The 143,637-nt window shown below is 50.0% G+C and overlaps 2 protein-coding genes across 2 annotated transcripts in view; both read right to left on the bottom strand.

Annotated features, from left to right (window-relative positions):
* Window positions 1–50,790: 50,790 nt before the first annotated feature.
* Window positions 50,791–121,750, bottom strand: CALCRL (calcitonin receptor like receptor). The gene is made up of 15 exons (XM_054723288.1): window positions 121,627–121,750; window positions 83,585–83,675; window positions 83,318–83,399; window positions 82,137–82,227; window positions 78,855–78,999; window positions 77,075–77,185; window positions 76,868–76,980; window positions 75,377–75,468; window positions 64,937–65,063; window positions 61,938–62,091; window positions 60,638–60,698; window positions 60,494–60,560; window positions 56,398–56,616; window positions 56,085–56,126; window positions 50,791–51,215 (listed from the first exon to the last, which is right to left on the bottom strand). Exons 4-15 carry the CDS (start codon window positions 82,185–82,187, stop codon window positions 50,988–50,990), a joined length of 1,410 nt encoding a protein of 469 aa, XP_054579263.1. The 5' UTR covers window positions 82,188–82,227; window positions 83,318–83,399; window positions 83,585–83,675; window positions 121,627–121,750; the 3' UTR covers window positions 50,791–50,987.
* Window positions 121,751–130,909: 9,159 nt separating this feature from the next.
* TFPI (tissue factor pathway inhibitor) overlaps window positions 130,910–143,637 on the bottom strand; it is a 19,948-nt gene continuing 7,220 nt past the window's right edge. Inside the window, 5 exon segments of the mRNA XM_028152876.2 lie at window positions 130,910–130,920; window positions 133,906–134,085; window positions 139,162–139,164; window positions 140,700–140,765; window positions 142,010–142,185. Of these exon segments, the coding sequence (XP_028008677.2) occupies window positions 130,910–130,920; window positions 133,906–134,085; window positions 139,162–139,164; window positions 140,700–140,765; window positions 142,010–142,185 (436 nt within the window).

Here is a 143,637-nt window from a genome sequence, read left to right as displayed (position 1 = left end):
GGAAAGCTTTGCTTCCCCTGTTGCTGGCGGCAACCCTGGCCTGCTCTCTCAAGCTCCATTCTGCCACCATTTGTTTGAATTTGTTTGCCTTCTATAATTGCAACTTTGTAGCTTAGGCCTGGCCAGGGCAGGCGGAAAGCTTGGCTTCCTCTGTTACCTAGGAAACCTTGCTCTCTGTGGCTGTAGCCATCTTGGTTTGGGTTAATTTGCATGCTCGTTCTGATTGGATGGTGGGTGTGGCTTGTGGGTGTGTCGGAGGTATGGTCAATTTGCATATTTGTCTATTATTAGATAGGATAGAAGTCGTTTTAAGGAAACCAAATGCATAGAAATGTATGAATACAAAATAAAATTTCTTATTGGAAGGACTACTTGTGCTCAAAAACTTATTGTTTAACTTCTCCTGCATTACGTGACCACACAGAAATGGTAAAATAAAACTTAAATCGCAAAAGCATTAAGACAGAAATGATTCTTACTTAACCCCAGAGCCCGTGGACATTCCTCAGCCATTGGTGCGATGAAGCTGACTGGAGATGGGCTACCTGATGAATTTGAAACATCACGAAAATACCACAAATGTCACGTACGAGATGCGATTCCCTCACCAACACTGTGGTGTCCTTCAGCACCTCCCCGCGCTCAAGTTCTTCTTTGCTTGACTGCCTTTCATTCTGCCCGTGGCGTGTCTGCCGGGCACTGCGCGTTCTGCCAGGAACCAAATCACACTCATCACGATCCCCGGACGCCCCGCCCCGCGCACCCTCACACCCGCGCACCCTCACACCCGCACACCCTCGCTCCGGGCGAGGCGCTCTTAGCCTCTGCGCGGAGCCTAGTCTCGTTTTTCTCGTCGCGTGGACCACGCCGGATTGAGGGATGGATGTGCTCATCTCCATCCCCCCCCCTCCTCCTCCAGGACATGATCTCTTTGCATGTTGATTCTTAGAAGATTGTAGGTGGATTCATAAGACCCTTACAGGCAACGGAAATCAGAGCTCCTTCCCTTTGCTATTGCAGCTGGAATCCCGACCACCTTTCCGCCCGAGACTAGAAACTTCTCTCACCGGCGCCCCTCCTCCTCGCGCCCCTTCTCTCCCATTCACCCTCCCACCGCTAGGGCCGCCGTCTTCTCGCCTTCGTCCTTCATTCACTCCTCACCCCTCGTTGTATGGAGGTGCAGCCCTCTGAGAGTGCAGGGAACAGGCACGTTCCTTTTGAAGAATAATATGAGGAAGACGCCCCTGCGACCACCACGTCGGTGACCATCGCCCCGCGGCGCGGACGGAGGGGCCTCTGCGGCCGCAGCCCCTCTTTCCTCGGAAGGTCCCCGCCAGCGCCCTTTCCTGATCATAATTTTGTGATTTTTTTTTTTTAGTTTTACTACCTTAACCAGGTACATAAAAGTATGGCTTCATTGACCTGTTTTTGTATTTTATACACATAAATCCCAGCGTGTGCACGCGTTCCCACCGATGTGGTGTGTGTGACCCCAGCGGGTCTGACCGGCCTGCAGGGTCCGTTGCTGCTGCGCATCTCACCGCCACTGCGCGGGGCACACGCTTGCACCCGGGTCCTGCTTCACGGACAAGAGCGTCTCTGGCCATCCGCCAGGACCCTCGTGCTGGCCGCCCGCCCCAGGCACCTGCGGCCTTCATAGAGGGACAGTCTGCAAACGGCGGCGGAGCTCACAGTCACTCCACGCCCAGTGCGCCAGCACCAGCTGTCGGATGTCACAGCCTGGGCCACCGACACCGAGCCCTCACCAGCACCAGCTGCTGTCGGATGTCACAGCCTGGACCGCGGACGCCGAGCCCTCACCAGCACCAGCTGCTGTCGGATGTCACAGCCTGGGCCACCCACACTGAGCCCTCACCAGCACCAGCTGCTGTCGGATGTCACAGCCTGGGCCACCCACACCGAGCCCTCACCAGCACCAGCTGCTGTCGGATGTCACAGCCTGGGCCAGACACACTTGACAATGACCTTGGCGGTCCCTGAGCAGGCTCCTCTTGCTCCTCTCTCTCTGTTTTGAGGACAGAAATGATTTCGGAGGAGAGGACGAGGCACAGAGCTAGTGCGGCAGGTTGGAGGGGGCCCCTCCCAGGACGTGCCCCCAGCTCAGTGAGCGCGAGCTCCTTGGGAAAGAGCCGGCGGATGTGACTGGGGGAAGGCTCCGGGCTGCGACCGTCCCGGGAGGGCAGCGGGGCTTGGATTCCAACAACAAGTGTTTTACAGGAAGAGAGGGAAGCGCAGAAGACACGGGAGAAGGCCCGTGAAAACGGAGCCGAGACTGGAGCGGTGCAGCCCCACGCCGAGGAGCACCCAGAACCCCGAGCGAGGAGTCTTTCTGGAAGCTTCCCAGGAAGCCCGCGGTGGCGCGGCTTTGATTTTGCGCTTTTGGTCTCCAGAGCTGCGAGGGAGTGCGTTCCGCTATTCAGTCCCCGGTTGGTTTCGGGGCCACCGGGAAGCGGGAAGTAGCTTCTGTCGCTGTTGTAACCATTGCCCAGACCCAGCGGCCGGAAGAGCACACGCGTCTGCACGGACCGCGCTGGCGTCGGAAGTCTGAAGAGGTTCTCACTCCCTAGAACCGAGGCCTCAGCCGCTACATCCCTCTGGTTTCTAGGGGGATCCTTCCCCGTGGCCCCCAGTGTCCAGCCTTGCCCACAACGCCTGTGGCCCCGTCCGTCTTGAAAGCCTACAATGGCCAGCTGAGTCCCTCTCACCGAGCAAGGGAAGGCGACACAGTTCAGAATTAGCAGAGGACACGACAATGGAAATGTCAAAAGCAGCTCAATCCACAAAAAGAACCAAGAGAGCCTGGGACTGGGGGCCCTGGCTGGACCCCCCACCTCTGCTCCCCACTCTGACCCGTCCCCCCCGGCCCACTCCCAGCTCCTGAAGGCCTGTCCTGCCACCTAATAGCTGCCACCTGTGGTTCAAGTCCCCTTTGCCCCACTAATGCATCCCATGAAAATTGACCTTGAAAAAACCAGAATCTTGTAAAATTGCTTGAAAATGAATCCAGGGAAACTTACTTGCATATGATTTGTATGATTTCTCTAAGTCTTCAGTTCATACTTTCCCTGTTTCAAGTAATTATTTCAATGTGTTTTATTCAAATATGGGTACCGGCCATGCTTTTGAGATTTAATTTAATTTGGTCCCTCATGAATTTCTTCTTTTTAAAGAAATAGAAACCCCACACATTCTGGATTTAATCATCACAGCTTGCATTGTTATTCCGTTAAGGATAGGGCTAATTAGTGAACAGTTTACCTGTTTTTTTCTTTTTTTGGCCTTTTGAGACATGAAGCAAAAACTAAAGAAGGCATAATAAAGTTTAATTTGAAATTCTGAACTACAAAAAGCATATAGGACAGTGATGGATGTGAGCAGGGATGATGAACTCCCCAGAATCCCTGTGAGAGAAGCCCAAAGCACGCGCGATCATAAACATGTCACTGAAAATACACTCTTCAGCCATGTTTTCTTTTTACAAAAGAAACATGAGCAAGGAGGCAGTGAGCACAGGGGAAGTTGTCTCCCTAACACATTCACACACGTGAGATACTTTGCCATGTATTATCGTATGGAATTCTCAAAGCAGCTCTGTCATGTGCAGAGGACATGATCCTCATTTTATAAAAAAGGAAGTCGGCCAAAAGAGATCTTAGATTTCAGGGTCGTGTTTTTGAGTGTGTGAATCCCCACCTGTGGGTGTTTTCCCGTTGGTTCTCAGAGAGAGAGAGAGAGAGAGAGAGAGAGAGAGAGAGAGAGGAAGGGAGGAGACATATCAATGTGAGCCTGGAATGTGCCCGGGACCAGAATCGAACCTGGGACCCTTCAGTCCATGGGCCGATGCTCTATCCACGGAGCCAAACCAGCTAGGGCCAGGGAAATGTCTTTGACTCTTTGCATTCTGTGGTCTTCTATGCTACTGGAGGCCTGGTGCATGAATTCGTGCATGGGTGGGGTCCCTTGGCCTGGCCAGCGATCGGGGCCGATTGGGGCCGTCTCGCCCTGTCCTGATTGGGGCTGATGGGGGCCAGCTGCCTGGGAGGAGGGACCACGGGAGTTTGGCTGTGGGAGCACACACCTGCGTTGAGCGTCTGCCCCCTGGTGGTCAGGGTGCGTCATAGCTATCGGCCGGTTGTCTGGTTGTAACAGTCATTTAGGCTTTTATATATATAGTATAAAGATAATGCTCAAAACTTTAAACTACAAACAAGTATGTAAGGTATTCATTGAATTCAGATACTGACTTTGTAGGTTTGAGACCTGAAAATGTTTGAAAAAGGATGTACGGAATCAATGCAGGAAAAATGTCTACTAACATTTTAGCCCTGGATTCTCCAGGGCAGTAAGAAATCAGATCCTTGAACTCTAACTTGTTTTGCTTCATTCAAAGGCTCTCTTACACCTGAGAGTCTGAGGAACACTATGTCTGAAATTAGAGGGAAACGATTCTCTATGTTGAGCTAAGTAAGCCCCTGAAAATCACGTGATTTGACGAGAAGAGTCCCTTGGCACCACGTTCATGAACCGGGACCTACAAAAAGATGCCCGTGATGAAACCATGAGGAGAGTCAGTGAAAAGATGCAGGCCGCGCAAGGAGCCGGCTGCTCCCAGGACCTCAGGCCTCAGCACGGAGACAGGAAGGACATCCCTGGTCTTGGCGGCCTGACATTGTGCCCAGGCGACTGGGCCTCCTCATCGCTCTACCTGGCTCTCCTGTGTCCGGAGGGCTTCACACACACGCACGCAGGGAGAACACGGATGTGGCTCTGACGGTAACTGAAACACGCCCCAGTGCCGCTACAGCAACGCGATTGCAACAGACCTGTGACAGCATCACCGACTCACACAGATCTGAGGATTTTACACGGCCAACGGATTCGTGGCAGAAGTTTAAATTTATCCTACAGCTCTTATGAGTAAAACTCATTTACTAAATTGTTTACAAATCATGTTCTATACATATTGATTCTCTTTTGTTTTTTAAATCCTCACCCAAGGATATGTGTTTTTATTGATTTTGAGAGAGAGAGAGAGAGAGAGACATATTGCTATGAGAGCAAAACATAAATCGGTTGCCTCCTGTGTACACCCTGACCGGAGATTGAACCCACAACCTAGGAATGTGCCCTGACGGGGAATCGAACCCACCACACTTTGGATGCACGGATGGCGCTCCCACAGGGCCACAGTGACTCGCTTTATGTTATGAAACGTCAAGCCTGTGTGATTACAGGCTCAGAGACATGAAAACTCTAGTCTAATGACTTGGAGAAAGTATTAAATTTAATCAGTATTATTCTGTCTTTAAACACAGATTTTTAAAAATAAAAGTTTTAAATAACAGAAATCAATGATGGGTAGAGGTTACTAAAGGTGTTACTCATCATTTCAGATACAGTACGTGCGCTTTCTGTGGGAGCTGTGCAGACTCCTAATGCTCTTTTGATGACTTAGTTTCCTTTCGACTTGAATGATTCACATATTCCTTGTGTGGGTTGGTTATCGATCTTTCCACTTTAAGAACTCTAGTGATTTCTTTATCCTATTTTTTCAAGCTTTTTTGGAAAGCCCTTTCTTTTTCATTGTCTTCTTCATCTTAGCCTTGCCTTTTTCTTCTTCTTTTAAAATATGTTTTTATTGATTTCAGGGAGAGGGAGAGAGGGATAGAATCATCAACGATGAGAGAGAATCATGGATGGGCTGCCTCCTGCGCGCCCCACACTGGGGATCGAGCCCACAGCACGGACATGCGCCCTGACAGCGACTGGAACCGTGACCCCCTGGTTCATGGGCCAATGCTCAACTGCTGAACCGCACCTGCCGGCAACCCTGACTTGTTCTTTTTCTCCACAAAGTCATTTGCTGTTTGAAGTTCAGGTCAGTTCCTATGTACGGAGTCGTCACTGATGATTCAAAGTTAATTTAATTCGACAGTGCTTGTGTGCTTATTATGTAATTCATTCCCTAATTATAGCCAAATTAGCACCATTTTATCCTTCTTGCGCAATACGATGACTCTTTCTTGTACACGTACATCGTACATCTTCTCTCTCAAATAAGATTATACGTAATTACGAGTCTGGGGTTAACTGAAGCGCACACCACACATAGACAGATCTGGCGTGGTTTTCATAATGGCAAGTGCGCCGGACACGTCATGGACATGTATTTGGTCCTGCAGGTGGTCTGTGTCCACCCTGTGCTCCAGATCCGTGTCTGAAACAGGAAGAAGGTGCTTTTGTAGAAAATGCTTTTAGGAGGTGGCGACGCACCCGGGCTGTTTTCCAAGCTCGGGAGACCGGGAGAAGGCTTTTCCTGACCAGCACAGCTTGCGCACCAAGCGCCTCGCCCTTCCCCCGGGGGTGCGGCGAGGAGCTGGGAGGGGAGCGGGGAGCGGCTCAGTGACCCAGGCAGGCGGCGCAGATGCCCTGGGAGGCGTTGCTCGCGGACACCGGGATGCGGGGTGCTCCGGCGTCCGGCTCAGCGCCTCAGGCTCAGCTCCGGGCGGAGACACAACACCGTCAGCCGCTACACAGGCCGGTCCCGGTGCCACGGAGGCCGGTCCGGTGTCACGGAGGCCGGTCCGGTGCCACGGAGGCCGGTCCGGTGTCACGGAGGCTGGTCCGGTGCCACGGAGGCCGGTCCGGTGCCACGGAGGCCAGACCCGGTGCCACGCAGGCCGGTCCGGTGTCACGGAGGCCGGTCCAGTGTCACGGAGGCCAGTCCGGTGTCACGGAGGCCGGTCCGGTGCCACGGAGGCCGGTCCGGTGTCACGGAGGCCGGTCCGGTGCCACGGAGGCCAGTCCGGTGCCACGGAGGCCGGTCCGGTGCCACGGAGGCCGGACCCGGTGCCACGCAGGCCGGTCCGGTGCCATGGAGGCCGGTCCGGTGCCACGGAGGCCGGACCCGGTGCCACGCAGGCCGGTCCGGTGCCACGGAGGCCGGTCCGGTGTCACGCAGGCCGGGGCTGGACAGGCGCTGTCTGTTCACGTCTGGAAGGTCTAAGCATTGTCTCTCTCCTCGCCTCGCACAGGCGTGACGTCGGTCCCTCGTGCGTGTACCCGGCATCCGGTCAGGAGACGGGCGTGGGGCGCTCCCAGGGGGGACGGTTCTCCCGGGAAAAGGAAGCATCGCCGGGAGGGGAGGAGCAGGGACGCGCTGACAATGCGTCGGATCCACTGCATCTCGCTCTGCAGGAGGTCAAGTTCAATCCTCTACGCCCGGAGCAGGGGCCCCGCACGGACATCCCGTGGGGTTGTGTTCGGTGTAAGGAGCCTCGGCCCCCGGCTCTCCAGCACAGAAGCAGCCGGGCCTTGGTGTTCGCTTCGCTGTGCAGCAGCGCCCGCACCGAGGGTCCTGGGAAACCTTTGACCTGAGGTGGGAGATGAGGACAGAGTGCCGTTCTGTAGGTCCCCTGGCCTGGTCTGGGCGCCGTGCCATGCGGTGAAGTCAGGGTACCTTCCCCTCCGGCCACAGCGCTGCACCCACCGCAGGGCGGGCCCCGGGCTGGCCCGGCAGAGCCACGGGGCGGAGCAGGCGAGGCTCCTCCGAGAGTGACCCACGTGCTTCCCCGGGATGAAGGCGGGTGAGATTCTGGGCCAGGAACAACGAACGAGGCGGAGAAGAGAGACTTGGGAGAGCAGGTCTCTGAGGGTGGAGGAGCGAATGGCATTTCAGCGCAGACGGGGATAAGGCGATGGGGGATGGGGCACAGGCCCGGGTTGTGGGCTCGATCCCCAGGAGGGGGCGTGCAGGAGGCAGCCGATGCACGATTCCCTCTCATCATTGATGTCTCTCTCTCTCTCTCTCCCCCCTCCCCCCCTCCCTCTCCCTTCCCCTCTCTCTGAAATAAACCCTGCGCTCAGCCTGGGCAGAGGCCTGGACAGGGCGTGGCGAGCAGGTGTGTGTCGCTGAGGCAGCAGGCCCCGCCCTGCGTCCAGGCATGGACACCAGGTGACGGTCTCCTTCGGGGGCACAGGGTGGGGAGCTGCAAGGAAAGCTGTGCTCTCTGGGGTTCACTAAGACAAGGGTGGGCCCAGCCGGCCTGGCTCAGGGGTGGAGCGTTGACCTATGAACCAGGAGGTCACAGTTCAATCCCCAGTCAGGGCACACGCCGGGTTGTGGGCTCATCCCCCGGGTAGGGAGTGCAGGAGGCAGCCCATCCATGATTCCCTCTCCTCACTGATGTTTCTCTCTCCCTCTCCCTTCTCTCTGAGATCAGCAACAATAACAATATATTAATGAAGACGAGGGTGTGGGCTGCACTTTGAATGAGCTGCGGATGCGGAGGCTGCGATGCCCGCCCGAGGCCCGGGACGAGTGTGAGCGGGGAGACCGGCTCAGAGCAAAGGCTTCTCAGGCTTAGTCTGCGCGGCGTCCTCCCAAGTCCAGGAGCCCCGGCCTCCATTGTTCCCGGTCGCCCCCGAGGCCGCCAGCTCCCTCCCGTCAGTGCCGCCTTCCACGAGCTGCTCTGCGCTCAGACTCTTTCCTGCGGCGCCTTCTGCGCTTTCTCACTCGGCCTCTTATCTCGCCTCCTTCTTCCTTCACTGGAGCATTCTTGTTTTCTCAGCCGGGGAGGGGGGCTGGGGGCAAAGAAAAGGTGGGACCTCGTTTCTAGAGAGCGGGGGTGTGAGTGGCGGGGGCGGGGGTCGCTCAGTAGACCTTTGTCTTGTGTCACTCTCTTTCCTGCAGACTCAGCGATGGCATTTCTGATAACACTGGCAAGAATCTAATAGACATGGTTTTTGCCAATTTTTGGTGCACAATTCAGTAAGCTGCTGGTTGAAGTTATGCGGCGATTCTGAACCCGTGTGCACAGGGATTTTTAGAGCATGCAGTGCTGACCACTCCGTCAGGGGCACTGGCCCCTTTTCCCTTAGACTGTCAGGTAAAAAATGACCACAGCCGGCATGACAATAGCCATCTGATGCGAAGGAATCAAAATTGTACCTATTTTTTGCCCGGCCGGCGTGGCTCAGTGGTTGAGCGTCGACTTATGAACCAGGAGGTCGCTGGTTAGATTCCCGGTCAGGGCACAGGCCTGGGCTGTGGGCTCGATCCCCAGTGGGGGGCGTGCAGGAGGCAGCCGATCGATGTTTCTCTCTCATCATTGATGTTTCTGTCTTTCTCTCCCTCTCCCTTCCTCACTCTCTAAAGTAACCAATAAAAACATCTTTAAAATTAAAATATAAAATAAAAATTATACCTTCTTTTCTTGTCAGCTCAGCAGGAGTGTGATCTGCCTTTTGGTGTGCCGCATGATGTTAGTGATTAGGCGTGCCATGAGATGAAAGAGTTGGAAGTCGCTGTTATTCTACAACTTTAAAAAGTTCCGGGGGTGGTAGGGGGTAGAGTGGAGGTGTGTGGCTTGAAAGACTCTGGGACCTTAATTTCAATGCCAGACGGGACACTCGGTATGTGAAACAGGCGAGTTACTCTGGGCCCTAGCCTGTTTGGCTCAGTGGATAGAGCGTCGGCCTGCGGACTGAAGGGTCCCAGGTTCAATTCCAGCCAAGGGCACATGCCTGGGTTGCAGGCTCTATCCCTAGTGGCGGCGTGCAGGAGGCAGCCAATCAATGATTCTCTCTCATCATTGATGTTTCTATCTCTCTCTCCCTCTCCCTTCCTCTCTGAAATCAATAACATAGATATTAAAAAAAAACAGTTACTCTGTGATGTGCAAAAATGAAACTTGAAAACGGATAGTGTCTTCGTTTAGTCTTTCCCGAGACTCAAAACCCAACCTCGTGAAAGTTCTACCTAGAAACTGCTGGAGTTTGAATCTTGGGGAAAAAATAAATGAAAACGAAAATGATGTCCGTTTTCCAGTTTCATTTGAAAACACGGACGACATCACCAGCTCCTCTCCAGTCAAGGGCCCGCCTGCGTGACGCCACGGGTGACGGTGCAGAGGCCCGGGCCACGTCCTGCGGGTGCAGAGCCCCCGAGCTGCCAGGCCGTCCTCCGGATGAGCAGGCGGCAGCGATGCCGTGTCTGTGCGTCCACGTCCGCCTCCCTTCATCTCCCCAAAGGACGCCTCCCGGGGGGGCGGGGGCGGCTCGGGGCAGAGGCCACAGGTGCGTGCCCCGATGCAGGTGCGTGTGCAAGGCCAGTCTCCGCTCCCCGCAGGCAGGGTGGCCGGAACCAGGACAGCAGCTGCTCATCCTCCTACAAGGAGCACCGGCCCCTGGACGGCGCCCTGGCAGGGCGGAGGGAGGTGGTCTGTCACAGCCAAGGCGACACGGGGCTGCGGGGGCCGTTCTCCCAGTTCCTGCTGGAGCACAGCCCGCGCCCGGGGCATCGGCCCCGACCCAGGAAGGCCGCCGGGGAGACCTTTACCAGGGTGACCCCCAGAATCCAGCGGGGAGCACTCCTTCGTGATCCCAGAGGAGGAAGGTAACATGTAACACTCCTTCATGATCCCAGAGAGGGGAATGCACAGCGTTAAGAAGCGGGAAACGTAATGCTTGGCGTCTAAGATGAGCGATGAAGATGAAGAGGAAGCGGCTTCGGGAGGAAGGACTCTAGGAACTCCCTCCCTCCTGGGGCCAGGGCTGCTCCCTGCCCCGCCCTCCCCCCTCCCCCCCCCCCCCCCCCCCTCCCCGGAGCTCTCAGCCCAGGCTCTCGCTTTTCCTTCTTCAGAAAATACCGCGCTGTCACCTGCACTTGCACAGTTGGGAGCACTCACCCCGGCGTGTTCCTTTTCAGAGAACGCCGTCAGGATTTCCAAAGGGAGGCCTGCCTTGTGCTCGTAGACTCGCAAGGCCTCCACGTGAAGAGCGTCCATCCCGGGAAACACGTCTTCCTCCATGGAGTGTGTCTGGCCTCACATGTACCCAGTTAGTGCGGTGATAACATTGATTCCCATGTTCTGAGCTGTGAAACGGAGCCCTTTTCACAAGACTCAGTTTCCCCATCACCGGCTCCCAGTTAAGTAGAGGTGTTGGGTAGTGAACGCTAAGATATCCCTTTCTCTCCTTGAGAACTGGGGAGGGGAGTGCGGGGGGCACGAGTAGACATCCACTTTCGCCGGGAGTCATTGGCAGAACTTAAAATCACAACACGTTCGTCATACTTCCTAATATTTTATGAGCAACTTTTATTGTCCTTTTCACATGCCTATAGGAGAAATAGTTATGTATTAATTCTGTACCCCTAAATAAAAGCTATAAATTTCACAACAAATTAATACTGAGCATAATAAATTTCGTTTCTTTCAAGATAAAGGCATGACAGTTATGTATGAAATTTACCCAAAGGTAAAGAACAGTTTTCCAACCTCAAAAAGAAAAAAATGTGTGAAAGGTAGCATGTTTAATTAGATGGCGTTTTAATTTATAATTAAAAATCCAGTAAATAATGATGGCTAACATTCAAAGTGATGTGAGACCGAACATGTCCATAAGGGTTTACAGCCTGGGCGACTAGCTGGGGCTCTCCCTCAAGTCTTAGACAAGCACTCCTGAGTTCTCCAAGAGCAAACACAACATTAAAAAAAAAAAAAAAATATAAATATATATATATTATATATTGATATATATATTTATTGATTTCAGAGAGGGAGAGGGAGAGAGAGATAGAAACATCCATGATGAGAGAGAATCATGGATCGGCTGCCTCCTGCACACCCCCCACTGGGAATCGAGCCCGCAACCCAGGCATGTGCCCTGACCAGGAATTGAACCATGACCTCCTGTTCATGGGTCAATGCTTGACCATTGGGCCACACTGGCTGGGCACAAACACAATTTTTAATGTTCTCAGTTGGATGAAGAGGCATCCCTATTTAGTTTTATTATCACCATGGAAATTGGATCAGAGGTTAAAATTAGAGGGTCAACTATTTTTCTTTGTCACGTGGAGTCAAATGAATATGGAACATCAGGTTCAAATACCCAATCTGATACTGTATGAGATGCATGATCATGACATGTCACTTTTTTGTTGTTTTTGTTGTTAATCCCCACCCGAGGATGTTTTCCCATTGATTTTTAGAGAGAGTGGAAGGGAGGGGAAGAGACAGAGAGAGAAACATCATCTGAGAGAGACACATCGATTGGTTGCACCCTGACTAGGGCCAGGGATCGAGCCTGCAACCGAGGTACGAGCCCTTGACCAGAATTGAACCCGGAGCCCCTCAGTCCGCAGGCCGACACTCTATTCACTGAGCCAAACCGGCTAGGGCCCTGGTCGGCAAACTCATTAGTCAGCAGAGCCAAATATCAACAGGACAACGACTGAAATTTCTTCTGAGAGCCAAATTTTTTAAACTTCTTCTAACGCCACTTCTTCAAAATGGACTCGCCCAGGCCATGGTATTTTGTGGAAGAGCCACACTCAAGGGGCCAAAGAGCCGCATGTGGCTCGCGAGCCGCAGTTTGCCGACCACGGGGCTAGGGCAACACAAGTCACCTTTAACCTGTAAGTTCCAGTTTGGTCATAAGCAAACTGCTGCGAATGCTGCCTGCACTGCCATGAAACGAAGTTTGAGTTGTGAGAGCCTTTGTACTTAATAGTAATATGCAGAAATAAATAAATTCTTATTCCATAAATGTCCGAGTTATTATACATGCATCTGTTGCTTGAGTTAAATTAGCCTTTTGTAAACCATTAGCGAAATCCCGTTGCTTATGCATGATGCGTGGAGAGATAAATGTTGACCAAGCTGTTTCAAAGCGTAGAAAATGTGAAAATCATGGCTGTGGAGAACCGTGCAATGCTGTTTGTTTATCAGAGGGGAAGCGCCACTCACTTTGTTAACATCTTTAATCCATTTGCTTCTGGTACAGCAAGGGGTGCTGGGACTTGTTTAATCCAAAGACTGTGTGAAAACCCTGCCTCGGGATGCCTTTTCCCTTCAGCTTTCCTGCGGCTGAAACAGCGTCCAAGCAGAATTTGCGACAACGAGTCCATGCTTTGCTTCTTAAAAGCTTATCCAATCAGTAGAGATGATCCAAACCTTTCTCTTCCAACATGTCCTTGAACAAGGACGGAATACACGTGATGACCACACGTGAGATTTGGTGTCTATTTCTTGGGCGTGTAAGTTAGAACTCGTTTCATTAAGCACAGAATCCCCTGTGGAAGGAGCTGCCTAGTATTTCCTTAAACACGCCCCGTGTCTGTTTTCTTCTCTTCATCTCTCCTAAAGAAGTACCTTCTGATTTTGATTTATCTTTTGAAGAACATCTTTAATCCAACTGTCTTCTGAATTCATGGGACCAGTGTCCTTCTTATTGGCGTCTTCGAGTTCTCACTCTGCAGCTAGAAGAGTTCTGTGAGGGTTCCCGTCCCATGCAAATGCTCCAGTGTGCATGCTTACTCCTAACTCAGCCTCCTACTAGTCTGCAGTTACTCGTTTCTACTTCCTCGCAACTCACACATGTCTTCTCGTTGGCTTTTACCGTCCCTGCTCTACTGGAACCTGTTCCTGCAGGTTAACATGCTTTACGTTCAGCTCCCATCCTCTGACTTACTATTTTTTAAAAATATATTTTTACCAATTTCAGAGAGGAAGAAGAGGTAGAGAGAGAGAGAGAGAGAGAGAGGGAGAGAGAGAGAGAGAGAGAGAGAGAAGAGAGAAACATCAATGATGAGAGAGAATAATGGATCGGCTGCCTCCTGCACGCCCCACACTGGGGATCAAACCCGCAACCCGGGCATGTGGCCTCCTGGTTCATAGGTCGATGCTCAACCACCGAGCCACGCCAGCTGGGCCATCCTCTGAATTCCTAGCAGCAGCCATCACTATTACCTGTTGATAAAAGTGTGTGGTTTGATGGTAGTTGGTTACTACATCCCTGACATGCATGAATCCTGCTTTGCCAGTTGCCTCTCTCCTGATATCATTTAAAAAGTTTATTGTTTGAGTAGAGTTGGTATACAATCTTATACTGATTACATTAGGTTCAGGTATACAATATCGTGATTTGATATTTTTATATCTTATAATGTGATCATCCCAATAGTTCTAATCATATGTCACAAGGTAAAGTTATCATAATATTATTGACTATATTCTCCTGCCTCTTTTCACCTATCTCCCCATCCCCTCCCCTCTGGTAACCATACCTTTTGTCTCTGCTTCTATAAATCTGTTTTTGTTTTATTATTATTATTATTATTATTATTATTATTAGATTCTACTTTTTTAGAAACCATATGGTATTTGTTTTCTCTGCCTAACTTATTTCACTTAGCACAATACCCTCTAAATCTATCCATGTTGTAGCAAATGGTAAGATCTCATTCTTTTTATGGCTGAGTAACAGTCCATTGTGGAACTATAACGCATCTTCTTTATCTATTCATCTATCAATGGGTACCTCGGTTGCATGTTTTAACTATCATAAGTAATTCTGCAATGAACTTGGGGTGCATATATCTTTTCAGATTAGTGTTTTCATTTTCTTTGGATAAATACCGAAGAAAATAAGAAATCGGTTGTATTGCATAGATTTTTCGAGGGAATCTCCATAATGTATTTTTCCCAGGGACGGCACCAGTTTGCAGTCCCACCCACGGTGCACAAGGGTTTCATTTCCTCCGCGTTGTTTGTTGACTTTTTGGTAATAGCCCTTCTGACTGGTACGAGGCGGTATCTCACTGTGGTTTTGATTTGCATTTCCCCGATAATTAGTGATGAGCCCCCTTGAGCCAGGGAAACAAAAGCAAAGAGAAACAAAAGAGACTACATCCGATTAAACAGCTCTGACAGCAGGAAGGAACTTCAGCAAAACAAAAAGGCGCCCCAGTGAATGGGAGAGTGTGTTCACCCACGATAAGTTCCAGAGGGTTTGCCAGTCACAGCAGATGAGAAACACACAGCTCCATGACAAAAACACACGGCCCAATTCACAAAACGGCACAGGAGAGAAAAAACCCATTTCTCCAAGGGAGACATACATGTGGCCAACAGACAGGTGAAAAGATGCTCTCCATCACGAACCATCAGGAAAACGCAAATTGATGTTATCTTCTCCCTAGAATAATAGTGCGTGGGAAACAGATTATCACTTTATTTTTAGTTAAACTAGTGCCAATGAACCCCACCTCTAAGCACGTGTTGAAACAGATCATTATATATCCAACCCCAAAGCCTACAATCACCTCTTCTTACCACTCCAAACTCAGTAGGAAAAGTGGAAAAAAAATCCCCCAAATCACAAAGAGATATTAAAGTTCTCAAGATGGAACCTTTCTTTGGATAAATTTCCAAAGTCACCAATGCCTCTTGTTCTCCGCCCCCGTATTGTCTAACTTTGTGCATCTCAGGACGGTGTCCCCGCGGAGGTCTGGCCGGTTTGCGTTCCCTCTGTAGCACTGGCCACATGGGCCACATCCACTGGGACGGGTGTGGCCCTTCAGCACAGCCACGTTTGCTCCACTCAGTCCCTTTCCTTACGTGTCCCACATTTCCAAGATTTCAAGAGTAGCCATGTTCACAAACGAGGCCCACACTCCACAAGTTCAGAATGCACCGAAGGTCATTTAGCAACATGCGATCTAAACTCCAGCTCCGTTACACCAATGAAAGCCAGTGTGCTCAGGGCCCGGGGCCATGCCATTCAGGTCCCTTCTTGCTTTAGTCAGCTGCAGACTGCAGCCAAGGGTCCGAGTTATTGGGAAAGAGTAATGAAGGGGAGACACAGAGAACATGAAAAAACAAACAAACCCTCAGAGCTTCTTGGATTTTGCCTCTTGCCTACTAGTGAGTCCATGCCACTTGTCCAAAAGCCATGATTTGTGGATTTGAACTACTTTGGGTGAAGTCTCCCGGATTGCCGAAGTCATAGGCTCTCTCAGCGTCATAGTGAACTCCATAGGGATTTCCCAAACCTAGGGACTCGGTGGGAAGTCCAATGAGGAGTAACGTGACCTCCTGCCAAAGTCTTTTTTCTTCGAGTTTTAATGGCCTGGGTCCTGATTAATTCTCATTATAACCAACCCTTTCCGCCATCTTTTATTTTCTTTTCCTTCAGTTGCGGGGCCTCATTTTCAGAGAAAAGTACCATTCCTCCAATCACCTATATATATAAAAGCCTAAGCGACCATTACGACCCATCGACCAAACAACCGGTCACTATGATGCGCACTGGCCACCAGGGGGCAGACACTCAATGCAGGAGCTGCCTCCTGGTGGTTAGTGGCTCCCACAGCCAACCTCCCACAGTCGGCCAACCTCCTGCCGTCCCTCCCCCTGGCTGCCCTGATCGGCCGAGATTGGGACTGGGTGAAATGGCCCTGATTGGCCCCAATAGCAGGCCAGGCTGACAGACCAGACCCCACCTGTGCACGAAATCGTGCACTGGGCCTCTAGTATATAAATACAGAAGAAAAAGGAAACAAGCAAGAAGCCATCCAAAGCAAATCAATTTTGGTTTCTAATCTTGTGTCTTTTACCAATTTGTGTCACTATAAAGACAGCAGGGAGTAGTTGATCATTGACTTTATAACTTGCTTTACGCACTTCAATCGACCATGTACTATATGTGAAAAAAACATCTCTTTGAGCAGTTTTCTCTGTAAGCACCCTTGCACCATTTCAGAATATCCAATCTTTGATTCCTCCTGGATTTAGGGCATCTACGTCTCATACTCTTCTCTCCTATTCTGACCTTTGAGAAAATCTCAAACCCATTGTTCCGAAAAGAGACGCACAGTGTGAAAACAAACAAACACACAAACACAGACAAAAAGCCCTAAGGCCTGGGTGGGAAGGATGGCTGCATCAATATGTTGAATACTCAGAATTCAGGCATTTCTTATGAAAGTAGCCAAGTCCTATTCGTCATGCCTGTTAGTGACATACTTCTGTGGAGCAGTACCGAGTTGATTCCCGAGAATGAGCGTCATTACAAAGGTCTTCTACAGACTCACAGATCATAGCACAAGGTGCCAGAGCTTCTATGGAAATATTAAAAAGTGGAAGTTTTTAGCTTAACTAACACGTATATTCTTATTTTTCTGTTTTTGAAATTGCTTTAAACATAGGAAGCACTTCATGCACACAGAGAAGTAAAAGAAACAACAAAGCAAAACAAATGATGTAACTTGGTGGGTAAGAGTGTGGACCCGGGAGACCAAGGGCGTGGGTTCAGACCCAGGTCAGCCTTGGTTCACGGGGCAGCTTCGCACACTGACCGAGCCTCCCTGCCTCAGCGTTTAGGCTGTGAAATTGAACAAATGTGGTAGTTTTCTTATAGGTTGCTATGAGAATTGCTTTAAAGGACTTAATGGCATTAGTGAGACTTTAATAAATGGTTTATTATACATAATATTCAGTTTTGTCAAATCTTTATATTTGGCCATACTTGCTTTATAGATTTATAGATCACTGTGTCATTTTTTGAGAATTAAATATGATATGTATTTCAAGGTTCCTCATTTTTTCCCTTTTTTGTTCCCCAGAGGTGATAAACTTGTTTTTTATCCTTCCCATGGCTATTATAATTTGTATGTATATACGTAAAAGGCTAAGGTACTGTCCAACCCGCTGACCTGCCAGTAGGTATGATGCACAATGACCACCAGGGGGCAGACGCTCAACGTAGGTGCTGCTGAGCTGCGGTGACTTGGCAGTGGTGGTTCTTGGGTGACTTACCTCGGAACCAGAGAGGAGGGAGCCCGATTCTGGGGTGCGTCACCCAAGAACTACCCTCTCACAATCCAGGGCCCCTTGGGGGATGTCGGAGAGCCAGTTTCAGCCTGATCCCTGCAGGCCAGGCCGAGGGACCTCACCTGCCCGAAGGACCCTGTTCACTCTGCAGACACCCTTTGAGCCATGACACCACCCCAGGTGTGGCTGGCCAGGGAGGGACCGCGGGAGGTTGGCTCCAGGGCGTGTCTGGCCCGTCTCACACAGTCCCACCCCGCTGGCCACCTTCTAATTAATTTCCTTTCAATGTGCATGAATCCATGCACTGGGCACCTGTATATTTATAAAACAACAATCACTACATATATTGTTTTATGTACTAAGTTAAAAATTTCACACTTAATGCAAATTTTAATAAATTAGGGGCTAATATTTCAAAACGTGTGTTGTTCAAATCACCTTTAAAAAGAACAATTGTGCAATTATACCGTCTAGTGAACAAAAGTCCAGCCTGTTATAATGTAACATATCGAATAAAAGATCAGACAAATAAATAGCCTTACATTCCTGTTCAGAGAATATGTCATATCATTCATCTGTTAAAATATGTCCCACAGTTATAAAGTGATTACCCTCTAAGCACAAGGATATTGCAAATAACAATGTAGGGTCTTAAAACGAATGCATTTGTTTGTAATCTTGGTTCTTAACAAGATGAAAGATTGTCTTGGGCTTAGAGGTGCACCCGAGAAGCTGATGAGGAATTGAATATTGCTACCTGTAAAAACAGATGAGTGAAACCCTATATAATAAAAGGCTAATATGCAAATCGACCAAACAGCGGAATGACTGGTTGCTATGACGTGCACTGACCACCAGGGGGAAGACACTCAATGTAGGAGCTGCCTCCTGGTGGTCAGTGCACCAAAAGCCGGGCTCATGCCTGGCGAGCACAGCGGCAGTGGCAGGAGCCTCTCTTGCTTCCGTGGCAGCGCTAAGGATGTCCGACTGACGGCGTAGGCCCACAGGGCGCGGGCCTAAGCTGTCAGTCGGACATCCCCTAAGGGCTCCCAGACTGTGAGAGGGCGCAGGCCGGGCTGAGAGGGACCGCCCCCCCCCGCACCAGTGCACAAATTTTGTGCAGCGGGCCTCTAGTGCTATAGTAATCTTCAGGGATGACTGAGAGGGGGCGGAGGGGGAGCCATGGGAGAAGAAGAGGGAGAGGGAGAGGAGACTCAGCTCCGGGGGGACCACCCAGAGACATCAGAGCAAAGGGAGCTGCTGTTCCGAGTGCTGCTCACGAATGCAGGCGACGGACCCCCCGGGGATTGGGCGCACGGGGCCTGAGTGGCCATCAGTGTGACTCGACGGACCCCCAGGGCTTTCTTGTTCTTGTTGAGAATGTGCTCTGTGTCCGTTCACCAAAGGCGGTGCGATAGCCTTTCATCTCACAGAGCATCGTCTTTTCAAGCCCGGCTCTCGTGGCTTCTGTGATAAACGGCCTCTTCATCGGATGCATATGGTTTCAGGTTTCTGCTTGCGAGGTCTTCTTATGCAACTCGCCCTGCATTTCATCGACTCTGCTTGGCCACAGTCCTGTTGATTGACAGAAGACAGTTGCCTAATGAGGTCTTATGGATCAGACAGTGAAATCTTACAGCCGACAAAGGCATTTATTTTCTCAATGAATCCTTCATATTAAATAATTGTTCAGAGTTATTTTAAAATTAAATGGTAATTTTGCTTCCTTCCATGCACACCCCACCCCCCTTTTTTTTTTCTTTCTCACATTGTTATTTTCTGAAAACTGTTTTGGACAAAGACCTATTCTAGGAAATTCAAGTGGCTAAAAAAAAAGTAAGTTAGAGGAATTATGTGTTCAAGTGTATTTTAATCTAGAGGAGTTAGACCAGCACAAAAAGAATGATATCTACAGCTTCAAGATGCTAAGAATTTTACCTTAGAATAAACAAACACTGAGAAGAGATGGAGCATGTGCAGGAATGACTGAAACATTAAGAAAGAAGTAAAATTTAAATAGTTCAGGAAAAAGCGGATAGAAATTCGATCCATGGGGGTGGAAGAGAAATGGGAACCTGCGTAGTAACCTCAGGGGCAGAGGCGTCCACGGGGGCTGACGGGAGGAGTGTGGGGAAGAGCAGTCGGAGAGGGGGATAAAGGCAGGTCGTGGGGAGCCCTGAGCTCCAGGGACTGGGTTTTAGGGGGCGATGGGAGCACGCACGTGGAGAATTGGAGGAGCTGTCATGGGAGCAGACAATGCTGTCAAGAGGCCTGAGTCGCCTGCTCATTATTTTGTCATTAGTTTCCAGTTTTATTGAATTGTGGTCACATATGCAATTCTGGTCTCTCTCCTTGGTTTGCATTCTCCATGTACGTTTTAAATGAGTCTCAGTTATTCTTCCTCGACACCTATTTTATTTTATTTTATTTTATTATTTTATTTTATTTTACTTTATTTTTTATATTTTATTTTGCTAATCCTCACCCAAGGGTACGTTTCCATTGCTTTTTATAGCGAGTGGAAGGGAGGGGGAGAGACAGAAACAGCGATGTGAGAGACACATGGATTGGTTGCCTCCCACATGTGCCTCAACCAGGACTGGGGATTGAGCCTGCAACCGAGGTACCTGCCCCTTGACTGACAGAACCCAGGACCCTTCAGTCCATGGGCAGACGCTCTAACCACGGAGAAACCGGCTACAGCCATGCTAGCTTTTTAAAAGGATGGTGGGAATGGATTCTGAAGTCTTGAATAGCATTTGTCTCGGATACAGATGCGTTGTCATGCCAAGAATCAGAGTGAGACCGCACGTGGCTACCAGATGGGACTCTTCGGAGGTCCGGCATGGCATTGACAGTGGCGTCGCACGTACTCATAACTTAGCCAGCTCTAGCTGCGCTGCCTTCTTCCTGTCTGGGGCACCGACGTGTTGTATAATTTAAAGCATTATATTCAATGTTGGCTGAAACGGCTCCCGTTTCTTCCCTCCCCATCCCCTACCAAGTTTGAATTGCTCAATGAGGGACGGGGACAGGATGGTATAGGCCCGTGGTCGGCAAACTGCGGCTCGAGAGCCACATGCGGCTCTTTGGCCCCTTGAGTGTGGCTCTTCCACAAAATACCACGGCCTGGGCGAGTCGCTTTTGAAGAAGTGACATTAGAAGAAGTTTAAGTTTAAAAAATTTGGCTCTCAAAAGAAATGCCAATCGTTGTCCTGTTGGTATTTGGCTCTGTTGACTGATGAGTTTGCCGACCACTGGCCTAGGAGTGGTCGAGTTTTGGTCAGCGGATGCCCTGCCAGCACGCACCCCGTGGAGGGACACTCTTTCGCCCTGTCACAGGGCGCACCGTTTTGCAGTTGAGTTGCAGGCCGCTCTCTGCGCGTGGCTGACGTGACTGTTGCTGCCGGAAGGAGCCTGCTCTTTCCCTTTGCCGTGGCGGGAGGGCTCTCCGAACTGGGGCCTTGTTCCTTTTTAGAAACTTTATTTTTCAGTGACAGGTGACGTTCCATATGACTTTATACTGGTGTCCAGTGTCCAGCACAGTGGTTGACACTTAGTACTTTGCCAAGTGGCCTCTCTGGTAAGACCGGTGCCGGGTCGGTACCGCACCGAGTTATGGCAGCACCGTGGGCTGTGTCCCCAGGCTGTACCTCACATCGCAGTAACCCCAACGTGCACTTCCTAGTCCCTTCGCCCTTGTCTCCCGGCCCCCAAACCGCCTCCATCTGGCAGCATCAGTTTGTCCTCTGTGTCTGTGAGCCCGTTTCTGTTTTGTTTGTTTATTTTGTGCGTTAGATTCCACATACAAGTGACATCACATGGGATCTGTCTTTCTCTGTCTGACTTACTTCACTCAGCATAAAACCCCCCAGTCCATCCATGCTGTCCCCGATGGTAAGATTCCATTCTTTTTGTCCCATTGTATACGTGTACCATATCTTTTTTATTGTTGTCGTTCATCCTCACCTTGCATTTTTAGGGCGAGTAGAAGAGAGAGGGAAAGACAGAGAGAAACATCCATGTGAGAGAAAGACATCGATTGGTTGCCCCCTGCAAGCACCCCAACTAGGGCCAGGGATGGAGCCTGCAACCGAGGTACGTGCCCTTGACCGGAATCAAACCCGGGACCCTTTGGTTCTATCCACTGAGCCAAACCGGCCAGGGCCGATGTACCATATCTTTATCTGATTGTCTACTGATCTGATTGTCTACTGATCGGGGCCTTGTTCTTAAAGAAAGTAGGGGAGAGGGGCCTCGTCTACCCCACAGGCCTGTCGGAAAGCCCCCGAGCAGAGAATGTCCACCTGCACAGGGGCCCGATCGGAAGGCCGCTCTGACCCTCACACCTGCGAGCACTTCCCTCCGGCCTCCCCGCCCCTCCCTCGCCGGGCTCCTGCTCTCCCTCTTCATTTTGGGGAGGCCCATAGGCGGGACAGAGAGTTTCCTGTACCGTATGAAATTGTGACCAACTCCTTTCACCCGTAAAAACATGCTTCCTTGGCCTACATACCAAGTACATAGTTACTTATTACCGGAGTCACGTTCCGTGCTTTCTAGTTCTGGTTACATTTGCCTGTATGTTTCTACCTTCCATGAGTCAGTGCGCATTGCGCCCAGCACGGCAGCACGCCGGAATCTTCTGGTACAAAGACCGACATCCGTGTCCTCAGTTAGGAGGTCTGATTCCTGAGGGCGGGCCTGACCCGTCCATGTTCTGTTAACGGGTCCAACGGCACGGCCACGCGCCACTGTCACGGTGGAGAGCGTGTCTGAAGGATTCTTTCACCACTTCAGCCCCAGACAAGCCTCCAGGCCGGCGGCTGACGTCACATCTGTATCTAAGGGCACAACACGGGGCGGCTGCCCCGTCGTCTGAGGGGCTCTGTTTGGCTTTCAGCTTCTGTCACACAACGTTCCGAGGTTACTAGAAAGTAATCATTGTAGAATGCAGCACAGTTTATTTCTAATGTTTTTACTTTAACCAGTCTGTAATTATTTTAGTAATTATCCGGACAATGGCCATGTAGTTAAGATTTTCATTTGACAACCAAAATCTGCATGTTGTTTCAAAAAATAAATTTTCAGTTTTAATGACAATACATTTACAGGTGTAAGCACGAAGTGTTCAAACATATCTCTACAATTTAGTTGGCAAATTAAGGAATTCTTTTAAGCTTTGACTTAGCAAGACTTCTTTGTATTTTTTTTATATATATATACACACACACACATATGTATATATACACATATATATTCTGTAAATATTTGTAATTTCCACTTCCAGTATCTAATCATTGAAAAAAGTGTTTCCAACTAGAAGTAAAATATTTTATACTTGATTCCTAACTTTTCTATAGAGCATCATTTGGTAAAATCACGTTTTCTTATTTCAGAAATATATATTTAACATGGAAAGATACATTTAAATGAAAGTTAAAAATTGACCTGTGGGCCCAGCCAGTGTGGCTCCGTGATTGAGCATCAACCTGTGAACCAGGAGGTCACAGTTCAGTTCTCAGTTTGTGGGCTCAATCCCCAGTGGGAGGCGTGCAGGAGGCAGCCGATCAATGATGCTCTCTCATCATTGATGTTTTTTATCTCTCTCCGCCTCTCCCTTCCTCTCCAAAATCAATAAAGACATATTTTAAAAACATTGACCTGAGGGAAGAAAAGTATTCTTAAGATTTTTTTCACTCACGTCGTTCATAGAAATTTTTAATTTTTTTCTGTTAGTAGGAAAAAAATGGGTAAATATTACAGATGATGTTGATATTAGAAACAGAAACCCATTCATTGCAATGTGTATTCTTTTAAGCTTTGACTTAGCAAGACTTCTTTGTATTTTTTTTTAAAAGCAACAAACCCTTCACATGTGTGTGGGACAAGAGCTGCATTCAGAGGAGCACAGTGGCCACGGGGAGCCCTCTGCGTGTGGTCCCCAGGCGCCGGCCCAGGAGCAGCGGCCTGGCGCACCGGCTGCCGGCTGTGCTGGGCCAAGATGCCATCTTCCTCGGGTGTAAAGCTCGGCTCCCGCAGATCCAGGAGGAAGTTTAGTGGCGCTCAGAGGAGAAACGGGCACCCATAGGGACCCTCCTCACACGTTATGTGGCGATGAGACCTTTACTTAAAAAATACAACCACTAGGAGAGGGTGCTACTGAGGAATCAGGGGACGCAGATAAGCACGGACCCCGTGCCCTCACCTGGCCGCACAGCCTCCTGTGGGAATGGGTTACAGAGACCAGGGAGGGTTCCCCAGCCTTTTTAAAAAAATATATATTTTATTGGTTTTTACAGAGAGGAAGGGAGAGGGATAGAGAGTTAGAAACACCGATCAGCTGCCTCCTGCACACCCTCCTGCACAGCCCGCAACCAAGGTACATGCCCTTGACCGGAATCGAACCTGGGACCCTTCAGTCCGCAGGCCGATGCTCTAGCCACTGAGCCACACCAGTTAAGGGTTCCCCAGCCTTGACAGGCTTTTGGAGAAATGTGTACACACATGTGCGCGTACACACACACACACACACACACACACACACTTCCTCTCACAGTGGAAATACTGTCCTTGTGTTGGTACCCGGTTTTATCCTATTGTTTTTGAAAGCCAGGATGTGAGTCATCCTAAAAATAGTTTTCCCCATATAAAATGTCTGAATAAAAATAGTGTGTTGTTGTAGTATTCAGGAAAGTCTAAAGACCCCGTGTGTGCGCGTGTGTGTGCGTGTGTGTGTGTGTGTGTGTGTGTGTACACTCAGCAGCCTCATAACGTTGCTGAAGAGTCTCCAGGCAGCAGGTGGAGAAATCACTCAAAGGCTTGAGGTATTAAGGACACAGAGAATCAATTGGTTCTCAGATATCCTGGTTATCGGCATTCAATGTCTTTTCTATTGACAACTGACCCTGGTTTGCTTTATTTTATGCCAGACCTTTTAGTACTAGTAATAATAACCTCATCATGTCTTAAACTGATTTTATATTTCTCTTTTGATGTATAAGAAATGTTGCACGCTTTAAGTGAACCAACATTCCACTGGGGGACATGTCTGTATGTAGTGTGTCTCACTGTTATCGTGTGTTATACACTTTCATAACGATTTTTTACTTTCAACACTTTTTAAATATAGGAGGAAAGACTTTATAGCAAAAAAAAAAGCAAAGAAATTACATGAGAAATTGCTGATGTTTGTGAGTTCTTATTTTTGTGTTGCTTTACTTTTTTTGTGTTTTATTTTATTTTTTGAGTGTGTCAGTTATCATTGACAGTATTATAGATGTCCCCTATGTTCCCCCACACCCCCCTGCACCCAGCCCGCCACCCCCAGGCCTTCCCCACGCTATGGTCTGTGTCCCCGGCTGTGCATCCAGGCGGACACGTTCTCTGTTAAATGAGATTCTACTTACTTTTCCATGATCGCAACAGAAGGTGTTGGCCCTTTCTCTTCTGAATTCATCGATCCTGTTCCCCGGAAGTCTGAATCCGTTAGACACCATGTCCACGTGCTTGGAGTTTTCACAAAGCTCCTCAGCTCCCAGCAGGAATTGTCATTTTCCTGAGAAAGACTCTACTCGGCAAAGCTAAGGAAAGCGTTGACGTCATTAAGTTCCGAGAGAGCCGGCAGCGATCACACCTTATTTTTAATGACTAAGGACTCCAGTCTCGCCGGTATTTCCAATGAGGGCCAAAGCGACCAGCCCGCAGTCTCCTTCAGAGCCCGCTGAGGGGTGTGAAGAGGATGCTCACTCATCTGGACAGCACGAGCCGTGTTCGCGGCGGCAGTGCGGTTCCGGAGCACACGGAGTGTTTGAGACGAGCGTTCTTGAGATCGAACTTCTTCAATGATTCTGATGATCGCACCAGGTCATGCTCTTCCCGCCGTTTTTCTCCGACCCCCTCACCAGGGAAGAGTTCCCTCATTAATTCCTTTCTAGTGCAATTCAATGTTCAGAAACAGGAAGGGAAGCAAGCTCTGTTATGTATTAGAAGAACGGAGAGTTTTCCCTGTCATCCTCCCTGGGCAAATTGTGATGGATATTCATTAAGTTACAGTATGCATTAAGCTAGGGAGTTTAGCTTGACATTAATGACATCAATGCAGTCACTTAAAATGACTTGTCGAAGACCCTGTCTTATAACTGTACCAAGCTTTAATTCTATTTCCCGTCTGCTGTGCTATAGGGTTACCTGGGAGATGACGAGACCTCAGTTCTTCTTGAAGGAAAGATTTCAAACAAGAGCGGGGGACAAGGGTGGGGTGGAGACCCTTTTTCTGCCCAGGGCCATTTGGATCTTTATAACATCATCCGAGGGCCATGCAGAGTTATCAACTTAAAAAACAAGCCTGCGGCATTTGGTCAAACATTTATCTCACCCCAGTGCCTCGGCAGGGCCAGGCCCAAGGATTTTAAGGGCCTCATACGGCCCGAGGGCTGGATGCTCCCGGCCCCTGATCCAGAGACAAAGTGTAGGAACGTAGAGGAAGGTACTGGCCGCAGCAAACACACTCAGGGCAGGAAACAAGGACACAGAAGCCGCTGAGAGCGGGCGGGCTGCTCTGGCTCACGGGCGTCGGGGCAAAGGGGCCTTGGAGACAGGGTCGGGGGAGCCTGGGACGAGCTGCCGCTGCCCATTGCTCCCCGGTTGCCGGTCTCCTGGGTCCCCTCAGAGGGAAGGGGGGGGGGATGATGTGTCCCTGATCCCCTGGGGGGGAGCTCACTGGTCCTTTGTGCTGAGCGAATCTCTCTCTCTCTTGCAGGTGGGAGTCCTGGGGGCGCTCTGGGGGGGGGGGTCTCAGTAGAATATCCATCAGCTTCCAGGGGTGCTCTCTCAGTCGTGGTCTCCTCTGATTGGTCGGCGCCGGGACAGGGGGTCACTGGTCAGTGCAGCTGGTCCTGAGGCAGCCGCGGGTGACCGGTCTGGTTTGGCTGCTTCTCTGGGCCTGGAGCTGAAATGCAGACTTGGTCTCGCCTCGATGTTATCTCCAGGGAGGCCAAGGTTGGGTGGGGGGTGTCTCAACCGCAGGACGGGGGCATGGAAAGGCTACCTCGCATGACCTGCTCAGAGGAAAGGTCACCCTGGGGCGAGGTCCTCGCTTTCCCAGCTGCGCTCCTGCGGGGCACCCGGGCTCTCTGCCCTGGGGCCGTCTGACCTGCCCCTCGTCCTTGCTCCGCTCACGGCTGTCTAACTGCCCACAACACAAGTTTTGTTTTGTTTTTTTAACAAAAATCTATTTGAAGACTGAAGTAGGCAATACCTTACATTATAGACAATATAAATATAAATGGGGGTGCCTTATTAGGATCCTATCTTCCTTATAAAAATCTGCATTACAGTTTTGGATATTAAAGTATTTTAATTAATTTTGTGTTTTCTTGTGTTGAAATGCTGACCACATTTAGACTGAAAGGGAATACGCTCACGTGTGGTAGAAAAATATTCCCGGCATTTACTGAACCATAGTGCATTTCAGGTTTTATATTGCTTAGATAAGCGTGCTCCTACATTTTAATGGATTAGCCTGAAAGGCAAAATTTGAAAGTTTTAACTTTACTTTTTTCTATTCTGCAGAGTGGGAGTCAGTAATTATTTAAAGTCTGTGCAGAGTCAGTAATTATTTAAAGTCTGTGCGGAGCCTAGGAGCTGGGAGGGAAGCTGGCCAGGGTGGGGGACTGCTAGAGTGGGGTGACTGAGGGTGGTGCTGATGGTACCGAAGGCCCGCCCACACGCCTCGCATGGAGAGCAGTCCACGGTGGTGTGTGGGTTGCTGTGCCTGGTATTCGTTTGGACCTTAAGTGTTAATATGAATGAAAATCCAAATGTTAGCTGGCGTGTGCATTGTCAGTGTGTGTTTGTCAGACCCAGTGCTAAAGAATCACATTACTGGTTAATGTTCTTCGTTACACTCACATAACGTGTTGATTCGAAATTTTATGTCATTACAACCCAGGACCACGCATCGATGGGTGAAGGAGTCTAGAGTTCGGCCTAGAACTGCGTCTCTGCCTTCAGTCCGCCTGGACTGACTCTACGGGGCCATTTGCAGTTGGTATTGATGGCGTTGCCATCTGTATTTTCATGAGCAAATCGCGTCTTCCCCTCTTCCTCCCCGGCGGTCTGACTGTGCGGGGACCCTCACCCTCGGAATGCCCAGAGCGGACGTCCTCACAGTCTGTCTCGGCATTTCAGCGCCAGATGTAAAACCTCGACGGGAGCATCTGTGTTCCAATCCAACGGGCTGTCTTTCGCGATTGCAAAGTCTCTTCTCGTGCACTTAGAGTCATCTTACCTAATAATAGACAAACATGTAAATTGACCACACCTCTGCTACGCCCACTAGCCAATCAGGAGTGGTATGCAAATTAACCCAACAAAGATGGCAGTTAATGGGCATACACAGGCACCAAGCAACTGGGGGCGTTCTGCCCGACCCCCATCTCTCAGGGCCTCTGGGCAGCATGGGAAGGTGGGGCCAGAGCGGAAAGAGGCGGCTCCGGGGCTGGGCCGGAGTGGAAAGGCGGTGCCGGCAGCCAGGGAAAGGAAGGCCCATTCACACATGAATCTTCGTGCATCGGGCTTCTAGTAAAGTATAAACCGAAACATCCGCGAGTCGCCTCCGTGCTGTGTTAAGCCGTGTTGTGTTGGTAGGGCTGGGCTGCACCCAGAACCCTGGTCCGCGTCCTGTTTCAGTCCCTGTGACTTTAAATGGTGACCAGCTCTCTTGTCCAGGCGCCCAGAGCCCTGGGCTGGGCACTGAGTGTCCTTGGTCCCCGCGCAGCAGTCAGGACAGCAGATGGGCTGATGGCCGCCCAGGCTCCAGCCCGAGGACCTCCGTGCAAACCCTGGACCTGATTCCTCTTTGTCTCTTGGAAACGTCTGGAAAATTCTTAACTATACTGTGCCTTATTTATTTATTTTTAATACATTTTTATCGATTTCAGAGAGGAAGGGAGAGGAGAGAGAGAGATAGAAACATCAATGATGAGAAAGAATCATTGATCGCCTGCCTCCTGCACCCCCCAACCCCCGGGATCAAGCCTGCAACCCGGGCATGTGCTCTTGACCAGGTATTGAACTATGACCTCCTGGTTCTTGGGTCGATGCTCAACCACTGAGCCACACCGGCTGGCCGCTGTGCCTTCTTTTCTGCACCGATGAAAGGAAGATCATAGCATTGCACTCCCTGTACAGGCCCCTGTGAGGACTGGTGGGATTAGTGGGTGTGAAATGCTTGGAGTGGCTCTGGTCTACGGCAGCCCCACCCACAATGGCGGCTGCTAGGCCAGGTATGAGCCTCATTGCTGAGCCCTTGGTAACGTGAGAACAAGGTAGGGAATGGGATTGTGATGTCAGAGAAACTGGGAGGCTTACGTTGTAAAGTACGTAGAAGAGCATTGGTATGTAGGACACATTAAATGAGTGTATTCACCTAAACCAGTGGTCGGCAAACTCATTAGTCAACAGAGCCCAATATCAACAGGACAACGATTGAAATTTCTTTTGAGAGCCACATTTTTTAAACTTAAACTTCTTCTAACACCACTTCTTCAAAATAGACTCGCCCAGGCCATGGTATTTTGTGGAAGAGCCACACTCACGGGGCCAAAGAGCCGCATGTGGCTCGCGAGCCGCAGTTTGCTGACCACTGGCCTAAACTTATCTCAGTTCACAGATTTACAGACTACTTTTATTGAAGAATACTGGGCCTGTAACATTATACTGGCTCTTGCTGTGCAACGCAGTGAGGCAATATGTGTACATATTGCAAAGCGGTCACAACAGCAAGTGAAGTTAATCTCTGCTGCCATCCCTGGTTGCAAAAGCTTTTTTATAATTACAACTATGTTTAGATTCCTGTTGATCCATGTGCTTTCTAACCACGTGAGCCCATGAGGAATGGCACGTGGGTGGCCATCGGATTTGGTTTTTGTAACTCTGTCGGGAAGGCCCCTCCGCGTTTCCCGGTCCGGGTTTGTGACACAGGGAATGCTCCTCGCCAGGCACGTCTGGCCGAGCGCTGGCCGCTCCGCTGCGTCCCAGAGGGACCGTGGGCGAGTGAGCGAAGCTCCGTGCATGCAGTTCCTTCATCTGCAGATGGAGGCGCACCGCCTGGGGAAGGTGCTGGAAGATTAAAGATATATTTAGAAAACGTAGCCTCCTGTCAGGCCCTAGGGTGCCACCAAGCAAGTGGGTTAGCTTTCCCTGATTCGCTTCCTCTCGGTCCAAATCCTAATCACCGTCCGGTGGGCCTCAGCTCTCTCCTGCTCTTCCATCGCCGTTCCTCTTCCTACCCGGTCAGACGGGCGACCTGCGCAGTGCGAACCGTGGTGGCACAAAACGCACTGTGTCCTGTTACTACCTTAAAACTGGCGTTCACGACTGCTCTGCTGTGGCTATCATCGTGCCTGCCCTCTGACCACCTGCTCTTCTGTAAGCGCTCTCTCTCTCCCCCTTCTCTTGTGTGACTTCAGCCAGCATCTCTCCACTCCTGGGCCTGCCATTTTAGTCTTCCGAGTCTCCTTCTCTCACTGTTCTCATAATTAAAATCTTGCCAAAGATCCCAGCTCTTCTGAGACAGTTTGTATTTAACTGGTTCCCTTCTGTCTATCCTAGTGGGATGATTTCTGGGGAGAACTTGAGTGACATCATGCAGTGTTCTCGCAAGTAAATGCTCCTTCGTTTTCGGTAAAAGTCCTGCCCTCACTGTAGATTCTCTTGTTCTCGAACTTCCAAGTTCATGGCTGAGGACCTCACGTCCTTAGGGTCCTCCTTATCCACATGCTTTTCTTTTTCTCTACTTCAGCACACACCCCATTTCTCCTTTAAATCCCGGTAAAAGTGGGATAATTTTTTAAATTAATGTTTATTGTGGAGATTATTACAGAGGTCCCTCTTCCCTTCCCCCCTCCCCCCATAGCTCTCCTCCACCTGGTTCCCACCCCACCGCAGGCCCTCGCCACCCCATTGGCCGTGTCCACAGGTAATGCATCCATGCATATGAGATCTTTGTCTAATCTCTCCCCACACCCCCACACCCCGTTTCCTCTGAGAATCCTCAGTCTGCTCCCTTTCTATGCCCCTGATTCTGTTCCATTCACCAGTTTATTCTGTTCATCAGATTTTTTATTCATTTGATTTTTAGATTCAGTTGCTGATAGACATGTATTTGTTGCCATTTTGTTGCTCATATTTTTTATCTTTACCTTTTTCTTCTTCTTCCTCTTCTTAAAGAATACCTTTCAGCATGGGAATAATTCTTAAGTTCACTTAATTATTCATTTTGAATAGTAAGGATATAAATATTATTTTAATTTATATTATTGAATATTATTAATACTGTTTTAAAAACCGAGCAATATAAAACCCAACAATTTTTTATTCCTTCCAATCTAGTAAATTCTAACTTGAGGCATAATCATTATGACATCATTTTACCATGTCTTAGAAACTGTTATCAAGTATAAATGTGCATAGACATTTATAATAATGTAAGCACCATTGTTTTTAAGCAAAAAGAAGCTGTTACTTTAACACACATGAAAAGCCGCATATACAGACAGAAACATGTGTGTTTGCTTCATTTACTGGGAAAACCGTGGCTGGGAAAGTGTCACATGATCTGTGACCCCTTTAAAAGGGGGAGTGATTCCAATGTGATGAGACAAGGAAGGGCGTGGGGGTGGGGGTGGGGCGTGGGGGGGCGTGGGGTGGGGGCGGGGCGGGAAGGGCAGGTTTCAGAACCTTATTCCCGTGGCCTTCTTCGTGCTCGCCCATCTTGGAAATGGTGCTGTGACAGGTCCGTGCCTGGGAGAGCGGGGCCGGCTGACCCGGCTGCTGGGAGGAAAGCAGTGTGACTGTCCTCCAGCCAACGTCCCAGCTCCCTCTGCGCCGGAGGGAGCTGCTCCCCAGAAAGTGACAGTGCCCGTTGCTAAGGAAACGCCCAAGCCTGAGAGGGAGGCCGTGTGCTGGGTTCAGTCTGCTTGCACAGTCGGTGTCCGTGGGGGCTCATTCACTCCCTTTAACCCGACCAGCGCGCTCTAATCCTGGTGAAAAGTAGGGTTTTGATGACACGGGTACATTTGAATTTTAATCTCATGGTTTTCGTTTCTGAAACATTGTACTGATGTGTAAGATCTAACAGCAAAGGATATATATATTTTAAGTAATTTTTCCCAGTAGTGATTTAGTGATGACATAGAATGCAAATCACAACCCCAGGCTTCCGTAACGCGGGTCAGTGTCGAGTTTACATGGGCACACTGAACACGTCTTGGCTGAGATGCTTTAGACAGCTGCAGCTCTACCGGCACGTTCCCACAGGGAGCGAAGCGAGAGCAGCTGCACGACCAAGTCTGCTGTCTTAATCCCTCCTTTATCTCTTCTAAATACTAGGAAGGAATATGCAGCACCATATCTGAAAGTTAGTTATTTTCAAAATACCCTATATTATTTTAGAATCTATCAACTTTTCTTTTTATTTTGGCCCCCAAAAGTATCCTTAAACTTGCTTTGGAATTATTTCATTTCTGATCTCTCTCTCTCTCTCTCTTTCCCCCCCTCCCCTTCTTGAGTTCTTAAACTTTTGGGTAATTGTAGGTCCCTTGGAAAAGCTAATGAATGCTATTGACTCTTTCTCCTAAAAAAAACAAACACGCTGCAAATTATCTCCTGTCCTAAAGCCCACTCACGGTGCCACGTTATGAATCCCTGCTTCTTCATCTCACTCTTCTTTCTCATCCGTGTACCTAAGTGCATGGGAGAAGAAACATACTCTAAACCATAGTGTGAAGGGGCGTGGAGGTCATGTTCATGGGAACTGACTTGGAAACTGCCTTTTAAGAGCTTCTGTTACAGTCCGGGGGCAAGTTTCACATTATATTTACACCGTCATGGAACACAGTATTGGGGGCAAGTTTCACATGTATGTTTACACAGTCATGGAACACAGTATTGGGGGCAAGTTTCACATGTATGTTACACCGTCATGGAACACAGTATTGGGGGCAAGTTTCACATGTATGTTTACACCGTCGTGGAACACAGTATTGGGGGTGTTAACGAAAAAAACCATTGAAACCTGTAAAGAATTTTAGTGAGTTTATTTGAGCCAAACTGTCGACATATGCCGGGAAGCAGAACCTCAATGAATTGAGATAATGCTCCGAAGAAATGGTGGGTTACATCTGTATTTATACATTGTCATCAAAGGAGGGACATAGGTCGGCTACATGAAATTCATTGGTGATGGATTAAGGAGGTGGGATAAAGTCAAATGGTGGGAAACCCCTGGGATTGGATAAAAAGTAAAATTATGGACACGTACTTAGGTGGGTACAGGAACAATTAACATGATAATGAAGGAATTTGAAGTATCTGTCCTGGCGCCCACCACATTTGGTTGTGTGCCAGGGGCTCCAGCGAAAGAAGGAAGTTACAAGTTACCCAGACATCTCACAGATATGTTATCTTAGAGGCAAAAAGGCAAATGGGCTCAGGAAAGATCTAAGTTGATCTTTGTCAGGGAAGATATCAGCTTAAGAATGACTGCCCACTATAACTTGTTTGTAGTTAAATATTTAATTTTCAAACCATCCTTTGTGGTTATTTCAGGTCTCTGAGTTTGCAAGACTGCCACGCAGGCCTCCCCTGAGCTTGTCAGGTTAGCGTGTGGCTCCTTTCGTTCACAGGGGCAAGTTTCACATGTATGTTACACCGTCGTGGAACACAGTATTTGGGGCAAGTTTCACATGTGTATTTACACCGTCATGGAACACAGTATTGGGGGCAAGTTTCACATGTATGTTATACTGTCATGGAACACAGTATTGGGGGCAAGTTTCACATATATGTTACACCGTCATGGAACACAGTATTGGGGGCAAGTTTCACATGTATGTTACACCGTCATGGAACACAGTATTGGGGGCAAGTTTCACATATATGTTACACCGTCATGGAACACAGTATTGGGGGCAAGTTTCACATGTATGTTACACCATCATGGAACACAGTATTGGGGGCAAGTTTCACATATATGTTACACCATCATGGAACACAGTATTGGGGGCAAGTTTCACATGTGTATTTACACCGTCATGGAACACAGTATTGGGGGCAAGTTTCACATGTATGTTATACTGTCATGGAACACAGTATTGGGGGCAAGTTTCACATATATGTTACACCGTCATGGAACACAGTATTGGGGGCAAGTTTCACATGTATGTTACACCATCATGGAACACAGTATTGGGGGCAAGTTTCACATGTATGTTACACCGTCATGGAACACAGTATTGGGGGCAAGTTTCACATATATGTTACACCGTCATGGAACACAGTATTGGGGGCAAGTTTCACATGTATGTTACACCGTCATGGAACACAGTATTGGGGGCAAGTTTCACATATATGTTACACCATCATGGAACACAGTATTGGGGGCAAGTTTCACATGTATGTTACACCGTCGTGGAACACAGTATTGGGGGTAAGTTTCACATGTATATTTACACCGTCATGGAACACAGTATTGGGGGCAAGTTTCACATGTATGTTACACCATCGTGGAACACAGTATTGGGGTTTAGGAAAAAGAAGGAGAAAGTCCGCTTCCTTTTCCTTGTCTACATCTCTAGTTCAAGGTTGTTGCATTTGTGAAATTGGCACTTTCTTCGCGATAGACAGCGCGGTGGGGGAGCTGCCGCCGTAACACCCCCCAGTCTCCTCCCTCCATCCCTGGGAGCCTCACACCCACCTAGCAGCTACTTTAGCTGCCGAATTCCTAACTTCCTTCGTTTTCATTATACATGGCGTGCTGGTTTCTCCTGTCACATAAACGTTAATGTGTTTGTTGTAGGGACCCTCAGGATACGCTTTTAGAATCACAGTGCTGTGCAGTCTCTTGGCGAACAGCGAGCCCGCAGAGCGGACGGTGATGCGGCTCAGACAGGGCACTGACCGTGACGGAGGGGAGCCATCGCCGCAGCTCCCGGACCGTCCGTGCTCCGGGCGCAGCCCTGACACCGGGAGCAGCAGGGGCGGCGAGAACCCTGCAGCTCTGCTGAACCGGCATCCCCGAAGCTCTGGTTCACTCTCCAGGGAGGCCCCGCGATGCTCCCTCGAGGGGTGTTTATGCTTTAAAACGCAGTTATCACATACTTGCGGTTTTCAAGCCAAGTCGTATTTTAAAATTACACACGAATGGACTGTAACGTGCAGACTTCACAGGAGCAGGAGGAAGCAGACCTGGTGCCCGGGCTGAGGGCCTGCAGCGCAGACTGAGGGGCAGACCCGAGTGGGAGCCGCAGTGGTGCCGAGGAAGCCAGCGCGTGCCTGTGGCGAGCACGCAACTTACCTTAGTGACCATCGTCTCTGTTATTCTCACCTGAGGATATTCCCCCCCCCCCCCATTGCTCGTTAGAGAGAGTGGGAGGGAGGGAGGGAGAGAGGGAGGGGAGGGGGGAGAGAGAGAAAGAGAAAGAAACATCGATCTGAGAGAGACACATTGATTGGCTGTCTGTCTCCCGAATGAGCCCCGACCTGGGCCAAGGATAGAACCTGCAACCCAGGAACGAACCCTTGGCTGGGAACTGAACCCTTGACCCTTTGATGCATGGACACACTCTAACCACTGAGCAACACCGGCCAAGGGTGAGCATCATTATTTTTAGCTTATAAAATGCTTAAATAGATTATTGTTAACATTTACAATTATATTAAGTTTTATAAAAATTTCGAGCTAGCGTTACACTGTCACATGACGCTGAAAAGAGCAAAGGTTCTCTTATGCACGCACCCACTCACTGCTGCGGAGTGTAACCTCTGACCCTCACACACATGACCGAACTGCTCTTCATTCCGCGTAGGTAAACCCGGAATGGCAATCCCCGCCTGGCAGTGCCCTGCGTGAAGAGAAGATGAGTTCACGTAAAGGAGGCAGCTGAGGAAGAGCTTGGCACGTAGGGGTGTCAGACTCATCTGTATTGATGTAGCACGAGGTGCCCAGCGACACCCATGACACACAGCGGCCGTTTCACAGTCCTCAGCCTGTGTGCTTCCCCAGGCCCCCACCTCTCAGCGCCACCCTGGACGCTGCCATGACCTCCACCGACTCAGTCCCGCCGAGTCCTGAATGTCGGTGTGGAGACCTTCTGGCCGAGGAGCCAAGGGAACGGGTCAAAGGCACGACGTGACGGGGCTCAGGGAGAAGGGACAGAACAGGGTTCGGACGCTCGCCTTCCTGACCCCGAGCCCTGAGCAGCTCAGCGTTTTGCTATGACCCAGGCCTTCTTCACAGCTCCTCCCCGCGTCCCCCTCTCCGTTCAGGGCTTTTTCTTCTGTCTTCCATTCCACACACGGTCATGTCTTTCCTCCTGTGTTGTTTGCTCCCCCGTTCAGTTACCGGGGACGCCTCCGCCTGCAGGTTCCCAAAGGGACCCGGTGCTGTAGAGCCTCTCTCGCGATCAGTGACTGTAAAAAAGGTACATTTTTATTGACTTCGAGAGGCAGGGAGAGCGAGCGGGAGAGAGAAACATCCATGACGAGAGAGGATCACGGATCGGCTGCCTCCTGCACGCCCCACACTGGGGATCGAGCCCGCAACCTGGACATGCGCCCTGACCGGGAATCCAACCCTGACCTCCTGGTTCCTGCGTCGATGCTCATGGTATCAATGACTTTTATTAGATTTATTAAGATTTTATTCATCCAACAGTTCAACTATTTTTCTGACAGACACGCTGAGTTCTCTCTTAACCGAAAGCAATCACTCTAAGTAATGGATCCCGTGGATTGGAAAACAGGAAATGATAATCTGGCCCTAGGTGGTACATGTAAGGTTCAGAGCTACCTTATCTGTTTCTTTTCACATGAGAGAGAACAGTATCCAATTAATCACATGACTGGCTGTTATCTTTACTACTTAGCGAGTGCTCACCCTCCCCGTGCCCTCGAGGAGGTTACAGAGAATAACAGTCCTACACTCGCTGAGCTGCTGCTTCTCGGAAGGAGAATAAATCCTGGAGTGTCTTGGAGATCTGGAATGTTAATGAAAGCTTTCATCTATTTTGGCTTAAAAACGGGAAACTAAGAAATCATTTTCTTCTCTAGTTCAGCATCTGTGCTTTAATGCTTCTCCCTGTTGCTTTTATTTCTCTGTCAGTAAAAAAAAAAATAATGTTTCACCGTGAAATGACCCGGCCTTATCCTTGGAGAAATCTAAGTGGCGTCTTCGTGGGATTCTTGGATCTCAGTGCCTGTGGTCGAACCTGGCAGGGTTCCTTCAGCCTGACCTGCTAACCCCGCTTGGTGCCGCTTTTCCCACGTATTTAGCGACGTGGCTCCTCGCTGAGCCGGCAGCTGCCTCCTTCCTGCGAATGTGTGCGTGGACACATCTCTTTTGGCTGAACGCACACCATGCTGGCCTCCATACTTTTCCTCCTCTGACTCCCCGTGTGCGCAAACATCACCTCTTCCTTTAACACATGAGCTAAGCTCGAATGGAAGGTGTGTAGGCAAAGACCCCGTGTACACTGGGTCCAGGAGCAGGGGGCGATGCTAGAATTCAGACCTGGGCCTCCATTTCTAGAACAGTGTGCAGGGAATACCATGGGTACCGTCGTTTCTCTTTTTAAAATTTATCTTTATTGTTGAAAGTGTTACAGATGGCCCCCTTCCGTCTTCCCTCATTGACCCCCTCTACCCTTTTCCCGCTCCCACCCCAGGCCTTCACCCCAATATTGTCTGTGTCCATGGGTGATGCATATATGCATACAACTTCTTTGGTTAATTTTTTCCCCTGCCCCCGCCCCTGCCTTCCCTCTGAGGTTCAACAGTCTTTTAGATGTTTCTATGTCTATGGGTCTATTTTGTTCTTTAGTTAATTTTGTTCATTAGATTCCACATGTGAGCAAGATCATGGGATACTTGTTCTCTGCCTGGCTTATTTCACTCAGCATCATGCTCTCCAGGTCCCTCCATGCTGCCTCAAATGGTGAGAGACCCTCCTTTTTCACTGCTGCGTAGTGTTCCACAGTGTACATGTACCACAGCCTTTTATCCACTCGTCTGCTAATGGGCACCATCTCTTTTCCTTTCAGTTTTGGCCTGTGCATCTGGCCCTGTCTGCTAAGTGTACAATCCAACCCATTACCACTTACAGACATACCTCAGGAGCGACTGTTAGTGAAAAGTCCACACTCACAGGGAGAGGCTACGAAACACGAGTTTATCACCGTACAGCTTTTGGGAATACTTTCGCCAGAGAAGAAACAGACAGGCCCCGAGAAAATGAAAGACCCCAGAGACAGCCAGTCGGATGTGGAGCAAGACTAACTCCGATTTAAATGCAAAATCTGCCTTCAGCATTTAAATCAATTACAGACACACAGATCCCTTCAGTGTTCATCAGTCCATATCAGATTTACATAATTAGATGAAAATTTCTGTCTTTCCCAGCTGGTGTGGCTCAGTAATTGAGCATCAACCTATGAATTAGGAGGTCAGGGTTCGATTCCCGGTCAGGGCACATGCCCGGATTTCGGGCTCCATCCCCAGTGTGGGGCGTGCAGGAGGCAGCCGATCCATGATTCTCTCTCATTATTGATGTTTCTATCTCTCTACCTCTCCCTTCCTCTCTGAAACCAATAAAAATATTTTTTAAAGCCCTGACCGGTGTGGCTCAGTGGATAGAGTGTTGGCTTGTGGACTGAAGCGTCCCAGGTTCAATTCCGGTCAAGGGCGTGTGCCTTGGTTGTGGGCACATCCCCAGTGCAGGAGGCAGCTGATTGATGTTTCTGACTCTCTATCCATCTCGCTTCTTCTTTGTAAAAAAAAAAATCAATAAAATATATTTAAAAAATATATTTTTAAAAAAATGTCTATGTTGAATGGGTTTCTGAAAGTGACCTGGGTGGGAACATGAGGAACAGAACGAGTTCTCTGTCGTTACACTGGATCATGCATGACTCCGAAGCGGGACTCCCCATGCCTGGTAGCCTCAGGGACGTGTTGGGTGTTGAGGGATGAAAACGTTAAAACTAGACCATCTACTCCGGGTGCTTCTGGAACGGCATCCTGACTCCTTGCAGATTTCTTGCCTTAATCCAGGGGAGCGTGTGCTCCTCTTGGATAACGGGGCTGGTGGTTCCTATTGATCTGTATTGTTATCGTCCCTATTGATCTGTATTGTTATCGTCCCTATTGATCTGTATTGTTATCGTTCCTATTGATCTGTATTGTTATCGTCCCTATTGATCTGTATTGTTATCGTCCCTATTGATCTGTATTGTTATCGTCCCTATTGATCTGTATTGTTATCGTTCCTATTGATCTGTATTGTTATCGTTCCTATTGATCTGTATTGTTATCGTCCCTATTGATCTGTATTGTTATCGTCCCTATTGATCTGTATTGTTATCGTCCCTATTGATCTGTATTGTTATCGTTCCTATTGATCTGTATTGTTATCGTCCCTATTGATCTGTATTGTTATCGTCCCTATTGATCTGTATTGTTATCGTCCCTATTGATCTGTATTGTTATCGTTCCTATTGATCTGTATTGTTATCGTCCCTATTGATCTGTATTGTTATCGTCCCTATTGATCTGTATTATTATCGTTCCTGTTGATCTGTATTGTTATCATTTGTATTGATCTGTATTGTTATCGTTACTAGGGGAGATGAGTGGTTAGAGTATAAGTCTTCACCCAGTGGGTTTGCCCTCTGAGCCTTTCCTTCAGCGTTTCTGGTCTGTCAGTCCCTCTGACGGGACCTGCTGGCATCGGGGTGAGGTGCTGAGACAAGGCTGGGCGCTGAGCCGCCGGGCTTTGCTCCAGGCGGTGCTGCGGTCATTCACAGAGTGTAGTCCCTGGACCAGTCGCGTCCGAACCACCTGGGAACTTGGTCCAAATGCACGTTCTCCGGTTTCCCCGGACAGGCTGAGGAGAGCGGGTTTACAGGGAATTGTGAGACAGCAGGAGAGTCATTTCTTTACTTCCCTGGACAGGGAAGCTGAGGGTTCGCATGGAGCTTCAGCGCCAGGAGGTGGCCCCAGGGCGTGATGGGAACCCATGGACCTATTAAACCCTGCAGCCACGTGCAAAATCCTGCACCCAGCACGTCACCCTCACGGGCTGACATGGGCCAAACAAACAAGGAGGAAGTGGAAGTGGCCGCAAAAAACCAAAAGCTTCAGTTTTCATAGAAACGTAGGTTTACTTCGATAGAGACACGCTGAAGACAAAGGGCTGAAATGAACGAGTCATCGTTAACATAAAATAATAGAACATTTTAATAAAAATTAATATTTTTTCTTGAACATTCACTTACCAGACACCGAATAACTGCACAAATTAACAAGCGTAACACAAATAAACCTATTTTTTCTTGTTCTCTGAAAGCGAAATATTTCCTGTTGTGCACACCAAACAAGTCAGTCCAAGAAAGCAATGTGGCCATCGACGGCTAGAATATTCGCTGCTGGTATTAGTGGAGAGAAATGGTGCGCCTGCACGTGAGGCACGTAAGGGAAATGAATGCAACATGATTGTGGTCATTGTCATTAGCAAGCGTTGTAGTTCGTTATTAATTATGTGTAACAGGATATTGTAAAAATTAAGTCATGAAATTTTTATTAAAATGTTTCTTACACACCGTTATATTGGCTGGGCCACAAAAATATTCGTTGTGGGCCGCATGCGGCCCGCGGGCCGCGAGTTTGACATGCTTGTCTTACATGCTTATAGTTGTAACTTGAAGAAACAAAGAAGTGGCATCTCCATTCCTTTCCCAGGTAAAACTTAAGATTTCCCCGCCCCAGACCTCTATGCTCCACAGGGGGTAGTTTCAAGGCATTTCCCCGTTAAAGACAGGCGAGCGGACTGCCGTGCCATGACCGTGGCGTGCGAGGAGCCCACGTCTACACCTGGGGTTCCAGGAGGGGCGCGTTTTCAAAGAAGAGAAAGGGAAGTGGGCAAGAGTTAACGATTCTCTGGGGCAGTGGTCGGCAAGCTCATTAGTCAGCAGAGCCAAATACCAACAGGACAACGATTGAAATTTCTTCTGAGAGCCAAATTTTTTAAACTTAAACTTCTTCTAACGCCACTTCTTCAAAACAGACTCGCCCAGGCCGTGGTATTTTGTGGAAGAGCCACCCTCCAGGGGCCAAAGAGCCGCATGTGGCTCGCGAGCCACAGTTTGCCGACCACGGCTCTGGGGGATCATACCTTCCTCCCCCCTTCCTGTTACCCTTTCCACTCCCTTTACAGCAAAGCACGTCACAAGAGGGGTTGAACCCCGCTTCCCGCCGCCCTGCCCCTGCCTGTCCGTGCTCCCTGCTGCTCTGTCAGCGATCGGGTCACTCGGGGTCCCCCAGGCTCACCCCCCACGCCCCTCGCTCAGAGCCGGCGTGCGTGCTTGTTTTATCCCCGGGTGCTCGTCAGAACCAGCACATCGGGCTTCACATAGTGGCTCCTGGTGCTTTCATCTCACATCCGTGCTGAGAAACGGTGTCTCTCTGGTGACCTCCCTACACGAGGACAGGCGTGTCTTTCCGTGGCGAGTCCTCTGCCGGGCCTGCTGGCGCTTAAAAGGTGTTTGTTCCTGTGCCTGTCACCTCTGGGCGCCACGGCAGCACGCCCCGTTCCCACAGCCTCTGCCGGGGCCGCCGGGGGCCGCGATGTGAGGGCCTGGACGTGCCCGTGGCTGCGTGTCCGACGGCTCCTGGGCGCAGAGCAGCGCCCCGGGCGTGTCCGTCCTGCTCCGGGGAGCTGACCCTCCCCCTCCTCCCCACACGGTGCGCCCGCCGTGTTCGGTTGGATGTGAACAGCGGTGGTGCCGGGGAGCACGCACATCTCGGCCGTGGCTCTGGGGACAAGGCTTCCCTCACTTCCCTCCTGACATGCGCGGCCTCTGGGGCTGAGGTGTCTTGTATGATGTCCGTAAAGTGTCTGTGAAATCCGTCTGTATTTTCATTTTTGGAAAATTCAATCCATAGTTTGATTTTGTCAGGTGCGTCCTCACCGACGTTGGAGAGGACGATTTGATTTTCAAAATGAATGCGGAGTCGACATACACGTAGGCACTAGTTTCAGGTGCAGTGACTTGACATGTGAAGATCTTACGGCGTGATCCTGCAGTGAGGCTGGTCACCCTAAAGGTTATCAGTGCCAACTCCCCTCCCTGTGCTGCCCGTGACCCCCCGGACTTACTTGTAACCGGAAGGTTTGACCACTTGTTCCTCTCCACCTTCTCGCCCTTCCCTCACCCCCTGCCTCTGGCAGCCATCACTTCTCTTTCTGTATCTCTATATTTTTTCTCCGTCACGCCATCAATATGATGTACGCAGTTCATAGATTTCCTACATACCGATTTATTCTTGCATTCCTGAAACACATTGTCTTGGTTACAAAAATATCTTTTAATATGCATTGAATTCTGTTTGCCAGTATTTTACTGTAGATTTTTATCGATCAATATTCCCAAGATATTCATTGTACTTTTTTTAATGCAATATTTGATTGTGGACGTGACATTCTTACTTCATAACAGCACGTCATGGGGGCTGGCTTTTCTAAAGACGTTGATTTATCTATTGTTTCTTTTCTGATGTTTTTGTCCGCTTGATGCGTGTTGAGGAGGTGAAGGCTCTACCACGTGTGTGTGTTGTCCAGCTGTCCCTGCGGCCCTATAGCTCCTGTGTTTACTCAGAGCAACACGGACATTCACGCGTGTCCTGCTGTCCCTGCGGCCCTATAGCTCCTGTGTTCACTCAGAGCAGCACGGACATTCACGCGGGCCCTGCTGTCCTTGGGACTTGCACCTGTTAGCATGACGCGCCCTCTTTCTCACCCGATACCGTCTCAGAAAGCCTACATTCCTCCTGCCTGGTGTTCACATCAGCACCATTGCTTTTCTGTTTGTTTCTCTGAATTCGCCTGGTATTTTCAGAGTCTCTGAATCACGCCTATATGTCTTTATTGTTGATAGTATTACAGATGTCTTCCATTTCCCCCCTCGCTCCCCTCCTCCCAGACCCTCCCCACCCCCCAGGCCTTCACCACCCTATTGCCTGTGTCCCTGGGATACGCATATCTATATATATAAAAGGCTAATATGCAAGGTGTCCCCTCAGTAGTTCGACCGGGAGAACGGGAGTTCAATCTCTCGCTATAATGTGTGCTGACCACCAGGGGGCAGTGCAGAACACGGCGGGTAACCAGCGATGGTGGCAGGGCGCTGAGGGAGTGAGGGAAGGAGGAGGAGGGAGGCAGGGGAACCTGACCAGCCCTGATCACCAGCCAGGCCTAGGGACCCCACCCAGGCATGGATTTCGTGCACCGGGCCTCTAGTAAGTATATAAGTGCCTTGGTTCCTCTCTTCTCGTGAACCGTGCGTTTAGGTTTGTATTTTGCCGACCTCAAAAAGAGGGCTTTCCTTGGGATTGAGTTTGAAAATCTATTAAAATGGAAGTGAAGTCCTCTGCTTATATGGACCAGATGTGTTACGTTTAATTCTGCCAAGTCATTTTTATGTCTTTTTTTTTTTTTTTTTTACTGTTGTTCAAAACAAGTGTTTTACAGTCCTCCATTTCTCTGGAACCCTCTCGAATCAGGATTTTGTTTCAGCAGCTCCGCTGCCATGGCCTCTGTAATGTCACGAGTGACACCCACGTTGCCCAGAACAACGGCCGTCTCCGCTCGTTTGGCTGCAGCCGCGGAGCATGTGACAGGGGACTCCATCTGCCTGGAAGCGTTTCTCTTCCGTTTGCTCCTGAGAGGACACTCGCGTCTTGGTCTCCTTCCACCGCGGGCCGCGCCGCCTCGCCCTCCTGCTCCAGCTTCTCAGCCGCATCCCGCCAGAGCCGAGGCCCCGAGTCCTCTCTCCCGGCCCCCTTCCTCTTCCTGGGTGGATCCCCCCGGCTTTGATGCTGCCGATGCTCTCAGTGTGTTGACCCGGCTCATGGCCACACCTGCCTCCTGGCCTCCAGTCGCTCCCACACCTCTGCGTGGATACCTGGTAGAATCCCAATCTTGCCTGGCTGGTGTGGCTCAGTAGTTGAACATTGACCTATGAACCAGGAGGTCATGGTTCAATTCCCGGTCAGGGCACATCCCCCGATTGTGGGTCCGATCCCCAGTGGTGGGGCGTGTAGGAGGCAGCCAGTCAATGATCCATGATTCTCTCTCATCACTGATGTTTCTCTCTCCCTCTCCCTCTCCCTTCCTTTCTGAAATCAATGAAAATATATTTTTTAAAAAAGAATCCAAGTCTTCTATGACTAACACTGATCTTTTGATTTCTCTGCCTATTGTGTCCTGTCTCATTCTCTCCCCTGTTAGTAAACAGTGAGTGAGACCCCGTTCTCCTCAAGGCTTAAGGAAACAGAACAACAAAATAAAATAAAATTGAAACCATCCCCGACTCTTACATTTAGAGTCAATCAAAGAGCACATCCTGTTGGCTCCAGTTCCATGCACATCCAGAATCCTTTGCCTTCCCACGACCTTGGCTGGCTGCTATTTTAAGCCACGACATCATCTCTTGCTCAGACAATTGCCACGGCCACCGGAAAGTCCCCTGGTCCCACCCCGGTCGCCCCGCGGCGGAGCTTTGCCACGATGGAGCCGCTTGTCCACGTCAGTCAGGGCGGACTTTACACACACACGCCTGACGTCAGACACCTCCTCCTCCTGCCCAAACCCTCCTGTCCTTCCAGAGGACACAGTGAAACCCGCCCCGCGGCTTCCGAGGCCCTGGGTGTATGGTGACTGGGACTCTCTGGTCTCATCTCTTTCTGCCCCGCCTTGCCTGCACCCCACCACCTTCCCGAGGTTCCTCAAACAGTACTGCCTCGGAACCCGTGTCCTCACTGGCCACGGTGCCAGAACGCCTCCCACCCCAAATAACCTCACAGTTTGCCAGACCGGCGTGGCTCAGTGGTTGAGCATTGACCTATGAACCAGGAGCTCACGATTCCATTCCTGGTCAGGGCCCAGGCCCAGGTTGTGGGCTTGGTCCCAGTAGGGGGCGTGCAGGAGGCAGCCCATCCATGATTCTCTCTCATCCTTGGTGTTTCTATCTCTCCCTCTCCCTTCCTCTCTGAAATCAATAAAAATCACATTTTAAAAAGAGAATAAAAATGAAAGAAAACCATAAAGACGCCCCCGGTGTGCGAGTTGAAATGCGTTGCCTGCTTGCTGGGTGCCTCCTGCCTGTGCTTGCACGGGGGGGGGGGGGGGGGGGGGGGGGGGCGCAGCCAGAAACGGGGCGTTTGTGAAACCCTCCGAGGTGGGCAGAGATGCGGACCCTCTGCCACGTACGTGGAGTTGTGGTCACACGCGTGCAGGCGGGGCACCTGCTCCCTGTGGGGACGAGGTGCGGTAGGCGACTCTCTGTCCCTGTAGTTACTCTGTTCGCACCCTTGTCCCCGCACGCTGCCGGCCGGGCGGGTGCGTCTCCCTGCCGGGCACGAGGCGGGCAGGCCTGGGCCCCGCCGCAGTGAGGACTTTGGTCCAGGGGAGGCGCGCCTCTGGCCAGAGCCCGGGCGTTGTGTGCTGGTCTCCAGTTGGAACAGGAGAAACTTGATGTCGTGCCTGGGAGCAATGATCCAGAGTTAAGCCAACACTTTTAGTCTCCACCTGCCCCCGTGAGCTGGGTTGGACATGACTGGTGTAGCTTGAACTGTAGCTTTTGCAGATTGCAAACAGAGACGGCGCCGTGCCAAGCGTTCAGTGCAGAAATGCCTGTCTGGACGGACGGGGAAAGAGATCAGATTTTAAAACATCTTTCCTCCGCGAATGCGACTCCGCTCTCCCCAGTGCTCGAGGAAAAGAATCCCATCGGAGTGGAGGAGTCTCTTTGGGGAGCTCCACTTGACCCGCGATGCTCCCAGTATCGTGCTTTTCACACAGGTGCGCAACGCCGCGTTGACTGAAATGGGTTTGCTAACCAGCTCTGCTCTAAGGCAAGCATGCAAACTCGACGGCTCACACGGGCCAAACCAGAACGAGGCGTGCGGCCCGCGGGCTGCCAGTTTGACATGCTTGCTCTAAGGCAGGGGTCCTCAAACTGTTTAAACGGGGCCAGTTCACTGTCCCTCAGACCGCGGGAGGGCCGGACTATAGTTTAAAAAAAAAAAACTATGAACAAATTCCTATGCACACTGCACATATCTTATTTTGAAGTAAAAAAACAAAACGGCAAAAACACCCGCATGTGGCCCGCGGGCCGCAGTTTGAGGACGCCTGCCCTAAGGTAACAGCATTAGCTCGATATTGTGAACTCGATGGCATTTGTTAATCTATAGCACACTTGGTGCTATTTCACCAAATGACACATCTTCAGAGCTGATGGTGAATACACACACAAGGGTCGTGCTTGCTCTGCTATGTCAAACTTATTAATGTAAACGAGACCTCACAGAAATGTCGTCTTTTCATCCTGAATGTGGTGTAGGTTTCTTTAAGCTCTAAGATCGAAAAGCTTTTTTGCATGCACATCATCAGGAACTACAGGGGCTGGACCGGTGTGGCGTCGACCTAGGAACCAGGAGGTCACAGTTCAGTTCTTGGTCAGGGCACATGCTCGTGTGGCGGGCTCGATTCCCAGTGTGGGGCATGCAGGAGGCAGCCGATCCATGATTCCCTCTCATCACGGATGTTTCTATCTCTCTCTCCCTCTCCCTTCCTCTCTGAAGTCAATAAGATTATATTTGAAACAGTAGCTACAAGGAAGTCCCTGGGTAAAGCAGGGAGAACAGGAGAAACAGAGCTGCCTTGCGTGTTGCGTGTTGCACACAAATGCTATCATAACGCAAATGTGGGAGAAAGAGATACTATTCACTTTATGGTTTTAAAAACAGTTGTCTTAACAAGTTTCCTCCCTTTCCGTCTACGTTTGGCCTTTACCTCTCCCCCCCACCCTGTTGTTTCTTTCTCTCCACTTACATTTCATGAGTAAAATTGTGGAAGACTTTAAAATGGTTAAAAAATGGAAAGATGGAAAGTGTCACTTCCAGTGCAGCCCCAGGTGACCTTGGTTTCGCGCTGTTTTGGGAAATTCTACGCCGTGTGAGCGATAGAAACAGGTCACGTCTCCTAAACAGCTCCTCCCACGGACAGGCAGGCCCCTTCCCCCGGGAAACGCGGCCGGCGGGCCCTCGGCAGAGCTTCCCCTCCCGCTTCGGGCGCTCCAGAAGCTCGTCCGCCGGTGCGTGTGTGGCGTTTTCGTTCTCCTCCGAGTGCTCGTAACGTATCGCTGGTTCCTTCCTTCAGGGCGAATCAAGCAAAATATTTGATGTGTTTTCCTCTTATATTTGTGTGAGTCACAAATATGCCCTCTTTAAAAAAGTATTTTAAAAATATTCCTTTTCTTGTTTTTCTTTCTGCTTTTCAATACAGAATTACACAATCTCTCTCTCTCTCTATATATAAAAGGCTACTATGCCAAGTGTCCCCTCGTGAGTTAAACCGTGAGACCGGGAGTTCGATCGCTCGCTATGATGTGCACTGACCACCAGGGGGTGGCACAGAACAGGGCGGGTGACCAGTGGCAGCAGCAGGGTGCTGAGGGAACGAGGGAAGGAGGAGGCAGGGAGGGGGGATGTGGGGGGAACCTGATTGGCCCTGATCACTGGCTAGGCCTAGGGTCCCTACCTATGCGTGAATTTTGTGCACGGGGCCTCTGGTATCCTCTATAATAAAAGCCTACTATGCAAATCAACCTAACAGTGGAACGGCCGGTCGGCAGGGGGCAGGGCCGGCGAGCGGGCAGCACCAGGCCAGCCAAGGCAGATGCCAGCAGGCAGAGGGAGGGGATGGTGATCGGGGGTGGCAGCGACTGGTGGTGGCGGAGGGGTGATGGGGGCGGGGGCCGGACATTCCCCGAGGGCTCCTGGTCTGCAAGAGGGTGCAGGCCGGGCTGAGCCTCTCCCCCCCGCCCACCCGAGTGCATGAATTTTCACGCACCAGGCCTCTAGTAATATAATGAAGACATACAAGTCCTTGCACATTTTCCTCTTTATGGGCATCCTTTTTTTTCTTTCTGTCTAGAAAGGAATTTGCATACACTGTAGTTTATTTGAAATTTTCTTACCAAAAAAACAAATTCATAACTTTTAAAAATAGAATTTGTGGAGTGATTTATGGGTTTATTGAAGACTTCAAAGAGGGTAATAGAGTTATAGTCAGGGATTTTAAGAAGTATTTCACTGATTGCTGTAAAGAATTATGTTTATAAGTTAGATTTTTCAGTACCACAGTAAACATGAGTGAAAATCATCTTTAACTCATAACTTTAATATTTTCATATAATCAAAATAGAGACATATACATTAAGTAGGCATAACATGAGTTGTTTTAATTGATCAAATATCTTGGGTATGTTTTACAGATAAAAGAAATGATGGTTTCTATTAGCAGACTAAAACCAGAGAAAATTAAAGTTCACATTTTAAAAAATTATTAAGCAATAAATACAGCACTACAGCTGCCACTAAATCGCAGAATGGGTTATTTTATGAATAAATGCACTAAAAATAGTTTTAGACAAGAAATGACAGATTAGACTTTTCAAAAAATCAACAATGTGACTTTCACAAGCACTTGCAGAAAAATAGCAGTCTACATTTTACAAGTTAGAAATTCCCAAAATTATTTTTTAGACACCAAAAAGGTTTACTCTTAAAAATATCAATTATACCTTTTCTTTATGAGTAAGATACAAAGGTGATCTTAATTAGCCATTCAGCTTTAGAGAAGTCTAATATTTAAAAATATTATCCCTAAAAAAATACAGGTACAAAATTAACACGGATTAATTGAAAACTGTACAATAGATAAATCCTATACATAAAGGAAATCTGATCTAAAGTTAATGAGAGCACAATAAAAAAATACTTGAAAATTGTAGAATAATTCAATATAATACTAGCTGATAAGGTGACATTTTCTACTGTCATTGGTGGTTGAGACTGAACCGTTTGTCTAGAAGAATCTAAAGTATGCAAACAGGGTGGGCGAAGGGTCTGGATCTGCCTTGGAGTTAAAGTAGCGAAAAGTGAGTTAATTCGGAGGAATTTCCGTGTAATTGAGGCAGCATAGGGTCCAGCACAGCCCACGTTCCTTTTCTGAGAACTTGCTGTGAAGTCCACAAATCTGAACTAACTCAATACAATCTGAACACACACACACACATATATATATGGGCACCTTATCAGTGCATTGGCCAGACCATTTAATATGTTCATTCTTACTCCTTAGATAATTATCCTGGAGCATTGCAAATGATTTCTGAGCTCACCATCTATTGACATAAAAAGCGTCACATGATCAGCTAGCATTACCTTAAACACGCTCGGAAGACGAAGTCACCAGTTTCATCCTTGTTCCGTGATTGACCCACTGCAGACACACACGAGGTAGTGATGTCTCCTCTCACAAATCGACTTTCATGGGTTGATGCTTTCTGTTTGTCAGCTGTTTCAGTACAACAGAATTACAGAAATGGAACCCCACTAAAACGTCAGCCACACTTCCCTCCATCTCAATTTAACTCTTCCTTAAACACCTGACAGCAATTCCTCCTGACGCTGTATTCAAATCTTTCACCGACTTGTGTCATCATCTATCGTAGCTCTCTTAAAATATTAATATGTTGATATACACTGTATTCCTATAGTTTTTAAAATAGCTTGGAACATTTCAAAAGCCATACACCTTCATATAGGATAAGTCAGGGAATTAATATTTTAGTGGGCTTCAACCCACAAGAGTAGTGAACCGGCATTTATTACAGTAGGAATTGCTTATATTTTCTGGATTAGAATGCAGGTTCATTGTCAACATAAAAAGAGAAATATGTCAAACATACCTACTAAGGTATGAAATGCCAAGTCAATATGTTAAAGAAAACAAGGGTCTTGAGTTTGTTTTTAATAAATATCTTCCATCTTATCAATATTTCTGCTGTCAAACTTCTGATGCTGGCATCTGGTTGTCTTTAATACATTTAGCAAATGTAAAATTCCAGACTCTATTTTATTACAAAAGCAGCCCAGACACAGTATCAGATATTAAGATGCATCCATCGCGACGTTATGGATTTGTGTTGAGGCTGTAAAATAGAATGGCCGAGTATTTACAAGCTCATCCTTCACAACATTTTTAAAATAAACCTCCAAGGAGATAAGAAGCCCTTCCCTGATCTTCTTGATGTAAAATACTTGCTAATTTGTCTACACAGTAGAGACGGAAGGGGAAGTCTTTATTTACAGATACAGGGACACCGACCCCTTCCTGCGCTTAGATAGGAAAGGAGCAGGGCAGCAAATTAGTGGATGAGGGTTTTGTAGTGTCAACCAAGCTGTCTCCCTAATGACACCGGAGTGGGGCTGCATGTCATACGTACTGTTTACGTGTCAGGTCTCAAACACGGTATGACACAGGGTAGAACGGGTGTAACCGCGAATGAGGACCTGGTAGGAATTCCGCTTTCTTGGGAAGAAGAGGGCAAGCCAACGGGAACCAGGAGCTCTCCGTCTGGTCAGTCGAAAAGGGCAGACACAAAAAGGGCCAGCATTGTCTCTGGACAACAAAGAAATCAGCATCACCGAGGAACAGGGGGATACAGTGTTTAAACAAACAAATGAGAAGCTCGTGTCCCCTCCGGGCGATAGGCCTTCACTGGGTCTTTGTAGGCAGCAGGAGATTTGTGCCCAACAGGCAGATGAAGCGCTACCGCTGCGTTCCTCTGGGCAGGGCAGTGTGCTGGGCTGGCCGGCTCCAGCCACGGCAATGGGCGGGCCATCTCTTCCGAACTCCATGCTCAGTGACGTCAGGCCGGCGGCTTGACATCAGCCGCAGTGCGACTATCGCACCAGACGCTGCAGATGCTCCAGATCAGGGCTCCCCCGCCCCATAAAGCCGGCTGTTAAACACGGGTCAACAAGTGACTGGAGCCCGGCCAGCAAGGCTCCGTGGTTGAGCATCGACCCATGAACCAGGAGGTCACGGTTCCATTCCCGGTCAGGGCACAGGCCTGGGTTGCGGGCTCCATCCCCAGTGTGGGGCGTGCGGGAGGCAGCCGGTCCATGGTTCTCTCTCATCACTGATGTTTCTCTCTCTCTCTCTCTCTCTTCTCTCTCTCTCTCTCTCTCTCTACCTTCCTCTCTGAAATCTATCTATATATGTCTATTAAAAAACAAAACAAAATCCAAGTGACTGAATTCATAGGAGGGCTCTTTGTGGCAATCAAGAAGTTCACTTAATATCGAAGTCTCCTGGTTATAAAGTCCTGGATGGAAGTCCGTGAGCTCAGAGTGGCACCCTAGGGTTGAACAGTCCCACCCCTATTGCAGAATATAGTCATTCAGCTTCTCGGGCTTTAAGACCATGTTCTCCATGTCCTGGATGCTCTTCCCGTTGGAGTGCTCGCTGGAGAAGTCGTGACTGTACGCCGTCCCGTCGCTGATGGTTGACACCGTGTAGGACGCGCTGCGGAGGGCGTCCGAGTGCGCGAAGCTGCTTCCGAACTGGGTTTTGTATTGATTCCAGTTCCTCCTGAGAATTGCTTGGACCTGTCAGTCCAGAGGAAACAGAAAGAACAAGAGCGGTCCATTTTTTGAAGTGAAGATACTGTGTAATATCATAAGTTATATAGAAAGGCTTTTAAAAAAAGGCATTAATGTTAGTGAATAATATTACCTTTTTCCTTTCTTTTTAAAAAATTATCTTGATTGTTGAAAGAATTACGGATGTTCAATCTGCGTTGCCCACTGACCCCTCCACCTCCCACCCGCCCCTCTCCCAGGGCCTCACTGACACACCATTGCCTGTGTCCATGCGCCGTGCATAGAGGCACATAACTTACTGGGTCATCTCTCTCCACCCACACCCCTTCCCCCACTTTTTAAACTTAATTTAAAAGATTAAATTGAGTGAACCATCTTTATGTTAGGGAATCATTGCTCTTACTCTGTACTTGTAGTTTCCATTAATATTTTCCTTTCTAAGCCTTATTTTTGAAGCTTTCATAATGAATATGAATTCATTGTTGTAAAACAAATAGTCAATACGGATGCCATTACAGACTTGTGTGTGCAAGTTTGAAGTTTATAATGTCTTTAGAAACGGAATGAGATGATGAGTGAGAGTATAAACGAGGGACAAGAGATAAAAGAAAAAGAAATAGAAGTACAGGGAATATAAATCATCAACATCATCATCATCTTCATCATCATCATCATCATCATCTGCTTCACATCATCATCTCCAGCAGCAGCACGACCTTCTACCGAGTGATTAGCATACGCCAGGGGTTGCGCTACATTGTGGGGGGTGGGGGGGGGGGAGAGCAGGGCTCTGTCCTCATGGCGCTCGCTCCCCGGAGGGAAAAGTCCCGAACAGATCATTACAGACGCGATGGGTGTTGAGAAAAACTCGACAGGCAATACTACGGTGACTTTGGTGTTAACTGAGCATGCGACACTGGTTGACTTTCTTCAGACTGAGTCAGAGGGCCCAGGACTCGCCTCCCACTCGACACCAGGTGTCCGAGGAGAGAGGAGACCGGCTCGGGGGCCATCTGTTTCTCGTTCTAAGTCTCAGCCACATTCCAGTGACCTGACCTGTGTCTTTTCAAAGCATGTGCAGCTTTAAACCGTCTTCCTTGCCCAGCCTGGCGTGGCTCAGTGGTTGAGCATCGACCTACAAACCAGGAGATCACTGTTTGATTCCTGGTCAGGGCACAGGCCCGGGTTGTGGGCTTGATCCCCAGCGTGGGGTGTGCAGGAGGCAGCCGATCCATGATTCCCTCTCATCATTGATGTTTCCATCTCTCCCTCCCTCTCCCTTCCTCTCTGATTATATCTATATCTCTCTATCTCTATCTCTATCTCTATCTCTATCTCTATCTCTATCTCTATCTCTATATAGTATATTCTTTCTCAAGCTTCCCTACTTCTTGACCCCCTTTGAACACTTCCTCAAAGAGGGTCTGAGCCTCTGATTCTCATGCCAATTCAAGCCCCCTCACTGAGTTTGTTTCTAAGGGATGGACTGACTGAAGATGGCCACTATATAGTTTCTGAGTGGAAGGAAGTAGAATGCAGCCGAGTACGAAATATTCTACTAAATGTAACCGAGAAACGGGCAGGAAGTCACACCTCAGCTGAGAATGTAGTACTTAGAGTCTTAAAAGGAAAGCTTAAACTCCAAAAGCCGGAATGGTTTTTGGACTGACTGTTTGCTCTTGAACTGCCTTGATTAAGATCAGCACCCTGGCTCCTGTCATCAAATACATACACACACACACACACACACACACACACACACACACACACACCGTGGACGTTAAGCATGAGCCGAATTAAAACCTACAGGCCTTGTAGGCTTCTGTTTGTGCGTATTATCCTCCGTAAAGACACGATGCTTTTCATTTGCTTCCTTTGCTACAATTTCACACCCGTTCAACAGGACATTAAAGTGGGCACTTTTAATTAGAAACTTTAATAGGGAAAGATAACAAGGAAAATTGCCACCGGATGGGAAGACAGCCTGATGGTATTGAAGACACTAAAATGTTTTTCATGGTTTTACATGAGTGTTATATAAATAGCAAGGCCAACTGTTTAGAATATTATATTACAACTCTCTGTACCCTTAGCAGCTGATAAGGAACCAATGCTGGCCTCAACCTAAATCAATGAACAGATGTTTAACAGAGCTTCATAAAAACTCTACCCAGCTCTCATTACAGAATCTGGGTCCTGTTGTTCTCAGCACAATTTTGTTGACTTTGTAAAAATAACTGCTCTCAAGTATTGTGACTTTTCACTGGCCAGGGCCCTGCCATGCCTAGAGTTCCTAGTTTATGCAAACAGTGCACATTTTTGTCCGCATGGACGAGAGATGAGATGAGAGAATGTGGCCCGAGCACTTGTCAGGCCACAGTTATTTCACTAGTGAGAAATGCAAATAGACATTTTGCCTAAAAGATAAAATACATAGCATGTGAGAGTAAAACAAAAGCAGAGACACTGAGCTAAAGCAAGCGATTCGGCCTAATGTGGGACACAAGAGGGAAACGGATCCTTTGAGGACGGCTGTGAGACGCACATGACATGGTGGGAGCCACGCACCATGAACCTGGAGGCTGCGTTTCCAGGTTGTGAGAGTGTGAAAGACGAAGAGAGAGACAATAAGGGCGGGTGATGGTATTTCTCCAGACGAGAATGAATCAGGCACAAGCAGGGGTTACATCTGAAGAGACGAAGAGCAGGGGACAGCTGTTGCAGATGGGAGGAACTGAAAGATTTGGCAACGAGTTGGCTCACGGATTTTGTAAGATTGAAACTTTTCACTGCCAAAGGGTTCTCAATGTGAGGACGTGGCCGCAGATCAAAGCACGTCCCGTTTGCTTACACAGACAGCGTGTAACCCGGTGCTGGCCACGAGAGCAGACAATCCCTGGACACTTTTTTCTAAATTAAAGGGCCAATTTGAGATTTCACCCCAATATGATTAATTCCCTTTTTTAAAGTATTTTTGAAAATGAGTGACTTGACAAACCTAGAAAGGAATCTAGCATGTACTGAGTATGCACCATGGTGCTAACAACCTTATATCCCTCGCTTCCCTCAATCCTCGTGAGACCTGTGTGAGGAACTTGCTGTATTTTCTGTAGGGTTAGACCCATGGTCAGCAAACTGCGGCTCGCGAGCCACATGGGCTCTTTGGCCCCTGGAGTATGGCTCTTCCACAAAATACCACGGCCTGGGCAAGTCTATTTTGAAGAAGTGGCGTTAGAAGAAGTTTAAGTTTAAAAAATTTGGCTCTCAAAAGAAATTTCAATCGTTGTCCTGTTGATGTTTGGCTCTGCTGACTAATGCGTTTGCCGACCACTGGGGTAGGGCATTGGCCAAAGCATCCATCCAGAACCTAATGGGATCTTTGGCGTTTAAATGCTTTGCCACATCCGTGCTTTTATTCTATGCTGCCTCCTATCACCACAGATTTTATTAGCGATTATGTTTTGTACATTTTCAATTTCCCCTTTATAAAAATCATGCGTGTTTCTGCCGATGCAGAGGTATATCTTCATACTTAACACGTTCTTTGCCTGTTGTTATTCTCCCTCTCATCTGTGTTTAACGATAAAGTCCCATGTAGGCAGTAAACAGGATTGTCTAATTCAGCTTCTCCTACATTAAGTTTATAGTGGTACATACAATTGCCACTTGAATTTTATGATCAAAAACGATTTAACTATTTTCCTTGGTTGCGTGCTCTGTGTGTACTTCTCATTGACCAGCAAACAGCCGCCTGGCCCTCTGGAGAGGAGACCCTGGCGGTACCACGTAGCGATCCTCAGCGTGGTCTGCTGTCGGGCGGTCCTGCGGCCCGTTATGAGTAAGTCGCTATAGAAAACAAGTGCCTCTGCTCACCAGTTAAAACATATGTCCATCACAATTTAAAAATTAAACTTGAAGTTTCACTCCTTGCTAAGAGGAAGCAGTAAAATATGGAGCCACAGAAAGCGATAGCTCATCGTTTCTGAGACGCACATGATTGCCAGCTCTGACTTGTCTGGGGGGACCGGTCCTCTAAGGTCACGCTAACTGCTTCCATGTGTTCCCGCCGGAAGCTCCGTGATGAGCTCACAGTGACCGAGTGTCCCCGGCTCGCTCAGCTGCTGCCTGGATTTCTAAACTTGGTTGAATTTGCCAGAAGCCTCCAGCAGGCTAAAGTTTGCCACGTGGATTAGAAACACTCAGAGCTGAACCCTGGAGCTCGAAGGACTGCGCATCGCGCCGTCCACGTGCGTGGGAAACCGCGCCCCGCCGGGGCCAGACCCCGAGGCTCCTCCGCTGGGCAGCCCCGGGGGGCGCTGACCCGTCCCGGACGGCGTTGCTGTTTCCAGTCACAGAGCTGGGCTCCCGGCCTGACCACTGCGGCTCCTCCTCACGTAGCGGGGCGTCTACCTTTAAGGGTGCTCTGTGTCTTCCATAAAGCTGTTGCCAAACAACACACTGAGGGCCGGGCAGGGAAACACACACACAAAACACAGGGAGGAGGGGAGGATAAGATGAGCCAACTCTCCTTCCTGGGAGCGGCTGTGCCGGTCCTGCGAGGCGGGGCCGGCGTCCGGAGGGAACAGGGTCACCTTCAAGGGCAGGTCCCGGACTCGGTGAATACGAGCCCCCGTGGAGCATCTCAGCGTGAGGCTGACTGCGTCCCGGCCTTGACCTCCCAAGTGACCGGAGCTTTGGGAAGGAAGTTGCCCCAGAAGAGACTCCACGGCTCTCTGTCCCCGGGAAACAATATTTGAAATAGTTGTTCCTGGGGAGTTCATAATCCTGTCTCACGGGCTTTGGTTTGTTGTTTTTAAAGAAAAAACATACGTTGCCCCTACGAACCCATCAGAGGAACACCGACAGCCACCATACCTCTCCGTTAAAGAAGCAGAAAATGGTCGAGACCAAGAGACCCTGTGGGAGAAAAAGAGAACAATCCGACTCTGAAAAGAGACGCCCGTTCTTCACCCGCCCACGGCCTGGGCGGTTGGAAGTGAAACCTGTGCAGTCAGCACCGCGCCCTCCAGGCGCCCCCCGCCAGGGCGCGCCCCCTGGGAGCCCGCTCACTGCCCAGGTGGCCGCACCTCCGCACCCCCCTTTCCTCCCTCCCCCCCCCCACTGCCCCTGCCTTCCCCCTTCCCCCTGCCCCCCCCCCCCCGCCCCGCCGCCGCGGCAGGCCGCCCACCTGGTAGTGCATGAGGATGTTCATGATGTAGTCGTACACCTCCTCCACGGGCCTGCCCTCGGGGCGCCAGGGCAGCAGCACGAACTGGATGCCCAGCAGCGGCACGAGGATGAGCGTGGCCCGCACGGCCTTCATGTAGAGGTGGGACTCCGCCTGGTGCGTGACCTTCAGCTTCGTGATGAGCACACGCACGATGTTTAGCAGGAAGAAGAGGTTCACCTGGGAGAGAAGAAAGCACGGGTGGGAACCCCCGCATTGAGATGGCCACACACAGCACACGCCCAGACCCACACGCTAGGACACACGTCCTCTTTGATTTCAAAACTGAGCGTGAAGTCTTATTTTTAATAAATCTTTACTGTTGAAAGTATTACGTAAGTCCCCACTTCCCCCAGGCCCTCTTCAATCCCGCTCCCCCCAAGTCCTCACCACCTCCATCTGTGTCCACGGGCTATGCACATACACACCTGAGTCCTTCAGTTGATCTCCTCCCCCCCTCCACCCTCCCCTGCCTTCCCTCTGATCGATGGTCTGATCGATGCTTCTCTGTCTCTGGATCTATTTTTATTCATTAGTTTATGTTGTTCATTAGATTCCATATATGAGTGAGATCATGTGATATTTATCTTTCTCCAACTGGCTTACTTCGCTTAGCATAATGCTCTCCAGGTCCATCCATGCTGTTGCAAATGGTAAGAGTTCCTTCCTTTTTACAGCAGCGTAGTATTCCACTGTGTAGATGTACCACAGTTTTCTAATCCACTCATCTGCTGATGGGCACTTGGGCTGTTTCCAGATCTTAGCTATGGTACACTGCGCCGCTATGAACATAGGGGTGCATATGTCCTTTTGGATGGGTGTTTCTGAATTCTTGGGATCTATTCCTAGAAGTGGGATCACCAAAATCCAACACCCTTTTTTTGATAAAAACTCTCAGCAAAGTGGGAATAAAGGGCTCAAACCTGAAGTTTTATCACGTGCTGAGAGAAGGAAGTGAACTATAACGTAAGCGATCGCTCATTGTTTCTGAGATGCACCTGGCCCCAGTGTTGACGTTGGGCGGGAGAAGCGGGGGAAGGGTCTTTGGCGTTGTGACTGTTAGAGCACGCTCAGTGTCCAGGAACAGGACATGCTTTGTGTTTCCGGAAGGTTGATTTATTAATCTATCAGGTACGTCGACTTTAAAGGACGTAGGTTTGAGAAGTAAAATGATGGTAGAGTCATTGTGGCGCACACTCCGTCGAGGGATAGTGGAGTGTTTTTGTCAGCTCCTTTTCCTAGGCAATTCTTTTCTTCAAAGTTTTATTTTGGTTTAAAGACTCAAGCTTTTAAATAGTCTCAGCTCAGACAATGGAAAGATTTTTAACAAGTTCTAATTTTCATGTGTCTCTCCTGTCTCAGTGTCCAGGTGTCCATATCAGGTACTTCCCAAATGTATTTTGTACCGTAAAAACCATTTTCATCTTTTTGGTTGATCCTTTCTGTCTTTTTTTATTTTTATTTTTTTGTAACAATCCTCACACCTCCTCCAAAATAGAACTGTAATCCTTTTTATCCTTAGACTAGACTGAATCCCACATTTGAACTGGTTGATATTCCATCTACGTCATCCTAGAGATTTAAAAAAAAATTGGCATCCACAGGGGCTTCTGTTACGTTAATCACTGTCTGTAATTACATATGTACTGTGTGCTAATAATGTTCCCCAAGAGAAAACATTTTCGTTGAAAGGGAGACGTAAAACTTGAAAAGTATAGTGTGGCTAAGCAAGTGTCCCAGAAAATGGACAGTTCTGCTGAAGTACGCCCCGCCCCCTGAGTATCACTTCCTCTCTCCCCCGGTCCAGCCAAGTCACAGCTTCCCTTTGGTCTGTGTTCTCTGCCCCCTCCCGCCTCCAGGGGCTACGGCCGTGAACTCCAGGGGAGCCAGGGGTGGGGGGACGGGGGGGAGGGCTGTCCTCTGACTCGTCTCCTCCCCCCCCCCCCGCCCGCTCCCTGCATGCAGCACTGGTGCTTGTCTGTTAGAACCAAACACTTCCCAGTGACACCCCCCGATGTGACTGCCATCTGCACACTTAACACAAACCGGCCGGTAGCACCTCACTTCCTGCAGGAAGCAGTGAACAAGTAGCAGACCTGGCGGCCTGGAGGCATGTGTGACGGAAATAACGGGGCATAAAAACACCCACTCCTGTTCTCGGCGGAGTCGGGGGGACACATGCTGCAGGGGACACAGCTCCCTGTACCCCCGAGGGAGACGCGTCCGTGGAGCGGGCGGCTGCGGGCCAGGAACGTCCCTGCTGCTGACCAAGCCCCGTGAGCCCCAGCAGCTGCGAGGGGCCCGCTCAGCTGTCCCCCAGCCCCTCGCCCTCCCGGCACTCACGGCCGGTTTGAAGGTTCTGACTCCAGAGACACCGTTACCAGCAGGGACAAGGGTCACACCGCCCTCGTCTGCTATGACGGCAGAAGGGCAGGCGTCCCACCAAGACCGGCAGTCACAGCGCCGCAGAAATGTGCGGGGGGCCGTCGCGAGGACATGCTGCGTGCAGAGCGCCTGTGCCGGCGGTGAGCCCGGGTCCGAGTGTGAGACTAGAAACTGGAAAGTCATCCTACTCCCCTTCCTGCCAACACATCCGTTTGTTCTGAACCAACCAGAACAGGAATTGCACATCTCAGGAGCTGTGCCCGCCTCTCCTCTCTCGGAGCAAGTGGATGAAGAGGGGGAGAGGCCTGTCACCCCATCACTCATCATGTTCACTCAGCTGCGGGGCGTTTGATGGCACCCAGCCCCCTCGGGGCAGGACAGGAAGGCGGGAAGTGGGGTGACTCAGCCGGGGTGGCGGGAGGGTTCCTAGAAGCCACTGCTGACCCGGAACAGCCGGCCATCGCTGGGCTGTGCACCAGTGACCTCAGTGTGTCTCCCGACCCGGACTCAAAGCCTCTCCCGCTGCCGCCCTCAGCGGGGCTCAGAGGTGCTGAGCCGCTCCACTCACCGCTCAGGAGGCAGGTGACAGCGGAAGGCGGAAAGGAAGCGGTGGAGGCTGAAATCTTATTTATCAGAAGCCAAACACACACACACACACACACACACACACACACACACACACACACACACACAGAGCATCGGGTGACATTCCATGTCAGGAACTTTCTGCAGCGTCAGTTTGAGATTTTATGCTGTTCCCGGCGCTGTGCTCATCGCTCACTGTGCCGTGTCTCCTTTACTCTGACCACAGCGGTGCGGACCTTGTTCTCCCGAGCTCAGGGAGCCCGCAGCCCAGACACAACCGGCCCCGCGAGGGCCCGCAGCCCAGACAGGCGCAGACACAACCGGCCCCGCGAGGGCCCGCAGCGGCGGCAGCGCCAGGCTGTAACACGGGCTCTTTGAGTGCAAAGAGCGCATGGCTAGGCCGTCTCAGGCTACAGCTCAACACGGCGTGTCATACGTGTCCCTTGAATGTGCATGGAGCCAGAAAAGGGAAAACTTCTGCCTCTGAGATGCTCACTCAGATGAGAGCCTTCTCTTCACTGGGCTGTGTCCTCATCCCCCCTCCCCCCCCACACACAGCCGTGCGGGGTTCCTGTCTCCCTCCCCGCCCAGGGCCCAGCCTCTGTCCCTGTCTGTGGGCTCTGAGCCCGGGGTGGGGCGGGGCGGCTCCCGAGGCCTGGCCATCCCCCCGCTTCTACCCTCTGCCATTCGCTGCGCTGGCCAGTGGGAGGGACAGGAGATCAGAGTGGGGGGGGGAGGGGAGATGTGAACATCTCTCTCCTCTTTCCCGCCAGGCTGTGGCTGTGGTTGTGGCTGTGGCTGTGGCTGTGGCTGTGGCTGTGGCTGGCAGCGCCAGCCCCTCTGCTCACGGCCCAGCTCCTCCCAGCGCTCCCCACACCAGCACCTGTGCGTCCCCCTGCTCCTTGCTGTGCTAACGGCTTCCCACTGGGTCCCCAGGGCCTCCCCCCACAAAGGAGCGCCTTGCCTGCCCGCCACCGAGAACGCAGCAGCACCCCTCCCCACGCCTCGCATTGGCCCGGCGCGGGGTGTGTGCCCGGCCGCCAGGCTACAGCGCGGACACGCGTGAGGACGGGAGCGGGCTACCCACCAGCAGCGCGGCGCAGATGGGGCCGTGGATGATGTAGAGCAGGTGCGTGTCGGAGCTGATCCAGCACCTGCGGGCAGACAGAGAGGGGTTAAGGCTTTGCTCACTCGGTCCCGTCCCGAGAGAAACCAGAAGGGGCTGTCTTACTTGTCGTTGTAATACAGGCTTCTGCCCACGGCGTGCGTGCAGGCGGGGATCAGCGGGAACCCTGTCAGCGACAAAGGAAACAGACGATGGGCCACCGCTCAGAGGGACGCCCGCGTGGTCAGGACCTGTGGGCTCCGGGGGCTTGTGATTTGTGGCCCCGGCCGGCTGCTCCCGTCCTCAGGGCGGAGTGAGTTCTTCCCAACACGTGCCATTTGGGTCCGCGGGCCCCGCGCCCAACGCACAGATGCGGATGCGCTGCTGCCCAGGCCCCGGCCGAGAGCAGGCCGTCCCCGCGTCTCCGTAAGGAGGGCCGGCCGCGGGCAGGGCGTCCCACGTGGGGACGGTCGGACTGAGGGACTGACTGCACGAGGAAAAGGGAAGGAGGGAAGAGACGCTGCTCGCGCCACAGGGTTTGCGCGGTTTGAGCCTCTGGAGCAGATCTTCAAAGAGACGTTTGAAAAGGCGACCTGGATGCGCCGAAGCCGCGCGGGCGCCTAACAGCGGCGTCCATCGGTCTGTGTCTGACTGGACACGCAGGCAGGTGAACAGATGAGCAGAGAGATTGGTAGGTGAGTGGGCGGGTGGGGAGAGAACGTGCGATTTCAGTTCTGTTTCTGGAAGCTAGTCCTATTGAACTTACCGTCAGCATTTCGTATTTCGCGTTATTCCTGTTGTTCTCTTTAAATGCTAGAGATGTAGCATTCTCTGCCGTGTGAATGACACCGTGTCAGGGGATTGTGTGGGGAAAAAAGAGATACTTTGCATGCTCGTATTCAGTAACGGACCCCTATACTCTTAGGTAAAATGACAATATTGTTGTTTTTTAAGTAAACATTTAAAAAATGGAAGGTCAAGCTAGCTAAGCCCGATGTTCTTATCTTGCACACGAGGAAAAAGCAGGGTGAGAGAAGTACAAACACTCGGTCCTCATCCATTAGCCTAATCCTATTGTTTTAGTCACCACGCAGTCAGCCAAGAGCCACACGGAGTATTGAGTAGGGAGAGGAGCAGTGCCTTCGCCATCGGCCCGGGCCGGCCGCAAACAGTGAGCCGGGGCTGTTTTATTCCACCATCTAACTCCACAGCCCTCAGCACAGGCTAACCACCGGGCCTACTTAGAACGGTGAATAGTAAGTAGGTCCAAATTACAGAGGAGAGACACCCTCGAACGCAAGCGTGTCAAACTCAAAGGCTAACACGGGCCAGATAAAGGAGGCCTGTGGCCCGCGGGCCGTGGGTTTGACATGCTGCTCTAAAGGACACAGAGGAAGGCGAGTGGGCGGCGGGGTGCGGGCCTTACCCCAGCCGAGGAAGTGGTACCACAGCAGGCGCTGCTTCTCGGCGAACACGGCCACCACGATGAGCGTGTGCAGGTACACGCCTTCGCAGAGCATCCAGAAGTAGTTGCAGCCCATCAGGTAGAGGTGCAGGAACTGGGACACCTTGCAGCCCACCTGGGAGGAGGCAAGCACCGCCGCGGTCGGTGGTGAGTCCACGGGGCCCACCCCGTGGAGCTCGGTCATTCAGAACCCCGGGGCCTCCCTTCCTCTCCCCGAATCGCACACGCAGAGGACCCAGGTTTGCAAAGCGCCGGCCTTCATTCTCCTCTAACGGCACCTCCGGAGTTGTAGCCGTGACCCCACCGAGGCGCGATGGGGAGCTGCCGCGGGAGGCGCGTGTTCCGAATCTCCTGCATGTAGTGGGCGTGCGTTTCCCAGCGCACCCCAGGCCTCTGTCACCCTATTGTCTGTGCCCACGGCTGATGCATAGACGCACGTGAGAGCCAATGTGTTTTAGTTATTACGTCATTTTAAGTGTGAATGTTCCACACCTGGATGACTTCACCCCTATTTTTGTTTTAATTACGTCTTTATGAACTCCTTGGCTGTGGTAGTCTGTTGGGAAAAATCTTAATAATTACGAAAGCAATTCATGAGAAGTGCCAGATACTTGGGAAGTCTTGCATATTACGTGCTGGCCGTGCACACACTCATCACGCAGTGACCTAATGAGCTTTTACTTTATCTCGTCCAGATGTGGGGTCCGAGGGCTTCGTGCGGGAAAAGAAGGAAGAGTGCCCTCCTGCCTCGATCCTGGGTCTCCACGTTCTCTTCTCTCCTCTTAACGAGGCAGGAAGAGGCAGGTTCAAACACAGCGTGAGGAAAACACGAGGCCGTAGCAGGACTCTCGTAACAAGGGAAATGGATGAAAAGCTCTCCCAGAAATACAGGGCCAGTTATACTCCCATCAGCTCCGATTTCCACTCTGGAACTCAATACATATTTAGTGGCAACTGTCACCATTTTTGAAATAAATATTTTTTTCACTAAAAATAAAGTCAGAGATGAAATACACTGGAAAGTAAATATTGGGTTCTCATAGAATAATAACAATAACATTTGTATATGATTTAGCTAAAAATGGTTTAATATATTATTTAATCTTTAAAATGATTCCGAGGCATGAATTATTATTAATCACATATCTCATAGATTAAAACTGCACTAAAAAAGCTAAATGACTTCCCAATATTCGCACAACATCGATCAAAGCCACACTCTGAAGACAAGTCCTATGATCCCGATTTTGTTTCCATGACTATACACCATGCCTTCTGCCTCAGGACATTTATAAAACCTATGCTTTCATTCAACATCCTTTCAGATCGCATGACACGGCATTTTAAATGGCATCCCTTGATGTCAAACCTAACACCATAACAGCAAAGTTCCCTCAAAGGTAAAAATGAGTTATTCCACTCTATTCTATATAGGAGAGGTAGCCTTCCGCTTTAAGTTCTTATCCATATAGTTCTCAGATATTCCTAACTGATTGAGTTTTTAATTTCTAAGCTCATTAAGCACATGAATCCATAAACTCTTATAATAAAAATAGCTTAAAGCGTGCTTCAGAAAAATAGCTGAGCATTGGTGAAAATGAAAACGGACAGAAAATTTCCAAGAACATGTTCACACTACGTCTACGCAGTTTGCTATTTGCGTGTGAAACACAAGTCCTTGCACAGGACGCCAGGCCTGAACCCCTCACTCCGCAGCCAGGACGGGACTCCTCGCTCCTCGCTCCGAGGAACCCACTCCGACAGGCAGGCCTCTGGCTGGGAGCCACATGCTCCGTGTGCTTCCTGTCTCCTCACCCCCTGGCTCTAGAGTGGAACGTGCACAGAACTCAGCCCCCGGGTGCACATGGGCAAGCAGTGCAGGGGCCTGAGGATTTTGGAAATTACCCAGAAAACACACACGAGCAGTGTTTATTGACCCACTGAGTGAAACTTCCCCCTCGCCCTTGATTTCAGTAACTAGGTAACTTAATCTCCAAAAACCCCCACTTGCTAAATACAGATATGCACACCCCTCCAAAACTCCACATCCAACTGGAGTAGAGGTATTTGTAAACGTGGTGAAAAATACGATTTTAAAAACGTGAATTTTTTTATTTAGGCAGATATTTTAATTTAAATATGGCTTACCTAGACATACAGCTTACACAAAGCGTATACACCCGTACAAGTAAATTTCAGCATACGTTTTAAAAACACGGTTTATGTTCGACAGCCTCTGCTTATGGCTGTGTCCTCTCGGTACCCGCCCTCCAGATTCTGCTTCCCAGGGAATTGTGAGGAAACGTCTCATAAATGTCTGCTGTACGGGAGGGCTTGGTAGGGCCCTTTAAACATTTTATGATGATAAAGTTTAACATCGTATAGGGGATGCAGAATTTATTTTCCTCTGTTTTTGTTAACTCTTAAAGTCAGCTGGATACCAAAAATAGAATTTAAATGTTCCATTTTCAGGCACTGTTGTTGTTTTTCTAACGACACGGTTCGGGGGTTGATGTTTTAATTCTTTTCAGCAAAGGCTATGTAGTCATTAACCCTTACGTCCTACCAGCAGCAGGACTCTAGCCGTCAGTTGAGGAGAAGGTATGTGTAACATTTATAAATAATTGAAGCAAAAAAAGTCTTCTTCCTTTTAATATTGGATCATTTTAACTTGGGGAATATTGAGATATAGAGGGTGTCCCAAAAAAGTGTATACACACATTTTGAATGAGTTTATTAAAATAATTTCATTTTCAAAATTAAATGATCTGCTGTTAGAGTATATGCACAGTGTTTTGGGACCCCCTGCATTTACCTTTCTCTATGCTCTCCGTATGTCAGACCTTACCATGCACTGTCTACATGAGCACTTAATTACGCTCAGCACATGTGCCAGGGCCTCCCCCCGGCATAGCCTCCCGCCAGCCCTTCGAACCCGAGGACGCGCGCGCTTTACTTACAGGGTCTGTGGCCACCAAGGGCTGGTTGTTGGCCACGGCCGTGAGGTGAATGATCGTGATGACGGAGTTACAGACGAAGGAGAAGAACAGATTTTTGTGCAAAGTAATCCTTTGGCAACTTAGGCTCCTAAAAGGCAAGAGAAAGCGAAGTGTGATGACATCATAGAGTGCTCCCACCTTTTCAATGAGTAATCATTCAAATAAGACACATTCGTCGTACGTAACAGCTGCTCCAAACATGGAGGGATGGCGTTCCCCCACGAGATTCACTCATGATGAAATCTTAATGAGGAGCAGCCGGTAATGTCTTAACACACAGAGACGGACACGTCGCTTCAGGCGCAGGAGACAGAGGGACGGGACGTGAGTCCATCCAGGCCGCGACATAAACGTTTGTTAGCCTCGCAAGATGATTCATATTTTAATTCAGAAACTGAGATTCTCAGTAACGTTGGTAAAAAGTGCAGCTAATTAGCCCGGTCGGCGTGGCTCAGGGGCTGAGCATCAACCCATGAACCGGGAGGTCAGGGTTCGATTCCCGGTCAGGACACAGGCCTGGGTTGGGGGCTCGATCCCCAGTGAGGGGCGTGCAGGAGGTAGCCGATCAGTGATTCTCTCTCATCATTAATGTTTCCATCTCTCTCCCTCCCCCTTCCTCTCTGAGATCAATAAAAAAAAGAAAAGTGCAGCTAATTAATTTTGAAAACTTTGGATTTGTGTGTCTGATTCCCGTACAGATCAGGGTCTTTTTACCCACCCCCCCGCAGAGGTTGTTCCGTCCCCTCTGTGTGGTGCTGGTGGGGGTGAGTACACAGGCCAAGCATGACGGCTAGCATTGTACCGAGAACAGTGAATTGACAAAAATAGACTTAGCAACCGACGAGGTCTGCTCAGCTTTACTGAGTTTTTCTCATTGGTCCAATCATCGTTAAGACATTAGGATTTTCCACCTGTCACTGGAGGCCTCAGGTATGAAACAAAATCAAAGGCCTGGCTGTGGGGGATTCCTAGAGAAACGGGTTTCAGGAAAAGTTGTCCTTAATGGCCGGTTGCGTTCACATGCACTCGATGAGACGCCCATACGTGACCGACCGCACACCTACGCTCAGGGCCAACTCCAGCACCGCCTCCGATCTGAGGCTCTTATGTGAAGGCTTATTGCGGGTCAAGTTTTAAAATAAAGGAAAGGAATTTCTGAGACTAAAACATCCTATTAAAACATACACACACACATGTAGGAAGACATGGGAACTTTGTGTGTTTACAAACGTATGCAAATAGCACGTCCCGTGTGTTCCCGTTGGGAGGGGTGACAGGGTTCCCGTGCTTAGAAGGCAGCGTGCCGGCTGTCCCGTCTGACATTCCTTCCAGCCGGGGTCTGCGATGTCACACGTAGCTCCAGCGTTTTAAAGGATCTGGCGTGAATCCGGCCCAATTCATCTGCATGGAGTTACTGGGCGCCTGGCAGAGGTGGGCGATCGGGGGCTTGCGGGAGCCCCGCGAGCAAGCGAGGTGGCCCTGGTGGACAAGTGCGTGTTCAGCTGTCCTGTACCCGCGCTGCCAGGCCCAGTGGGACCAGGAACGCAGAAGCGGCCGAGCGCTGCGGGTGTTTTGATCCCGGCGTCTCTCCCGGGGCCCACTGCAGGGCGTGAGGGTAGAGGGGGTGGGCAGGGGTCAGGCCCCAGAGGGGAGACGAGACTTCCTAGAAAGAAGAACCTCTGCAAGCTTTTGGCCAAGAGCGGCGGGGTTCCCCCATCACTGCGGCAGGGCGCCAGGCAAAGGCGGCTTCCTCAGTCCAAGCGCCACGAGGCAGCACGGAGCTCTGTGCTCGGAGGGAGGGGGCTGATGGGCGTGTGTCCATGACGTGTGGTTTATTCTGATGACGTATCATTCTTCTAAGTGAATGTTATGAACTATAAAATATATTTACATGGTCTTATTTTTAAATGCCTGCCCGGAGCTTACCCAAGGTCTGTGGAGTACCAACTACTGTTTAGAGGAAAACGGCTTAGCCATGACAATCTGCACTTCTTTAGTAAGAGAATTGAAATAACTCAGCTACGACCATGGGAAAAACACTCAAATGTTTTCCTTAACTGGGCTATTTTCCCCCTTCACTGAGTGGCCAGGTTATTATGATCTCTGAACGCATAATAATCTGGCCACTCAGTGTCTATCCTATATAATAAAAGGCTAATATGCAAATTGTCCCCTCAACCAGGAGTTTGACCAGCAGGCAGGCCGGCCAACTGCCCATGTCCCCTCCCCCTGGCCAGGCTGGCCGGACCCCACCCATGCACAAATTCATGCACCAGGCCTCTAAAAATATATATATATATATTATACACACACACACGCGCGCACACACACATACACACACACACACACACACACTGAGTGGCCAGATTATTATGCATTCAGAGATCATCATAATCTGGCCGCTCAGTGTATATCTCCAGGTCAATTGGTTAAGACCTACATATATAAACAACACAATTCCACAGTTTTCATATCATGACAAAAAGACAGAGAGCGTTTGCTCAGACAGCAAATCAGACACACTTGGAGCAGTGAGCCGGAAGGAGGAGGACACGCTTAAGGGCTTCCAAAGCCGCGGTCGGTGACCGAGGCCGAAAGGCGGGCCGGGAACACAGGCGGAGCAGCGCGTGTAGCACAACCCACTGGGAGGCTGAGGGTGGGCAGTGGGACCCCGCCTGCGGCTGGCAGGCTTAGGCTCCCGGGTGCCCGGCCATCGCTCCCAGAGTCTGTTCTCTGCCTCCCGGGCGCCTTCTCTCCTGTGGCTCTGCTCCCACCTCCAGGCGGCTCGGCAGGAAGGCTTAGAAAGGGGCTGCTGCTGGGGGGGGGGGGGGGGGCGACCGGGGGCGGGGGCGACCGGGGAGAGGCCAACGGGGAAAAGCGGACATAGGTAATACTTTCAACAATAAAGAATTTCTTTTTTAAAAAAATGAGCTGCGGCCGCCTGACTCCCCCGAAGCTGTGGTTCCTGCTCGCACGGCCCCAGAAAGGCCGCCCCCTCTTGGGTGACAAAGGGAGGTCCCGACACACACCCGGCCACGTGACGGCAAAGCTCTGACACGATGGACTGACAGCCTGTCTCATGGGTCATCTGATGTCAAAACCAAGCGAACCCTGAAGAGCGCTCAGGAAATCAGTGTATTTTGTGTGATTTTTAACACAAAATGATCCCGGTAATACAGTCAACCTAAATACTTCGCCCTCTCTGAACTCCAGCCAAGTGTCGGCTTTGGAAAGCCTGTGTTTGCCATGAGCTCTGTGTGTGTGTAACGAGCCGGACCACGGCCCGGCCATTCCCTCCGTGGTGGTGTGTGCGAGGGCGCGCCCAGCCGCCCGGGGGGCCTGTGGCTGGCCGTGGCCGTGGCCGTGGCTTCTTCCCTCTCTCCCTCCGGGTTCTGTGTGACTCACATGCAGACAGACGCTCTCTGATGCGTGCTCCCCACCGATGCCTAGCGGTAAAACGCCTCCGATCTTCCCAGGAACCCACGCTGTTTTCTTCTAAGCAGATTCGTTACCACATGTAAGGACATTCGTACCAATAAAACCAACTTGTAGAGGCAAACCAAAGCACGCGTGTGGAAAACACACTGGCTTGTTTTAATGAAACCCTAAAAGCATTCCAGACTTTTCCACATGTTAATCGGCAACCAATTTCACCTACTCTGAATTTTTAAATGTGCTTCTTCTGCTCAAAGTATTTTTTTAGAAATTGTTTTATAAGCTTAGAGAATATTTTACAAAAACCCCTCCCTCCTTTGTCTAAATGTCACACTCTCCCTCTCTATCCTCGCGGAACCCACAGAATAAAAAACGTAGTTTGTGGGTTGGATTGTTTTCATTTCATGTTCTCTCCACACAATTATTTTAGAAATTACTTCAATATGCAAGTTTGACAAGCAGAGTTACAGAGGCAGTTGGTGTAAATGTGTCAACAAAGCCATTACACGCATGTGGGATGTATGTAATCCTGTGCCGTTCAGTCCTCTTGTGGGGCAATTGGAAGCAGGCGCGTGAGTGGATGCAGGCGGATCAGGGAGGGTCTGAGAGCTGACCTGAACGTGAGCCTGGACTGTGCCGCCGCCGTGCAGCACGACTTGCTCAAGTTACTTACAAACCCCGTCCTCAGTTTCCCCATCTGTCACAGGAGGTCACGTAGCACTCCCAGGACTGGCCAGAGGTTGCGTGCAGTAAGTCGTGTCTCCTGCATAGCATCCTTTCCCACACGTGGTGAACACTCAGTCTTTTCTAACATAGTTACCACGTGGCTGCTTTCGATTAGCTTCCCTAGTCTTCTTTTCACCACAAACAATAAAAGAGCATCAAAGCCCATCTCAGTGAAACAAAACCACCCCTGTTCCAGTCAGACCATGAAACCACGAATCGCCATCTATAATAATAAGAGCGTAATATGCTAATTAGACCAGACAGCCAAACGACCTTCTGGACGTCATTCTGGACGTCCTTCTGGACGTCATTCTGGACGTCCTTCTAGATGAAGCCACGGCAGCAGGGGCCGAGGCAGAGGCAGTTAGGGGTGATCAGGCAGGAAGGCGAGAAGTTAAGGATGATCAGGCAGGCAAGCAGAGTGGTTAGGTGCAATCAGGCAGGCAGAGTGGTTAGGGGTGATGAGGCAGGCAGGTAGAGTGGTTAGAGGCAGGCAGGCAGGCGAGCGGTTAGGAGCCAGCAGTCCCAGGTTGTGAGAGGGATGTCTAACTGATGGATTAGGCCTGATTTGGGCCTAAACTGTCAGTTGGACATCCCCCGAGGGGTCCCGGGTTGTGAGAAGGTGCAGGCCGGGCTGAGGGACCACCCCCCCCCACCATGCACAAATTTTGTGTACTGAGCCTCTAGTTTAGTTATAAAACATGAGTGGAAAACCTGATTGCAAAATATATTATGACTTCAAGGAGAAAGAACAAGTCGTATTATTTATGTTTTGTCTTTCAAATGACAAAGTTTCAATCCATTTAAATGAGTACTTAGTTTTTATACCAAACCATGGATCCTTAGGTATCTTAAATGATTTGTCACTTTATTCCCAGGAAAATGTAGTTATGCTTAAGTAGCATTTATGTTTCAACTGCTCAAGCAAAATAGATAAAATATACTTATAAAGAAAAAAAATATCAACAGAAATATATGACCTTTAATAATGTTACAGCTTTTAATAAAAATTTACTGTTTAAAATGAGTCCAAATTTGTTAATTCATTTGCTTTATATTTCCATTCCTGGGACTCTTCGCCATTAACCAATAATAGCAATTATGTTATAGCAGAAGTGGGTCTTGGTGTAAATCCATTACTTCTTTGCTTTTTAAATAGATTTTTAGAGAGAGAGGAAGGGAGAGGGAGGGAAAGAGAAAGAGGAAGAGGAAGAGGAAGAGGAAGAGGAAGAGAAAGAGGAAGACTGATGTGAGAGGGGAACATTTGTCAGCTGCCTCCTGCCCGCAACCTGGGCATGTGCCCTGACCCGGAATCGAACCGGCAACCTGGGGGTGCCTGGGACGATGCCCAGCCAGCGGAGCCGCACCGGCCGGAGCGACCACGGCTTCGAGCACCGCTCTGCCATCGCTCGCATCTGACATCTAATGTGGAAAGGCAGTGCTTTCCTTACGTGAGCACCGTGGACCCACTGAAAAAGCTTTCCAACACAGACTTGCGTAACGAGTAGGAATGTTTCAGCCCTCACCAGGCCCGTTAGAAGGAGATGGATTTCTCAGCACATTGATTAACATTCATAAATTTGGAAAAAGATCTCGTAAGTATAATCTGATAAAACAACACATGGAAAAATATGGTTAATTAAATAATATCCAAATGTTAAGTAGAGGAAACCCTGCAACAGAATAGGACCTCTCTCAGGACTCGGCGCACAGCGCACTTCCCGGGAATGAAAGGGACACGCGGGCGGAGGACGCGGGGGCCGGGGCAGGCCTGAGAGTGTCGTTCAGGGACGGCGGTGACCACTTCTGAACTCGGCCCATCAAACCTCTGACGGTGCCAATTTGTCAGATGAAAAAAAACCACAAACTTGTGAAAGTTCTGATTTGCCAAAACAGGGCCATCATGGCGTAATCCAGGGGTCCTCAAACTTTTTAAACAGGGGGCCAGTTCACTGTCCCTCAGACCGTTGGAGGGACGGACTATAGTTTAAAAAAACAAACTATGAACACATTCCTATGCACACTGCTAAGTCGGCTGCTAAGCAGGACAGGCAGCGGCGGCAAAAACGCCCGGCGGGCCGGATAAATGTCCTCGGCGGGCCGCACGTGGCCCGCGGGCCGTAGTTTGAGGACCCCTGGCGTAATCTATAGAATAAGACTCTGTTATCTAGGTTTCAATGCAGAATTTCTTTAAATAGTCAGCTTTGCTTAAAATGGATTTAGAGATTGAATCATGAACCGTTTCAGGAGAAAAAGTATACCTTAAAGGAGAAAACTACAATTGTTCTAATTCAAGAGGTAAATGAAGACACTGGAAATGAGGACCAAGTTCGCAATATTGATTGACTCCATTCAGATAAGATCTAAGAAAAAAGGGGAGAATTTGGGTCACTTGTCCTGAAAAAAAAAAATAGATAAGCATTGAAGGGTTATTTTACTACGTTAAGAAAACTTGGGCCTCCTAATTGGATACAGTTTTTTTTTGTTTTTTGTTCTGAGTTTCATTTAGGAACTCTTCTCGACCAGCTAGAAATGACAGCGTTGTCGATATCGTTGTAAATATGCAACTTGGCTTTCGAACTGTTTGGTATCCGAGCCTGAATGTCAGCAAAAGGGGGACGGTGAATAGCAGAACCGCTCTCCTCACGCAGCTCGGATGCTGCACACGCCCTCGCCCTTGCCTGGGTTGGAAGAGAGCAAGCTGGGCCGTGCTCTCAGATGTTAAACAGCGATCAGAGTGTAATTTATCACTCATTCCGGTAAGTTTATTTGGAGTTGGTTGTTTTTTAACCAAAGGGTTCTGTTTTGCTTTTCCAAGGATCGTTATGAGCGGGAGTCACTGTCTCTCAGGACTTGGCAAGCCCCGAGGTTCCGTCTTTCCGGTCCCCTCCCTTTTGTTTCATCTCCGCCTGCCTCCGCCTGTCACTGGCTGTAATCTAAAACTGAGGTCTGTCTGGTCACGGGCGTCTCATGCTCCTCGGTTTCTCATCTACAGCGCGGACGAGGAGTCCACGTTCCTGCCTCTGAAGGAAACAAACCGTACCCTAAACCAACGCTGTGTGTGGCTCCTGGTTTTTATTAGGGTGGACCTGGGGCCCTCCATTAACAAACGGGGAAAACGGGTCACCTGCACCCACGGCTAGGCCAGAACGACGCAGCACGGAGAACGGGGCTCGGAGCAGAAAGGCGCTCCTGACAGGTCCTCTTTCTAACACACAGCGATGTTGTGTGAACACCCGTTCCTCTAGGAATCGGTCGGAAGAAAACTAAACTCTGTATTGCTCTTGACACAGGAACATGCTTCATGAACCACCCACGTTAGCACGTTCCCAGGCGGCCTGGACCTTCCTTTAATCCAGCTGCAGCCTCGCACTCTGTGCCACACAGATGCTTCCACAGAAGAGAATTCTGAGGAGTCCTAGTGACGGCGGAGACAGAACGACCGGACGAACGCCAGGGACTTGCCCCAGGTCACGAGAAGCCATGGGAAAGCCAGTCGTACAAATAAGCATCCCAGTCCATTCATTTCTCAAAAATGTATTAAGATTTATGAAAATACTTATTAAAAACTCATTAAACTTTATTGCCTGCTACGTGCAAAGTCCTGAGCTGAGCCTTCGGGCGCACAAAGCAGCCATGCCGAGGTCACCCCTGCTCCTACAACGCTAACGTTGGGGCGTTCTTTGCATTGCTTCCCGTTTCAGTGGGTGGCTGTGTGTAGTAGAGAGTGGCTTCTGCTGTTTGAGTAGACAGTTCTGGGCGTATACATGAGAAGTGTCTTACAATCAAAGACTATGAGTTCTTTAATGTGCTTCAAGGACTGAATAAGCGGTAGGGAATCTTGTGGGCATAAAAATAGTTTCATTCTTTTTGACTAGCTTATTTTCTGATATAAATATACCACTAAATTGGTTTATAACATTTTTTGTTCATTATTTAATCAGTAGAAGCCCAGCGTACGAAATCGTGCGCGGGTAGGGTCCCTAGGCCTCGCCTGCGATCAGGGCCATCTTCTGCCCGTTCGCCAGTCCCCAGTCCTGCCCCACCACTGCCACCACTGATTGGAGCCTGTGGGCCGGGGGGAGGGACCAGGAGGTCTGCCTTCTGCCTGCTCACCAGTCCCCAGTCCCGCCCGCCACCACCCACATGGTTCCCCGTGGTTCCCCGTTGGCCATGCTGTGATTGGAGCCTGCGGGCTGGGGGGGGGGGAGGAGGAGGAGGAGGAAGGAGGGACTAAGAGGTGGTCAATGCACCTTATAGCAGCTGGTCGAGCAGTCGTTCTGGTGGCTGGGCTTTTATTATATAGGATTTTTCTATATGAACATTATAACAGCTTCTTTACCAATGTGGCACCTCTGAAACTAGTGTGTTCTTTGTTTTTAAAGAGCCTAGTGGCATGCTCTGCCTATCAGGGCTAAATATTTCTATAGAAACCTCTTAAGGAGCTAACGAGAAGGAGTGATGACTATGCCAGTGCTAGACAATGGTTTCCAAACTGGACCCTTTGCTTCACGCTGCATGCGTATCTCAGTCTTTCTACCACATCTACGACACAGACACGAACAGTGTCTGCATTTGAAAGATGTGAAAATGAGGCTTAAGAAAGGACAGAATTGCTGTGTGCGATGCAGCAGGGGGCAGGTGAGAGAGGTGTTTCTGTTTGGTCTGTGCTCTTCACCTCTCTCCTGTAATGAAGAATGTCCGGACATAAAAACGTATTTAATGCTCGGCTGGGGTCTTCCCTGAAGAGGGTTTGTCGTGCTTTAGCTAAAGCCCAAGAATGTGTGATAAGAAAGAAACATTCACTTGTAGCTTTGCTTCTTTTTGTTCAAATTCTCCATTTTTAAAAGACAGTGAAAGTCCAATAAAATGACGAAGCCACACAGAGAGGGAAGGGATTGGGAGGAGCCTCCAGGCACCTGTCCTCCCAGAGTCCTGCATGCCAGCTACCATCGGAGTCATCTTTGCTCCGTGTTTTGAACAGTATTTATTATGACCATTTGTAAAGAGACGGAAGCTCCCTAAAAACAGGCATCAGGGTGAGTCCACACTATCAGTTAAATGGTGAAGGCAAGATTAGAGTGTATTCCACACTTTATATCACTGCACTGCATATCCGTTAAAATGCAGTGGTGCCTGAAATTGAGTCCACTCCTGTTATGCTAACTCGCCATTACAGGGGTATTTTTTTTTAGTTCACTATAGTGAATGAACAGTTAGTTGTCCATTCGGGATGAACTTTAAGTATAAGCAATGTAATCACTTGAACACTTTAATTTTAATTTTATACATCGGCAAGACACTCCTTCGCTTTAATTCAGTTTTGCCTCTGTAGCATGCTAGCCATCTTTTTTTTTTTTTTTTTTTTTTAAAGCATGGAATTTAGCTGAGATACAGCTACTTACTGCATAGAGCACTCTTGATTTTTTTGGAAATTGCTCTTTGAAAAAATAGGCCTATTAACATGTGAAACATGAGATAACTATTTGGGGGAGAGATGGAATTTCTAGCCTCCCTTTTAAAATGAGATATGAGTCTGCGGATTGTATCGTAATGATGGCAGCGAGGAAGATGCAGTGACATCAGCTCCTCACTCTTCACATAGAGTTCTGTAATTATTGGTGGTGACCAAAATGATGAAAACCATGTTAACGCATAAAATAATATATATATATATATATATATGTTTGGGAATTTACTTTCCTATTAATTAAAAAAAATCACTTCTTGTATCAAGGAACTGGAGCTGAGTCTCCCTCCCCTGAAAATGACTGTTATTTCAAGTAAAATTCAATGTATAATTTAATCATTTTAATAATGATTTCCTACATAAAAAATAAACCATAGTACATTGATACTATTTTTAATCATATATATTAAATGCTATTGCTATCATTCACACAAAATATCAGTTCCCATAATGTACCATGTATCCTGATATTAAAATTGACCAATAAGCTGAAAATTCAGCTAAGACGGCCTTTAATATGTGGCCATCTCCAAGGCAGCTGGAACCGTCACATGTGACTTCCTTCTTACGTTGCTGCTAATTTTGTAAAGTTGGGATTTAAGATGAAGTCGATATTTTATATTTCAAGTTATTTCAAGCATCTAATTTATTTGAAACATTGTGAATCATCTACATTTCACATGTTTTATCAGCACATAACATACCAGCTACACGGTACAGCATTCATCAAAGACAACCGGTGAATTGAACCCCATGTCACATGTACTTACTTGAAATAAAAGAATATGCCAAGTGAGATGAGCAACGATGCAATAGACAATCCATGTCCAATTATAGCCAGGTAGAACAAATTCAGTGCTGTCTGTAATTGATAATAATAAAAAAAGGTAAGGCTTATGTCCGTACCACAATCCTACATGTGTAGAAGATCAAATTCAACGGAACGCACTATGTGTTCACAAACATGTGATCTTATGGCTTTCTCATTTGCTGCAAACCAATAGCAAACCCACATGCGGGTGTTTTTGCCGTTTTGTTTTTTTATTTAGCCTGCAAACCAATAAATGCCTGAACACATCTGGAATGAGGGATATTTATGCAATTTATCCAGTGACATCAACACATCACTTGTATGCCCTTCTTATGTAAGAATTAGACATCCTATATTAAGTATGCCCAGGAATACTGTCACTGGTCTAGGTCAGTGGTCGGCAAACTCATTAGTCCACAGAGCCAAATATCAACAGGACAACGATTGAAATTTCTTTTGAGAGCCAAATTTTTAAACTTAAACTTCTTCTAACGCCACTTCTTCAAAACAGACTCGCCCAGGCCGTGGTATTTTGTGGAGAGCCACACTCAAGGGGCCCAAGAGCCGCATGTGGCTTGCGAGCCGCCGTTTGCCGACCACGGGTCTAGGTCGTGTGCCGGGTGAAGCCAGCATGTCCCGTCGTGGTGGACAGGGACGGGTCGCCCCCTCTCTGTGCCTGAAACCAGGTGCCGTTGGGTGTGCTCCGTCGGGCTCCCCCGGGGATGGTGGAGGCGGGAGGCGTGCTTGTCCACGGGCTCTGCTTCCTGACAAGCCCGAGGCGGAGACCCATCTCCAGGCAGTAACTGAGGGCCTGCTCACCCCTTCTCCCTTCCTCCGGGGTTTGCCACGTTCTGTTTGGTGATTTGTCTGCAGTTCATGTGTCTGTAACGTACCACTTTATTGTGCATTTTAAAAAGCTTCTTCCAACTCTCCTCTGCGTAGGCAAGGAGGAGACGGCGCGTAATCAGAAAGCCAGCTGCCGGCGCTCAGGCCGCCCTAGTGCTGGGCTCTTCCGAGGGTCTCCCTGTGTCAGTCCGTCGGGGGAAAGCTGGGGGTGGGCTCACTGTTACCCCGCTATTACCCGGAGGCAGAGAGAGGGCATGGCTCGCTGAAGGCCACCCCGCTGGTCAGGTGCCCAGACGGAAGGCAACGAGCAGGACCCAGTCCATCCCCGGACAGACAGCCCCTCCCCCACAGGCACACACCTGCAGGCGGACCGGGCGCCACCCAGGCTTGGTTCCCAGACCGAGGCGCCGGCGGGCACCCCTACCGCCCGCAGATGGTTCCTCCGAGCACCGGCAGCTCGGCGGGCGCTGTCCCTGCAACGCTCCCTCCCCCTGCCCTCCTCCCGGACACGCGGGCGGCTCCCCAAGGCGGCCGCTGACCCCTGGGGCGCCCGGGGTACCCTGTGTGCGGGAAGCGAACCGCCCTGCCCCAGCGCCGGACGCACCTGCAGGCGCTCGTGCGTGTTGGTGTTGCACCGCGTGTAGTTGGTCCACGTTCTGTTGCTCGCCGGGTGTCTGAACCAGTGTCCGTCCTGGTCACAGATCTTCGTCACCTTCTCTTTAAAGTGGAGAAGGAGAAAAGGAGAACAGCCCCGTGACCCCAGGGTGAGGGGCGGGATGTCCAGGAGAGGGCCTGCCGGGGCCGCCGTTACCTGAGGGGTCGAAGTCTTGGAAGTAATCCGGGCAGTGCTGCACCGACTCGGTGCCCGCCGCCACGTAGTTCCAGCACAGCCACCCGTCCCAGGTCCTGTTGCAGAACATGCCTGGGGGAGGAAGGCGGAGTGACCAACTCCGGCAGCTGTCCCTGAGGACAGAGGCTTTTAGAACCATACGTGTATTTATCGATTTAGAGAGGAAGGGAGGGGGAGAGAGGAACATCCATGACGAGAGAACCATGGATCGGCTGCCTACTGCACACCCCACACTGGGGATCGAGCTGGCAACCTGGGCATGTGCCCTTGACCGTGAATCAAACCCGGGACCCTCAGTCCACAGGCTGACGCTCTATCCACTGGGCCACACGGGCCAGGGCCATCCATAGTCTTGACGGTGGGCCCACACTGACGTGGAACACAGGCTGTCTACTGACAATGAGACTCACGTACACCCTGAGCCACGCACGGTCTGAGCGAGGCGGGATCAGGTGACTCTGTCATTGTGCGCACAGACAGAGTGCACTCACACACACCCAGAGGCCAAGGCCGGCTGCACCCCGAGGCCACATGGTGCACCCTGCACACCTGCCAGTCATCGCTGACGGGGACGCCCTCATGGGTGCATGAGCGTGCAGGGATTACTTCACCGTCATGATTAGAATAACTGGTTTCCAAATTAAAATGAAACATGTCTGAATTTGTATGCAAATAGTTTAATACTTGATCATTCAACCCCTATTGACCTAATATCAGATCATTTGTCCTTGTCTGACTTATTTTAAAGATATTTTTAACTGAATAAATATCTTCTAATAAGAATGTTCAAGCAGAGGTACCCAAGTTCTTCTCCAAAGATAAACAAGTTACGCTGTTCAGTTATAAATTAAAATTTTAAAGGTTGACCAATGTGAAAAAACCCACATTTTTTCTCTTTCTCACATGCGAGTACACACTAATAACAACCTACTTTTAACACTTTAGTTACATAAATATATAAATATAAATAATATGTAAATATATCAAATATTGCAAAAAAATTTAAGATCTTTGTTTCCACTGATAGTTTAAAAATCTAAGAATAGCTAAAGTTTTTGTCTTTTGCTTTGTTGTATTGTGAGTTTTGCATTTTATATTTGAAGAAAACCATGGCGTTAAGGCTGCCAGATAAAATACAGGTACTATTTTCTATTACTGTTATTATTATTATTATTTTGCTAAGTCTGGCCACTCTCCTGGTGTTTCTCATCTTTACATCTTCAGAATTGGGGCTCATAAAGGCATTTAGGAGATTCCCAACAAATGCCTCAGACATGTCTGAAGACTCACAGTGGGAGCAAAAGCACGTATACTTCATTAACCTTGCTACCAAGTGTACTATTCAAAGTATAAGTCATATAAAAACCATTGTTCGTCATTTTATTATGCAAACTCCCATCAAGCAGCTCATTAAAAACATAACTACACACACTGAAGATCAACTGTCACCTATTTAATTCAAAACACATACTTAATTTGATATTTTAAATATGTTTATACCGTAAAGATTGTTACTAACAATATCCCTGTTGCACACATTCTTATTAGAATTTTGTCGGAGAGAGAAATTATGTCGTAAAGCGTTCTTCATAAATAAATAATAATGAAAACCGTTCATATACCAGAAAAATTAGCAACTAACCTATTTTTAGTCAGGGGCCTCGGACACCCATCTGATGGCATGGGGCGGTTTTCTCTTAGAAACATACCAGTGCGTTCAAAGTGAAATAGGCATGCTTACCTTCGGCGTGTTGAATGGGGTCTTGCATGATTTTCTGGTAGCATTCATATTGAGCCGTCATGATCTTGTTTCTCGTGACACTCAGCGGAAGTGAGTTATTGCTCTGCTCCTGATGGCTCTGTTCGGGTTCCGCTGCGACAGGAACCTACGGGATTGAGGAGGAGGAGATGTCAGGATTGTGCCGAGGTCTGTCGCCGGCCGTGGACTCCGCTGGGAGACAGTCAGGGCAGAGCTTGGTCCGAGGACTTGGTGGGCGAGTCCCTGCGAGGCGCACTGGCCCGTCTCCATAGCGACCATCTCCTGGGTCAGGTCCTAGTTCCAGGGACGAGCTAGGGGTGCCGAGGGCAGAGGACCTGGGCCTGGCCGTCTGGTCCTGCGAGCCTGACGCCAGGCCGCGCTGTGGGCGCAGACAGGCCGCCTGCACAGCCTGGCCCGCTCTCCTGCTCTGAGCGCGGGAGACAGGCCGCCCAGCCCGGCCCCTGCTTTCTTCTCCTCGACGGACACGGCGTGGTGCCCAGACGCCGGAGGGGCGCCGATGGCCCCGACAATCCTCGCAATTGTTGTCGTTTTTCTAATTCTGTGAGATCATGACAAGCTCGTGTGTGACACTGGTAGGTAGAGCTTTTACTCTGTGCACGTCGATCGAGGTTTTAGGGAGGGTCTACGTTCAGGTTCCTCCGGTTTAGTGGGACCATGTCAAGCCTCACTTCCATTTTAATGTCTACATGACTTTTTCTCCCTGTTTTGTCCTGTAAAATCGGTATAAACCTCTCTTCAACCTTATTTCTCTTTTTAAAATACGGATTTTTAAAATTTTTGTTGTTGATAGTATTACAGATGTCTCCAGCCCCCGCTCCCCCCCCCCCCGCTTTGTCCCCCTCCGCCCAGCCCCTATGACCCCCCAGGTCTTTACCCCCCCAGGTCTTCACCCCGCTATGGCCCGTGTCCATGAGCTGTGCATGTGCATACCAGTGTATACGTTCTTTGGTTTCTCTCTCCTCACCCCCCACCCCCACATCGAGGCAGGTCCGTCTGTTCCACGCCTCCCTGCTTCGGGTCTTATTTCGCTGGTCAGTTTGTTTTGTTCGTTAGATGCCACACGTACGGGAGATCGTGTGATGTTGGCCTCTCTCAGGTTGGCAGCCTATCTCTCCACTTCGGCATTATTGTGTTCACTGCTTTCCATAGCAGCTATTTTTCTCCTCTTCTTTTGTCCCCTGGTTCCTGGTGTTTCTGTTTTCTCGAAGGAAGTTGAGTTCAGGGCGGGCTGAACAGTCACACTCCCTGGGTGTGGTACCACCCGCCTCACCACCGTCGATGGCTCCCACTGAACAGGAATGCTGTTCCTCTGACTCGTCTTAATTTCCTCGTAAACACGCAGGCAGCCGGCGTGCTGCGCGAGTAGAAATGGAAACACGTAACAACATCAAGAAAATGCACCGTTTTTCTCCTGCTCTCGGGAAGTTTATAGAGATGCATAGAATCAGCATCGTTTTCATCCTTACTTAAAAGCTCAGTCCTATCTGCTTTGGCTCAGTGGATTGAGAGTTGGCCTGCGGACTGAAGGGTCCTGGGCTCGATTCCGGTCCAGGGCACAGGCCTGGGTTGCGGGCTCGATCCCCAGTAGGGGGCGTGCAGGAGGCAGCTGATCCATGATTCTCTTTCCTCACTGATGTTTCTATCTCTCTCTCCTTCTCCCTTCCTCTCTGAAGTTCATAGCAATATATTAAAAAAATAAATAAAAGCTCAGATTTGCACACGCTGTCTGAGAAACGGTCACAGTTCCTTAAATCACGATGATCCGGTTGGTGATCCGTGACGGGCGTCTCTGCCAGACCAGCGCGGCGTGGGCAGCTCAGGGCCACACTCGGGGGCGGGGGGGTGGTTTGGGCTGAAGGTCCGGGCTCCTGAGTCCTGGTCCGTTTCCCGCGAGGGCAGCGAGGGCGTCGGGCAGGGCAGGGCCCACTGCCCCTGGCTGCGGCGTTCCCAGCGCTCACGGGGCAGGAATGCAGCCTCGCTCTCCTTCGGTTCGTTTTCTGTGTTTTTCTTGAGTTCCTTTGTTTGCCTCCTGGTGGGGTTTGCTTGGAAAACCACAGGCCAAGTATTTGCTGGCATCGGATCGGAGGAGATCAGGTCCCTCCGCTTCTCCTCCGGAGAATGAGCCCGGAGCCCGGCCACGGTTCTAACGGGGGACACGCCGGGCCGGGCTGGGGTGGGGGCTGCAACTGTCCACGGGCGTGTCTTCCTGTCTTCCTGCCTCGGGGCTCCACTGGGAGCTTTGCAAGGAAATTCTGATTATTACAGCCAGGGTTAATGTGCGACGGAGAGAAACAAGCGAAATATTGCTGTAAAGAAACATGAAATTTGGTCTCGCCGGTGTGGCTCAGTGGATAGAGCACTGGCCTTCGGACTGAAAGGTCCTGAGTTCGATTCCCAGTCAGGGCACATGCCCGGGTTGTGGGCTCGATCCCCAGTGGGGGGCATGCAGGAGGCAGCTGATCCATGATTCTCTCTTATCAGTGATGTTTCTATCCCTCTCTCCCTCTGCCTTCCTCTCTGAAATCATTAAAAATATATTTTTTTAAAAAGAAACATAACATAACTGTGTGGGGCCTATGACGGTCCAGCGGGAGCAGCTGCTTGTTCGTCCTCCCTGGCCCTCCCTCCACCCCCAGCCCCGCATCCCCTGCGGAGACGGCAGAGGTGATGTGCACACACTCGTGTACACGCCTGCCCCACGCCGGGCAGCCGGGCAGCCGGACATGGACATGGCCCAATGCGGATCTGAATGACAGGACGAGGAAATGAATCCAAAATCCAGCGCACGATTCCAAATGGGGTTTTAATCGATGTCAGCCAATCAGTGGGCAGAATGGGAGACAGACCAGCAGGTTAGGATCTGCGGGTCTCGGACTCCTCAGACCCGGCTGAAATAGGTGACCTACTATGCACCGCTGTGCTGTGAGCCATCCTGTTTTTGCTTTCAATCTGACCAGGACTTTCCTCTGGGTCTTGTGTAGCTGTGTCCATGAAATTGTCTCACCCTGATGTTCCCCACCCAACTGCGCCTCCATCCCGTCGTCCCTGCTCTGGGACAAAAAGCCGTAAAGCGCACATGGACAGGAAGTACATCACTGCTGTGCTGACCGGGTGTAAACACAGCATCAAATAACGGCATGTCGTTCTGTGGTGATTCACCGTTATCCACTATAGATGTGTTATTGGAAGTTAGACAAGCGATAGTCATAGCGAGGCAGGTGTATCAGAAAGAAGTGTGCTTACCGTAAGGAAAGCCAGGAGGCACAGGAAACTCAGCACACGCCTTTTCTCCATCACGAGGCCCAAATAAAATACGTGTGTAGTACAAATCAAACTGCAATAGAAAATGAAAAAAATGCAATTCATCAACATTTATGAAATAAATATACACGGCTCTCAGCAGAGAGTTTCTTTCAAATGACACAATAACTTTGCTTTAAGGATTTGAGTAATAGTCTTATGTATTACAAAGCTAAGAGCATTATGGCTTAAAATACTGATGAGCTTAATTACATTTCAATTTAATTTAATTAGTATTACAAACACGAAAGCTTCTTGCATATACATTTTTAGTAATTACAAGACGTCTTGTTTTCTTTTCCTTTACCGAAATTGGGATAAAATAATTAAAGTATCAAAGTAAAGACTTTTACAAAACATAAAAGCACCACTTTTGATGGCATATTTACTATAAAACTTATCTTTATTTCCTATAAGTATTAATCTCTTTTTTAATTTTCTGAGTTTTCAATACGTTAAAGGGACAAATTGCTCTTGGGCCAATTTCTTGAGAATCAATATTCATATTTCATTAAAATGGCCTTATACTTTTATAGAAATGGCCTTGTAATTTTATAGAAATTATTCTTCACCGAAGGACTGAGTTGTGGTTTTTTTTATTTTTAACCAGGGACTAAACTTATTCCCTAAGTCGTCGACATTATTAGGATTTGGTTGCAGAAGACAGACAATACCAAACAAAAGCATTTCTGTTCAGCGTTTCTAAGAGTAGATAGAATCCTGAACAAATGGACACCGGCCCCTAGACCACCACCCTGAGCTCACAGCATGCTGGGAAAAGTGTGTGACACTCCCTGTACGGCGCCCGAGAAACCCCCCTGACAGTTTCTTAAGGGGTACAAATTACCGTGGTATCGTCATAACATATGGTGACAAACGTGTAAAAAATGTTTCTCAAGGAGATGAAACATTTTCCATCAATAGATGTTTGCCAGGGAAGGATAACCTTAGATTCCATTTTGTTGGGAAGTTGTCCTGCTTTTTATGATGGGGCGAGGGTGAGAGTACGAACTCTAGACACCTTGCCATGTGTTCTGTGTATTGGTTTTATCATCGTTTGCTATGGGAACGCGCCATGAGCTAGCAAACAGAATCTCTGCAGGCTCCCGTCACCAATGACTCACCTGGAGCCGTTTATCAGGAAACGGGAGCAGTCTCCTACAGAATGCTTCTCTCCTGTCCGCTGTCCTGGGGTTTTATGATTAGCTGACCTTAAGAAAAATATAACCCAAAAAAGTTAGAAACATTGTACTAATTTCAGATATTGAAAACCAGGCATGTTATAACAGAAGGGAAATATTAATCAAGTTTTTACAATTCAGTAATGAATGAGCTGATATCTTAGTTTTTATTACATTTTCATGAGAAAAATCTAATTTTCTCATACTTACATGCACAGTTGTCTCCAGACTCAAATCACATTTTCTCTTGGATCATGTTCAACATTGTCTTGAAGAACTTCTTAAATGCTGGGGTCATGACCTAAAATATTGAGTGATATAGTAATTAATATCATTTTAATGGACCAAAATTATTCCCATGATAAATTGAAATTTTCAAAACAAAGACCACTATGAAAATGATATTTTTATTAAACTATTCCAATTTTTAAAAGTCTCTCTTGCTTACATTATATTGGTGATTTGTCATACATAGATGTTGTTTTTCCATTAGATAGAGAAACATCAATTTTCATTTTTCCAGGATACCTGGGATACTGAAAAATCTAACTGAATATTTTATTCAAGTAAACTTCAAAGAACTCTAATAGATAAAAAGATTTTAAAATTAAACCCGAGTTTAATCTTCCTTTGAATAACTTTTTTTGTCTAATCTTCTTTTGGGATGTGGTGTTAGTTTTGTGTATCTCTCTTTCCCTTGCTGGTATGGTTTCTCAGAGCCAGAAGCCATTTCTGTAAAAAAAAAATTACTTTTACTGATTTCAGAGAGGAAGGGAGAGAGAGAGAGAGATAAAAACATCCATGATGAGAGAGAAACATGAATTGGCTGCCTCCTTCATGCCCCACATTGGGGATCGAGCCCACAACCCAGGCATGTGCCCTGACCAGGAATCGAACCCTGACCTCCTGGTTCATAGGTGGATGCTCAACCCCTGAGCCACACCAGCTGGCCACCAGAAGCCATTTCTGATTGACCTTCATATACTTTGTGACTGGCAGGTGCCTTACATTTGTAGTATAAATGAATGAAAAAACGAACTGTTAAAGCACTTTAGGATTTTAAACTTAAAAACAAGAACATTAATCATAACCATTGATGATCATTTATTTTACGAATGCTTTTATAAATGCCTAACAGAAGGCTTTACATAGTGTTGGAATCTGTACTGACAATAAAAATGGGGGCAGGGTTCTTATGTCAGCATGCTTAGTTCCTTACATAACAAAGTCCTAAACTACTCAGATTTCCAGTTCTGTGGTTGGTTGGATATTGAACAAACTGTAGTTTACTGTACTGACTTGAAAATCCTAACAATTAAGCCAAAATTTAAACATTATTTCATAGTTTTCTGTAGCGAATGCATATAATACCAAAATATACAAATATAAATGTAAATGGATATTATTCTATTTGGAAATCAGGTTTTTATGAAACAATTCTTTGATGACTTACACATGAGTAAGTATTAATTATCTTTAATAATGGAAGGGAAAAGTGCTTCAAAAACCTGTTTGGAGTTTTTCCTGAACCCAACGTATCTGAAAGGCCTGTCACCCCACACGGGCAGGTATTCGGTTGCTTATCTAAGTGGCTTCGAGATCCCCGTCCCCAAAGGCATCCCAGGGAAATGTCTCTGGTGTGACCACATCATTCCGGCACCGATATTTTAAGAGGACTTTGTTCAACTCACAAAATATTTATCCTCGCAAGTAATTTCACTTTTCCAGCTGTCCTTCCCCAGTCCCGGCGAGCTGGGCAGGGGCCCTCTAATCACGGGCAGGTCTGTGGGCCCCGGCTCCTCAAGGGCCAGCAGCAAGTGGGGGGGGGGGCAGGCTTCCAGGCACACGGTGCGCCCCTGCCCCTTGTACCTGGCGTCCCATTCACTGAGTCGTCTGCTCTACAGAGGGCCAACCCAATTTCCTCGCCAGTGGACGCGTGGCGGTGAGAAGTGGTTATGGAGGAATTAACCTAATTCCTTCACCACGAGTTCTCTAGATCAACAGCAGACGCGTCGTGCAGGGAACGCCATGCAGACACATCTGAAGGTCCGTTTAAACCGAGTCCCATACGGTCGATGTAATGGCACGGTTGCTATCAGGAGGTGTAGGCTGAACTGTATTCCTTGGTTTAGCTCTCGGTGCTCTGCGTACTGTCTCTAACATGATCATTCAGCAAGTGGTTCGGTTCTCTCTTTTTATTTTTATTATTATTTTTAAAATATATTTTTATTGATCTCAGAGAGGAAGGGAGAGGGAGAGAGAGAGGACACATCAATGATAACAGAGAATCATCGATCTTCTGCCTCCTGCACGCCCCACACTGGGGATGGAGCCCACAACCTGGGCCTGTGCCCTGAGCGGGAATCAAACTGTGACCTCCTGGTTCACAGGTCGACACTCAGCCACCAGCTGGGCCAGCACGTGGTTCTTTCTCCAGCATTGACCTTGTTCTAAATTTACCTTTCCTGAAATACATCCGATAGTAACTGTCCAAAGCCGGTCAGCAAATCGCTGTAGATCTCTCCCAGGCCTTGTTAACGTGGTTGCATGTTGCCTAGTGAAATGCAGCGGCTCTCACTCCGTGCTGAGAAGATGTGAAGTATTTAGCCGGAGGAGGACAAGTTGAATGACTACCTCTACGGTGGGTTTCTTTTCAAGTGCACTTAGGTTTGTTTGGTGGGAAAAGCACTTCGCCAAAGCTGAGCACACTCATTCTAAACTCTGAAGTGGCCTTGTCATCCCAGCGGGACTCGCAGCAGTTCCTGGCGATTTCTCTTTCTAACCACCAGCTCCGTGCCTCCCCTCAGTACTATGTGATGTTCCCATCTCAGCATTAAACCAGTGGGGAGAGTCGGCGCTACTATTAGAAACCAAATAATGTCTGTGCACACGGAATAAAAAATAGCTTATTTCCAAACAGACTGCTCCTCTTGCCCTGAGAATCACCAGCAGAAAGTAAAAAGGATGTATTTCATCACAGCAAGAACTGGGAGAAATAACGACCACCTGCAGATCTCAGACAACATCCGAGGCTCTCAGGTCTTTATGGGATGTTAATCTGGTTTCATTTTTTTTTTTTAATCGCCACAGATCTCCCCACAAGACACGTTTCACAGATCTTACTGCTGAAATCATAAATTCTAGCCAATCTTCTTGACTCACTTCCATGTGAAGGCATGTTTTATTCTACATAAAAATTATAAATAGAAGTGACAATACTGATTTGTCAAACACAAATATATAAACCCTATACATGCATACGTGCCTTGCAAGCCTGCTTCTTCTTCCCCCCAATTTTTATTACTCTTGTGTATACTATTCATTTTCTTTTCTTTATAATAAGTCTTATTTTCAGTTGAATTGCCTAACCCTAATACTAAAAGTGCATGTTCAATCCAAGATTTAGGGAAAAAATACAACTTTCATCTTCCACTCCTCCATTTCCAAAATATCTTAGATTTTTGTAGGCCCGGAGCCATGTCATGCTCTCCATTTATTTATCCAGTCTCCAGAACGTTGGCTAACAAGCATTCCCCAGGCATGACTAATTTGCCATCCAGTATCCTGACCCGGTGTGGGGGCAAAGCCAGGCCATCTGCGATCTAGTACGTGCCTTCATGGATGGTATCTGACACCCGCTACACTTCTCCTGAACCCAAAGCAGGGCTCAGCCCTGGTCTCCCCCCCCCCCGCCCCCCCGACACACACACTCCCCACCTGCCTGCAAACGGACCCTCCTCTGTCCCTGCGCGTATCCTCACCGCCTCCCACCCTCTCCTCGCTGCTGCTTGCCTTTTTCTTTTTTGGCAAAATCGACGTCTTAGAGTTATTCTTGCAAAGTGCTGTCTTTCCTCCCAGCAGAACCTGCTGAGAAAGAGAGGCCCGTGCAGATGGCAGTTTCCCGCCCCAGCACGGCCTGGCGTCCCTAACCCTTTCCTGGATGCAGGGGGAGGAAACGCCATCTAAGAGGCTTCCTTTCCCGACGGCTCTGCCTGCTCTGAGGACGGACTCCCAGCCTGTGGGCACGTGGCCTGGAGCGCGGTTAGGCTTTAGGCTCTGGAGTGCACAGGTGCCCGGTCACCGATATAGCCGAGACCAGTGTCCCTCAGAGCGGGACCCCGCTCCCCTCCCTCAGCATCAGCACCAGCACGTCCTGAGCAAGTTGGGCCCCACCCCCGACCCCGACCCCTGAGCCGAAACCTCTGGGAGAAGATGGGTCCTGCACTTTAGGGAAGGCCAGGGAAGCTCTCGGCTGGCGAATTTGGGGAAATACAGCGTAAAGACGTCACCCTCACGGCCGTCCTGACCCCGGCGCACGTCACCCCGCGGTCTCCAGGGCCTGGCCGATGGAACAACAACTGTTCAGCGTGATCAAGAAGATGCTGTGCGGCCTTCCGGGCCGGTGATGCCCGAGAAGGGCCAGGCGACGGCCCGGCCCGCGGTGGAGCGCGGCGTGGAGCGGGCGATGCAGGAGCAGGACCCGCATCCCCCCGCGTGGCCCCCGCCCGCAGAGAGGGCGCCCAGACGTGCGTGTGGAGCGACTTGCTTACAGAATGGACTTAGTCCAGCGGGAGAAGGCTCGTGGCCTGGATGCCACTCCCCGGAGTTTAGACTCCGTTCCTCTCGCCGGGCCCGGGGTGAGGTCCAGGAGGTGAAGGTGCCTCCCGCTAACAGCCGCGGGGATGGGGATTCCACTCCACAGCCGCGGGGAGCTGAGTCTGCCAGCACCCCGAGTGAGTCTGCAGCGGCTCCCCTCCCAGACCCTCCAGAGAGCCAGCTGGCCAGCACCGCGGTAGTGGCCGTGGACTTGAACACGAGACGAGCTCCCGGACGCTGACCTATGGAGCCGGAGAGGGCACTGCGTGTTGTGAGCGACGGCGTTCGTGGGAGTTTGTTACAGCTGGACCGGAACACGCACATGAATCCTTACCCACGAGAAACCATGTTCCCAAGCAAACCTACGTGCTGCTGTTCTGCTTCCCACCTGGGCAGGCACTCCTCGTAGCACACGCCCCCCACCCCGGCCCCCTCCCCCCCGCGGCCCACGCCCCCCGCGGCCCACCCGCTGGCAGGATTGCCTTCCCGCCTCCCCAACCTGCTGTGTGATTTTGGCAAAATGAATACAACTCTTCGCTGCCTGGTTGACCCAATTAGGAAACAGTAGTGAACTTGACCTTTTTTATTTTATTTTTAAAATTATCTCTGTTGTTGAATGGATTATAGATGCCCCCTTTGTGTTTTGTTTTTTTTTCCCATTGACCCCCCCCCACCCACACCCACCCCTCCCAGGCCTTCACCACGCCATTGTCTGTGTCCATGGCTGTGCATATATGCATCACGTTCCCCAGTGAATCTGTCCACCGCCCCTTGCCTGAAATTCAGGCGTCTGAACGGGATCTTGAGCCCGTTTCCTCTTGCACGCCTGTGGGAAGACGGACGCCGGAGTCAGAAACACAGCTTCACGCTCCAGTTGTTGCAACACCTGAACTCGTTAAACCTGGACCCTGGCCTGAAAGGGGGTGCGTGGCTCAATCACTATTGCCTAGAATTCTTATAACTCACCTTGTCAGATTGTTTTGCATTAAATTACCTGATAGATATAAGAAGCTTATTTCATAACTAGAGGCCCAGCGCGCATGAAATCGTGTGCAAGTCGCTTGCTTCCGCTGGCTTCAGCTGGCCGCCCGCCCATCGCTGCTAGTAGCTCCTGCCCTGCCCCGCCCGCCGCGAGAACCGCTGCTCGTTCGGTCGTGACGGCGTTACAGCGGTAGGGCCACTGGCTATAGATATAGATATAGATAGATAGATAGATAGATAGATATAAATAGATATAGATAGATAAATACTTAGAAATCATTAGCTAATGCTATGATCTTTATTCATCTAGGATTCTAGGATTCACAGCAATGATAATGAACCAAGGAAGTCCAACATACGTGGCCAAGGTCATACAAGACGCTTAGGGCTGACCCCAAGCTAAGAACTCAGATTCTCTGACCCTAAATCTGGGGCGCTTTGCCCCTATACCCTATTGACTCGGAGGACTGAGTCATTTATTTAGATAATGAAGGCTTAAAAAGTACAGAATACATTTCTATGTTGCTTATTCACTTATTTTTGACTAACCAATTTTCAGATTTCACTTAACAAACATATATATTTTTTCTCACACAGTTTCCTGTATTAATTCCTACTCTTAGTAATGTCCAATTTGATGTATGTATGTATGTATGTATGTGTCTTCCATTAGTAAATGGCTTGGCAACTCAAACTTGCCATTCTGGTAAGGTACCAAAAAGTCAGTATGTACTATCTCACGTTCGAGCACTTCACAATGCATTCTGAATTAAGAAACACGTCTAGAAATTCCATTAGTCCCCTTACCCTCTTTATTGAGCATCTACTTTCACCGAGTCATGTAGGGAGAGAGAAGAGAATATATGTGAAGGTTTCTTCCCTCCATGAAAATAGTTACCAAGCTGGAGGTGATGCTATGTTGAGGGGCTTTGCTCATCATTGTAGACACAGTCCACAGAAGCCATTCATGAGCTTCTAGGGAGGGTGATGTCTCCCACATTAGAGACGAGAAGGTAGTCCTGGGCCTGCCACCGCTCTGCCCATGAGCTTGAACACATTACCTTCCCTGGTGTCTCTTTTGTAAAACAAGGGGGGAGGAGAACTCTAAGGCTTGGGTAGAGGTTCTACGTTTATACAAAAAGGAAGAAATGGTGCGTATAGGAACAGTTTTGTTCAGATTCCCAAATCCTAAAGGGCCCTGGAGCCAAGCCGTTCCTGACGCTGTTGGTTCTGGCTCGGGGAGGCCTTCCCAGGCCGCCTCCTATCAGTGTCGCTGGAACCCGAGGCAGGGAAAGTGGGCCATTTGGCGGGATGATGGTTCTTTTGTTCCTCGGGGCTTCAGGAAAAAGGCATCCAGGCCAAAAAAGCCCGTATCTTGATCCCGCCTCTTCCTCTCCCGCCTCTTCTCAGAGGCATTCTCACTTTGGAAAGGCCATTTGGGGGAAGTCTCATTCTCTCTTCTCCACCGAGGAACCTGAAGCTAGAAAAGGAAACACGTGTCTTCACCAGCCCTACAGGCTTCTGGGAATGGAATCTGCTCAGCTCCTCTGGGCCGAGCTCAACGCATCAACCTCGTCACCCAAAGGACCCTGGTGCGCCTGGGACTGGACACTGACGATTGGAATTTTGGCCACACTGCCTTTTTATCTCTTTTGCGTGTAACAGAAAGTAAGCCGGGTAACAGTTTAAAGATTATAGAGTCCCAGAGATTACAGGGCATGCTAAAAAATGATTCAACAAGGCATAAACCCAATAAGGTAATCAATAAAATAGGTTATTCCATCTCATTCATCAAAACCCTATGAATGACCTAGTATATAAAAGTACATGTGATAGTCAGTTTTAAAAAGTCAATTTAAAACTGTCATTGAAACTTCCACAAAGTGTTGCATTTTTGCAGAGACACCTGAATTCAATGATCACTATTAAATCGCACATGCTAAGAAAATATATTGTCAGTATTGACTAATGGCACAGTGTTCCTTTTTTCAGAGAAATATTGAAATAAATAAATGGCACCCAACTGACATTTAATAGCATAATGGAGGGACAATGTGTGATACCAATTCCAAGCAGGGGCAGTGTCTGTACTGGTTACACATAGGATTAGACTTCCAGGTTTTTAAAACCAGCTCAGCCTCATACTTACAGGTTAAACAATCCCTGTAAAAATAGTGTTCTCCGTTGCAAAGCAGTGCCTAAGCCAGAAGGCTAGATGAAGTCATGTACATGCACTTCTAGACCTCAGTAAATGTTAGCTATTATTATTATATCACCTTAAATATTTAGAGATACAGATAAGCTCACGCATGTTTTAAGTTATTTGCCTCATTTTCCATAGCATTGTAAGTAAAATTAACCCTACATTTCAAGCTAGGGGTCATACACATCTTGAGTTTTTTTATTCTGCAGAAATAATAATTGTTTTTATTGTCATTTAAGTCAGTTATAAAAATGTCAAGCAAAGCGAATGATTACAAGTGTCTTTCCAAATATGATGTCAATCAAGTTAGGATAACTGTATCTTAGTGCTGAGCTTATATAAACTGAAGCTCTAGCACATTGCTTGCATAAATTATAATCCAGCAGTCACAAACAACTATCACATGCTAATCCAATTAAAATCAAGATATGAAACCTTTCAAACTTGACTTTAATTTTGGGTTGACTTTTAGCCTTACTAACAATGGATTGGGAACAACAAAAAGAATGTATTGACTCTGTGCTTGCTGGCTTATCTAATGAACATTCCAGGTTGAATAGCTGAATAACTTTCAAAGAGAGATAATATTGTGATTAAATTTGGGACTTGATTTTACACTCTGAAGTACTTACGGAAATAATTTTCCCATTGTGGGCATAATTAACCACTTTCCGGTAATTTTGGTCACCCTCTTTATCTGTGAAAGAGGCAAGTGGCCAAATCTCAGCCCAATTAGTAAAAGGTGGGAGGGAGCCTGAGGAAAAATAAAAAAAAAAAGGCTTTGTAGCTAATGGAGATCTAATGTGGAAAGCGTTGCTTGCTCAGAGCATAGAAACTAAAGTCATCTCTCCAGCTCTTTGCACTCAGAGCTCGACACCTATTTCCTCTCCATCAAGTCCGGAGTCAAGTTCTCCGTGAAAACATGTTTTCTCCCACAGGCAGCAAGATCAGAAAAGATAGCATTCTGCTGGAACTTTAAAGTACATAACGTGGTGGTCGTCCATCATCAAAGTTATTTAGAGCTTTCAGTCTTTCTCAGAAATTTTGTACAGCCCCTCCCGGCAAACCTCGGCATTTGGGAAGCACGGGAACTCGCAATACTGCTGATCCAACGCAACTCACCTCTCCCACAGAATGAACCCCTCTTTCCAAGAGGCAGTCTCTTCTCTCTGGTCCGAGGGAAGCTGCCCTGGGCACTGAGGTCGGAGGTGACTGGCATCTGGTCAGACAAGCACAGTCCTCACATTTGGGTTGGCGTTGGCATGGACACGGGGTCCAGGCGACGGCCTCAGAATACTCCCCGGGGCATTTCTGTTCGGGTATCAGGGGAAGTTTTCTCTTGCTGCAAAGCAAGTAGGGCCTGTGGATCGGGCCACCCCTGTATCCCTTCTGCCATATGGAGGACACCTATTCTTTTAAAACATATTTTTATTGATTTCAGAGAGGAAGGGAGAGGGAGAGAGAAACATCCATGATGAGAGAGAATCATGGAACGGCTGCCTCCTGCACGCCCCACACTGGGGATCCAGCCTGCAACCCGGGCCTGTGCCCTGACAGGGGAATCAAACCGTGACCTCTTGGTTCATAGGTTGACGCTCAACCACTGAGCCACACCAGCCGGGCAGGAGGACATGTATTTTTAAAGAAATGAAGCCAAGCAGAGGCCACCAGCTCAGAGCTCGGATTGTGTATCTAAGGGAAGATTTTTTTCTGAGTAGAACACCCAGTTTTTTCTCTCTCCCGTGTCAACAGGCAACTAGCATTCACGTTGTAAAACGAAACAGGTTGACCCAACACTTGTCGCTTAGAGCATCCCATGGATGGAAACTCGGCATGGGTCCGCGATTGGACGCGTCAGCTCATATTCAGTGACAACAAAGAGTGAAGGAATTCTACTTTACACGTCTGGGACAGCCTTGATTTGTAAGAAGAAGTATGTTTTCATTGACATTTCATTTCACAGCCTACTTTTCAATTCATACCGAAAAATATTACATTTCCTTTGAGAAGTAAATGTTAGTTTATAAAAAAATAACCATTATGTATATAGTTGAGGCAAAAGATATGGTGAAATAGAAAGTTTCCCTCAGGTTTAAATAGGATCTCTTTCCTGTCCTGACAGATTTTTTCCCCCATTTTTACAGTCTTTTATTTTTTTATAGAAGTGGAAAATTGACAATTTATATACAAAAAGTAAATATTTTTATTCTATTTGTGACTTATTTTGATTGTGTTATTATAAACAATAACAACAAAAAAACAATAGGGGAATATTATCAAGAAGGTGAAGAGAAGTTACTGAACTTTAGTTTATTTCTGAAAATATACCAGGGTTAAAAATCTTACATCCCAACTCTTTTCCTTGTGTGGAGTTATTACTAGATAAAGGAAAATAGGAAGGATGTAGAGGAGAAAGTGATGGAGGTGGGAAGGGAGGGAGGAAGGAAGGGAGGAAGGCAAGAAGGAAGGAAGGAAGGAGGGAGGGAGGGAAGAAGGAAGAAAAGAAAAACCGATGGGTGTGTCTCAGGTGAATGCCACACTTCATATAAAATTAACTCTACTTTCTGTTTTTTTTAAAAGAAGCCAGCAGAATATTGATGGTACTGAGATTTGTTTCTTTACAGGGCTTCTATGTTTGAGCCTTAAGCAGGATTCCATCTTAGTATTTTAATAGATTTATTATTGACTCACTTAAGCATATTTATTTAAAACCAAATACATCCCAAGAGCTATGTTAGGTCCCCTGGGCCCAGAAAGGCCAGCTCCCTGCTGTCAGAGAGGCGAGCCCAGAGGGGAGGTGGGGAGGGGAGGGAAGGCCGTCGGAACAGGAACAGGACCGGATTCTGGGGGGTCAGGACACGCGCTCAGTGTCCCATCGTCCAGGTGGAACGATGAGCCTTCGAGCTGCTCTCCTTCTGTCCCCTCCAAACGTGGCTTATTTCTCCTCCTTTCCTCCCGGGACCCGTCTGGATTGGGACTGAGGAATAGACTGTCCCGCGCAGAGCGCCCCGGCCTGGGCGCTGGGACCCGCGGCTGCAGGGCCACCCGCCCGGGGAGGTGGCCGCCGGCCGGCAGCCTCGCCGAGAGCTATTATCAACGCGCTGTATGTTTTTTCCTGTTTCACAAACATGTTCCCACAGGACTTCTAAAATAGCTTTCTTCCTGCTAAACCGTGGGCCCAGCACTTTTGCTGCCCAGCCCCCAGGCCAGGAAGTGATGGGGGAGAAGGCGAGGCAGCGACCGCTCCCCCGGGGACCCCCAGCCTGGCAGGGTCTCCAACGACCCTGCCGTCAGAGCTCCTGAATAAACCCTTACGTTGTACACCGCGTAGGTTTTCATTTAGCTCTGGCCGTTTTGTGAGAATTATTTGTGAGCAAGCGTACTTGAAAAGCATGGGAACACATTCTTTAACGGGTGAAGATGCACAGACATTCAGTTAAAATTTTTCTGTTAAATATTTTATGAAGGAAATCCAGAAGATTCTACCCCTGCGTGATAGACGACACCAGTTGGTTAAAAAAAAAAGAAGAAAAAGAAAAGAAAGAAAAAGGAGAAAGAAGAAGGGGACGCCCTGAGGAACCGAGCGTTGTTTGTTGGCTTGTCGACACCTTCGAGCTTTTCAGCCCAGCTTTGCTTGTTTGCTGTGGTTGGTACTTAAAACAAGAGACTAATAAGAATATGGAAAGCCGAAACCGGTTTGGCTCAGTGGATAGAGCGTCGGTCTGCGGACTGAAAGGTCCCAGGTTCGATTCCGGTCAAGGGCATGTACATTGGTTGCGGGCACATCCCCAGTAGGGGGTGTGCAGGAGGCAGCTGGTCGATGTTTCTCTCTCATCAATGTTTCTAGCTCTCTATCCCTCTTCCTTCCTCTCTGTAAAAATAAAAAAATAATAAAAAAAAAAGAATATGGAAAAAGCTGGGATTTGGTCCCCTTTTGCAGTGTGTGTGTGTGTGTGTGTGTGTGTGTACATGCATGTACATGCGAGCACATGGCACATGTGCTTATAGGTGTGAGAGAGACAAAGGGAAAGCAGAAGGGCAGGTTTTCCTGCTTTATTTCCTATGCAGGGAAGGGGTGTTGGAGTCAACATCATTGAACGTCAGGTGGAGGAAGAGCAGGATTTGGGGAAAATGGAACGGCGCGGTCCATTAGTGCTGACAGGGCTTCCCGAGGGGCCTGGCTCCCGTCTCTTCAGGACTTCACTGGGGTCCGACCGTCCTCAGGGGACCTGCTCTGAGCTCCGAGGCCTGAGTCTTCCCTGCACGCGAGGCCTGCCCCCCGGACAGGCTGAGTCATTGGACTTGTTGGATCTCTGCTCTGCCTTTTGCCCTGGACGTGGGTGCCATGGGGCCTTACTAATCGCTAGGTGTCCAGGGCACTGCCTGGTGTGTCCGGAAGTTTTTAATAAATAAAGGGAATGATTATCCGTTACAAAATATGTGGCCGTAGCCATAAAAATGGACATCGTTCTGATGATTTACAAAGACTAGTCACCGCGAAGTTAAGGTGTATGTTGGAGGAATAAAAGACTAAAGTGGTTTGTCTTGTATTTGTAAACTAAAGAAATGCACTTCAACGCATCAAAAGTGTTTCCTGGCGTCACAGGCAGTGAGACAGACAGGAGCAGAGCAGGGACGATGGGCAGGTGCAGGTCACCAGGTGGAAGTCCCCAGGCCTGGGACGGGCAGAGCGGGGACAGCAAGGACCTCGCCCCAGGGTGACCTTCCTCCCTGAGCACATCGCCGGGGTCATGCGGGTTGGACCCCTGCCCGTTCCTCCCTGGAGATAACATCGAGGCGAGACCGAGGCTGCATTTCAGCTCCAGGCCCAGAGAAGCAGCCAAACCAGACCGGTGACCCGCGGCTGCCTCAGGACCAGCTGCACTGACGAATGAACCCCTGCCCCGGTGCCGACCAATCAGGGGAGACCACGACTGAGAGAGCACCCCTGGAAGCTGATGGATATTCTACTGAGACCCCCCCCCCCCAGAGCGCCCCCAGGACTCCTACCTGCAAGAGAGAGAGAAACTCGCTCAGCACGAAGGACCAGTGAGCTCCCCGCCACACACAGGGGAGCACACCCCTGCCATTCCCCCCCCTTCCCTCTGAGGGGCCCCAGGAGACCGGCAACCGGGGAGCAATGGGCAGCGGCAGCTCGTCCCAGGCTCCCCCGACCCTGTCTCCAAGGCCCCTTTGCCCCGACGCCCGTGAGCCAGAGCAGCCCGCCCGCTCTCAGCGGCTTCTGTGTCCTTGTTTCCTGCCCTGAGTGTGTTTGCTGTGGCCAGTACCTTCTGCTACGTTCCTACACTGTCTCTCCACTGAAATCTTTCCTTCCAGAAGGTAAGATCGGAGGTCTCGCTGTCTCCCCGGTAACACTAATACTTTTGCAGAAAACTTTAGAGAGATCGGTAGGTGATGCTATGGCAACTACAATGGGAGAGTTGTGAACATTTTCAAATGAGCTGTTTTTTTAATTCTTCTATAGTGCATAGTCCGCATTTTACTTTTGCCTGCTAATGTTAGATATCGGTGCTCACATCGACTTTCACATTCTAAGAGAGAGAAAAAATCCCAATTTAAAAACAAAATACGGAGAAGTCTTTGGGCATCAAGTGAGGACGGAGTCCCAAGGAGATAGAGGTGAGAACGGTTTGGTATGAAAGCTTTCTTGAGCAATCAGCGTGCGCGTAGCTAAAATGTTGCATTTTAAAAATGCCAGTGTCCTCAGGGTGAAGGTGAATAACCCCAGGATTTTAACTGACCCGAACCCGGGACCACAGGACCCTCCCGCCGGACCGCGTGCTCCCTCCGCGGGTTTCCTGCCAGTCCCGCCTCTCGGCTGCCCTCACTCAGCGCGTTTTATAGAATCCCAGCAAATCCCAGCAAAACCACGGAGCTTCCGTGGTCTCCGCCGTTCATGTCACCCTCTCTTCCTCCAGCTCCACCCAGTGTATAACACAAACTTTCCCGGGAATGCGGAATTGGCTTTTTCCTAAAATTAAGTGGCAATTACATGTGAAAGAGAGCACACGTGAAGTAGCTCAGAGCACATCAAGTGTTCCCGATCCCTTGGGTGACATGCCCACGTCTTCCTTTTCTGCCCTTTCCCTGCCCTCAGCTTCCTCCCAGGCCTGGGCACTGCTGAAGCTCTTTGTAAAGGGGTGTTTTCTTTGTAAAGGGGTGTTTTCTTTGTAAAGGGGTGTTTTACACGTGAATGCCTTTAATGGACCTTTCACGGAATAGTGATGGCTCACAGCTCTGAAGCCCTGGGAGGCACTTCCACAGCACAGCCTTCCCCCTCCAGCAGCCTTTGAAACTCCTTTGGATTTAGGAGGCAGCCCCAGGGAGTGGGAGGGGGTTGGGTTTTCCTCTGCACAACAAGGGGAGGGTCCTGAGATCTAAGCAAATGTGGGGGGGGGGGGGAGGAGGGGAGGGAGAGGCAGATGGGGCAGAAGAGGGGAAGAAAGCTGGAGAGAAAGAGAGAGCGAGAGAGAGAGGATATTCCATAGTCCATATAGGGGAGGCAACATGGGAAAAACAAGCAAGAAACGACAGGAGAAAAGCATGAGCATCAATGGGCCTCATATTTACGTCTCAGAATTTCACATTTCAAAGAGACTGACGCATGGATTGTCTCCCTCGCCATCGGAGGTTATTGCAAGTGACTATCGCTAGCTGTCATGCGGGTGATCGCGACCTCGGCCTCCCCGGCTCCCCGCCTCTAAATGTTCCATCACGTGTGTGACAGGCGGTTACACTGCGTGTGCCCCTCCCCTGTGAGGAGAGGGAGAGGCCGTCATGGGACCAGCGTCTCATGTGCGACACTTACTCATATTCCAAAGGGACAGGAGAAGGTTCCGGGCAGACGGAGGGTCCAGCAAAGAAAGAGACTTCCCTCAGCCGCGGGACAGCCGCTCCTCGGAGCAGCGGTCCTCGGCCTGCCCTGGCGATGCTCTTCTTATTCATCCCGGACTGGCTTGCTGACAGCGCCAGGACCAGTGTAAAAACCGTGATGTATGTCTCCACAAACATTTGAAAAGGCAGAGGGAAACCTCACGTCGCTGTGCGCACACCTGTGTCTTGGGAGAACTGAGCAATGTTCTTTTTCCTGGGGTTAGTCACTGGTTGAGTCTGATTTAGACGGATGCTATCTATACATCTATGCAATTTAGGCAATTACTTTGTCCCTCTTATCTGGATATCCATATAAAGTGGGAATAATCCTCTACAATAAAAGGGTAATATGCAAATTGACCGAACGGTGGAACAACTGGTCGCTACGATGTGCACTGACCACCAGTGCCGGCCCCTATCGCTCGACGGTGAATGGGGAACTGGGGGTGGGTGGCGGTGGGGGGCGGGGCCGGCTGTGGGCAGCCGGGGAAGATGGCCCTGATCGCAGGCCAGGCCTGGGGACCATACCTGTGCAAGAATTTTGTGCACTGGGCCTCGAGTTATATCATATTTAGGGATGATGTAGTACATGGTAAATTTGTAGGTCCCATTAGTAAGCACTCGTATGGACCAGGTATGAGATGATGCAAGTTTCTTATGGAGATGAATATCACGAATTGTCACCCGGCAGGAGGAATGGGAAGCACCGTGCGTTGGGACATCAGTGCAGCAAATATTTTATTTATGTGAAAATTTTACTTGTGGAACAGCGCCTCTTTTTTTTACCAAGTTTTATTAGGGTATGAGCACGGGAAAGGCGTCTAACTAGTTGCCCAAAAGAGTCAATTAGCATTTTTGTGTAAGGAAGGTTTTGAGTTCTTCAATGCTCGTCAACAATGACTCATCCTTGAATAGAAAAGTGACTGTGAATAATGACATCCTAAACGGAAAACCACATGTTAACCCGCTGCTCACAGAGTCCCCGGGCAGCAGCCGTCGCCATGGACTCATTTACAACCCACTTTGCTCTGAGAGAGGCCATGATGGTCAGGGGCTAACCCCATGGGAGACTGAGCACACAGCCTTTCGTTTATCGTAACAGAGTGAATCACGCCTAAACTCAACGTACGGTGTGAGCCTTGGCTCAGAAGGGCATCCGACTGGCAGCCTGAGCACTCCGTGCCATCTGCTGCCGGCGTGCCCATGGCCCATGGAATGCCCAGGCGAAGACAGACCCCTGGGAACACCGGCACTTGAGACAGGTTTTCCCGGGATCGTGGGGAGGTACCTGCTCATGTCGAGCTGGACTTAGAAAGCAGTGCCCACCCCTCAGGCAGGAAGTCCGCACACTTTTATTAATAGACTAGAGGCCCGATGCATGAAGATTCGTGCAAGAATGGGCCTTCCTTCCCCTGGCTGCCGGCACTGCCTTCGCTCTGGCCTGAGCCGCCTTTTCGCTCTGGCCCGGAGCCGCCTTTCCGCCTTCCCATGCTGCCCAGAGGCCCAGAGTGGCTGGGGTGGTGCAGAACGCCTGTGTCATCGCCCCACCCCTGGCCACTTAGTGCCTACATATGCAAATTAGCCCACCAGCTTTGTTGGGTTAATTTGCATACTCACTCCTGATTGGCTGGTGGACGTTGCGAAGGTACGGTCAATTTACATCTTACTCTTTTATTAGTGTAGATGCAAAACTCAAATGTGTAAAGTTGCTTAACTGTCCAACAAATAATTTGTGTGGAATGTAATCATGGTAATGAAAAATTCCCAAGTTCAACTGAAAACAAACAAATGAACCCTAGAATCCAAACTAATTTTGTTATTAAATTTAAGAGATACAACCATTTACCTAAGTTTCAGATCAATGCTAAAAGTGATGGCCCACTTCGTGAAAAGTGTCCATCAGTTTTCGGGGAAAACTTGATATCTGAGCTTCAATTTTAGTTAGATTAAGATTGAAATGCGAAAATGGGCCTATTAAATTACTAGAAAGCTGCAAGTTAATATTTTGACTATCTTGGCATCAGAAAGGCTTTCCAGTAAGGTTGTCCAATGTCAGTGATGCCTTGAAATCCTTCTGTTGTCAAAATGCAATTTAGCCGGAAATACTGTCTTTATTCACTTTCCCCGCCCCTGACCCCTTGCAGTCCCAGAGCCGGTGGGATGACTGTGTAGACACAGCCAGGCGAAGCGTCCCAGCTGGAGGAACGGAGGGACTGCAGGCCTCGCCGCCTGCTCCCAGGGCCTTCAGTGAGGTTTAATTCCTGGCTCCCGCCTTCACGGAGCGCAGGGGCGGTCCCAGGTGCCGAACCCGAGAGCTTGGAGGGGCCTGGGGGGCCTTACAGTCTCAGCTGCTTATCGTGCTGACCTAGAGGGCAGACTCGGGAGCGGGCGGTGATTCCCCCGCACCCCACCCACGCCATGAGGGTAGAGGGGCTGAGACGGGGTCCCCTTCCCTGGGCCTCATTCCTGAGCCCCGTTCACTGAGTTAAACTGAAACCGCACCGAGCCAAGCGGCGGCCATGGCGAAGGCAGCCTGCCCTGCAGGTCTTAGTCCCCCGTCGCCTTTCAGCCGCTTTCTTGGGGGAGTTGGCCGCTCACAAGTCCGCCTTCAAGCTGACGTCTCAGAAATGCAGCTTTTAAATCTCTAAATGGGCAACTGACTTCTCACCCAAAATAGATATGTTATTAATTTTTCATATTTTAAGAACTACACATTGATTTTTCATGTTTTAAGAAGTACATCTTACCAATACCCTGAAAGGTGGGGATCAATCTACGACAATCAAGCAGTTCAAAGCTGGGTCTTTGCTTTTTAAGCCACTTCCCATGTTTCTCTTCCAAACTCGTCACTATACGTCGGCATCTGTAAGCTGGAAGGACCCTTCAGAAGTGCTGTGTGACCCTCCGGATGTCCGCACGAGAAGGCCGGGGCGGCGGGGGAGCCGGGCCCTGGCTCTGCCCTCGTTCAGGAGAGGGAGCCCCTCATCCCGCTGGGCTGGCGGGGCGCAGAGGAGAGCCCGGCTGTCAGAGGGGAGTTCTGGAGGGTCCCCTCGCCCCCCCGAGCTGAGCCGGAGTCACAGGGGCTGCGATGGGCAGAGGCAGCTGCCACAGGAGAGGGCAGGACAAGGATGCGGGCCCCAGGGCTCGAGGGCGGAGAATTGGCACCGAGGCTCTGTTTGGGGTCCGACGGAATGATTCGGGGATTTACAAATCAGAAACGACGTCGCTCGGCTCTGCGTGTAAGATGCTCCGGCTGAGCAGCCGCTGTCCCTCAGGACCCGGTGACAGCGCGGAGGGCGGTGCAGATGGAGCTGCTGACACCCGGGGGCCTGGGAACACAGGCCAGGGGCGCTTTGCTTCTGTGGGAACGGGAGCGCGAGGCATGATCCTGTGGCCCAGGTAACGTCTCCGCGGGCCTGGCTGCAGCCCAGGGAGGCACACAGGGGCCGCCTCCCCCGCACCGGCACCTTTCCGGAGGCGCCCGTCCCTGAGCTTGTCGGAATGCCCAGGGTGAAATGACGCTGCTTCGCCAAGGCGTTCTAAACATATCCCTCAGCGACTCTGTCTTCAGAAGCGCTCACCCCACTTCCCTGCCCCCTCATTATGACACCCTCTAATTTCAATTGTGGGAAAGTTCGCAGCCAGTAATGGAGATACAGCAGTGACTGTGCGGATCGGAAAACCAAGAGCCCTTCAGAAGAAAGGAATTTAGCCTTAGGAACCTATGAATGAAGCGTCATTCGGTTTCTATAGACGGATGGAAGCATGCACATACGGTTCTAGTTATACCATTAGCCACAGATGTTACATATGTGTGTACAGACACAGCTCTGCGTGTGATGCTTACGGCTGATGTTGCCAGGCTACTAACATTACTGAGGCTGATGGGACCGAGTGAAGCTGATGTAACCCCCTAGTCCGCTGGCCAACGGAGCAAGCACCGCGTTCCTCCCCCAGCCCCAGGCCCCGGAGACGACGGGAGGTTTGGGAGGGGTCTGTGCGGCCTTCCTCAGGAGTGCTTTGTTCGGCTGACTGTTGAAGTTTTCCTGTAGTCAGAAGCTACTTGAAGCTGCTGTAGGAACTCTGTGGACTCTTCCTCACTGTGGTTCACATGTTCATATTGTCTCTGACTCTGACTCCACGGGGAGTCCAACATGTCACGTTCACCGGGTCATGGATATTTTGTGTGACGTATGCGCTACCCGAGAGCAGGGCCACCCAAGGATTTGACGGGGCAACACGCGTGGTGGGTGTGTGATCGCGGGGCCCTGGATGAACGCGCCCGTCAATCTGGTTAGCAGGTGACAGTGACGAGTGAGGCGTTACGGGACTCACTATGACACGTTTGTGTGGCGTTTCTGTGAAAATCATAGGCAGGTGTGTCTTCACCACTGCATTAATGGGGCATTGGGAGGAGGGGGCGGGCGCATTTAGGTTGCCACCACGCTAACCTGCGAGCCAACAAGACTCTGTTCTTGGAACCTCATTCCCTAAGAACGAGGACAGTGCGGGGCTCGGCCATGGAAGGTGATCCTGTTGCTCCAGGTCTCAGCACTGGGCAGGGGCGGGTGCATGAGTGTCTGGGAGGAAGGCTGTCCCGGGAGGAAGGGTGACGTGGCCCAATGACCCGAAGGAGGAAACGACCTGATGGGGGATTAGCGGGGGTGAAAGGTGAAGACCTGGTCCGAGAGGCCACACCGTGTCAGCGATGAGACGACACTTTCCTCAAACACAGAGGGCCGTTAACACGCGGGATTCGCCCACTGCTCACAGAGACTTCGGGGTGATAGGCGTGTTTCCTGTGCGTCTTTTCAGACTCGAATGAATGGTGAGAACGTGAAGCAGGTGTCACCTGGTTTCCCTTGCTGTGTGTCTGCACGGGGCTTGGGCCTGTAGAACCTCAGACGTGTCACATCGGCGTCTGCAAGTCTTTCATCTTCGCCAGCTGATGGTGGGACTGGAGACGCTTTCATTGAACTTGCCCTCCTGGCTTACCACTTGCTGCCGCTTCTAACAATCTCTGGCTATTGCCAAGCGTTTCTACGAGGTCAGGAGAGATCTTTAAGTGAAAACCCATCACGTTAAGAAAGCTGGCGTGAAAAGCAATCTCCGCAGTCAAATAGTTTGTGGTAAAAAATATTTTAATTACTTTGTACATTTTTACAACTTCTCGCATTTTGATCATTTCTTATGTATTATTACAAACTGTCTAGTATATGTGACACGTGGGATCAGAATCTGGTCACATTGAAGAGATGTGCCTTTTTACATCAACAAACACTGCACTACATTTAGAATCTGGATTTTCTGAAAGCTATTTTGAAAAATAAAAATAAAATCCCTTGTCAGGCTCGGGCTTTAGGTTCAAAGTCGGAATTCACTCTGCGTGTTTTCCCAACTTGCTGGGAAATGCCACCAGGAATAGAAATAACATGACGTGTTACTGGTTTATTTTCCTGCATAGCTCTAGAGATTTCGTGTGCCATCGCAGCTGAAAATGCGACAGGATGATCTTTCTACCCTGTTGGTGATTCGGAGGAACGAGGAAAACACATGCCCGTGGCTGCTTCTGGCTCCCGGGAAATGTGGGGATGAGTTCTGGTTGGTCACTGAGATGTGCTGCCCATGTTAACGACAGACTGGCGGTGTCCCCTGGTCTGGCTTCCGCTTTCCCCAGAAAAAGACCCGTCTCTACGGCACCAGGAACAGGCTAACCCCCCGAAGAGAGGGCACAAAGCGAACCCTGGAGTGTTGGTGAGAACAAGAGAGACGCCGAGAACAAGCTACAAAACGGACGCGTTTGTTTAAGGAGCCCCGCTGGCTGGAGTGATGACACAATGAAATCAAAATCAACCGAAACGTGGAACACAGAAAAGAAATACAGCAGATAAGGATACAGCTAAGCCTCCTTGCAGCTGCCATGGCGAAGCACAACAATTAGGCTAACCCAGTGGTCGGCAAACTCATTAGTCAGCAGAGCCAAATGTCAACAGGACAACGATTGAAATTTCTTTTGAGAGCCAAATTTTTTAAACTTAAACTTCTTCTAACGCCACTTCTTCAAAACAGACTTGCCCAGGCCGTGGTATTTTGTGGAAGAGCCACACTCAAGGGGCCAAACAGCCGCATGTGGCTCGCGAGCCGCGGTTTGCCGACCACTGGGCTAAACTGAAAAGTGCAAGCGCAGGCTGTGCGGTAAGAGGAAACCAGACCGTGAAGGAACGTGTGGCTTAAACCCAGCCAGTGGGTGTAAGGACGGCCCAGCGGCTCCAAAACGAGGGAGAGTCCATGCAAGACAAACCCCATGCCTTCCAGGATGCCTCCCGTGTAAGAAATCCTTCTTATGTGGTAGGAAGGCAACACCGCTTTCAGGAGAAGTTTAAGCTGAATACATGACTTCAAATGTCCAAAACGTGATAAAAACACACACAACACATGCCATCGTACATGTGTCCAAACTCACAGGACGTACACCACCACGGGAGAACCCTCAGGTAAACCACAGGTTCGGGCAGTCCTGCTGTGTCGGTCTAGGTTCATGGGTCCTAACAGTGAACTGCCCTGAGGGGGAAGCTGATGCTGGGGAGGCTATGCAGGCGGGACGGGGTACATGGGAAATATTGGTTCCTTGTCTTCAGCTTTGCTGTGAAACTAACTGTTCTATTATTGACTGATTGATTTGTTTGTTCATCCTCACCCAAGGACATTTTTCCATTGACTTTTAGGGAGGGTGGAAGAGAGAGGGAAAGACAGAGAGAAACATCGACGTGAGAGAAACACACGGATTGGTTGCCTCCTGCCCAGGCTGGGGAGGAGCCTGCAACCGAGGTACGTGCCCTTGACGGGAATCGAACCCGGGACCCTTTGGTCTGAAGACCGGGGCTCTATCCACTGAGCCAAACCTGCTAGGACTGTACTTAACTGTTCTAAAAAGTAGTCTATAAAAAAAGTGAAAGGAATTATTCATTTTTCTTCCTCTGAATGTTTGAAGGGGATTTTGATGTGTATTTGGTGGGATTTTTGAACAAGGGGAACTGGAAAGTTAGGGATATGATTCCAGGCATTCTTACTCTGTGTCCTTGTTCATGATGAGAAATGCTATTCAGACCTTCCCCGTTCTAAAAGCAACAAAACCTATTCTCTCCATTCCCTGGGTCACCTAACCAAAAGGACATAGTTCTTCTCTTAAACAGTTATAAGCAAAAAAAGTGGCTTAACCATAATTATACAAACGCAAGTCACTGCTACCCAATTAGAAACAAATGTTTCAGAGCAAGGTTTTAATCCATTTTACATATGAATTTGCTGTGATTCATAATCAGGGCAATGCAAATCCAAACCACAGTGAGATACAACATCCACCCACCAGACTGGAAAACATTTTAAAAGTTTAACAATAATTCAATATATCGGAGAGGATGCTGTGCCATGGAAACCTCACACACTGTGATCCCACTGGCCAGTATATTCCTGAAAGACCCCCAGACCCTGGAGATACGGTATATACAGTTCCGCTGGGTCATAGCAACATGGAGGGAGCAATCCGAGTGGCATCTCAGCATCTCTCAGCAGGAGAAAGGATACACGCCCTGGGCTACATCCTACCATGGTACTCTGTGATCCCACTTCTAGGAATAGACCCGAGAATCCAGAAACCCCCATCAGAAAGGACATATGCACCCCTATGTTCATAGCAGTGCAATTCACCATAGCCAAGATTTGGAAACAGCCCAAGTGCCCATCAGCAGATGAGTGGATTAGAAAACTGTGGGACATCTACACAGTGGAATACTACGCTGCTGTAAAAGGGAAGGAACGCCTACCATTTGCAACAGCATGGATGGACCTGGGGAGCATTATGCTAAGCAAAGTAAACCAGCTGGAGAAAGATAAATATCACATGATCTCACTCATTTGTGGAATATACTGATCAACATAAACTGATGAACACAAATAGACCCAGAGACATGGAGACATTGATCAGACCATCAAACCTCAGAGGGAAGGCAGGGGAGGGTGGAGGGGGGGAGAGATCAACCAAAGGACTATGTACGTAGCCCATGGACACAGATGGAGGTGGTGAGAGCTTGCGGGGGAGCGGGGTTGGAGAGGGCTTATGTAATACTTTCAACAATAAAGATTTATTTAAAACAACAACAACAACAGTGCAAACAAAGAACCACAGCCCCGCACGTTAACAGGGACCCCTCCAAGCGGAGGGTGGAGTGAGAGAAGGTCTCTGAAGACCGTTCCGGATGATCCCCCTTCCTCAGCCGTGAACGTGAACACAGCACAACCGAACTGCTTGGAGCTCACCTACGGGCGGTGAAGCTTACAGGAAAGCAGGGCTGCTGCGCGCAAGTTCAGGATGAGACTTTATCCCTGGGACGTCCCCGTGGCAACCAGGAGGGGCCTGGTGGACCCGCTGGGTCTGGGACCAGGCGTTCATGTGCGGAGGTTGTATGTATGTTCGTGTGCAGCCTCTCTGTCTGAGATTTAAAACCTTTCACAGTCTTTGCAGAGCAGTGTGAAGAGGATGATTCCTTACTCTGGAATGAGCTATGTGTTGTGGGTTGATGGATCAACATATCAAAATGCAGTGTCCTCGGGGTAGGTCAGCGTGGTTGGGTGGGGGGTGGAGCTGCCTGACTCAGCACCAATCCGGGTTGAACGTTTCCTTCCTTTGGTCCGAGTGTTGCCAACATCAGACCTCTCTTAAGGTCTCACAGTGAGGCCGGCCGGTGTGGCTCAGTGGTTGAGCATCGACCTATGACCCAGGAGGTCACGGTTTGATTCACGGTCAGGGCACAGGCCCGGATTGCGGGCTCGATCCCCAGTGTGGGGCGTGCAGGAGGCAGCCGATCCATGATTCTCTCTCATCATTGATGTTTCTATCTCCCTCTCTCCCTTTCCCTTCCTCTCTGAAATCAATAAAGACATATTTTAAAAGCAATCTCACAGTTAAAGCACAGTCATAGGCACAATACGAACACTTACATTTTGCCAATATGATTCAGGTGTGTGAATTCTATTGGGCTTTGTGTTGCTTTCCTATTTATACAGAGGAAATTGTGGAACACTAATGATGGACACCTAGGATACAAGGTGTGTGTGTGTGTGTGTGTGTGTTGTATGTGTGTGTGTGTGTGTGTGTGTGTGTTCCAGCGAAAGAGGAAGGAGCCGGTCGAGCTGTGTTCCGCATTTTGAGCAAGGTCCTAAGATGTAAGTCAGGCTGATCCAGACGTGAAACACGCGGTCCCAAATCATAAAACTAAGGATTGTCAAAGGGGCCATTAGAGGAGGAGGCGATATAGGTCTTGCTACTTATGTGCAGTTCAGTGTGGAGGTGTGTGCATTATTTCAGTATGTAAGCGTGTGCCTTGTTCACTCTATTTTGTTATAAGTTTGAACCTCATCATGCTATTCTGTTTTATTCTGACCATATCCAACGTTCAGGAAAGAGATAGCTTCTCAGGGCCCTGGCCCGTTTTGCTCAGTGGATAGAGCATGGGCCCGGGGACTGATGGGTCCTGGGTTTGATTCCGGTCAAGGACACACCCCAGTTGCAGGCTCCTCCCCAACCCAGGCCCTGGTCGGGGCGAGTGCCGGAGGCAGCCAATCGATGTGTTTCTCTCACGTGGATGTTTCTCTCTGTCTTTCCCTCTCTCTCCCACTCTCTCTAAAAATCACTGGGAAAATATCCCTGGGTGAGGATTAAAAAAAGAAAAGAAAAAGACAGTGAGCCTCTTGGGGGCCCACAGGGGTCATGGAGGCATCGCCCCCCTCTGCCTGCTGAGCTCCCCGATGGTTCCACGGGTCTGAAATGAGCAGAGGGGGTGCATTCTACCCAACAGCCCTGCTCCTTTAAGTGCGGGCGATCACGCAGCCCAGGGTCGGCTGTCCCTGAGAGACGGTCCTAGACGCAGGCCTGCAGCAGACCCAGACTCTGAACTCCCCGCTGAGGTCCTCATCCTGACGGCTGGTCCCAGCCTCAGAGCGAGGCCCACCCAGGGCGTGGGTCGATTCCGCCACTCCACACACTCCTCACCTCCAATCGGCAGGAGGAAGCGCAGGCTGAGCACTCAGCCCCTTTCCCAAGCACTAGGGCAGATCCAGCCTGTCCTGCCCTGGAGGCAGCCCAGCAGCTGGAAGGCGTTGGCGTGCTAAGCCTGTGTCCCAGGCCGGCGAGCCAGCTCTCCGCAGCTCAGCTGAGGCCGATCAGCCAGCGTGTCCTTCCCCAGCCTCCTGGCCCATCGCCTGTCTTATTGACCCGTTTATCCCTTCGTGCACTCTCTCCTCTCATCTTGCTTCGCGCTCCTTCTCTTTATTCTGGTCCCACCCGCCTCCCCGCTTTTTTTCTGGTTTCTTTTACTTTCACATCCCACGCCTCCGGCGGGTTTGATGGCCGCTCGCTCGGGGTGCAGTAATCGCCGAGTGACTGCCTCCTCACGGTCCCGTCTTTATTCTCCACAGGAGCGTTCTCCTGAATCGTCTCCGATTTCCTAACTGGTCCTTAACTCCCCAGTCCCGTTCCTTTCATTTCTAGTTTCATCAGCTTCTGGGTGAACCTCCAGGCCCCTCACCTTGACAGTTACCAAGACACCGTCACCAGCCCTGGCTAAGATGAGGCGTCCTGGCTTTACCCCACGGGAGCAGGGGTTGGGCGTGCACCATTTTTATATTATATGTTTAAAAATCAGCAACGTAAAGCTTCAATGCATGTAAATATGGGGAGCACATCCGCTCCTTTAGAAACAAATGAGGTTGGGGCCCCGTGAGCAAGAGGAACTGGTTAAACAGGGCTGGTCCGGGATGTTTGTGGGCCACCCCCTGGATCAGAAAAGTGACTTCCGGTCAGAGTTCACGCCGTAGGTTAGCTAGGAGGTCTCCAATGTCCACGCCCGGAAATAGAGACGTTAGCACCGTCAGCGGATCCAGAATACACAAGAGCTGAGGAACTACTGAAATGAATACGGATTTGCCCGGCCGCGTGGCTCAGTGGTTGAGTGTTGACCTATCAACCAGGAGGTCACGGTTCCATTCCCAGTGGGTGGGGGCACACGCCCGGGTTGCAGGCTCCATCCCTAGTAGGGGGCGTGCAGGAGGCAGCCGATCCATGATTCTCTCTCATCGTTGACGTTTCTCTCTCTCTCTCCCTTTCCCTTCCCCTCTGAAATCAATAAAAATATATTAAGAAAACATATCAAACAGATGTATAATTTTTTGGCGATTAAACAGAAATGGTATTCTACCATAGTGCTTTTTTAGAAGGTTTATTTTCTTCCTCTCAATGTCACTGCTAGGTTTCTTCCCCCTTTTCTCTGGCCGCGCTAGTGCCCTTGTCCAGGAGGCAGGGAGCGACGGCATGGCGCTCGCTGGGAGGGGCAGCTGGCAGGTCTGCCGGTTTCAGCACCGAGTCCGCCAGCTCCAGCCGCGGGCCGGCCCTGTGGGGAGACGCTTCGAGCTCTGTGTGCACACCCGGCCCGGCCTTCTGCACCTCCCTGGGGAGGTCGCCCCGGAATTCGCTGAGACCTGAACACGAATGCATTACCCGGGCACCCTTGCTCATCTATTTTCCTTTACAAAAAATGGGGGGGGAGGGGGGGGAGGGGAGGGCTGCCTACTCAGTGACCTGAGAGGAATGAAATGGTAACCGGCTTCTGAGTTCTTTCTCTTTGGCGAATTAGTGATTCTAGTTGCTCCGGACTCCCAGCCCTGGTGTCCGCCGTGCACAGCCTAGAACCCCGCGGCGTCGCCTGCAGGCTTCCGTGGAGACGCATGTAACAGAGCACCTTCATTCACGGAAATCGTTTTTGAAATCTGCATTGAATGCATCGGGGCGGCATTGGTTAATTAATGACACAGGTTTCGGGGGGACGGCTCTGTGACGCCTCATCTGTATGTCGCACTATGTGTTCGCCACCGAGTCGAGGCTCCTCCCATCACCATTTACCCCCTTCACCCTCCTGTCTCCCCTCCCCCTTTCCCGCTGGCAGCCAGCACCCTCTTGTCTGGGCCTGTGAGTTTCTGGGTGTGTTTTTGCTTAAGCCCCCCACCCCTTTTTTCACCTAGACCCCCAACCCCCTCTCCACTCATAGCTGTCGGTCTGTTTTCTGTCTCTCTGAGTCTGTTTCCATTTTGTCTGTCTGTTTGGTTCACTGGATTCCACGTAGCAGCGGACGCACATGCTACTGGTGCTTCTCTGACTGGCTGAGCAGAGTGCCCCTGGGCCCCCCGCCGTCCGAAGGGTGAGATGTCCTTCTTGTCACGGCTCTGGAGGCCTCCACGGCCTTCTCACCCACTCACCCACGGGCAGCGCCGGCTGCTCCCAGGCCTTGGCCATCGGCAGTGCCGCTGCCGGGACCACAGGGGCGCACATTCCTCCGGATCGGTGTGCGGGTTTCTTCGGATGAACCCCCGAAGCGGACTCACTGGAGGTTAAGCCCCTCCGTGAGCAGACAGTTATCTGGGCGCGCAGACGAAGGCTGGCGCTGGCAGAGCTCACATGGGAGTAGTATGACCGGGAAAGGACAGGCACGTAGGAAATACGTCCTTTATGGTAGGTGGTGGGTGGCCAGGTGGATGGATCATAAGTAAAGGCTGGGACAGAATAACAGAGCTGAGCGGGAGCATGCCGCTGTGAAGGCCGCAGGGCGTCAGCAGTGATTGGGGCGAGCCCGGGGAACGTTTATCTCTTATGTGCGCAGGGGCCCTGTCGGGGGGGGGGGGGCGGGGGCAGGGAGTGAGGGACCCGCACAAGGACCCCGGAGCGGAGCGCCCACGCTCATGGGAAGGAGCCCACGACTCATTCTAATCCTCGTCCGGTGCCAGGCCGCCTTCCTGCAGACGCGTGCCGGCGGCCCCAGAAGTCCTAGCGACAAAGAAACTAGTCTGGAGGGGAGGACTCAGCGCAAGCAGGGACCCTGGCATCCGGGGTTCAGGCATCCGGGCCCCAAGGAAAAGGGGAGCCAGTTTCCTCGTCCAGAGGCTGCAAGGCTGGCCGTGTAATGAACAGTGCAGACAAGGAGGCATGATAAACTTAGAAAGCCCGCGGATAATTTATCCAAATAAACACCCCGCATCGTACATCAGTAACGTGATCTGATGCTGGGGATCGATGTTTATCACAACTTAATTCCACAGAATTAGTCACAGCGGAGTGGATGCACTGCGGTCGCGCTCCAGATAGAAAAGCGAAAACCTTGTATTTACAGAGTTTTCCCTCGGGGATTGGAGCAGGCTGGCCGGCAGGTCCGGGAGAAAAACAGACGCGGGTGTAGGACGATCCCGAAGTCTAAACAACCTCGAGTAACAGGGGCGGAGGACTGGCCAAGGGCAACCATCTGACTCACGGTCAGCACCTGCTCCTTCCAGACCTCCCTCACGGCGAGACTTAAGGGGCCCTCTGAGCACCCTCGGACGGGGGCCCCCATCTCTGAGTGCAGAGCATGGTTAGCCCACTCGGGGGGTTCGCTTCAGGGACTGTGCCGTTACACGTGGTGAACACGCCTGTTCGTGGTGCGTGTGGCACAGAACAGAGACCGCTGAGCACTCAGGCCGGGACGCACAGACCTGCGTGCACTGCGGCGGCGACAGGCGAGGGCTGGGAACAAACGTGGCCTCAGAGGTCGTCTGAAAGGCTGCACGATCAAAGCGTTTTTGAGGGATGGTTGCATTTTACCAAAACGCAGATCTGAACTCTGCTAAGTTTTATGTTTATTTTCTTCTTTTAAAAATATATTTTATTGATTTTTTACAGAGAGGAAGGGAGAGGGACAGAATTAGAAACATCCATGAGAGAGAAACATCGACCAGCTGCCTCCTGCACACCCTCCTACTGGGGATGTGCCCGCAACCAAGGTACATGCCCTTGACCGGAATCGAACCCGGGACCCTTCAGTCCGCAGGCCGACGCTCTATCCACTGAGCCAAACAGGTCAGGGCTATATGTTTATTTTCAAGAAAGTAGTCTGGAACCTGGTTCATTAAATATGCACACATATTACTTTTACGGTCAGAAGACTGGGTAAGTCTTGTTAAATAACTTTTGAGCTGACAGCATGGAACACAGGACAGGAAATCCTTTGGAAAAACGTCTAATCAAGGAAGCTAAGGATCGCGAAGAACCCGGTCGATGAAAATGTGAATGAAGCGTGGGAACATCACGGGATGGCTCTCAGGCCTGTCGGCTGGTTTTAGATGGTCGTCAAGCTTGCTCACACCTCATTTGAAGACCTTTCTGTTCAAATGAATGAACCCAAACATCCTTCAAAGCCTTATTCGCCAGAATATCACTTCACTAACCACATATTTTGTCCTAAAATTGAACAGTTTCTGATACACAGCCTGGCACGAGCCTCTGATTTAGGTACAGAGCTTTGTCAAGGGTAACTGTTTGATGCGGGGCACACCGAGCGCGTCTCTGAGCTTCGTGTGTAAAAGAATGAAGAACAAGGGGTTTCCGTGTGATGTGCCTTTTCCATGGTTAGAATGAAGAGGCTTTTAAGTGCTCCAGTTTTAAAGAAATCGCGCTTGACGCCCGCGTTCGTATTAGGTTCTGGGATACATTCCACGCCGGCAAGCGCGTGGCCGCCCTCAAAACGTTCGCTGCACCCCGGCTTGTTCCCTCGCCGGCCGTGGGAAGAGCTGGTATTCTGGCTGCCGATAGTGCAGAGAAACAACTCACAGCTTCGGCTCTGTTCACAAAAGATGGGTGAGGGGCACTGACACGTGTGGAACCCCTACTACGCGCCGAGTGCCGAGCTGAGCGTTTCCCACGTGTTGTTGGGTGTCTTCCTTACAAAGACCCGGGTTTCAATACCACGTTATGGATGAGAAGGGGGACCTGCAAGGGGTGCAGGTGGGTCCACCTGCAGAGGACCTGCCTCCTACGCCCGTTACGTCGCTCTCTGCAAGAGCTTACATCTCAGCGGTGGGTTTTCCTTTCTTTCTTTTCCTCCTTTCTTCCTTTTTGCCATTGATAAGAAAGAGGTGGAAACACAAACATAAGAATTTCCTGCAGAGGGATGGGGACGAGCCAGGAAACCAGCATGCTTTCCTTGGCCGTTGTTTCAGACAATGGGGCGTTCGGAGCTTTAACCGGAGGCTCTGGAGCAGCACATTCCCACTGGGGGTGGTAGGCGGGATGGGAAGAGGAAGCCCAGGGCCGGGGGCAGGTCCTGGCCCAGCCCCTGGGGCTGTGCGCCGGGGGCCGTTACCGAGGGTCCCTGCGCCTCAGTGCTCAGGGCCGGAGTCTGTATCTGCAGACAGAGCGGAGGAGAGCGCTGGGGCTTTGGGGTGGGGGTGGGTTAAATGAGATGAGAGCTGAGAAGTCAGTAATGCACAGGGCACGTGGCAACCCCTCAAAACGAAGTCACGCCACCATCGCACGCTGCCTTGAGAGAAGGGTGTCTTGTCCTGGCCCGGTTGGTTCAGTGGTTAGAGCGTCAGCCTGCAGACCGACGGGCTGTGGGTTCGATTCCCGGTCGAGGGCACATGCCTGGTACTTGGGCTGCAGGTTCCTCAGCCCAGGTCGAGGTGCACGTGGGAGGCAGCCAGTCGATGTGTCTCTCTCACATCAATCTCTCTCTCCCCCCGCTTCCCTCCCACTCTCTCTAGAAACCAACGGGAAAACTACCCCCAGTGAGGATTAAAGAGGAAAAAAAAGAAAAAAACAAGAGGAGGGGCTCTCGTTTGTGGGCACAGCGTGGGAAGGCAAGACAGGAGGTCCCCAACACGTGCACAGCCGTTTTCCTGAGAGCTCAACTGACGTCTGTTTCCAGATTTAACCCGTTGGGACTGATAAGTATTCCAGTGTGTCTGTCCCATAAGTTAACGGGGAGGTTTCTTTTTGTTTGTTCTTTGTTTGTATTTTATTGACTTTTTACAGAGAGGAAGGGAGAGGGATAGAGAGTTAGAAACATCGATGACAGAGAAACATCAATCAGCTGCCTCCTGCACACCCCCTACTGGGGATGTGCCCGCAACCAAGGTACATGCCCTTGACCGGAATCCAACCTGGGACCCCTCAGTCCTCAGGCCGACGCTCTATCCACTGAGCCAAACCAGTTAGGGCAAGTTAACAGGGAGTTTAAAGGAACGGTGTTTAACACATTTAAAAGGCAGCAGCGTCCTGAGTGCTAAGGTTGCCCGGCGCCAGGCCTCACTTACAGAACTCCACCGGTCTCTATAGCACAAAGGCAGAGGTTTTCTTTTCCGCCTTCGCTAGTCACGTATATTGGCTTGTTTTAAAGAAGGTGTAAACCCAGAACTTCTCATTGAAGGTAAATTTTTAAAGGAGACCTATGCCGACTGACTCATAAAACATTTACACGTGTTACTCTGATAGGAGGTTTCCATGATCTAAGGCAAAACAAATCTCTTCATTTGCCTCCCCTTTGAAAGTAGCAACAGAATTACCCCCCCCCCAAAAAAAAAATCACGGTTTGTACTGGCGACATTCTCTTCCCAGTTTTCATGCTCCTTGCTTTCTGTTCTGAGGTCACGTCTTTTTCTCCAGCACTTAACACCCCGATTTCCCTGCACGTCACCGGGGAGGGCGGCCACGGATGCTCATGTCCACATGTCTGCGTCCTGATGGATTGCAGGTGAGTGCGGGACATTCTGTGTGTAAAACGTATGAACTCAGGACGTGGCCGGAGACAGTGGAGCTGGGTGGTGATGGATAAGCTAAGCCTGTGAGCCCGGGGGTGCGCTCACCGTCCCCCCCGCTACCCCCCCACCCCGTGTGCCCGACCCCTCGGGCCAGGGCTGCTCCATCAGCCACGCGGCTGCCGTCTAACGGCTGCCACGGACGCGCTCGGAGCGCTGGCTTCGTGAGAATCACAGTCGAGCTCAGGGCAACCTGCACCCAGAAGAGAAGTAACTACAGGTTATGGAGAAGTCTATGCCATGCTAACGTTTTAAATTAAGAAATGCATTCCAGCCCTGGCCGGTTTGGCTCAGTGGATAGAGCGTCAGCCTGGGGACTGAGGGTCCCGTGTTCGAATCTGGTCAAGGGCACGCACCTGGGTTGCAGGCTCAATCCCTAGCCCTGGTCCCGGTGCGTGCAGGAGGCAGCCAACTGATATGTCTCTCACATCGATGACTCTCTCTCTCTCTCTCTCTCTCTCTCTCTCTCTCTCTCGTCTCTCCTCCTCCCTTCCACTCTCTCTAGAAATCAATGGAAAAATACCCTCGGGTGAGGATGAGCAAAAAAAGCAAAATGAAGAAACGTGTCCCATCCACCAACTTCCCTGAGTACGGAGCCGTGGACTCAATGCCATCGGCGACTTAGCTGCTTATGAAGGTTTGTGTCGGGTCGAGTTGAGCTGAGATTTGTTCGTTGGATGGCAGCCAGGGAAAGGAAGTCACACATCTGCTCTAAGCCAGGAAGGAATAAGCAGAGGCACTTTATTTACCTCTAAAAATAAACGCACTCTTGTGCCCGCTTTTGAGAATGGCAATGATGGCTGAGCTCGTTCTGCATGGCACTGTCTCTTTCAAATAGGAGAAACGACTTAGGGCCAGAGGGAGGAATATGCTCTATGAAAATATCTGCAACTTTCATCTGATCATCCGAGTAGGACCTGAGTGCACGTGGGCCTTAACTCCGGTCACAGCAAGTGACTCTAATTTACTTTTTAACGATAAAAAGTAAGACTTTTATTGTGTTTTTATAAATTTTTAAAAAGTGTTTTTATTGATTTTTAGAGAGAGAGAGAGAAAGGGAGAGGGAGAGAGAAACATTGATGAGAGAAGCATCATGGATCGGCTCCCTCCTGCACGCCCCCTACTGGAGATGGAGCCTGCAACCTGGGCATGTGCCCTGACCTCGAATCCAACCAGTGACCTCCTGGTTCCTGGACTGATGCCCAGCCACTGAGCCACGCTGGCTGGGCTATTGTGTTTTTAAAAATTGAAATAATTTATTTTCTTATAAAATAACATTAACTTAAAAAATTAATCTGGTGTTGAGATTTCTCAAATATGGGAAGAGGCAGGGATTTGTTGATCTAATCTGATTTAATGAACAGTATTATAATCCTAATTAGACATAAAAGATAACCTAGATTTATTGAGGACGTTTCTGTTTAAATTGGAATTGCAATAGAATGTATAAGAATATTTTCTATTATTTAAACGGATTTTGTAGATTTAATTGTCACCTGTCTATTCATAGGTTCTTTTTACTACATCACGTGGACTATTTATATTCCACATTTTACAATGAAATGTAGTATATTTCTTCAGTTTTTCTTGTTTTAAACTAAGGCTATATATCTTCAAGATCATAAAGCCACTTATACTTCGGTAAACTAAAATTAAGGGGTGACAGTGTCTGGTACATGGAGTTGCGTAGCTGCTGTTGGTGAAGGAGTTTGGGCAGGATGGCTGTGTATGTGAATACACAGAAACATGATTGAGATGGCTGGTTCGTGTGCAGACCAGGTCTTGCATTTCTGGTAAATATTTATTTCCCACCTAACTGCATCAGGGCATTTCCTGACCTTCCCTGCGAGGGTGTCTTGATTAGTGTAGGGGCAGCGTGGCGGACGTCTGGTGGGGGAGCGAGCTTCCCGCGAGGACAAGCACTTCTCCTTCCCACGGGACTGCAGACCAGACCTAGCGCGCGTTTGAAGCAGCCGGGCACTGGTTTTCTTTCTTTCTTTTTTAAAAAATTATATTTTTATTGATTTCAGAGAGGAAGGGAGAGGGAGAGAGAGAGAGAGAAACATCAATGAGGAAAGAGAATCATTGATCAGCTGCCTCCTGCACGCCCCCCTACTGGGGATCCAGCCTGCAACCCGGGCGTGTGCCCTTGCCGGGGAATGGAACCTGGGACCTTTCAGTCCACAGGCCAATGCTCAACCACTGAGCCACACCGGCCAGGGCTGACTTTCCATTTGACGTGCGTTCTCTGCCGGTCGGAGTGAGTCCAGACAAAAGAGGTGCTGCAAACGCGAGCCTGTCCTTCCATGACCACCATCGCCACCATCACCACCATCACCACCATCGCCACCCGCGGCTCAGCTTAGGGGTTAAAAGCGTCTCTGAGCCCCGACCGAAGATGGGGAGCGACGCCAGAGACCCCAACACCATTCTCTGAGGTATTCGCTTTCCGAAATGTCGGCGCCACCGTCATTCTCCTTCTAAAGCCAGTTAGCTTTCCGAGCTGCGTTCGAAGGCTCAGAGTATGGCATACGGTTTGCTGAGTGAACCCACACCTCGGTCATGTAAGAATTACTTTGCTAATTTTTCTACAAAGTTCTAAGACAGTCCTTCACAACGAAGCTGCCGTCGAATGTTAACCGCGTAGGTGACGATGGAAGGGGGTCACTGTTATAATGGTTCCAGATTGCCCATTAGAAACACAGGACACTGGGGCTGCCTGAGGGTCTCGTGTATTTTTACGTGTGTATCAAAGGGTTCTCCCCATTAACATAAAGCATAGAAGGTAATCTTTTTTTGTCTTAATATTATTTTGAGTTTTTTACTGAAATTCAGATTTCTGTTATGCATGAAAAAAATAATGATAAAAACACTTACAGGGGAATGAATGTAGAAAGTCTCATAAACCTGCTAGGGTGTGGACCCCCTTTAAGCCTCACTGTGTTCTGGGCATCACCAGTGAGGAAAATACATCCTTTAACACGAGTTTAAAATGACAGACCCACTTTTAATTTATTTTACTGTTCTGTTTTATCAAAGTGAGTGGCTTTGACATATGGTAAACATTTACGTATTTTAACTAATACAAATAACATTTTTGCATGTGCTAGATGTACTTTAAAAAGTATATCTTTTTTAAAGTATCTTTGCAATAACCAAAGTATATTTCTTGAAGATGACTGAATGTTGCAGGTAAAACACCATTTAGCTTACGTTTCTCATGCAAAGTGTCAATTCTTTGTTTATTTTACAGCTAGAACTTGCCGTAGACTCTGCACTGGTTTTCTGATGTTACAGGCTAGAAAAATACCTATTTTTTTTTTTTATCTAGAAAAATAAGTTAATTCTTTTTGGTTGAAAGCATACACTGATGCTCTGATATTCTCTTATCATTAAAAAAAAAAGCAAACACCAGAATAGAATAACATGAATTTTCATTTCAAACTTTCTAACATTTGAAATGTTTATTTCTAACATTATTTTCTCAAAATAGTCTTTGCTTTACGGCTCTCAATATTCATTGCCTAGTGTTTTACAACAGTATTTTTTAAAAATAAACATGATAAAATCCATACTATTGATATAGCTGCAAAAATTTAATTAAATTATGCAGGGAAATTATGGGGTTTGGGTTAGCAATGTAAAAAAAATATTAGAAAAGTTTGGGGAGTTCCAAACTTGATATTAATATAATACCTCTTTCTAAGATAATAATCTAAACAGAAATAATGCTATTTTAACTTTTGTTCCTAAGCCACGGCATTGGGTTAGGCATTTAATGTGTTTTTCCATTTCCTCTTCTAATTATCAAATGGCTATTTACAAGGTCACAGTCCAAAAACACTTTTTTCCATTCTGCCCCCGTGTCAGGGAGCTCAGCACAATTAATAATAGAAAGCGGGCAGGAAGCCAGCTGCAATGTTTTCAAAGAGGCACCAACGTTAGGCTACCTGGAGGCTGACATTATTTGGAGGAGCTTGGGGGGGACGTAGGTGTAAAATTACAGGGAGACATTCAGTCTGAGAAACGAGCCACGAGTCCCGAGTCCCGGTTCCGAGGGAGCTCGGCCAGGACTGCCCACAAAGGACTTTGCAGAGTGTCGTGCCTTCAGGTAAGAAATGTCAATGCTGTCAGCCAATACCTGATCGAACCCAGTCTGAGGCCATTTTCTCCTTAGCCAGGAGCTCTGCACCCCTGTCCCAGCAGCTCCCCGGGCTCGGGCACCCCTGTCCCAGCAGCTCCCTGAGCTCTGCACCCCTGTCCCAGCAGCTCCCCGGGCTCTGCACCCCTGTCCCAGCAGCTCCCCGGGCTCTGCACCCCTGTCCCAGCAGCCCCCGGGCTCTGCACCCCTGTCCCAGCAGCCCCCCGGGCTCTGCACCCCTGTCCCAGCAGCCCCCTGAGCTCTGCACCCCTGTCCCAGCAGCTCCCCGGGCTCTGCACCCCTGTCCCAGCAGCCCCCTGAGCTCTGCACCCCTGTCCCAGCAGCTCCCCGGGCTCTGCACCCCTGTCCCAGCAGCTCCCCGAGCTCTGCACCCCTGTCCCAGCAGCCCCCCGAGCTCTGCACCCCTGTCCCAGCAGCTCCCCGGGCTCTGCATCCCTGTCCCAGCAGCCCCCCGGGCTCTGCACCCCTGTCCCAGCAGCCACCTGAGCTCTGCACCCCTGTCCCAGCAGCTCCCCGAGCTCTGCACCCCTGTCCCAGCAGCCCCCCGAGCTCTGCACCCCTGTCCCAGCAGCTCCCTGAGCTCTGCACCCCTGTCCCAGCAGCTCCCTGGGCTCTGCACCCCTGTCCCAGCAGCCCCCTGGGCTCTGCACCCCTGTCCCAGCAGCTCCCCGAGCTCTGCACCCCTGTCCCAGCAGCTCCCTGAGCTCTGCACCCCTGTCCCAGCAGCTCCCTGAGCTCTGCACCCCTGTCCCAGCAGCTCCCTGGGCTCTGCACCCCTGTCCCAGCAGCTCCCCGGGCTCTGCACCCCTGTCCCAGCAGCCCCCCGGGCTCTGCACCCCTGTCCCAGCAGCCCCCCGGGCTCTGCACCCCTGTCCCAGCAGCCCCCCGAGCTCTGCACCCCTGTCCCAGCAGCCCCCGGGCTCTGCACCCCTGTCCCAGCAGCCCCCCGGGCTCTGCACCCCTGTCCCAGCAGCCCCCCGGGCTCTGCACCCCTGTCCCAGCAGCTCCCTGAGCTCTGCACCCCTGTCCCAGCAGCTCCCTGAGCTCTGCACCCCTGTCCCAGCAGCTCCCCGGGCTCTGCACCCCTGTCCCAGCAGCCCCCTGAGCTCTGCACCCCTGTCCCAGCAGCTCCCTGAGCTCTGCACCCCTGTCCCAGCAGCTCCCTGAGCTCTGCACCCCTGTCCCAGCAGCTCCCTGAGCTCTGCACCCCTGTCCCAGCAGCCCCCTGAGCTCTGCACCCCTGTCCCAGCAGCCCCCCGGGCTCTGCACCCCTGTCCCAGCAGCCCCCCGGGCTCTGCACCCCTGTCCCAGCAGCTCCCTGGGCTCTGCACCCCTGTCCCAGCAGCCCCCTGAGCTCTGCACCCCTGTCCCAGCAGCCCCCTGGGCTCTGCACCCCTGTCCCAGCAGCTCCCCGAGCTCTGCACCCCTGTCCCAGCAGCCCCCCGGGCTCTGCACCCCTGTCCCAGCAGCCCCCCGGGCTCTGCACCCCTGTCCCAGCAGCCCCCGGGCTCTGCACCCCTGTCCCAGCAGCCCCCCGAGCTCTGCACCCCTGTCCCAGCAGCTCCGGCCGCCCTGGTGTCAGGTCAGGACAGCCTGCGGCACCAGCAGGGGCTTGGTCCCTGTTCCCTGCGTCCTGTCCCGGGAACCCTGCCTTCAGGGCACGGGCTCCACTTTGTATTTTTTTAAATATAAATATTTTATTGATCTCAGAGAGGAAGAGAGGGCGAGAGAGATGGAAGCATCAGTGATGAGAGGGCATCATGGATCGGCTGCCCCCTGCGCGCCCCACACGGGATGGAGCCTGGAACGTGGGCCTGTGCCCTGACCGGAATCGAACCCGGACCCTCAGTCCCAGGCCGACGCTCTACCCACTGGGCCACCCCGCCGGGGCCGGGCCTCTCCTCTGGGGTCACGGCCGGATGCGCTCACTGGGGACCCGGGTTCCTCTTCACAGCAGCCTCTCGCCCACACCCTCCGCTCCGCTCCGGCCGGGAGGGGGGCCCGCCCCACGGGAAGCCGGGCTCCGGGCTCCGGGCTCCGGGCTCCGGGCGCAGAGCCGCCACCGAGCCCCGCGTCCCCGCGCAGCTGTGCTTCCCCGCGGCCGCCACCCGCCGCCCCGCCGCGGGCGCAGGTCGGGAGCGCGAGGGACGGAGACGCCGCAACAGGAGCAACGGAGTCCCGCCGGCGGACCGCGGGGAGAGCCGAGCGGGAGAGCGCGACCCCCCCCCCCCCGGGCGGTGCTCCCCGAACCCCCTGGACGGTGCTCCCCGAACCCCCCTGGACGGTGCTCCCCGACCCCCCTGGACGGTGCTCCCCGAACCCCCCTGGGCGGTGCTCCCCGAACCCCCCCGGGCGGTGCTCCCCGAACCCCCCGGGCGGTGCTCCCCGAACCCCCCTGGACGGTGCTCCCCGACCCCCTGCGCCCCGCGGGGTGAGCGCGAGGCCCGGGGGGACTCCCGCGCCCCTTCTCCCCGCGGCGCCGGGCGCGGAGGGCGGTCCGGGTGGGGATGCCCGCGGTCACGGTCACGGTCACGGCCGCCCCGCGCGGAGGGCCGGCTCCCCTCGGGCTGAGATGGGACCCGCGCTCGGGTGGGTGTGGGCTCCCCGCTCATTCCTGGACGGTCCGGCCCGCACGGGCGGCGTCTCCCCGCAGATCAGGCGGCGAGGTCGGGGCGCCAGCCCGTCCCCTCCGGGAGGACCGCGAGCCGGACCGGAGCAGCGGGTGCGGAGGAGGCGCTGACTTACCGGCCGCGGGAGCCCCGAGAAGCGCTGGGCGGGCGGCGGTCCGCTCCTCCGCGAACGTCCGGACGCGGGAGCTGCTCCCAGGTGCGCGGAGCCGGCGCCGGCCCTGCGGAGGCGGCGGCAGCAGAGCCCGTCTGAGCGGCGGGGCTCCCTCACCCCGTCCCAGCCGGCGGGGAGGCGGGGCTTCCTGTGACATCAGCGCCCCGCCCGCTCGGGGCTCGGCCACTCCTCCTCCAGGGGCGCCCCCAGGCGGCGCCTGCTCCCCCCCACCCCCCAGGCAAGAAGCAGCTGACCCCGGCAGCACCCACAGGTGGGCTCCTCCACAGGGTGGGCTTCTCCCCTGAGCTCTGCTCCAGCGGCCGGCAGCTGCCTGCGGTGCAAGGGAGTCAGTGTGATGTTCTGTGCACAGACCACAGGGGCTGGGGCGGGCCTGTGTGTGCGCGTGCGCGTGCATGTGTGTGTGTGCATGTGTGTGTGGGTGTGCGTGCATGTGCATATGTGTGTGCGTGCATGCCTGTGTGTGCGTGCGTGTGCATGTGGGCGTGCACATGTGGGTGTGTGGGCGTGCGGGTGTGCATGTGCGTGTGCGTGCGCGCGTGGGTGTGCATGTGTGCGTGTGTGCGTGTGCATGTGTGTATGTGTGCGCGTGTGAATTATACTTCCCAGTGTCCCTGAGGAAATTCTCCATTCCCCTGAGTGAACACAGGGAGTGGTGACTGCAGCGTCTTCATTCACGCTGTGACCCACGCTCATGCGTGTGGGGCTCTGGGAGTCAGCCAGGCCTCGACCAGTTTCCCAGGACGAATGGGAGGAACCTCATGCTGCAGGTTTCTTAAGCATGTTTGCTGTGTTATGACACCAGTATGGGTGTGTTTTTGCTGTGTATGACACTAGGATGCGTGTGTTTTTGCCGTGTTATGACACTAGGATGCGTGTGTTTTTGCCGTGTCATGACACTAGTATGCGTGTGTTTTTGCTGTGTATGACACTAGGATGCGTGTGTTTTTGCCGTGTTATGACACTAGGATGTGTGTGTTTTTCATCAACAAAACCATCGTGTGCCAAGAAAGATAAGTTTATTCCGAACGTGTGTGTGACTCCCTGGGACTGCCCGGGGGCGGCTGTAGGTAAGACGCGGCTTTGGCTACTGTGTACGTGTGTGGAGGTGCGGCAGCAATGATCGATCCTGAAACCGACACAGCTCTACACATCCCTTATGTGTCCGAGCACCGAGGTCCTCATCGGCAAACTAACATGATGATCAGATCAGACCTGACGTCCCTTACGTCTCTAAGCCTCTCAATCCAGTTACGTGACATTTAGAAACAAACAGGCTATTGCGATGTTCATTCTGTCCTTCGTAAATGTGGGATCAGCGGCGCTGAGACACTGCGACGTGACCGCAGTTCTGGAACAAAACGGCGTCCTGGCAGACAATCAGAGGAGGAGCGGCTAGCAACGTGAAGGGGTTCGTGTCCCTGACGCTCTGTGCTCCTCACATTTTTACTAGCTGGACCCCGGAAGAAACTTAGTGCACAATCTTTGACTTGAAGGTCAATAGGATCAAGGTCAATGCAAACACATTCGTATAAAAATAGGATGCATACTAGCCTCTATCCACGGTGATTCTGTGGCTGAGAAACGGAGTTACACCTGTTTCGTTCCTGGGGTTGTCTCCCAGGTCGGGGTTAGGAGGCCGGTGGGATGTTGCTTCAATTTGAGCTATCTCCTCCGGCCCCGAGGAGGAAGTCCGTGATGCAGATTTTAAATCCAAACCTCCCTGCCCATGTCTCTCACCCCCGGGCTCGATACAATATGCGAAAGAGACATCTGACCCCCTAGAAAGAGATCAACATGTAGCTTTGAATTTAAATCATGAAAAATTAAAACGCTTCCTGTTACGTTTGCAAAAACATTGATGTTTTCCCCCAAAGATGAGTTGATTTTATTTGTCCAACACTAGTAAAATCTAGTGAATGGGGGAAAAAATCTATGCTATAAACTTAGGTCATAAGACTCTTTGATCTGACATAAATGCTCTTTCTCCTTTACTGAGCATCCAGGGCACGCCACCTGGCGAGCGCCCCGAAGGTATTGGCTTCATATGAAAGTTCCTGGTCAGGTTCATGTTTATGATCCGTGAGGACGCGGGCTCTTTTCATCCCTGTCATCTGTAAACCTCACGTAGAGAGAACAGGCGACCTGCACCCCTATCGGACCCTTGCAGTTGCTCGCCTGGAAACGCGGGGTGAAACAAGTGGCCTGGGACTTCCGGGAGCCACTCGGTGTGGGGGGATGGGAGGCAGACCCCTCGCGGACACACTGCGACGTGGCCACAAGCAATTGGGGAAACACAGTGGAACAGAATGAAAATATTGCAGTAATCAGTGAGGTGGCTCTTAGACGATGTGGCCGGACTCAGCACGCCCATTCAACCTTATGTGGTAGATATTTTAAATATTCTTTTCAGAGCCAGTCGAAGACACTTGAAATCGCTGATAAGTAGCGAGCAAGCCTGTATTTTGAACCAGATTCGACCCTAGTTGTGTTGGAGGTTAAAAACCGGATTTGCTCTGCTATCTCGTTGGGAGGGATGATGCGATTTTCTATGATTAAAACCAAAGGGCTGATGTGTCACTCTAACCGTGCACAAGCTTTATCATCTCGAGAGAAAGCATGATGTTGTTTTAAAATATTCACTACGGATACGAATCAGAAAAGAGCAGAAAACGTTACATTTGAAACGAGTCATATCACAACAAGCCCCCATATGGGTAAATAAAACTCTTCTATTAGCCTACATATAGAATTTACTTTCCCATTTTAAAATGTGCTTCCCCAAGAGAGGCCGACAACATGTCATAAACAATTGCCTGAGAACCTGCCTCCTCTGTTCCTGGATCCCTAAGCGCTGATGGGTTTGGGTCTTCGAGGGGCTCATGGTTTCCTCATAGACACCCCCCCCCCCGTCCCCCCGGAGGGGAGCCTGCTGCCAGCAGTAAGGCGCTCGCCCTGGCAAACGGGGTAAGTCATGGGCGGAGTCAAACTTCATGTTTAAGTTCAGCAAATGGAAAAGCTCGCTTAAGTGAGGGCACAGAGCGACCTTCAGGGCAAACACTCCCCACGAGGCGACCCGCCGCCCACTTGCGAGGCAGCCCCGTTCAGGGTGCCAGGCCCAGTGTCCTGGTTTGGACAAAACATAAATCACACGCGGTCCCCTCGCCATTCCCACCACGCTGTCTGCCAGGGGTGCGCACACACGGAGGACGTGTGAGCAATGTATTCAGGAGTCTCACTCTCCTCCCCAGAAAGTGTGAAGCCGTGTTCCAGTTCCCGGCGGGGGTTCCCTGGCCGTGCTGGAGTCCCCGGCACCCTGCACCCTGCAGGTGCGCGTCTTGTGACTTTATCCTGACATGCACTTCACTGGCTGATATCAACCTTGACGGAGACATGAGGGACTTATTTAACTTGGTGCTGACGCCTGTTGGCCTAAGCGGCACCTGCTTAAATGCCCGGGGCTTGGATTTGCTTGAAAATGTAGCTCATACTGACTCTAAAGATGCCAGATGAGTCTGAATGTTTCCCCGCACAGACTATTTCGTTCAGCCATGTAACTTGTACAATTACCAGCAATTTTGATTTTTCGCTTCAGTTATTCATGCACGTTTCACATCAGCCTGTGGTATACAGTGAAGGCTTTTCCATGGAAGGAGCGTGGGGCTGTGTGTGACGCTTACACTGAGGTCTGATACAAGGCATTTGCCTAAGAATCCGGAACCCCTTCCAGAGGGCCAGTCCTTCCCATCCGCTCCGAGCTGGGGATCTCTAGTCTCACCCTGCCATCTAGTGTCCAGGACTCTCAGTTCCCAGCGCGTCCCTCCGCTGAAACAGGATGCAATTCGCTCTCCTTTTTCATAAGGAAAAGTCCCAACAACCAGGAAGATTCCCCAGAAAGCACCCTTATGCTCACGATCACCAGAGTTTCATCTGCAGGTGTTTATGGCACATGATACAATAAAGCGTCCATTCACACACAGTGGAAAAATGTGTCTCATAAAATATTTAGGTGCAAAAGCAAACAATCTCTAAATAAATGCTAAAACGTCCATTAGGAGTTGCAAAATAAAGCGACATTCCGTCGTTTGTCCTTCAATATATACGTAAATCTTTGAAATGATCTAAATCTGGACAATTCTGGGCTGATGTGGGCCGGGTCCTACATATCCGGTCGGAAATACCCATCAGACGTTGGAAGCTCAGGGTGGAGGGAAAGGTGTCTCTCATACCTGAAAAAGGAGTCCCCCCGCCCCGCCGCCCCGTCTCCAAACGTGAAGAGTATTTGTTCTACGCCGTCTGCTAGGAGACTCGGCACCATCGGCTATAATCCCGCCCTAACCTAATCCCGCTGACACCTGAGGGCGTCTGTGGCCGTTAATGACCTCTAATTACGGAGCTCTCTCCCTGTAAGCATCTGCACCCTCAGACAGCAGAGCCTAGAATGGACCGTGTGCCGCGTGCCGTGTGCCGGGCACTGGGCAGGTCCGGGGAACCCGGGGTTTGGGGATAAGGACTTGGTTCCTGCTCCCAGGGATTGGCTGTCCTCCCCCCCCCCCAGGTGGGCATTTAGAGAACACGCTGTGGGGCTCTCCCTGCTCAGCTGCTCCGATGGCTGGGACGTGACGGTCAGGACGGAGACGAGGAGGACAGAGTGGGTGGGGGCTGAGGGAGGCCTCCCTGTGGCAGAAACGCACTTTCTCGGAAGGTGACGATTGTCCTGGAACCAAGAGGGGAGCAGGGGCTCCCTGGGTCAGAGAGACGCCCTTCCCCAGCAGGCTGCCCGGAGCGGAGCGGAGCAGGCCCAGGTGCCCACGGTGATGGAGGGAGGGCTCCAGCCTTTCGGGAACGGCATCGAGGGAAATGAGACGAGCCTGGGAGTCAGAATAGAGTGAGGTGAGCGGCCACGTGACCGTCTCAGGTGGAACCGGGGGTTGGAGAGTGGCTCGGGGTGGGCCCCGGAGGGTGGATTGCAGCTCAGAGCAGCGCCTTGTCCGGCAGAGAAACTCCCGCCAGCTGAGGGCCATCTGGGCCGGATGCGCCCTGGGAGCTGGGAGCATCCCATCCCAGCAGCGAAGACCCAGCGCACCAGCTCAGTGGAGAGCAGGGGCCGGGCACCAGCGTGTCCTGTGCCAGGCGGACGCAGGGGCACACACCTGCTCACCGGTGGCACCGAGAGCGCGTGCCGGGCACGGAGCCAGGACCCAGAGGGAGTCGCCAGGGAAGCCATCAGGGCCGCGGTGCAGGGCCTCAGACGCGGTAAGAAATTCTATTTTCCCCCAGCCTGCCGGCGTGGCTCGGTGGTTGAGCGTCGACCTGTGAACGGAGGTCACGGTTGGATTCCAGGTCGGGGCACAGGCCTGGGTTGCGGGCTCCATCCCCCGTGTGGGGCCTGCAGGAGGCAGCCGGCCCATGTTTCTCTCTCTTCAGTGATGTTTCTCTCTCCCTCCCTCTCCCTTCCTCTCGGAAGTCAGTACAAATGTCTATATTATTCAGGAAGAAGTTGTATTTTATTCTCTGTGCAATGGCTGTGCCGCCCAAATCAAGTTGTGCGCTTTGTCCGCGCGGCGGATGCGGCTGGGCTTGAGGCTGGGGAAGGAGGCGCACACAGGAACTGTTTAGCCAAGTTAGTTAGTCGAAGTGAATGACCCCACTGCCGACACTACAAGTGGAGACTCGTTTTTTGGGTTAATTGTAAGGAAACAAAAAAGCAATTTCAATTCGAGGTCGTGTCTATTAGTTTGAGCACTTATCTCTTCCTAGCGGTGCTTCCTGGGTTGCAGTTCTGTTTTAGGGGACGTTGAGGAAGAAAAATAACCTTTGGATGATTTGCATCTTTCCAGAAGTATGCTGTTTTCCGTGTTTTCTTTAACTCCGTGAGGATGTCATTTCAACGTTGCAGATGGGGGACTGAATCTTAGTAAGTTTATTCCACGGGAAATTGGTGGAAAGGGGACTCGAAACCCAAGTTGTTTGGTCTTTGAGCCTGTCTCCTTCTTTATAACATTATCTGCAAGAGGTTTAATCTGGCACACTGCCTCCGAGGTTCCTGGGGGAAGGTGTATGGACTGTAAGGCGAAGGACATGGGCATGGGGCTCCGGTTAGACGCTCCCACGCGGAGAAAAGGAAGCTGTTGGGGAAGACAGCACCGGCCACGCCACCACTGCCTTGGCTGTGTTTCTGCTCGGCTTTCTCTGTGTTCGGATCTCCGCTGGGTCATACATTTCCAATGGGATCCATACACACTGAGTGGCCAGATTGTGATGATCTCTGAACACATAATGATCTGGCGACTCAGAGCTGAAGTTTGCCGCTCTGTTGACTAATGAGTTTGCCGACCACAGCCTTAGGGAAAAACACTTAAAAAACATTTTAATAATGTACTAACGTCTTTAATCTGAAGTCAAAACTTCTGGGTAAGGGTAATGCCTTACAGCAGTGGTCGGCAAACTCATTAGTCAACAGAACCTCAGTTTGTCGACCACTGTCCTATAGAACAAAAGGCTAATATGCGAATTGTCCCCTCGACCAGGAGTTCGACCAGTAGGCAGGCCGGCCAACTGCCCATGTCCCCTCCCCCTGGCCAGGCTGGCCAGACCCCACCCATGAACGAATCCATGCACCAGGCCTCTAATACACACACACACCACACACACACACACACACACACTGAGTGGCCAGATTATTATGTGTTCAGAGATCATGATAATCTGGCCACTCAGTGTATAAATGATAGTGTAAGTCTCCGAATGTTTAGAAAGATGACACAAGAAATAATGACCATTTTTAATATCTAACTTCTAAGCAACATAAGATATTTAAGTATTTTCAAATGAGTTGGAAAAATGAACATAGTTTTATTAGAGTAACCGAAAGAACATTCACTGATTTTTACCCTTTTGTACCCATGTTAAAGTTTCCACATTAAAAATATTATTAGCACCTCTTAGGCAACCATCTCAAAATCAAATTAAAAAAACCCAAATTATTAAATGCATATAATTTTTTTACATTTTCCTCAGTTAATCTTGTTAACAGTAAAACCACTTCATCTTTATGCTCTTCATTCTTCATTTTATAAAATTGTTACTTCGGCAGAACAAAATTTACCTAGAAGTTCCTACCTCAACTTTTAATTGCCTGAATAACTGTTACATCCCAAAGAGACTTTGTTCTAAAATCTCGAAATGTTAACGACTCAGTGACTTGTGATGCCGGTGGCTGCTGTCTGATTGGCTACTTCGGCTGCAGTGAGCGCTGGGCCCGCTGTCCACGTGTGGGCCTCCCAGCCCCTCACAACCACCTCACCCAGAGGAGGGGCCGAGGGACGGAGGCTCCCTGAGCTCCAATCCACGTTCCTCATTCACTGTATTTGGTTTGGAGCTTTATTGTTCCCTCCCACAATTCTCAGCAATCCTTCAGTGTCTGACCGCTTACCGCCCGCCCGTGGAGACAAGAACAGCGGGGAGATGTGCTGGATTTCAGAGATTTTCTCCATCACTAAATGATCCGGAGATCGTTGCTTCAATGTGGGTGGGTAGCTCGTACAGCAGACAAACAAAAGGAACACGCAGAGTTAAATGAACATTCCTGGCACACACCCAGCTTTGCAGCTGCCAAGGCGTCGCGATGAGCAGGGGCGGGCCGTCGGAGTAAAGGTGGACATTGCTTCTTCATCTCTGCTCTCCAAGGGCCGCTTCTCGGCCAGATGCACCGGGTAGGTGGCTCCCAGCTGCTCCTGTTGGGGAACTCTGGAAATTTCCCCAGAGCGATTTAGAAAGTGTGCGGAACATTCTGGAGGGTGGGACGATGGTGAACAGGAAGGAGGCAGATGGCTGGACAGTCAAACATTCTTGCTTTCTGTTCCAAACGTTTGCAAAGAGGAAGGAAGTGGCCGCTTCCTCTGCTTTAACGCGCCAGCACCTGCGGCTGAGAGAGGCGGGTCCCGTGGGCGGTTACTCCCTCTGTGCACGCGCAGGTTCCACGCGGCGAGAGCCCCACGGCACCCGGTTTATAGGGAACCGTCAGCAATGCTGATGAGAACGGCTTCATTCGGGCTACTTCGGTTTTGCTTGACACTTATTAGAGAACAAATTGTGGATTGAAATGAAAGGTTTTGGTCCTAGGAATACATTTCTCTTCACTAAATTTTGCCAGTTCTCTAAAGAATGATTTTAGAAGAGATTAGCCCGGCCGGTGTGGCTCAGTGGTTGAGCATTGATCTATGAACCAGGAGGTTTACATGTTCCATTTCTGGTCAAGGGCACAGGCCCGGGTTGTGGGCTCCATCCCCAGTGTGGGGCCTGCAGGAGGCAGCCGATCGATGACACTCCCTCATCCTGGATGTTTCTATCTCTCTTTCTCTTCCTCTCTGAAATCAATAAAAATATATTTTAAAAATGAATAAATAGTAAAAAGAGATTACTTCCAAAAGTGTTTCAAGACCTCCCATGAGCTTTAAGGGCCTTGAGTCAGTGTAAACAGAAGCAGATATGTCACTTCCTTGGTGTTTGGGGATCAGTCCGGCACCGACAAAGGACTCAGGTGTGTCAGCTTCCATGTGGCAAGTCCCAGCGTCCCCACAGGCCCGCTCCGAAGGAAGGCAGCGGCCACGGAAAACGACCACGTTCCGCGGGAACAGCCTGGCCGTTGCCGATGGCTGGTTTTTCCTCTCAGAACACTTTTTCCACGTTTTGGCTCATCGGATATTGGCGTTGGATGCCTTTACCTGGCGAGCACTCAGTATTTCACATTTATTTTATTTATTTATTTTTTTAACAAAGCGCTACAGGAATGTACTTGAAAGACCAATGAGCAGTAAAGCCTTATAACAAGCAAAGAGCTATTCTTCATCTCCTCGCCTTCCACAGCCACCTTGATTCTGGCTAACTCTCCTTTTACTCTTGCCACGAATATGTACAGTCCACCTTTATTCCTCCTCCTCTGTGTGCGGCTTCTCCCCCCATCCTTCCCCGTCCTTTACGCAATTTTCTCTGCATCACTAGTATGTGAAATGCTGTGGGGGTGGGGGTGTTCAAAGACAGTGAGGCCCGGTGTTTTTTTTTTTAAATTAAATCTTTATTTTTATTTTTTACAAATGCATTTTTATTGATTTCAGAGAGAAAGAGCGGGAGAGGGAGAGAGAGATAGAAACATCAATGATGAGAGTATCATTGATGGGCTGCCTCCCGTCAGGCAAGACGTGACTGCTTTCTTAGAGCAGTTACAGGTTCACAGGAAAACTGAGGGGGACGGAAATGGAAATCACAGGGAAATGCTTCATCTGAACTATTTTAGTAGATTTCATATCCTATTTCCACTGAATCCTTTCTTTTTTTCGTTGTCATGAATCTTCGTTTGGGTGTTCTTTTGAAGAAAGCTACAAAAGGAAAAGGAACAAATGTATGCATGATGAAATGGCTTATTGTGTTACTTTATCTAAAATTTCCTCAAATTATTTCATTTTAATTTTTTACTTTATTATTGACAGTATTACAGATGTCCCCCACTTTCCCCCTCTGCCCCCCCCCCCAAGGTCTTCACCGCACTATTGTTCGTGACCAGGGACTATGCTTATGGTATGTAAATTCTTTGGTTTATGTCTCCTCATCAAGTGATCTTTGAATGTTTCAAACTAAAAAGAAAAGTTTGATTCATGTAGGAGTCTTTAATTTGTATATATCTTTGTCCAGAGCAGCCTAGTTCTAAGGATGGCACTTTGCATCTGTAAGAGCTAGCCAAATGGATAAACACGTTGTTGCTCATTGCTATTTATTTTCAGGTAGGAATACATGATCATTTTATTAAAAATGTGAACATATGGCTGTGTATGGTTGGTGGAATATGGATGCTTTTTTTTTTAATGAATCTTTATTGTTCAGATTACAATTGTTTCTCCTTTTTCCCCACATATCTCCCCACCACCCAGTTCCTACCTTCCCTCTGCCCTTACCTCCCCCCCCCCCCGCTGTCCTTATCCATAGGTGTATGATTTTTGTCCAGTCTCTTCCCATACTCCCCACACAGACACCCCTATCCCCCTGAGAATTATCAATCCACTCCCATTCTATGCCTCCGATTCTATTAAGTTCACCAGTTTATTCTGTTCCTCAGATTTTTAATTCACTTGACTTTTAGATTCACTTGTTGATAGATAAGTATTTCTTGTTCATAATTTTTATCTTTCTTCTTCTTTTTCCTCTTTTTAAAGAATACCTTTCAGCATTTCATATAATACTGGTTTGGTGGTGATGAACTCCTTTAGCTTTTTCTTATCTGTGAAGCTCTTTATCTGCCCTTCAATTCTGAATGATAACTTTGCTGGGTAGAGTAGTCTTGGTTGTAGGTTCCTGCTATTCATCACTTTGAATATTTCTTGCCACTCCCGTCTGGCCTGCATGGTTTCCGTTGAGAAATTAGCGGATAATCGTATGGGATCTCCCTTGTAGGTAACTAACTGTTTTTCTCTTGCTGCTTGTAAAATTCTCTCTTTGTCTTTTGCTCTTGGCATTTTAATTATGATGTATCTTGGTGTGGTCCTCTTTGGATTCCTTTTGTTTGGGGTTCTGTGCGCTTCCTGGACTTGTAAGTCTATTTCTTTCATCAGGTGGGGGAAGTTTTTGTTCATTTTTTCTTCAAATAGGTTTTCAGCATCTTGCTCTCTCTCTTCTTCTGGTACCCCTATAATTCTGATGTTGGTTCGCTTGAAGTTGTCCCAGAGGCTTCTTACACTATCTTCAACTTTCTGAATTCTCTTCTCTTCATGCTTCTCTGGAGGAGTGTCCTTGGCCTCTTTGTATTCCAAATCTTTGAGTTGATTCTTGCAATCCTCTAGTCTGCTTTTGGGTCTCTGTATAATATTTTTTATCTCAGTCAGTGTATGTTTAATTTCTAGTTGGTCCTCATTGAATTTATCGGCCTTTTCCATGAAATTCTTGAAAAACCTTTTAACCGTGGTTTTGAACTCTATGTCCAGTCACTTGTTCTCCTCCATTTCTTTGGTTTGTGATCTGTTTCCTTGCCTTCTCATATTCTCTGCTTCCCTGAGTTGGTAGGGTAGTTTTGTGTACAAGGTGTCCTATTGCTTCAATGGGTCAGCCTCCCAGTTACTTGAGGTGGACACTCTTGGTGTACCCTTGTGTACTGTGTGTCCCCCAGCAGGAGCTACAGCAAGAACTAGTTTTGTCCTCCTTTGCTTGGGCGGTTTGGAGCAGTCTGACTGGAGCTGCAGTTAATTTGGTTGAGCTGCCCCAGAACAGGCCATTTATATGCAAAAGCCGCTGAGTGGAGCCTGGGCAGGTTTGTAGAATGTGCGGGGCGGGGCCTCAGGGCGGGGCGGGGTCTCAGGGCATCACTAGGCTGGGGTGTGGCCAACGGCGATGGCTGCCGTCAGCCGTCTCTGCCTTTCCACTTTTCCAAGTCCCTGCGCCCCGCGCTCCAGCGCAATAAACAATGATTGCTGGGCGCACCTCTGCAAAAAAGTCACTCTTACTTTCCGACCAGATGGCCGAGAGTCCAGGTTCTCCCCGTAGGTGCCTGGGTCCCCCGAATGTCCCCAGAAACTGGATTTCAGAGTGATTGGTAGCTTGTCTCCCTGCGGGTTGAAGAAAAGCCGCGCACCCAGCTGCCTGCCGCCGGCCCGATTCGAGTGCCTCCGTACCTCAGCTTTTCAGCGATTGTGTTCCTTTCTCTTCTTAGTTGTAAATCTTCCACTCAGCCAGCTTTCCCGTGGTTCTGGGTGGTAGACGTTTTTGTCTTTTAGTTGTATTTTTGAAATTGTTGTGTGAGGCAGCAGATTAGTTGTTTAACTATGCTGCCATCTTGGTTCCTCGGAATATGGATGCTTTTACTTACATATTAATGCTATTCTATAAACATGCATAATTTTTCTATTCAGAGAAGTAATGCTTAATTTTGTGCATTGTAAGAAGCCATACATACATTTGCTACAATCCTGTAAAATGGAATTTTAGTATGCAAGTATTAAGAGGATAAAATGATTTTTAAAAATTAATCATTTTTCTATGAAGATGCATGAAGAGGAATGGCAGCTGGCAGACCCGGCAACATTCTCTCAGCGTCCTCGCACAGGGAACGCGTATTAGCTACACCGGGCTACCTCGTCTCCCACAGGAAGTGGGACTGACTTCATGGTGTTTCAGAGGTGGAGGGCCATTCCTGCGCCCAGACGGGCGCTGCCAGGCCCCGTGGGGCGGGGGCGGGCCCACCTTTCTTGCAGGCCTTGAGGCAGGCCCGCTCCGAGACGAAGTTGTTCTCGTTGCCTCCGCAGCCGCTGTAGCTGAAGGTCAGGCAGGTCCCTGCCTCGGAGTCGTAGTAGAACCGGGTCACGTTGGCCGTGCACAGGCCTCTGTCCGCCCCCGTCAGACACCAGGAGGGGGCGCTGACGTCTGAGGACATGAAGAGAACAGGCTCTGTCATGACATGACAGGTCATCAGAGGCGATCACGTGACTGTGTTCTTTAAAACACATTTTTATTGATCTCAGAGAGGAAGGGAGAGGGAGATAGGGAGATAGAAACATCAATGCTGAGAGAGGATCATGGATCGGCTGCCTCCTGGGGATCGAGCCTGCAACCCAGGCATGTGCCCTTGACTGGAATCGAAACCGGGACCCTTCAGTTCGCAGGCCGACGCTCTATGCACTGAACTAGACCAGCTAGGGCTGGCTTTCTTTGTTTACTTTCCTGTTTATTTCAGGTCCTATGCACTTAAATGCTCAAATTATATCATAACGTCTATTACATAATACATGTGAGAACTACTTTCACCTAATGCAGGTGTTAGAGTGATGCCGGCTCCCTCTGGGCAGCGTCAGGGCTGCGGCGGGGTCTGTGCCTGCTGGGGTGGAGGTGCTGGTTCCATGCAGCGAGTCCGTCCAGCAGGGAGCATGCACCTTTCTTCGTTAAGAAGGCAGAGTGGCGCACCCTGGGCAGGAGCCGACACCTGTGTGTGTGTGTGTGTGTGTGTGTGTGTGTGTGTGTGTGTGTGTGGCGGGGGGAGGGGGAGCAGGCGGGGGAGTGTGCACCGGGGGCCTTCTGTGTGTTCTGGGCGGTTTTGCTGAGTGGGAAATGCAGAAGGCAGGCGGCCAGGGCGTTGGAAACTGAAAGGTCACGGGGACAGGCCGTAAGGAGCCTTGTCTAGACAGGAAGGCCTCCCGCATTAAAGAAGCAGAAAACGAGGGTAGATAATTTATTGGGTTGACTTTCTTTGTCCGGCCCAGTGGTTTTCAAAAACTGTGTCGCAAGAGCTTATGAAACAGGCGATATTGGCTGCTTAGGGAGGGCTCTGACCCCTTTTCTCTTAGATGGAGAGATAAAACAGTGACCACAGCCAGCGACAGCTGCCGTCCGTGTGAATGCCCGTCTTGAACCATAAATGTACAGGTCATATAACGGGGTCGCATCTCATTGGTCACATCACATGATAAGGGTGTGTCTGATTGCTTGATTCTTGGTACCAGAAATCCTATAAAAAAGTACAGGTACCTGGTTTTTAAAAAAGTCACTTTGGAGCAAAAAGAGTAGGTGATTACTATTCTTATTACTTGTTGTAAATCAATAAAAATTATACCTATTTTTTGTCAGATTGGCAGAAAATACAGTTTTGGGCGTGCCGCAGGATTTTAGGGGTTAGTTGACGTGTGCGTGCGATGAACATGCTGGAAACCGCTTGTCTAGGTGCGGCCTGACCCGTGGTTGGACCAGCCACCGCCATCGGGTCTTCCACATTAAGCCACAGGAGAGGAGCCGTGTAAGCCACGCCGTGTGAGACGTGTGCGTACAACTCATCTGTACCAATGAATCTATACTAATAAAAACATGATATGCTCATTAGACCGGACGTCCTTCCGGACGACCTTCCCGACAAAGCCGGGGCTGCGGGGCAAGGTAGAGGAGGAGGCCGCCTGGGCGGTGAGGGCCGAGCCCCTTCACGAATTTCGTGCGCTGGGCCTCTAGTTTTAAGATAATTCTGTCTTCTCGTGCCTTTGAAAAAACTTTCCTTCATGTCATGTCTGCAAAATTGAAAACTTTGTAAGATTGTAGTAAAAGGCGGCAAGTGATGTTTTTTAGTTCCTGGATCAGCTTTTCAGGAAGAAGGAGATTTTGAGAAGCAGAGGAGCTAGAGGGCCAGGGCGGGGGGGGGGGGGGGGGAAGGAAAGTATGCAGGTCAGGCGTGCCTGGTTGTTGGGGGCACTTGGCAAGCGCCAGGCGCCTGCGGAACAGAGGCATATAACGGACCATGCACCACGGCTCTCCTGCGCGTGGCCTGCCTCCCCCGCTCCCGAGGGGAGATGGGACTGTGCATTCTGCCGGGATTAGCAGCATCCAGGCCGCGTGTGTGATGGGGAGAAACCCGTGTTTAGAAAAGACAGAAACATTCAGTTTTGACATTGGGGGAGGGCCAGTCCTGTGGCTCTGCCTTCCCATCCCGTCTGTCCAGGCGTCCGACTCCGCCTGTGAGATGGGCCCCGTGAGCATCGTCTCCCTCCAGGACCACACGCCGCCTTACTCATCCCCCCCTCCCAGCCTCGGGGCAATCCGGGCCCGGAGGAGGCACCCAGCGCTGGCTGGACTGAGCTGAGATGAAGGAGTATAATCTCTACCTCAGGGTATAAGGCAAAGTCGGAAACACGGGTTTGCAAGTCCTCTAATTAGGAATGTTTCAAAGACACAAAACGTTTATAATTATGCTATAATTTTATAAGTGCTTTATGTTATTTGAGACAATAATAATCGAAGTAATTAAACGAAGATATTTCAGATCAAGGTCATGGGCTTTAGTTGTATTAAAAATTATCACTAATAAAATGTGTGTAAAGAATAGCTCTGGTTATTTTACTTATTTCCTGCTATAAACCTCCATTGACACTGGGTAATCATTGTCATAGAAAACCTCAAGCCCTAGCTGGTTTGGCTCAGTGGATAGAGCATTGGCCTGAGGACTGAAGGGCACATGACCAGTTGCCAACTTGGTCCCCAGTAGGGGGCGTGCAGGAGGCAGCCAATCAATGATTCTCTCTCATCATTGATGTTTCTATCTCTTTCCCTCTCCCTTCGTCCCTGAAATCAATAAGATATATATATTAAAAAAAAAAAAAGAGAAAACCTGAAATATTGATGCTGTGTGTAAACAGTGGGTTAAAAATTTTACATATGCCATCACAACCTTATAAAACTTTTAAGAGCTATCACTCCCCAGGTGTAACAAAAGAGGAAGCTGAGGCTGAGTCCTGTGATTTTTTTTTTTTTTGAGGCCACAGAGAGAGTTGGAAAATAGCAGAACTAGCCTTTCAACCCACATCTTTCTGCCCATCGAGCCAACCCTCTTAACCACTCCGATGTGTCACCTGGAACCTAACTAGAAAATAAAAATAACCGAGCGAAGGTCTTTTAGTAATTACGTTGTCACACTTCCCCTCTCTATTCGATCCCCAAATCTTCTCCCCTTGGAGCTGGGGTTCGGAATGCCTCAGATGCTGCTGCCCTCAGTCACGTGCAGGGAGCTGGAATGCATCAAGTCTGAGCAGGAGAGAGATAGCTAATCCAAACGGATCATCGGACGAGGGGCTGGCAACACGTCGGGGGAAGTGAGGAGCCAAACAGTATTCGGAGAGCTCAGACCCTGGGAGGCAAGGGGCATGGGGGTGTCGGGCTGGCAGGGGGCTGACCCTAGAATAACAGGCCGGACTTCCTGGCCTTTCTGCACTATGTGGTCACATGGGCACTGGCCAGGCAGAGCCACTGGAGGCATTAAGATGTGAGAAAACCAGGAACCTCCTGCCACTGTGTCCCTAGAAAAGGCAGAGTTGGGGTTTTTCTATCAGCACCCATTTTATATCAGTGCTCCCCGAATTCACTCCTGCAAGGACTGTCCGGTATTCAAGAAGGAAAAGGTCAGGCATTGAATTCCACACAGCGCCAAGCATCCCAGGATTTCCTAACCTGTTCCTCCGCCATTCCTCACTTGTCCTATATAGTCAATCCCAAATTCATATTTCAATAGGGGGGTTATTTTATTTTAAATATAATTTTATTGATTTCAGAGAGGAAGGGAGAGGGAGAAAGAGATAGAAACATCAATGATGAGAGGGAATCATTGATCAGCTGCCTCCTGCATGCCCCCTACTGGGGATGGAGCCTGCAACTCGGGCATGTGGCCTTGACCAGAATCGAACCTGGGACCCTTCAGTCCACAGGCCGATGCTCTATCCACTGAGCCAAACTGGTAAAACAAGAGGGAATTTATTTTAACAAAGAACATGTGCCATCCAATGAGTCTTAATCTACTAGAGGCCCGGTGCACGAATTCGTGCACTGGTGGGGTCTCTCTGAATGGCCTGCAGGGATTGGGCCAAAACCCGCAGTCCAACGCCACCTGCAGCTCCTACCTGCCACTCCTGCTCATCCTGGCCCCACTGTGCCTGCCACGGGCTCACACCCAATCAGTCCCGATTGGGAGAGGCTCGTGCTGCCACAGCAGCACTCACCAGCCATGAGCCCTGCATCTGGCGCCCTCCCAAGGGGAGTGGCCTGTGGGATCAGGCTGAAACTGGCTCTCCGACATCCCCCGAGGGGTCCTAGATTGCAAGAGGGCACAGGCCAGGCTGAGGGATCCCACTAGTGCATGATCGGGCCAGGGAGGGACCATGGGAGGGCTCCAGGGCATGTCTGGCCCATCTCATGCAGTCCCAGTTGGCCAGACCCCAGCAGCAAGCTAACCTACCAGTCAGAGCATCTGCCCCCGGGTGGTCAGTGCATGCCATAGTGAGCGGTTGAGCATCCTTAGCATACCATTAGCATATTACCCTTTGATTGGTTGTTCGGTTGTTCTGCCGTTCCGTCTATTCGCATATTACTCTTTTATTACATAGGATTAGTGTTTAGTTTGTATTTTATTCATTGTTGGATACGTGTTGATGTATGGTTGTATGATAGTCACAGGCATAAGAAGTGCATTCTGCTCTCTCCCTTGTTCATGTAAAATGAGTGTCATTCAGAACAGCTTGGTCTACGAATGGGCAGCCTGTGATTTTTCTCTTGTAAAGGGATCTGCGTGTTGGTTAAGTTTTAGAAACACTTCCCTGGAGAACTCTTGTGACGGGGCGAACCAGTCACCTGTTACAAAAGCAGGCCGGCCCAGAAGACAGGGGTCGGCCGGAGGCAGGGCCGGGGGACTGTGCGTGGATGGCGGTCCTGGCGCGAGGAAGGCTCTTTCTGTGTCTCCCTGTCTCCCAGGAAGGAGCGTGGACGCAGCCTTGTGTGAGGTCTTGTCTATTTGGGAGGCAGCTGCTCAGAGTTCAGTTGTGAGGGGGGGCGGGCGGGGAGGCTCTGCGGGAGTTTCTAGCTTCTGGGTCTGAGACATGTTATGAAACACAGGCTGCCTCTGGGGGGCGCTGGTGGGGGTGCTGAGTGGGCTTTGCAGAGGGAGCAACAGTTCTGGTGGGTAATGTGGTGGCAGCTTACCGTCTATGGGGGACAAGGGGGTGCAGCTGTGAGCATGGGAAACAGTTTATTCTCATGTTATTTGTTTATTATTGTATTATTTATTATTACTAATCTATTTTACCCATCCTGCATATATTATGTTACTATTCTATATAATAAAGAGCTAATATGCTAATTAGACTGGACAGTGGAACGACCTTCTGGAATGACCAGTGGGTGGGAGGAGGGGCCGCGGGGCTGTGAGGCAGTGGGGCCTCGAGGGCCGAGGCAGCAGCTGGGGCTGCGAGGGCCAAGTTCCTTGCACGAATTTTGTGCCTTGGGCCTCTAGTATTAATATCCTATCTAATAAAGAGGGAATATGCAAATTGACCATCACTCTGTCACAAAGATGGCTGCACCCATAGCTGAGGCCAAGTTCCCATAAGGAGCCTTAATGAGAAATCAGCAGGGACCTGAGGCTACACCCTTCCCCGCCCACGTGGGGCTTGACAGGGGACCTCAGGCCACACCCCCGCCCTGGTCTGGGCTGGGGGACCTCAGGCCATGCCCCCCGTCCTGGTGCTGGACCAGGGAACCTGAGGCTATGCCCCTGCCCAGCTGGGCTTGACAAGGCGGGGGACTGGCCGGGTCTGGATCTAGCCAAATGGGAGCGGGGGGCGGCTGGGTCTGGGTCTCACGGGATTTTGAGGCGCATGTGGGTGGGCGGGGATTTGATTCTGGGTCCCGTGGTGCGCCCCAGACTCTGACAGGAGGAAGGTTTTCATATACATTTTACTAATTTCATCTCTGACACTTCTATTTTAGAGAAAGGGCAAATAGCAATATTAAATTATTTCCTCTAATTAATCCCCTTTTAATGTGCACGAATTTCATGCACTAGGCCACTAGTATTAACATATTAACATATTAATACAGTAATTGTAATAATTATATCAGTTATATTAAGTATATTAAGTATATTAATTGTATTGTATTTCTTATGTTATATTTTATTTCATGTTCTCTCTGAGTCCCATATGATCTCTGTGACTACCCATCCCCCATCCCTATCTCTCCATCTCGTGCCTGTGCCACCTGGATTTCTGAGCCCGTGTGAAGTCTATTGCTTTTTTTTTTGTATATCGTGTCCCAACATGTTGAAAGACTGTTAGGATAAAACTAATTTACACATCCAATTGCAAAGCCACTTTCCTGTCAGGACATACATATTTAAAATAGATAAATCACATCTTGAAGCATCTCCTTTCATTCCCATGAATGTTCCGTTTGGGTGACATGTGTGTTGAGGTCCACACGCAGAGGACTGGAGTCTGGACAAACAGGCCAGGCTGGGCGGGGAGGCAGGAGGGGTGTCACTGGACAGAGTGCAGAGCTGAGTGACTGACAGAAACAGAAGTGACCAAGCTTACCGCTCCTCTTCCGGGAAAAGTGGAAAAGTGGTGACAGGACGCCGAGAGTGAAAAGCTGGTGTAACATTTTAAAGCACAGTCCTATGTGCATCCCACTTCTGTTGTTAACATGACATTTTCTAGCAGAAATTAAAATAAAATTCTTACCCCCAACTCTGGCATTCTCCTGGGCATTGCGGAATGTGGAGGAGACGTGGGGCGGAGTGCTGTCATCTGCGGGAGAAAGGGCAGCCAGTTAACATGCGAGACGCGGTCCCAGCTCATGCTCACAGGACAGCCACGCCAGCAGGTGTGTGAGGAAAGGTAAATGCCAGGAGGTGTACCCACAGGCTCTGTTAAATCAGGTGCAGTGGGCTTTACACACGTGTATGCACACATGTAAACTAAGATGACGCCTCCAGGAGCCATTCTGTGGTTCTCAGTAAAATAAGCACGAGCGTTCCTGTTTGTCCCTCCTTTAATACATGTCATGGGCACATTTAATACATGTCATGGGTACATAAAATGGGTCGGTTTTCAAGGTGGGAGGGTGCAAAGAGCTCTCTGTTCTCAGATGGTTGTGAACGCAGGAGTTCGGAGCCCTGCTCTCGTCCCTCAGCGATAACGCAGTTTCCTCAGGAAAGAACATGGAATAACGGAGCATAAGCATGCGGTGTTCATCTGGGGAAGCCATGTTCCCTGAGGTCAGGTTCGTTACATCCCTGTGCTTTAACACGTTTCCTTCACTGACTCTTTCCTATCAGATTCAATGAAGACCAATGCATCCCGTTGCTATGGGAACGCACACGCTGGGCGCGCTGGTCCTTAGGATGCCTTGTGTTTTAGAGAAGGAACTCTTACCATTTGCATGGATGGACCTGGAGAGCATTATGCTAGGCCAGTGGTCGGCAAACGGCGGCTCACGAGCCACATGCGGCTCTTTGGCCCCTTGAGTTTTTAGCAAAGGCCAGCTTAGGAGGACCCTAATTAAGTTAATGACAATGTACCTACCTATATAGTTTAAGTTTAAAACATTTGGCTCTCAAAAGAAATTTCAGTCGTTGTCCTGTTGATATTTGGCTCTGTTGACTAATGAGTTTGGCGACCACTGTGCTAAGCGGAATAAGTCATTTGGAGAAAGATAAATGTCACATGATCTCACTCATATGTGGAATATAATGAACAACATAAACTGATGAACAAAAACAGATCCAGAGACAGAGAAGTATTGATCAGACCATCAAACCTCAGAGGGAAGGTAGGGGAGGAGGGGAAGGGGGAGAGATCAACCATAGGACTTGTATGCATGCATATGAACCTAACCAATGGACGCAAACACCAGGGGGTGAGGGCATGAGCGGGAAGGATGGGGGGTAATGGAGGAATAAGGACACATATGTAACACCTTAATCAATAAAGAAATAAAAGAATGTTTTAAAAGCTTTAGAGGGAGCGCAGGAAGGGAGAGGAGCGCGTACCCGGGGCCCCGCAGGTGCGCTGGCACTCGGCCTCCGTCTCGAAGTTGTTGCGGTTCCCGCCGCAGCCCCCAAACACGAACTGCTCGCAGCGCTGGGTGCGGTGGTTGTAGAAGAATTGCCTGAAGTAGGCGCGGCAGAACCCCACCTCCGCCTCCAGCGAGCAGAAGCCGGGCCGCCCTGGGGGTCGGACACACACAGGTCAGAGAGCAGCTCTCCTGGAGCTGCTCCCTAGTCATGTCACATGCACACATGGCCGTGTGCTGCAGTCGTTTAGGAGCGAACAGGGAGAGCTAACGACCACAGGTGGCAATGCCACGCCGCACAGCGTTCCGTGGCCCGGGACACCTGCTGCGACAGGTGGGCTTGGGCAGGTGCAGCTCTGACCGCACGTGGTCGCCACCAGGAGTCCACGTCCTAAGTTTCCCGCCGTCATTAGCGGGGCCTCCACTGCCAACTGGCTCATGATTTGACAGAACAAGATCCTGGGCTGCTTTACCCTCGGTTGGGAAGTACACAATATCATGGCAAAACGTGGTTTACTTATTTTTCTTATTTAAGTTTACTAGAGGCCCGATGCACGAAGATTCATGCAAGAATGGGCCTTCCTTCCCCTGGCTGCCAGCACCGCGTTAGCTCCGGCCGGAGCCGCCTTTCTGCCTTCCCATGCTGCCCAGAGGCCCGGAGCCGCTGGGGCGGTGCAGAACGCCTGGTCATTGCCATGGCGATGATGGCCGCTAGGCGCCTGCGTATGCAAATTAACTCATCATCTTTGTTGGGTTAATTTGCATACTCACTCCTGATTGGCTGGTGGTCGTCATGAAGGTACGGTCAATTTGCATCTTACTCTTTTATTAGTGTAGATGTGTATCCACATTTAGGAAAATCTATAAATAGTTCATATGTTCTAGGTGTGAGGTCTCATTAGGGGGAAAGTGTCATGTGTTTCTTCACTAAGCAATTTCAGTCGCCCAGCTGGTGTGGCTCAGTGGCTTCCACAAGCCACACAGTTCTCACCCTTCAATTTTGTTTGGGACTGTGTATTTGGCAATTGTCTCAACTAAGCTTTCTTTCAAAAAAAATTCATGCCCACAGTCCTCAGGTATATAAAGTGGCATTCCTATTCAATCTGTATACAAACTATAAATAATATTGACAGAAGCAATTATGTATTGTTAAACATCTCTACTTCTTCTTAGTGATCGTTGACAACTCAAAGACATACATCCAGTGAGGGTCACATTGAGTAACATTTGCCAACGCCACACAACACGGAGATAATCCAGAGACAAAGTGAGAGCTAAGGTACAAGGGCAATACCAAAGCCACTCTTCGGGAGACGTGGCATGCCATGTGTGTGGCCCGTGCTGTGATTCATCTGATACTAAATATCACGCGCATTGGGACGAGAGCAAACACAATGTGTGAAGCCTTCCCTACCACACACTATGCCTGTTATTTCTAACTTTTCGTTGTTTCTACTTAAAACACTATTTCAACCCTGGCTGGTTTGGCCCAGTGGATGGAGCGTCGGCCTGCGAACTGAAGGGTCCCGGGTTTGATTCCAGTCAGGGCACATGCCCTGGTTGTGGGCTCAATCCCCAGTAGAGGGCGTGCAGGAGGCAGCCGAT

This window comes from Eptesicus fuscus, chromosome 11 (assembly GCF_027574615.1).
Source record: "Eptesicus fuscus isolate TK198812 chromosome 11, DD_ASM_mEF_20220401, whole genome shotgun sequence".
Taxonomy (NCBI): Eukaryota; Metazoa; Chordata; class Mammalia; order Chiroptera; family Vespertilionidae; genus Eptesicus; species Eptesicus fuscus.
Note: the sequence above shows the minus strand (reverse complement) of the source record. Positions and strands in the feature narration are given on the sequence as shown.

Excerpts from the sequence above, each read along its gene's own strand:
- CALCRL (XM_054723288.1), bottom strand. The coding sequence starts at position 82,187 with ATGGAGAAAAGGCGTGTGCTGAGTTTCCTGTGCCTCCTGGCTTTCCTT. Across the intron at positions 79,000-82,136 it reads GCCTCCTGGCTTTCCTTACG|GTTCCTGTCGCAGCGGAACC; the intron begins GTAAGCACACTT and ends TCAATCCCGTAG. Across the intron at positions 76,981-77,074 it reads CCAAGACTTCGACCCCTCAG|AGAAGGTGACGAAGATCTGT; the intron begins GTAACGGCGGCC and ends TCCACTTTAAAG.